This window comes from Phoca vitulina, unplaced genomic scaffold (genome assembly GCF_004348235.1).
Source record: "Phoca vitulina isolate PV1807 unplaced genomic scaffold, GSC_HSeal_1.0 scaffold27, whole genome shotgun sequence".
Taxonomy (NCBI): domain Eukaryota; kingdom Metazoa; phylum Chordata; class Mammalia; order Carnivora; family Phocidae; genus Phoca; species Phoca vitulina.
Genome location: NW_022589730.1, coordinates 13,690,499 through 13,834,677, shown reverse-complemented (window position 1 = coordinate 13,834,677; position 144,179 = coordinate 13,690,499). Strand labels below are relative to the sequence as shown.

Below are 144,179 nucleotides of genomic sequence, written 5' to 3'. Positions count from 1 at the left end.
GACAGATGCCCAGTAGTTCTCTTGGATGGTTCAAACTCCTCTTAGCCCTGAAAAGCTCGTAAATGAAAAGCAGAGAACTTCTAGCTCGCCGGTCCCCCTTGCCAAATAGTAAGCTTGAATAACAGCCCCCTTCCCTGAGGAGTGGAGAAAATAAATCAGTTAGAAATAAGAGGGTGACGGTTCGGGTCAGGCAAGAATTTACAAGGGGCTGTTTCAGGAGGGCTGTTAAAGAGGATGAGGCCTGTGGATCCCCATCCCTCTGCCCCATAAATTGTCACAAAGCTACAGAAGCAAACTAATAATCATGTTGTCTACTGCATGACTATGTCGGCTGCAGCTGGGAAGGGGCGGGGAGAGGAAAAGACTACTCTCAGCTTCCAATTATGCTATGATAACTGTTTAAATTTTATTGAGTAAATAATTATCTCTGTGAATTGAACAAGAAACAAAACACAGCCTAACACCCATTAGTCATCTGTCGGAGGTAAGGCTTAAGTATATATTTTACACATTTTTTTTTTTTTTTAATTCAGTGCCCTGATTTAGCAGAAGGCGTGAGCTATTCATACCTCCAGGGGGTAAGTGACTCGTTCTTTTGGTAAATTAGGTATTTGTTTTAATCGCTTATTAGAATCTTTGTTTTGGGTTTTTAATTTATTTTGAACGAAAGTCAAGAAGGGAGGAGAAAATGCAGGTGTCTCATGGGGACCTATGTGAGCAGTGGGTGTGTTTCGGGGGGGCTGGGGAAGGGGAAAGCAAGTCCAGTGGGGTTTCCATGGGTCCAGTTCACCAGAGAGGGACATAAGTGTCGCTTTGAACAAGAAGGGAGGCATACAGCAGAGCTTTGGACCCACTGATTTGTCTTTTAAAAAGACTAGTTAGTGAGCCCTCTTACAATGTCTGTGCTGGGCTGGAAACAAAGACTTTGTGGATGATAATAGCAGACGCGATGCTGAGATGAAATGGAGAGGTGGGCAGTATTTTCCCTTTTGATTATAAGAAGTCACATCAAACCCTTATGTGTGTGGCTGGTGTTGATTCAGCTGTCAGTTCAGATGACAGCTCTCTCTCATTAAAAATTGAAGGAATGGGTCAGCTTCTGGGGGGCCGGCCGCTGAAGTAAGGTTTCCTACTCTTGTTCATGATTACATCTGGATTTTCTTCCCACCTGGGACATGTTTAGGGAGTTGAAATCGCTATGGCCAGAAATGTGGGCGATTATGGTGACTTGGGGCTAAGTAGTAGAGTTCTGTTCCAGCCCTATGTGGGGGTACGGGCCGTGGAGACTCTGGAAGGAGATGCCAGAGAACTCAGAGACAGGATCCCTTGGAGAAGATGGAAAACTATATATGTCATGCTTTGAACAAGTTTAGATAAAGCTGAGCCATTTGGTAGTGAAAATGTTGGGCTACCTATGGATTTCCTCATCCTAGGACACCACTCTCTAAAAAACCCTTTTGTCTTGGTTTGTAACTAAGCCCAGTGCCTCGTGGGAAAAGAAGAAAAAAAATAGGTGGATTTTGTGCTTCCCTTCATCTTTGCTGGCTAAGCCATCTTGTTTTAGTTTGAATCTCCTGGGAGTGTGAATTGATTGGCGTGGGTGCCAATCCAGGTGTCCCTCACCTGGCCCGTGTGCCTGTCCCCCGGCTGCTTAGAGCTGCTTCCCTAGAGAGCTGAGTGCCACACAGGAGCTGCCTTGCCCAGGGTGGGGTGGGGGGGTAGCCCCTACTCCCATAAGTGCCCTTCCCTGCAGGCAGCAGGGGGACTGATGAGCCACCAGGGGACAGTGACAGGAGGACATCAAGATGGGACAACCCTGCCTTACAGCTTGTGTTCCAGAGCTTTCTTCAGGTTGAGTGCTCTTAGGCCTCAGTAATTCCTCGGACAGTTTTGTGCAAGAGGTCATGGTGGCCTTCTGGCTAGAATCCTGCATTTAGGAGCAGAGGCCTGATCTTCTCATTGGTGAGCCAGGTACTTAAGATGCACTCCAGCTGTGTCAGGAAAGTAGGATCCGTCCTTCTTTTTAAAATTAAATAAAATCTTTAAAAATTATTTGAGAGAGAAAGAGCACTCGCGAAAGAGTGGGGGAGGGGCAGGGAGAGGACAAGCTGACTCCTCATTGAGCACGGAGCCGCATGTGGGGCTCGATCCCAGGACCCTGAGATCATGACCTGAGCCGAAATCAAGAGTCAGACGCTTAACCAACTGAGCCACCCAGGCGTCCCAGGGTCCGGCCTCCTTAACCAGTTAACCCCAGCGTGCAGCTCTGGAGGGGAATGGCATGGGAGCCAACCCAGGCAGCTGACCCCAGGAGAACAGCATGGTCTCCAAGAAAAGACTTGTTACCAAAGCCAAAGCTTAAGGCAGTAATAACAACTTTGATTTATAACGAGAACTATTTGTATGTAATTACTAAAATATTGATTGCACATTCAGCAGTGTGCTTAAATTAAAGACAAATCAAATCTGGTAAGGGCGCCAAAAGAGTCTTCTTGCAAACAGACACCATTTAGCCCTTTCCTGCAATAACCTGGTGGGATTTTACGGAGCGCGGTTCAATCCAGTGTATGTGCTGCCGAAGCAGGTGCGAGGGCAGTTCAATTTATTGAGCGTTGCATTTATTGATGATGGCTCCTCATGGCCCTTAAAGAGTTCCCGGTTAAAGGCAGAAAACAGTGACCATGATACAATGTCGGCTCTCTCTAGTACGGAGGAACGTCGGAACAGGGATGGGGGTGCAAATAAATCCGACAGAAGGGGTGAGGGAAAACACCAAAGATGGACAAGGAGGAGAAGAGGACTCCAGACACAGGAGAAGAAACACCAGACATGCCGGGATGGTTTCAGGGATTGCTTGCAAGCCGCATTTTACAGCTAAATTCAAATTTAAAGTCACAACCACTAACTTCATATGGGCCTTTAAAGTGTGATTGCAGCCTGGTGCATCCTCTCTTACTCTGCAAAGCTCCCAGGACCTGCGTCCCACTACCTCTCAGAACCCCCCACCCCACTTTTCCACCCACACTGACCTCTGTCAGGAGGTCACATAAATCAAGCGGATCCCTACTTCTAGGCCACTGTACTTGTTCTGTGGCCCACAGTGCCTTTCCCCCCCAGTATGCTCCTGGGTTGTTCCTTCATCTCTTTCAAACCTTTACCCACCTGTCCACTTCTCGGTGAGCTGTTTTTCTGTCCTTCCTATCTAAAACACAGCCCTCCTCACCCCCAGTGCTCTCTATCGTCCCTCCCTGACTTACGTTTTCCAGATACTATGCTCTGTATTTTACTTACTTGTTATAATCTATTTTGTAACCTATGTGTGGGCGGGGACTTTTGTCTGTTCTGTCTATCGCTGTATTCTCCCAGCCTAGAATGGTAGTTGACTCGTGGTGAATATTAAATACATACTTGTTCAAGGAATAAAGTGACCTCCCAGCTATGTCTATTGGCTGTCTCATCCTCTCATCAAGGTACATTGTTTTTACCTTTCACAATTCTATTTTTCATTTTTTGCATTGACTTAAAAAAAATTTTTTTTCAAAACCTTTCTGGTCATTTTTATGGTCTCTTATTGCTTGCCTATTTTTATGATCTTTCTTTTTTTCAGACTTTATACATTGGATACGTGGTTATTTTATATATATTTGTGTCTGATGATTTCATTACCTAAAGGACGGAGGTTTAATTCTGGGGTTCATAGTTTGGGCTGATTCTCACTCATGGTGGCCTGTTTGCTTGTAGATTTCATGTTCTTTGATTCTGAACTCATTGGTTGATCTTCATTGGGCAGAATCCTGAGGGCCTACAAGGAGGATGCTTTTATTCAGACATGACTTGAGTCTGCTTCTACTGGGGGCTGGGGGCGTCGTCCTAGCATAATGCAAGAGTCTCCCTTTCTGCACCCTATCCCCTTTGGCTGTGGTCTGTCAGACTCACCATTACTGCGCTGACCCTGACAGCAGAGCTCAAAGCAGCTCTGCCTCCATATCCACTTGTTCCCTGACGTTCGCTCTCCAGGTTCATCCCACTCCCCTCCCGCCCTTACTTAACGTGATAGAGTCTATTTTGCACAGGAGTTGGTCGTACGGTGTCTAATACTGCTAGACCAAACCCAGGCTTGCGTCCTGCTCCCGGGCTGTCCGCTGTCAGCTCTGCCTGCCGTGGGGGGTACTGGAGCCGTGCCCCTGACTCTCGCTATCTCTCAGGCAGGGTGCTTGCTAAACAGTGTCCAGTGTATAAACCCTGATCTGTTGGTTAATATGTAAACATCCAATCAAGCAAGTTAACCCGCTTCCCAGCTGTGGCCCTTTAAGCGAATGCTCTAGATCCACGTGATCTAGGCGCACATTCTTCTAGAGAGCTTCCCTCCCTTCGTGCGGGAGGATTGCTGGTGTCGTTGCTACAATTTCGCCCACCGCCACCTTCAAGCCAGCCGTGGTTTGGAGTGGCCAGGCCGGCATCCCGGAGGCCTGTTTGTTTGTCCTAGTGTTCATTACTCCTTGGCTCTCGTCCCATCTGCTGCCAGGGCAGGGTTATTTATAGCAAATCAGAGAAGCCCTGGTGAGCTTCGCTGTGCTAACTCACATCCTCAGAATGCCTTGCATCCCCGAGGACTTCACATGTGGTGTCCTCACAGGAAACCCTTCCCTGCTGACCCAGGGGGAACTCCTGGTTTCCCTGCGAAGTGGCATTTGCTCCATCCATCTGCTTGGCTGATAAGGCCTTTGCATTTAGATGGACAGCGCTGGCCCCACGAGACCCGCCGTGGAACTTGCCCGAAGAGGTTGTGACAGCTGAGTCACAGAGAAGAGCGTTTAAACCGCAGTCCTGGGGGGCGGAGAGTGCGTCCCAGGAGTGGAGCCAGAGTGCCGAGTCATGTCCCTCAGCCCAGCATCACGTGGCGTGTTTGAGAGCTTCCAGAAGAAGGGGACACCGCTTGGAAGTCACCAATCCTGCCACTCCCGGGCCTGTCCTGTGCTTTCTGCAATTCTGAGACCCAGCAGCGCGTCCCCCTTGGAATGACCGCATCAGTGTCACATTCTGGCTGCAATTCACCAGCTCTCATGTGTTCAACCAATAGAACTTGATCACAGCCGGGGTTTCACTCTTAGACACAGGACACAGCCAAGCGAAGGTCTTCTGAGGGTCTGGCAGTACTCTAACTCAACTAACAAATTAACATGAGTCCACAGGCACAGATCTCTACAGAAATTAGATCAGCTCTGAAAGATATGAGGCCGGGGGTGGAAAAGGTCAATAATCATTTTAAATGGAATTGAACAAATCATTGGTGGTCAAATCCATACTTCTGTTGGTATTTGTAGCAAGCAGCATCACTGGGGGAAGGAGCCAGAGAGAAAATGGATGGCCTGGCCAAATTTTGTGCTGAAAATAAATTTTCAAATAAAATATATTTATAAGCCCGCCACATGCTATCAAATCACGTTGTGGGGAAGCTGCTAGGACGAAGCCTGCTCCATCCTATAGCCTCTGGGAAGGAGTTTCTGCCAGGGAATATCCACATTGCACCACCAGGCCAGTGTTGAAATTCAGCGGGTGCAGGGAGGTGGCGAGTGTGGGCGGTAAGTTTCAAAACAGTTTTGAAACACCCACGGTGCTTGGCATCCCGGGCTCTGTGGTGGGCAGAATCATGGGTGCTGTGTACACATCCATGGAAGGTTATTCTGATTCTCCTGTTATAAAAAGACCAGGTCCTGTTCCAGAAGAGCAAAACGAGCAGTATTATATTCTTCTAGTTTCCTCTCTTTTTCTCTTAAACGCAGCACTTGCCACAGAGTGTGGTCATTGGTTAAAATGTTCCCTTTGCTCTAAAGGATTCCTTTGTCATTCTCTGAAGGTTAGTCAGAATAAATATTACAACTTGGACTTTAAGCTTAGGACAAGCAGATGTTAACGATTCCGTCACTTTCGTTTCTGGAGAAAGGTAAACAGAATGCGGTTTGTAGAAATCCTCCAGAACTTGATGGTGTTCTTTGCTAGAGAAACTGTTCTTAATGGGTTAGCAGTTTATTCCAAAGAGAAAACAATGTATGTAATTGAAATCCCACTTTTGTTCATTAGTGAACATTTTAAGGGTTTTTCTTTTTTCATGTGGTTTTTATCATGGGATATAAAAAATTCAGGAATAAAAACAAAAACCTTTGAAAGTTGATTAATGTTGTATGTTTCTCTCCTTAAGCCTTCAACATCCTGCTCCCGCTCTTAATTACTGGCAGTCGATCTTCTTAATTCACCCAGAAAATAGAAGAATTTAGCAAAGAACTCCCGAGGTACCACCTCCCTTGAGCTACTCATCTCTCTGCTTCTGTCCTCATTTACTTTGCCTTGGTTCCCCTGTCCTTCCTCCCAGTACAAAGTCTCCCATCCCCTCCCACTACTCAAAACTGCTCCCATGACTCTTTGCTCTCTATTTGGCACTAAATCCTTCCCAGGAGCATACAAATGTGTTGTCCTATTTCCCATCTTTAAAAAAGAAACCCCATTGAGCCCACATGCCCCTCTAGGCATAGTCTCATTTCTCTGCCTCCCTTTACAGCTAATTCTCTACACCCAGCTGTTTCCACCTCCTTTCCTTCCATTCTGCTCCCAAACCCGCTCAAATTGGCCTTTTGTTCTCACTACAACAGTGAGACCTGCCTTGTTACAGTCACCTCTACAGTTCCCAGTGTCCGAGTCAGTGGGGGTGTCCCGTGTCTGGGTTGAGGAAGGTGCCTCCAACAGGCCAGTCCTGTGAAATGCTCTGGGGCACCCTTCCTGCTTCAGAAACCCTTGTCCATGGGTGTCCTTGGCACCCTTTCAATAAATCCCATTGCAGTTTAAATGAGCTAAGAGCTGGTTTTTGATGCTTCTATTCAGGAGCGCTGAACTGGTTCGTCGGAGGAGCTAGACTGACTTGGTTCTCCAGAGTCATTCCTAAAATACAACGGTCTGGGAGATGTGCCCGGGCCCCTCAGCCCCAGGAGGAGTGGGGGCGTGTTACAGTTCCATGTGCTGGGGGCTAAAGAAAGGCCTGTCGGGGCGTCTGGGTGGCTCAGTGGGTTAAGGGTCTGCTTTTGGCTCAGGTCACGATCTCAGGGTCCTGGGATCAAGGCCCCCCCCCACCGACCCCCACACCCCGCTCTCTCTGCCCCTCCTCCCATGCTGGTGCGCGCACACACACACACACTCTCTCTCTCTCTCTCAATTAAATAACTAAAATCTTTGAGAGAGAGGAAAAAAAAAGAAAGGCCTGTCATCACCATGCAGACAAACCAGCCTCTTCTCCCAGTGCTGCCCCTGGGTGATGGCTTTCCACCTTTTAGGGTTGATCACGATACTCATTCTGTTCAAATTTGTCCATGCAAAAATGAGGCAAACAACCTAAAAAGCAAAATGAGCAAACAATATGAACATGCCGGGCTTCACATAAAGCAGCACCAGTGGCCAATAAACACATCACAAAACGCTAAAATTAGTAATCAAGGACAGGTAAGTTAAAACCCATCAGATTAACAAAACTTTAAGTCTGTCCTACCGCACTGATAAGGCTGTAGGCAGGGGCACTTGAAGACACAGCTCTCTTGAAGAGCAAATGGGCAATATCTGCAGAAGTTAATGCTGTGCAGCCATTTTGGCCACAGCTGTAGAGAAACCCACACGAACTTGCCCAAGAGTGTGTACGAGAATATCTACAACACCATTGTTTTTAATAATGAAAGACTAGAAACCACCTAAATATTCATCATTAGAGTTTAGATAAAGAAATGGCATATACATACGAAGGAGTATTAAACAGCAAAAATGAATGAGCCTGAGTTACTTGTTCAACATGAGTAAGTTTCAGGGACAGTATGTGAAACGAAAAAGCAAGTTGGAGTAAGAAGCATTTGGTATCCTTTTAAAAGTTAAAAGAAATATGGGAAGCAAATGCTATATTTTGCCTAGGGATACATACATATGTAGCAAAGTTTAAAGAAATACATGGGAATGATAAACACGAACTCATGAATAATTGTTATTTCTGGGAGTAGGGGTACAAAGGTGGGAAGAGGAGAATGTAATAATGAGCAAAAGGCTCACTCTATTTCTTATGTTTTAGTTATTAAGCTGGGTTGTGGGTACACCTTTTTACAATATCTAAACTATTTCATAGTAAAAACTTAATGAAACAAGGGAATAGGAAAGAGGGTGAGCCAGAGAGGTTTTCCCAGGTCCTGCAAACACTGATTTTTTTTTTCTTCTAGAAGTGGTCTCAGGACCGATCTGGGCACTGATTTGGTCAACATTTCTACCAACATCACTAGTTTCCTAGTTCCCGAAATAATGATTCTGTTGATATGAAGTATCTGCCTCTTGCAGCTTTATTACATGATTTGTTGAGAGGAAATGTGAGCTGCTAACAGTCACTTTGGTTCATTTCTCCTCCTCCTTTCCCATCTCCTTCTTGTTATGGATTGAGTTTATTTAGGAAAACAACAACAACAACAACAACAGGTAACTGATTTCTGGCAATGCTTTCTTCCCTCTGAGTTCTTGGTCTTGCGCTCACTAGCCTTGTCCAGGAGCAGTGGGGAGGAAAAAGAAAGCACTGAATAAAAGAGAAGGGGCACTGCCATTGGGGGTTTCTTGACATTGGGTCATAACCAAAATGATGGGCCTGTTTGTCCCATATCCTCTCCACACCAGGACAACGGCCTTTACTCCACAAAGAACTACCCACCCATATGCTGGGCAGTTATAATACAAGTGTAAGACAACACTAGGATGTGACAGGGACACAGGCACAAATTCCCTAGAAATAAATTAGTAGTATTTATCAAGATCCTTTCAAATGCTCATGCCCTTTAACTCAGAAATCCCACCTTTGGAATACTAAACAAAGGAAATCATCAAATGTTATCAAATATTTATGCCTCCAAATTACTAAACCTAAAGTTCCCAAACAAGGGACAGTTAATAAAATTGTAGGAAATCCTAACAATGTACAATTAAGAAGACATTGAATATGATGGACATAAGAGATAATTATACTAGCACTTTAATTGGAAGAAGTAGGATATGAAAATGTAATCTACAATATCAATTGCAGTCTATGAATTTATTCACCATTTATCTGTTTACACACATACATAGGAGAAAATCAGAAATAAAATATATAGGAGTATTAGCACTACGGCTCTCTGGGTAAACCAAGGGATCATAGCAATTAAAGAACATACTTTTCTGATTTTTCCGAAGTTTTATACAATGACTATGTATTACTTTAAAAATGAGGGGAAAGGTTATTAAAAGAAAAGTACACAGGGTTGAGAAATAAGTATACTAAGTGGAATAGAGAACGTTCTTCCACAGTTCTCCTCTGGGTCTCTTTGTCACTAGCTGTAAGCACGGACGTTCTTATCCCCTCCTTGGGAGTAGGAAAACCTGAGCTGTAACTGAGCAGTTGCTATGGGCTGAGTGTGGACAGCTCTGAGAGTAAAAACTCCAGGGGGGACTGAGTCATACAATTGTGAGATTTACCCCACAGTATTGTGAGATTTACCTCCCCCAGGTTCCCACGGTAAATACCAGGGGAGAATCCCCTCCTGCTTCTGGCAGTGGGGAGGAAAGGAACCATTTTGAAATGTCCCAGAGCACTGCCCTCAGGGAAGACTGGTCACCAGAACCTAACTTGCTGGGGTGTTCTCAGAGCCTGGCTGACCTGGAAAAAGGAAAGAACCAACTCTGGTGCATTCACACCATCCTGTCCCACCTAAGGGGAGAGAAAAACTGAGAAACACTTGTGTAGGTCGCAGTCCAGAGGCACAGGCTCACTAGAAGGCTGACACCTATCACAGAGCTGTGGGATACTTCCCCTCCCCTACTCCCCACCCCCACATTGCTAAAGGCCTGTTTACATCCATTCCTCTTATCTAGTACACCATACCTGGCTATCTAGAAAAAAATCATAAGGCATACCAAAAGGTGAAAACATACAATTTGAAGAGACAGAACAAGTATCAGAAACAGACATGGCAGGGATGTTGGAATTATCAGATGGTGAATTTTAAATAACTGTGGTGAATGTGTTAATGGATAAAGTTAACAGCATGCAAGAACAGATGGGCAATGTATGCAGAGAGGTGGACAACCTAAGAAAGAACCGAAAAGAAATGCTAGAGATAAAAAACACCATAACATAAATGAAGAATGCTTTTGATGGTCTCATTAGTAGACTGGACATGGCTGAGGAAAGAATCTCTGAGCTAGAAGATCTAGCAATAGAATGCTCTAAAACTGAAAAGCAAAGAGAACAGAGACTGAAAAAAAAACCAGAACAGAATATTCAAGTACCGTGGGACAACAACAAAAGGTATAACATATGCATAATGGGAATAGCAGAAGGAAAAGAAAGAGAGAAAAGAAGAAATATTTGAAACAATAATGACTGAGGATTTCACCAAATGAGTGTCAGACACCAAACCACAGATTCAGGGAGCTGAGAGAACACCAAGCTGGATAAATACCAACAAAACAAAACCAAACCAAAAACCCTACAGCTTGGCATATCATTTTCAAATTACAGAAAGCCAAAAATTAAAACAAAAAAAATCCCAACAGAAGGCAGAGGAAAAAAATACCTATAGAAGAACAAAATAAGAATTACATCCGACTTCTCTACAGAAATCACGAGAGCAAGAAGAAAGTGAAGTGAAATATTTAAATGGTTGAAAGAAACCACCAGCCTAGGGGCATCTGGCTGGCTCAGATGGTTTAGCATCTGCCTTCGGCTCAGGTCATGATCCCAGGGTCCCGGGATCGAGTCCCACATTGGATGCCTTGCTCAGCGGGGAGCCTGCTTCTCCCTTACCTGTCACTCCCCACTGCTTATGTTCTCTCTCTCGCTCTCTGACGAATAAATAAAATCTTAAAAAAAAAAAAAGAAAGAAAGAAACCACCAGCCTAGACTTCTGTAGCCTGTGAAATTAGCCCTCAAATGGGAAGGAGAAACAAAGACTTTCTCAAACAAAAATCGAGGTAATTTGTTACCAATAGACTGGCTTTGCAAGAAATGTTCAAAGAAGTTCTTTTATTTTTTTAAGATTTTATTTATTTATTTTAAGAGAGAGAGAATGTGTATGCACGCGCGTGAGAAGGGGTGGGTAGGTGTAAAGGCAGAGGGAGAGAGAGAATCTCCAACAGACTCCCCACTGAGTTCGGGGCTGGATCTCACTACCCTGAGATCATGACCTGAGCCAAAATCAAGAGTTGGATGCCCAACCAACTGAGTCACCCAGGCACCCCATCAAAGAAGTTGTTTAGAGAAAAGGAAAATAATCCAGGTCAGAAGCTTGGACCTACATAAAGAAAGGAAGAACATTGGAGAAGGAATAAGATAACAAACTTTTATTTTTCTTATTTTTAACTGATCTAGCAGATAACATTTTGTTCCAAATAATAATGGCAACAATGTATTCAACTATGTATACTTAGATATAAGTGAAATGAGTGACCACAAGGGACAGGCAGAAGGAATTAGGATGAGGAAGGCACTCACACCACCCTTGAAGTGGTATAGTGATATTTGAAAGTGAACCTGGATTCGTTGTAAAAATACATTGCAAATTCTAGGGCAACCACTAAAAAAGTTTAAAAAAGAAATAGAACTGATTTGCTAAGAGAGAAAATGAAATCATATGGAATGTTCAATTAAAACCACAAAATGAAGAAAAAAAAAGTAGGAGACAAAAATAGGAACAAAGAACAAGGGCAACAAATATAAAACAGTAACAAATACGGCAGATATGAACTCAACTATTTCACGATATTCACTTTGAATATCACTCTTCCTGATTGAGGTGGTGGAGGAGCTAAGAGTTGAAAGCATTCTGAGCTCCCTGAGCAGGACTTCAATGGACGGCGCCCTCCAACACGACTGAGGGCTCAAATAGACTTGCTCACCTCAAGGGCAGGGTGTATCAGAGTGTGACAATGGTAGGGAGTCATCCTATGTCAGCCTTCCAGGTGATTCTGGGATGTTCACCCCTTCCCCACCTACCCACCCTCCTTCTTCAGAATCTCAGCCTCCAAGGAAGATGATATTTGAATGTAAGGCATGAAAACCCACATATAGTCACCAGAGCAGGATGAGTTGGCCTCATGGGTATGACCTCAGAACCCTCATGATCAGCCCTTCCTGCCCCTGCAAAACAAACAAACAAACAAAAAACAGCCCCTCTTTGTCACCAGGGCCCAGAATTCCACACTGAACATCATTCATTGGGCTTGAGGCTTTGGTATCAGACGTGTCAAGGTCATTTGTGGAAGGGACTTGGACAGGTGAACTGGGAGATCTAACACTAAGATTCCACAATCATGTGCTGCATTCCTTCAGGGTGAGTGAATTCCAGATTGTTACTTGAAAGGAGATTTGCAGAGAGGGTTGTAATCTGAGGAAGTAGGAATGAGAACAGGGAGGACACAAACCGAGTTTGGGGTTCCTCACCTATGCGTGGGCTTTCCCACAAACTGGCTTTTCTCCTCTTGAAAGGGGCTGGGGGGAGGGGAGGAGAATGGATCTCAGGATATGACTTGACAAGCCTGACAGACATGGCAACTTACCCACAGCTTTGAGATGGAGAGTCTGAAGCTACAAGAGAAGTGTCGGGGGAAAGCCCACCTAGATGAGTGTTGTGTCTCTTTGGTCTCTCCAAAACTCGTATGTTCAAGTCCTAGCCCCTAGCCCCTGGCCCCTCAGGATGGTAACCTTATCTAGACACAGTGTCATTGAGGATGTGAATTAGTTGTGATGGGGTCCTACATGAGGGTGGGCCCCTAATCTAATCTGATTCGTGTGCTTAGAAAGGGGGACGTTTGGAGGCCTATATGCACAGGAAGAGAACACCATGTGAAGGTTGGAGTCATACTGCCAGAAACCAAGGAGCCTCCAGAAGTGGGAAGAGAGAGCTGGAGTAGTTCCTTCCCTAGAATCTTCAGAGGGAGCACGGCCCTGCAGACATCTGGACTTGAGACTTCGGGGCCCCAGAACCGTGAGAGAATACATTTCTGTTGCTCCAAACCTCCTCGTTGGTGGGATTTCTTATGACAGCCCTAGGAAACCAGTGCAGGGAGTTTGTGGGAGATCTGGCCTGTTCTCTGGAAAGGCTCATCAAGCCCTACAGCCAAGAGGGGTGCAGGAGAGGTTCCCCAGTGGCCAGAGGCCCCGCGGGCGCTGGCTTCTGATCCCAACATAGCCTTGGGGGCCGCTGGTTCAGAAGACCTCTCTCCTAGGACCTCCTTCCTAGGACCCTCTCTGCCTCCAGTAGGGCAGCCCCTCCCCCCAGGGGACGGGAAGGGTTAACAGAAATTCCCATCACGCAGAAGCCTGCTGCTGGCACACGGTTTATTTAACTGTCTGGTCCATTTTTATTACTTATGCTACACCCTGTACAAGTGACTCATAGAATTGCACACAAAAGGAGAGGAGTATCATTTTTAATCCCTTTAATGTAATATAATGGGGAAATTAATCATTTATTACAGCAGACGATTGAAAACCACTCAGAAAGAGTGTTCTCTCCTGCCTGCAACTTGGCAGTAAGGTTCATCCTCCACAGTTTTCTGAAATCCTTGCATCTTTTTTAAATCTTTGGCAAAGGACACATCAGATAATTTAAATAAAGGGTTTGTTGTTTTTGTTGTTGTTGTTGCCGTTTTTGAAAGCTTCTTCGCTCAAGAAGACCCTAAGAATCAAAGTGAAGGCGGGGACCGCAGGTGAGGATGTCAGCCTCCTGGGGCTTCACCACCATGGGTCAGGGAAGGAATCACCTGCCGGCTCCCCGGAAGGGAAGGCCCACGTCTAATCCATTACTCACATTTAGCAATCGCTCTCTCATCTCTACCGAGGACCCCAAAATATTTTGCAAAGGGAATTGAAACTTTATAATCACCCAAGGGATAGACCTAGGTCAGCTAAATTTGCAACCAAGTAGGGTAAACGGACATATGGAGATGGAGTCAGCCGGGCCACCCGGGCCACCCAGATTGGCCGCGTTCCCGCCCCCAGGCCTGCTCCAGCCGGCTCCACCTGCGCAGTCCCCGCGCTGTGGCTCCATGCGAGTGCATCAGCTCTCACTGCCCTGAGCAAACGCTAGCTGGCTCTTCAAGGCTCCTCCAGGTCCCTGAGCAACCACGCTGGTCCCTCCACTGCCAGGCCTCCGTGCAGAGAAGCAGCCGCGCGGACGCCACTGTCACCAACGCCCACAGCCAAGGTGACATTGTGGCATGCGGCCCCCGGCTGCCCACGCAATGCCATCGGCATTATTCAGGAAGCTTCTGCTGCCATGACGTGCCGTTGCCCAGCTGACCCAGTGAGGAAACTGGATCTGCTCCAAGCCAACCGAAAACACCAAAACCGAGCAAACCCACAGCAACGCGGGGGAGTTGTTAAAACGACTTAAAAAAAAAAAATGTCTCTGGCCTCGTCAGTGTAGCATGGATCCAAATGGCAAAGCACGGGAAAGCTTCCAAAGAATTTTTGACTCAAGGAGACATAGTGGTTCCAAGAGTCTGTCCCTTCGGCAGCGGGGCCAGAGCGAGCTTCCCATAAAGAGTGTCATTTACCGCCATGAGTTAGGAGAGTCTAGCAGCTCTTTGGTGGTCTTCATTAGCCACCTCCTGCCGCCTTTCATCAATGGGGGTGTGACAATCAGCGGGAAGACCCCAGAACTGCGCTCTTCGCCTCCCTCGGCGCTGGGGCCGCCCTTGCTCGTGGCTCCGGAAGAGGTGTGCTCTCCACACGGGGTCCTGGGCCTCGGCCCATTGTCCCTCCTGCCTCCCTATGTGACACCTGCTACTCAGGAGGACACAGCCCCTCCCTCCCTTGGGTTTCGGGTGAGCAATATAATTTCTTCTCCTTTGCAATTCATCAGGGATTTGATGGGTGTCCGCTGTGTGCCCAATCCATAGCAAAATGAAAGACTTGGGTATTGTCGGTTCTGGAAAATACCTCGTGTTACCCAGACCCATGTATTTTGTATAGAAGCATGCCCTGGTATTTAACTCTATTCACTTCCCAAGTTTTGGAAAATGACAGCAAGAGATTGGATACCAAGGGGTGCTCTTTCTCCAAACTACTCTATTTCAAAAAATTTTATCTAAATAATTCAGGTCCTGAGTAATGAAGAATAAGAGCATAACAGACAAAGGAGGGACTGATGCTTCTAAGAGAGCTAATAGACTAGCTTCCCAGCACAATATTAGTTATCTACCTCATGCTTTATTTCCAACTTTAAAAAACATTAGTTTGACCCAGCGTCCCTCTCAGGAATGGACTTTATTGTATTTTTTAAAAATTGTTTTATTGTTTCAAATATTAAAACAAAAATAACAGAGATATTAAATCTTTTAAAATAATGCAAAATTCCCATGCCCTCGCAAACCAGCCATTCCATTTGCCATATTTCCTAGTAGTCTTTTTTAATTTTTTATTTATTTGTTTTTTATTTTTAAATTAAATGTATTTTTTAAAATTTAAATTCAATTAACATATAATGTATTATTGGTTTCAGAGGTAGAGGTCAGTGATTCATCAGTCTTATATAATACCCAGTGCTCATTACAACATGTCTACTAGTCTTTTTTTAAAGTGTATTAACATTTTATACATAATTGTACAGCATAGATGGAAATGTATTATCCCTTCCCCCCCATTTTTACCTTAAATCATAAGCGTCTATGAAAATTTCATACTTACAAATGCTTACTGATCCATGATATTCGGTCTTGTAAATATCCTACAATTTACCTACCATCATTTGCTGTTACAAACATCTATAATAAAGATCTTCATGTGTCTATCATTTTTTTTCTTTCGTGGAGTATTTCCTTAGGAAAATTCCTAGCATTGGGATTATTTGCCTGAAGGGCATTTTTATGCTATTTTATTGTTTTTGGTAAATTGAAATGTGTTTTGTTTGGAAAATTTCACAACAGCTTTCGAGGTCATAGGAGCACAAGGGTATTGCAAAACCAAGGCTGGTGACCCAAGTGCCTGGCACCGAGTCTGCTCAGGCTATCTCATTGGCATAGAGACATGCCAGCTGACCTTTATGCACAGAGGAGGGTTGTTAAAAGCAGACAGGAAAAAGAGACAAGTAAAACAATACAGACATGGCATACAAATGACTAGACTAGAAAAATGATCTTTTGCCTTCATTGATTTTTTTTCCTGCCGTTGTACAGCATGTTATGAAAATGTCGTTGCCAGTTTTCGTTTATCTGTGACTCATCAGAAAATCTTTTCAGCACGTTCAGGGCTAGCAGTGAGGCTTATGACAAGCACTCAGCCACTATTTCTTGAATTGAAGGGAACTTAAGTTTTATAAGACTTCATTCCATTTTTTCCATTTCTGCAGCGGACATACAGCAAGAGCAATAACTAAACCATCGTTGCTGAAAGCACAGGAATCTGGAGGCTTCTTGTTACTGCAGCAAAACCTAGGCTCTCTGGGCTGATACATCACTTGTCAAGTGCATTCTTTGAAAAATGGCTGGATCCACAAAGGTACTTACTGCAGCATTATTTATAATGGCAAAAGAAAAGAAACTGGGAATTATTGAGAACATAATGCAATTCCATCATTTTATCATATAATCATTAAAATTAGTGTCTACAAAGACTTCAAAATTACATGGAAAAGCCTCATACTGTAAGATTTATTTTATTTTATTTTTAAAGATTTATTTATTTGAGAGAGCGCGCACATGCAGGGGGCAGGAGCAGAGGGACAGGGAGAGAGAGTCCCAAACAGACTCCATGCCAACTGCAGAGCAGGATGCAGGGCTCGATCCCACGACCCTGAGATCAGGACCCGAGCTGAAACCAAGAGTCGGATGCTTAACGGTGCCACCCAGGCACCCCTGTAAGATTAATTTTAAAAGGATGACAACTGTATATATACACGGTTAACATGACATTTAAAAATTATGTACATGGAAAAAGGATGAAAAAATGCAACCAAAAGACAATGATAGCTTTCAGGCACCTGGGTGGCTCAGTTGGTTAAGCGTCTGCCTTCGGCTCAGGTCATGATCCAGGATCAAGCCCCGCATCCAGCTCTCTGCCCAGTGGGGAGTCTGCTTCTCCCTCTGCCCATCACCCTGCTCATGCTCTCTCTCTCAAATAAATAAATAAATAAAATCTTAAAAAAAAAATTAAAATAAAAAAACACAAAAAACTATGATAGCTTTCAAGTTGAGAGAGTTGTTTCTCCTTCTTTCTCCTTTTCTTAATTTTCTAAGTGTTTTTAAGAGTATGCATTCTTTTTCTATTTTGCAGAAGACCACTCTGCCTAGGGACCAGTTTTTTCTTACCTATTTCTTTTCTAGTCATTCATTCAACAACTATTTATCATTGAGCACCTCCTATGAGGTCTCATAGTTCAATGAGCCGGCATGCAATCACGAACAATGTAGACGATGCTATTCTTGTTCTCACAGAGTTTTCATTTTAATGGAAAATTATAACCAGAAAATTTCCATAATAATTATTTATTTAAATTACTTTGAGACTTTTTGGAAGGAAAGGAAGGAAAGAGGTGTCTAAATGGGAAACTTGATCTTTTTTTTAAAATGAGATGTTTAAAGATCTGGGCTATTCATTTTCTAATTAAAGTCATCTGCTAGCACTTTAAAAAAAAAATCTTCCATCGCTGTTAGAGTTGTGTCTGCTTTGCAGTTTTAGTTAATAATTGTTATTAAAATATAGAAAATATTACTCAAAAATAATACTGTTATTAACTGGTATCCTCATAAAGACGCCAATTGTGGACATGTACAGTATGGGACAGGTACACAATTACTAGACTCCAAGTCCCATGGAAATGTTCAGCTCGATCCTCTGAATTCAGAATCAAAAGCCAGACTCATAAAAGAGCAGAAAGACATAGTCCCACTGGTGTAGGAAGTGGGAGGAACAGGATTTCCCCTGTGAATCTTAGGGCTCTTACTACATTCTCCAAAGCCAGCAAGGAAAATTGCTCTGATTAACAAACTTTTTCCTGAAAGAAGTATAAAACACTTACAAATAAAAAACCAAAAAGAATTAGTGGGGCACTCGCTCTGATTTTTAGGAACCTTTATTGTTTTACGGATTATAAAAATAATAAATGTTCTTTGGAGAAAGTATGAATAATGCAGAAAATTAAGAAGAATATAAAGCTCATCTGTAATCCTGCCACATAAAGATAACCACTGTTATTATTATGGTGAACCTCTATGCAGTGTTTCTTCCAGAGCAGGGCTCGGCAAACTTTTTCGGCGTAGTGCCAGGCAGTAAATATTTTCAGCTTTGTAGGTCTTATCTGTTGCAAGTCCCCACCTCTGGCATAGCAAGAGAGCAGCCCTCCACAACCCCTAAATGAATGAGCGTGGCTGTTTCAACAAAACTGCATTTACAAAAACAGGCAGCAGGCCTGATTGGGTCTCATCCATAGTTCATTCACTGCCTATTCTAGAACATTCTATTGGGAGAGGGACAAACATGGGCTTACAAATTCATATTTCCCCTCTCCTCTCTGTCATGTCCTTTGCCATCATCCCACCGGAGGGCTCTCGTTACTGTTCACTGTATTAAGCAGTTAACAAGTGTTTACTGCAAGTCTCCGGCTGTGCGTTTGAACCCGGTGAGCGGTGTGTGAGCCCGCTGCGTCCCTGCCCTCCTCGGGTTATAGGCAGCAGGAAAACCATTACAAATATGTAAATAATAACAGGAGTGCCCAGGAGAACTGTCAGGCGCTCTGGGAGCAGACACCTGGAGGGCCTAACTCGATTGGAGACTCCGGGACAGCTTTCCCGGGAGGGTCCACGAAGCTGCCATGTGGATGATGAGCAGGGGCTGCCTGGGCCGCGGGCTGGGAGAGCGCCGGGAAGAGGGAACAGCCCACGCCATGGCTGAAACGTGGGATGGCCCGGACAGCCCGAGGAGCTGAAGGGAGGCCCGTGTGGCCGGAGCACGGAGACACCACACAGCCAGCGAGAGGCAGAGGCCAAAGCCAGGACGGGGTGGGGCTGTGAGGCACTTAAGGCCCCACCTGAAGCATTTTGGACTTGCTCCGGAGTGAGAAGCCACTGAAGAGTTTTAAGCAGGGGAATCATGAGATCAGCATTATTTCAATGGATCCTGAACTCAACACCCTTACCCCTGGCCACGAGGAAGTGTCCCTTTCAGTCCTCTCTGTGCGTTGTTGCAGAATGATCTCTTGAGTACCCTCATCCTGTCCCAGCTCTGCCAAGGCGCGTTTACCGGCACCGCGGTGGACGTGTAATGAAGATCAGAGCCCTGGGGCAGGAGTTAGAGCCACCAGACCTCTTGACATTTTTCCTCACTCTTCCTTCTCCTCTGCTGTTTTCTGTCCATACCCCGTACTCTCCCACCTCCGTGTTTTGGTTCAAGCTGTTTTCCCCGACTAGAATGGCCTTTATTCCAAGTTCTGCAATCTAGTCCCACTTCACGTGTAGCCTCCCAGGTCCTTGGCTCATGTTCAGGTGTTGTGTGAACACCCGATCCCAAGAACAGAGGTAGCCCTCTCTCCTCCAGCTTCCACGACACGGTGCCTTTCGTCTGTCCACCCACATCATTCTGTGTCTTGTATTAGAGTGATTTGTGCGTTTGTCTTGTGTCCTTTCCTTCGTGGTATGAAGGACAGAGACCCGGTCTCTTCAAAAAATAACAAGAGCAGCTGTTTGTAGAGAATTTTATGGCAGTTGCTGAGCTAAGTAATTCACAAATATTATTTTATTTCATGTTTACAATAACATGGAAGGCTTGTGGGAATGGTATTACTATTTTATAGATGAACAGTGAGGTACTTGCCCAATGTTATCGAGCAAATAAAAGATGGCACTAGGATTTGAACCCAAACAAACCCAACTCCCAAGACTGCCCTTCTCTGCAGAAGTTTGCATCACCGCTTAGCACCTAGAGAGTTCTGGCTGGAGAGCAGCACCATAAGAGAGAGAATCACTAGAAAGGCCTAAAGAACAATTCTGCCTAAAGCTTGATGTTCCCTCGCATTGCCTGCCTACCAATTTCACACTTAGCAGGGATAGTGAACCTCTTTTTCTCATGAGGGTGGTGACTCACAGAAAAAGATCCGTCAATGTTAAGGTTGCTAGATTTAGCAAATAAAAGTACAAAACAATGAATAATCTTTTCATGTACGCCTGAGATTTATTGCTTATCTGAACTTCAACTATAACTGGGCCTCCTGTATTTTACCTGGCAACCCTGATCAACAGCTCAAGAAAAAGTAAAAAGAACCCCACCACTATGTTCCCTAACATCATTAGGAGAAATAGAACTGGTTAAAATTTTTATTGTTCCTACAACATTTAATTTCCAAAACTTACAAAATTTAAAGCCTGAGTGGATGTGCCAAGTTGTTACTAACATTTTAACGAAAATAATCTTTTGCAAAGAATGTAGAAATGTTTAAAACACAGAAATGTATACATATTAAAAAAAAAAAAAAAACCCTGAGAATAAAAATCACCTAAGATCTTGCCACCCAGAAGCAATCATTTATGATAGGTGGGACATTTTCTTATGATTGGTATTTTAGCAGCATTCCATTGGGAAAGCTAAAATGGGAACAGCCTGAACACAACAGTGCTTCTTAGGGAGAGTGAGTCTTTTCAATCTATCTGCTTTTCAACAGGAAAATGAAGAAGGTAAAATCTTATGCAGTGAAAGCAACCCGCTCACTCCCCTGCCCTGCACATACTTCCTTCAGGGAGGGAGTGAAGACAAGAAATGGAAAACAGTGACAGAGAAGAGGTGGGAAAGGGGACAGAGGTGGAGCGGGAGGTGAAAAGGAAGGGGAGAGTAGCGCGTGACCAGCAGGGCAAGACGCGGAGAGGAGAGACAAGTACATCAGGAGTTTGGAGAAAAGAAAAGCAAGGGAGAAATGAGGGGAATGAGACGCTTCCAATACATTTTGAAGTGAGGGCTTGATTATTGTTCTGTCATCTGCCTCCAGGGCAAAAGGAAAGCAAAGTGGAAACAGATGAAGAGAGACGAGACCCACGTTAGATAACAGCCTCTTTGCTGGCCTTAGGTCCTGGGAGCCGAAGTCTAGAGGGCCAAAATGAAGTTTTGTCCCTAGGTTTGTTTGGTTGGGTTTCTTAGAGGGGGGAGGGGCAGAGGGAGAGAGAGAATCTTAAGCAGACTCCACACCCAGCACGTGAGCCAATGTGGGGCTCGAACCTCACGACCCTGAGATCATGACCTGAGCTGAGATCAAGAGCTGGATGCTCAGCCGACTGAGCCACTCAGGAGCCCTGTTGGGTTGTTTTTTTATATATATGTATATATATTTTTAGTGGAAACACAACATAAAGAAAAGTACACAACTCAGAAATGCACAACTTCTTGAGTTTCCCAAAGTATACACCCCAGTGGAACCACTCCCCAGAACAGGAAATAGGACATTCTCAGCACCCCCACACCTTCCACTGTATTTCCTATCCTCCCAGTACTGACCCCTCTGAAGCTAATCACTGTCCTGGCTTCTACACAATGGATTAGTTTGCCTGTGTGTTTTGACCTTCATATATACATTTATATGTAAGTTAAATGAGATTTTACCATAAATACCCTTGGAGACCTGGCTTCTTTGGCTCAGTATTATGCTTGTGAGATACATCAGTGTTGCTGTTGGGGGGGTAATAGTTCATTTTCATTGCTATCACAGTTTTCCTTTGCATGAGAACATCACAGTTCATTTACCGCTTGAACTGTTCATGGATATTTGGGGTTGTTTCCAATTTATGGCAATTATGAATAATGCTGCTATAACCATTCTGTAATATGTCTTTTTTAGTACACACATATATGCATTTTTGTTGGAAATGTACCCAGGAGTGAAAATGCTAGATCATGGGGTCTGCATGTTTTCAACGTTAGCAGAAACTGCCAAATGGTTTTCGAAAATAATTTTACTGATTTGTGCTCTGACTGCATATGAGAGTTCTGGTTGCTTGACATCTTCAACAATTTGTAGTATTATCAGTTATTTGGTTTTGTTTCTATTTAGCTATTTTGATGGCTATGCTGTGGTATCACATGATGGTTTTATTTTTTTTTAAGTTTTTTTTTTTTTTAAGATTGTGTTTATTTATTTGACAGAGAGAGAGAGTGCGCACAAGTAGAGGGAGTGGCAGGTGGAGGGAGAAGGAGAAGCAGACTCCATGCTGAGCAAGGAGCCTGATGTGAGGTTCGATCCCAGGACCCTGGGATCATGACCTGAGCCGAAGGCAGGCGCTTAACCAACTGAGCCACCCAGGTGTCCCTATGATGGTTTTAATTAGCGTTACCATGATGACTAATGAAGTTAATCATCTATTTATATGCTTATCAGCCCTTTGCTCATTTTTAAATTGTTTTCTATACTTTTAAAAATTGATCTGTAATTCTTTAGATGTTCTGGGAATGAGTATGTACTTTGTAAAATGTATGTATTACAAATATCATCTCTGGTCTTGTAGCTTGCCTTTTCTTTCAGTGGTTTCTTGGGTTGAACAGAAGTTCTTACCTATGATATGGTCTTTTCTTTATTATTAGTGCCTTTTGTTTCCTACTTACTTCCTTACTTAAGAAATCTTTGTCTATTCTTGGGGTACCTGGCTGGCTCAGTGGGTAGAGTATGCGATTCTTGATCTCAGGGTTGTGAGTTCAAGCCCCATGTTGGGTGTGTCGCCTACCTAAAATAAAGAGAAGGAGGAGTGGAAGAGGAAGAAGAAGAGGAAATCTTTGTCTACTCCAAGGTCATGAGGTTTTGTACTACATTATCCTCTAGAAATTTTATTATTTTACCTTTTATATTCATCCACTCATTGTCTTATTTTTTTCCAATTAAGTGTATTTTATTACTTCTTTCTTAAACATATGAAAGACTTCACCAGTGAAGCCATCTAATTCTAGAGTTTTCTTTGAATCAAAGTTTAAATTCAGTTTCCTGGGTATATATTAGATTCAGATTTCTTCTTTCATCTTATATCAGTTTGGGTAAGTTATGTTTGCCTAGAAATTTGTCCACTTGATCTAAATTTTCTTATTTATTGGTACAAAAGCATTCATGATCTTTTATATTACCTTTTTCAAGTCTGTGAGATCTTTAGCAATGTCCCCTTCTCAGTCCTAATATAAGTGATTTGTGCTTATCCCTTTTTTCTTTTCCAGTTTTGCTAGGGATCTATCCCATTTATTTGTCTTGCCAAAGAGCCAACTTTTAATGTGGTTGGTTTTCTCTATTGTACATTTGTTTTTGTTCATTTGTACTCATTATTTTTTTTCTTCTCTTCTACTTTCTTAGGGTTTAATTTGCTGTTCTTTTTGAACTTCTTGAGATACTTAGGTCATTGATTTTCAGCCTTGCTTTTTTTTCCCCTAATACATGGGTTTAAGGCTATAAATTTCTTTCTAAGTACATCTTTGATTATATCTCATACCTTTGTTTCCATTCAATTCAAACTTTTTTTTCAATTTCATTAAGATTCCTTTTTCTTTCTGTAATTCTCAAAAATGTTATCTGTGTTGAGGCAGAAGATGAAACAAGAAAGACCATGAGTTGATAATTTTTGATACTTTTGACAGGGCTGAAAGAGAAAAACCTCTCAACTAAGAATTCGAGATCTGGCAAAACTTTCCTTCACAAATGAAAGAGAAATAAGGTATTTCCAGATAAATAAAAACTGAGAGAGTTTATTGCTAGTAGACCTGCCTTACAAGAAATGCTAAAGGGAGTCCTTCAGGCTATAATAAAAGGACACTAGACAGTACCTCAAAGCCATATGAAGAAACAAAGAACACTTGTAAAGGTAACTACATAGCTACTATTATATTATTGTATTTTTGGTTTGTAATGTCTCATTATTTTTGTATAAGGATAGACATATAGATCAATAGACTAGAATTGAGAGTATAGAAATAAACGCATACATTTGTGGTCAATTAATTTTTGACAAGATGCTAAGATCGTTCAATGGTGGAAGAATAGTCTTTTTACCAAGAGGTGCTAGGACAACTGGATATCAACATGTGAAAGAATACATATGGATCCTACCTCACACCGTAGAAAAAAATAACTCAAAATGGATCAAAGACTAAAATGTAAGCAGTAATAGCATAAAAATCTTAGAAGAAAACAAAGGTAAATCTTCCTGACCTCAGATTTGTCACTGAATTCTTAGAAATGACACCAAAAAACACAAGCAACAATTAGACTCCATCAAAATTAAAAACTTTGTGCTCTAAAGGATACTATCAAGAAAATGAAAAGGCAATCCATAGAATGGAGAAAACACTTGTAAATAATATACTTGATAAAGCCTTAGAATCCAGAATATATAAAGAGCTCTTACAACTTAACAACTAAAAGACGAACTACCCAACTCAAAAATGGGCAATGGACTTGAATAGATACTTCTCCAAAGAACGTAAGCAAATGGACAAAAAGGACTTGAAAAGATGCTAAACATCATTAGTAATTATGGAAATACAGTTCAAAACCACAATGAGATACCACTTTCTACCAACTAGGATGACTATTATAAAACAAAACAAAACAAAATAGAAAATAACAAGTGTCAGTAGGGATGTGGAGAAATTGGAACTCTCATCATTGCTGGTGACAATGTAAAATAGTAGAGCCAGGGGTGCCTGGGTGGCTCAGTCGGTTGAACATCTGACTCTTGATTTTGGCTTGAGTCATGATTTCAGGAGTTGTGGGGTTGAGCCCCGTGTAGGGCTCCATGTTCAGAGTGGAGTCTGCTTGAGAGATTCTCTCTACCTCACCTTCCCCCCCCCCCGCCCCTTCCCCGACTTGTGCGAGCACGCGCGCACGCATGCTCTTGCTCTCTCTCTCTAAAAAAATAAATAAAATCTTTAAAATAAAATAAAATAAAATAGTGCAGCCATTCTGGAAAACAGTTTGGCAGTTCCTCAAAAAGGTAAACAGAATGACTGCATAGCCCCACAATTCCACTCCTGATATATACTCAGAAGAATTGAAAACAAGTATTCAAACAAATACTGGCACATGAATGTTCACAGCAGCAGTATTCACAGTAGGCAGAAACAATGCAAATGTCTGCCAGGGGATGAATGGCTGGACAACAAAGGATCTATCTGTACAGTGGAGTATGATTCAGCCATAAAAAGAGCTATAGTTGCACCAAATCTGTGAATGTATTAAAAACATTAAATTATACCCTTAAAAAATTTATACTCGGGACCCAAACTGAAGCTCATTCACTAATCTCTAAGTGACTGGTCTACAGCTTATTCTGACTGCTACCTCTGGGAGAGTGTGAAGGAAAAAGTGGTGTGTAGGGAGGGTGTGTTTTGACAGGGAGCGAAGCCTTAAATCAAAGTACTAAAGCTCTGGGTACGTTTTCAGCATCAGCCCACGGGTTGGACGTGAGGTTTGGGGTCTCCTGGAACAGCAAGCATCTGCCTGTCTCTGAAGGGAAGGCTCGTCAGCTTTGCCTTAAAGCCATTATAATCTCCTTTCAAAGCTGTCCCGCTTCAAATCTGCAAGGAAAGTCTTGCAGTTAACAAGCCTGATTGTGAAATATTTATAAGCCCTAATATAGCATTTACTCTGCTTTTAAGATATGTTGATAGTGTTAAGATTAGCTCAGGGCAACACTGCGTCACAAGGATTGTGGCAGACTTAATACATATAAGGTTTTTCTCATCTCACCCTCAAACGTTCCTTCTGCCTTTTAAAGTAAATATCCCTCCCTTGGCATTCTTTGATACTCTTTCCTTCCTTCCATTCCACAGCTTCTGTACTTAATGCTGCTTCCCCGCCACCAGCTCAGATCATTCCAATGCATCTGACGAGATCGCAGACTTTTAGAAAAGCGATTCTTGGAATGCCATCTGGCTAACCATTAGATGTGTCCAGACAGACACTTTGCGGATTATCTCCAGGAAGAAAGAAAAATAGAAGAGAGTCTCAGAACTATTTATACAATTAGACTGCAGGGTTTGGCCTGGAAAATAAGAAACTAGGACTTTAAGGTTTTTGACTGAGTTTCTTCCTTCTTGTATTTCCTGAAGTTTAAATTATAACCATCTGTTTCAGAAGATATAAAAATCCTGAATTCCATCTTCTTCCACATTAACAGAATACCAGCCCTTTGGGGAATCTTATATTAATGGAGGTGCTCAATAACAATGATACTAAAATCACAGTGTCCAACAAGCACCAAGCTCATTACCTATCTGCCTCACTTGCCTCTTGAATCTAACAATGGAGGGGGCATCTGTCTCCAAGGTGTGTCTTCCGAAGTGAATGTTTGCCTGTGTGCTGACACGGACAAGCTTTTCTGTTCCCCTGATGATGGTGTTGAGGAGGAGGAGGAGGAGGAGGATGGTGTTGAGGAGGAGGAGGAGGAGGAGGATGATGGTGTTGAGGAGGAGGAGGAGGATGATGGTGTTGAGGAGGAGGAGGAGGAGGAGGAGGATGGTGTTGAGGAGGAGGAGGAGGAGGATGGTGTTGAGGAGGAGGAGGATGGTGTTGAGGAGGAGGAGGAGGAGGAGGATGGTGTTGAGGAGGAGGAGGAGGAGGAGGATGATGGTAGAAACTCTCTTTCCTCCAGTTCTTATTAGAGGCCATTGCCCATTTGGGCATATTCTTTTACTCATCCTTCATTCTCAAAATATCCCCTAATCATTCCTAGTAGATTCAGAGGCATTTCACACTTGGTGATTAATTTATTTTGCTTTCGTTTTTACAGCCTATCAGGCACTCTCTGTGTGAAAAACACCTCTCTAAAATTCACCACCTGCAAAGGACCGCATCCCGTTCCCCACTCTGTCACACACCCCCCCAGCTCCAATTCCGTGGGTCATTCTCGGTACCTTTCCAATAAGCTGGAGGGAAAATATGACATTAGAGCTGCATAAAATAACCTTTTCTATGGCACAGAGACTCATTGTGTTCCTTTTAGTTAATGTGCTAGACTCCAATTTTCTCTTTCAGTAGGCTTTCTCTATTCTTCTCTCAGAAACACTTTCCCTTCTCCTTCCCATTAATAAACCTTCATAGAACAGCCACTGTTTTCTAAACACCATAATGGGGACTGGAGATGGGGAGGTAAACAAAATTTGGTTTTTATCCCGGAGTAACCAAATTCCAATGTCAACAGGCCATGTGAACAAATAACCCACAACACAATGAAACAAGAGCTCTAGGAGAGAGGAGTTGAATGGCAGGGAGGAGGAACGGCCCCCAGAGAACCTTTTACTGCGTCAGTTGAATCTTAGGGATCTGGAACGAAGTAAAGAGAAGGCTTTGGAGTGTGTGGTAATGCGGCCTCTTGTTGGTGACAACTCTTGCGGGCGCTGCTGGGGGCTGAGGCAGCCCTGCTGTGTTGCACACCCTCACGGTAAATAGGCCTCAGTGAGTCAGCAGGCGCGAGGAGGGGGAAGGCTTCCCTCTAGCCACAAAGAGAAAAGAGAAAGAGAAGGCTTGGAAGGCTAGAGAGGTTATATTCCTGTGTCCTCCCAGAGAACAACAGACCACACTCTGATACGACGTAACGACAGTGTCACTGCCGAGGTGAGGCGTTTTTAAGAAGTAAAACTAAAAGCAAGTGATTGCTGTTCAGCACGGTGCTCCATCGGGACCCCAAGGCCAAGGGCGAGGCCGAGACGGGTTGTCTCAGAGGTAAAAGTAAGCAAATGCTTTAAAGTGCTCATCTGGGGGCTGGGAGATGGAGTGTGGCAAGAAAAGAGAGAAATGTATTAACTCGAGAAAGATCAGAGAACTCAGAGAGCGGGAAATCTCTTTTTATCTTGAAAAGGTAATCATGTTCTTGACTAAGGAGTAGTTAACAGCTCATTTTGAGGGAAACTGAATGAATGGAATACTAGAAAGAATTTTCTGGAAAGTGTTTAAGGCTTGGCTGAATGAACAGCATGATCCACCCTTGGGGAGAAATGTAGTTGCCCCATGGTACCTGTGGGTACCTCAAGGGTTTCGGCTTGAGAAGGATTCTTTGCACCAACTGGGTGTTTCTGGTAATCCAGTGAGAAGCCTCTGGGAAAGAGCCAGTGAGCATAACTAATTTTTAAAAGTCAGCGTCAGAGGCGACGGGTGTGTCTGGAGACAGCAAGCTGTCTGTTCCTTGGGGCCAACCACCAGAGCACGCGTGTACTTGCGGTGAGAAGCTAAAAGGGGTGTTTCCCCGCAACCAGGAGCACAAGCAGCTGGCTGGGGATGCTCCCTAGAGGTTGAAAAGGGCAGAGATGCTTGGCCTCTGCCGCTTGGCTGACAGCTCGTGGACCTCAGCTATAGGGCCAGCCCAGCCTGGGGTGCTCTGCCGTCTCTCCCTACCAACTCCCGGGGGTGCTTACGCAGGTGGAGGCTCTGTGGGAAAGAGAACAGAAGAGCTAGCAGGCTTTGGGAAGCACCAGGAAGTCCTTGAACACGACAGGCCATGAGACCTGAGAGCAGAAGTCCCGAGGAGGGACTTCCCATAACGACACCAAAGAGAGCACCAGGCCCTAAGGACAGTGGGCCACATTTTCCCACTGCACTCTTCTATCTCATACTCTTCCAAGGCAGGAAAGGCAGAGTGATCTGCTGCCCAGATTCTGGCATCCATAGGATTTTGTCCACCCTGTGTTAGTGAGATATTTCCACACTGGCTGTCCAGAATGGTGTCTCCAAGCTTGTCTGATTGCATGCTCCATCAGTAAGACTTTTGAGCATGCATCCCAGTGTGCATTTCTTTACTTCTAAATTATAGACATGAACTCCTATATGGTATGCATGTTATGAAGCATACACAAAAATAGAAATTACAGAAGAATGAGATAAAAATTAAGGTATAATAGAAATTTTATTATTTCCTTCCAGTGGAGTTCCTTATGCAGCCTATAGGGTACGTGGGCCCCCTTTGAAGGTCCCAGGAGGTGGTAGGAATCATTTGGTGGTAACTAGCTGGACAGTCCATTATCAAACCACTCTTCTGTCATCAGCATATGTGACATCAGGAGCTTAGGTGATATTGGTTCAATTCTCATTCCAAAGTGGCATGGGAAAGTCACCCATCACCAAGGGAGTGAAGTGGTCTTACTACAGTGGTGTATGATTTAAGCTTACCCCCATGCCCAGGGGATTAGCTGTTGTTTTCACATACAAATAAGCTCAATTTTGGCCTACAGACAAAGGAAACGAAAGGAAAAGTGAGGATAATAGCTGTGAACTCATTGGAAGAAATAAGGTCGGGAGAGTCATTATATATAATTTCTCAGGTTCTTCTTTCTCTTTCCATTACTCCTGAAAGGCACTTTAATGACACTAATTACATCTGTCTATTAAGTATTTTATCTGATCCTCTATAATTAAATTGTGATTATTAGGGACAGATATAAGAAGGCTGATTTTCCTCTGGTGGTTATTTCCAGAAGATTTGCTCAGTTTAAAAATTGCTCCCTTTAAAATTACTATGTCTAGTTTTAGAGTGTCCATGAAATAGAAACATTGACATCTTTTGAGACTATCTCAAATCATTATGATTCTTGGTTATAGAATTGAGTTCTAGAGAATTATGTGTAATTACACATGAACTTTGCCAATGCTTTCCAGTTCGTTATTTCTCAAAGTAGTAGTGGGATTTTAGAATGATTAAATTACTGTTAAGCTGTGGCCTCATATTTTTTATGGACACAGTATGTAATGGTGGCGTCCTTGGCATCTCTATAAAGTAGCACCAAGATGTTATCGGTGCCAGTAACATGCTTACTGCTAAAGATTCAGGGAGAAGTTTTCAAAACATAATCAAGAGACAAAAGACCATTGAAATGTATTACAAAGTAGTTTGAGAAATCACCATTCATTCACTAGATCATAAGCTCCCTGATGGTACAGATTTTATTTAGTTCATTGTTATATCCCTAGTGCCTAAAATTGTTCCTGGCACAGAGGAGGTGCTTAGTGAATATTTGTGGAATGAATGAATGAATTTATAGAAGTTGCAAAGCCAAAATATTATCATCAATAGAGAATTACAAATTTGCCTAAGGAGCAAAGAACCAACTATCTTTGGGGGGGGGGGCAGAATGTAAGTGAGATCATTATAATTTTTTAAAACTGAATGAATGGAGCAGAAATGTTGATGAGAAATGAAACTTTAAAATTTCCTTTCAAACTATGCCAAAGGAAAGCTTGATTGTGGCCCAATGTTTAATATATACATTAGGAAGAGTAACACATTCTTTAAAAAAAAAAAAAAAAAGATTTTATTTATTTATTTGACAGAAAGAGAAAGAGAGTACATGCAGGGGGAGAGGGAGAAGCAGGGTCCCCGCTGAGCAGAGAGCCCGATGCGGGGCTCGATCACAGGACCCTGAGATCATGACCTGAGCCGAAGGCAGACATTTAACCAACTGAGCCACCCAGGCGCCCTGAAAGAGTAATACATTCTTATGATATAATAATTTTTAAAAATTTGCTAAAAATGCATCTGAACTAATATGCAAATTATGGCTATGGGTCAGGAGATCCTGGAGTAAAACTGTCCGAGCAGAGTGTGATTTGCCTCTGAGAGCTCCTGGACACAAGGGAAGGAGGAATGGCAGCCCCTCCTTGATAGATACACGTTGAGCACTGCACGGGGCCCTGAGGCTACGGAGCAGACATTGAATTGGTCCATGAACTCAAAGATCTCATAATTAAGCAAAGCAGCAGGTGTGTGTGGGGGGGGGGCGGAATGCCTAGGCTAGCATGAAAATGTGGACCAGTGCGGTATCTGCACAGAGAGCTGGCGGGCCCTGGCGCAGGAGACCAGAACACGTGCACCCACGCATCTGCACGCACCTGCCACACAAGGAAGGAGGGGAATGGCTTTCAAGGGGCAATTGTGCCTGAGGCCATCTGACACACAGGATGGGCATGAGAAAGCCTGAGATAGTCGGCTCAGGCTGCCATAACAGAAGAGCAGGCTGAGTGGCTTAGACAGCAGAAATTTACTTTCTCACAGTCTGGAGGCTGAAAGTCAGCGAACCAGGTGCCGGCGGGGTTGCTTTCCTCGGAGGCCTCGCTCCGTGGCTGGCAGACGGCCGCCCTCTTGCTGCCTCTTCACGTGGTGGTCCCTCTGTGCACGCACATCCCTGGTGTCTGTCTGTGTGTCCTGATGTCTTCTTCTTATAAGGACACCAGTCAGATGGAATTAGGGCCATCCTCAGGGTCTCATTTGAACTTAATCACCTCTTTTTAAAGGTCCTATCTCCAAACACGGTCACAATCAGAGGTACTGGGATTAGGGCTTCAGCGTATGAATTTTATGGGGAAGACAATTTCAGCCCGTCACAGTATGTAAAGTGACAGTTCTCAAAGTGTGATGACATGGACCTCTGGGGGTCTCCAAGGTCCTCTAGGGAGGTCTGCAAAGTCAAAATTATTATCGTAATAGTGCTAAATGTTAGTTGCCGTTTTCACTGTGTTGCCATTTGCTCTGATGCTACACAAGGGGGGGGGGGGGGGGGGGGGGGGGGTAAGCTGCTGCTGCCTTAATCCAAAGCATGGCACTGGCTCAGCGTGCACCAGCAGTCATAGATTCTTCACTGCTGTCCACGGTGGGTTAAAAAAAAAAAAAGGCTAGTTTTTCCATAAGAATGTCCTTGGTAAAGCAGTATAAACTAGTAATTTTATTAAATCTTGACCTTTCACTATGTCTCTTGACTATTCTGTGTGACGAAACAGAAAGTGCACACAAAGCATTTCTGCTGCCATCCAGCCACCATGGTGACGTCAAGGAAAAGCACTTGTACAGTTGTTTGAGTTGTGGGCTGAACTAACTGCTTTCTTCATGGGACACTCTTTGTACTTGGAAGAACAACTGGCAACTATGGTTATTCAGACTTGATGGCTTGGTAGAATTTTCTTAAAAATGAACCAAGTGAGCTTGTCACACCAAGGAAAAGCAACCGACAGTATTTGTTTCCTTTGAGCTTTTATAAGCAAAAATTAGATTTAGAAAAATCTTGTATCAGGCATCATAAATTTGACAGCTTCCTAGTGCTTAAAGGCTTTTCAGATGAGATTGGTGCTGAAATCGTGTAATGAAATGGGTCATTGGAAGATCTCCACAACTCAGTGAACCAATATTTTCCAAATAGTTATAAATGATGTTATAAAATTATGCATGGGCATGAATGAAAGATCATCCAAAGTGCAAGATGGACCAATGGACTAATGCAACTGACAGGAAATTTCACTGATATGGTTTCACTGATATGGTTTCCCACATTACAGCTAACTTTAAGAAATTGTTCTTGTCTACTTTTGGTGAGGTTTAAAGAAGAATATCCACAATGGTATGAAAAAGCTATGAATATTCTCCTCTCTCTTCCAAACACATATCTGTACGAGGCCAGACCTTTCCCCCTACATACTTAAAGTAAAACAACATATTACAACAGAGTGAATGCAGTAGTTGTAAGAAACCAGCTGTTTGATATTAAAGAGATGTTAAGCCTGATATTGAAGAGATTTGCAAAAATGTAAAACAATGCCACTTTTCTCATTAACTGTTTTTAGTTTTGGAAAATACAGCTATTCTCCATAAACGTATGTCATTTATGTTAACAAATGATGGATTTATTATTGCTTTTAAATGGTTTAATCCTTTTAAAAATTGTAATACAATAAATAACTATGGGGCTATAACTCACATAAGCCAGAGCCCTTTGGAGTTCCAACAACTTTTAAGAGTATAAAGAGCTTGGGGTGCCTGGGTGGCTCAGTTGGTTAAGCGTCTGCCTTCGGCTCAGGTCATGATCTCAGGGTCCTGGGATCAAGCTCTGTGTGGGGCTCCCTGCTCAGCAGGGAGTCTGCTTCTCCCTTTCCCTCTGCCCCCCCCCCCCCCCCCCGTGCTCACTCTCTCTCAAATAAATAAATAAAACCTTAAAAAAATAAAATAAAAATAAAAATAAATAAAAAAATAAAAAATGTTTTATCAACATGGGCCGATGTGATCCAGGACCAGGCCTTTGGGCTAAGATGAGAAAAGGAAGCAAAGAGAGGCCCAAAATCTACATACTGAGAAGTGGAAGATACTTTTAATTAGAAAGAATAGGATGAAACTTTGAAAGACCTGGAAAATTAAGGGACTGAGCCAAAACTAATCTTAAAATTTGAGCTGGAAGAGAGCTTAAACATTAATGAGTCTCATGGTGCTATTTTAGGATGAGGAATTTAGATGAGGAATCTCAGGCCCAGGGATATGGTGACTTGCCCAAGGACACATGTCAATTTGTGGTAGATGGGACTCTCGATTCCCAGCAAAGACAGTCATTCATTCTTACCTCACACCACCAAGATCAAATTGGGACCTGTTGCAAGAAGGAACACAAGCAAAAAAAAACAAAAAAAGAAGGAACACAAGTCATTATAGCCCCTGGGTGTGAAGACTGACATTCATTCCATTCGGTTACCAGGGAAATGATGAAAGCATTGTTTCAGAAACATTCACCAGGAAGAGGAATGCAGGAAGACCTTTGAACTAGGTATCTCAGTCCATTCAGGTTCCAATAACAAAGTTCCAGAGATTGGGTGACTTATAAACAACAGATGTTTATCTTTCACAGTTCTAGAAGCTGGAAGTCCATGATCGAAGTGGTGGCAGCTTCCATGTCTGGTGAGGGTCTGCTTCTTGGTTCATAGACAGCCATTTCCTCCCTGTGTCCTGACGCGGCAGAAGGAGGGAGGGAGCTCTCTGGGTCTCACAAAAGGGCACTAGTCCAATTCATGAAGCTCCATCCTCAGGACCTAATCACTTCCCAAAGGCCTGCCTCCTTTTTTTTTTTTCTTCCAAATTTTTATTTAGATTCTAGTTAGTTAACATCTAGTGTAATATTGGTTTCAGGAGTAGAATTTAGTGATTCATCACTTACACATGACACCCAGTGCTCATCATAACAACACCCCTCCTTTATGCCCATCACCAATGTAGCCCATCCCCCACCCTCCTTTTTCCGTCAACCCTCAGTTGGTTCACTATCGTGAAGAGTCTGTTATGGTTTGCTTCCCTGTCTCTCTCTCTCTCTCTCTTTTTTTTCCCTTACCCTATGTTTTGTTTCCTAAATTCCACATGTGAGTGAAATCATATGGTATTTGTCTTTCTCTGACTTACTTCACTTAGCATAATACATTAGTTCCATCTACATCATTGTAAATGGCAAGATTTCTTCTTTCTGTTGGCTGAGTCATGTTCTGTTGTATATATACACCACATCTTCTTTATCCATTCATCAGTCCATGGACACTTGGGCTCTTTCCATAGTTTGGCTATTGTTGATAATGCTGTTATAAACATTGGGGTGCATATACCCCTTTGAATCTGTATTTTTGACCTAATCACATCCCAAAGGCCCCACCTCATAATACCATCCCATTGGGGATTAGGATTTCAATGTAAGAATTTGGGGGTGGGGGGACAAACATTCGGTCTATGGCACTAGGGTTAGACAGACGGTTGAAGTCCTCAACTCTGATGCTGGCCGTGGGACTGGAGAGGAAGAGTTAAATCGGAAACATAGGAATCAGTGACAGGTTGGAAATTGAGATACAGCCTCAGAAGCACTCATAAATGACCTCCAAGGCTTCTAGTCTCCCGTGTTTGAAGCTTAGCTGTCTTCTGATTGCACCTCATTCAACAACTGGTTATAATTCTTCATAAACCTCACAACAAATTTTTTTCAGTTAAATTCCACAAAAATATATTGTTTAACTGCCTTCTGCATCCATTTTTGCTTTTCTCCTAAGTTGCTTCCTGTTCTTTGACCTACAGTACCACCTATATGACTAAGAATGTCCACAGGACAGTTACACATCAATGAGGCGAAGAATTAAGACAAATAGTCAGTGAATTTAAAGAACACTTTGCATGACTGTTTCCTGAAGGCTTCTGGGGAAGGCAGTGGGCTGGCTCTTCTGAGTGGTTACCTCAGTTCTGCATTCACCCAATCCCCCCGACGCTGAGGCCCGCTTTGGAGATAACATCACGAGGATCCTGAAGTGAAAACAAACAAAATCCTGTATTTATATCGAACATCACCAAAGCCGTATTGCACAGTAGTCAACTAGTGAAAAGGGAGCTCTAGAATCAGAGCATCCTAGGATACTCTCCATGCAAACCGCTGCACTTTTTATTCTAATGCTGACAGCATGCACTGCACACATCATTGCTTTGCATTTTGTAACTTTTATAAGCCTTATTTTGGATACAAATCAATGTCTGGAATGTCCAGAATGTAGCAGTACTACTGAAGATTAGGAAGGCTGTGTGGTAAGGAACTTTTTTAAATCTATGCAAGATGCTCTTCCGGCATGCATGCTGCTTTCCCGGGTTTATTTCTCAGTAGAAGATTCGAAGTAGATTTCAGTAATTGTTTCATGGTTTTACACAGTATCTTGGTAACACGAGGCATTTACCTTGTCACATGCACTGAGATCAGAAGTTTGCTCTTGAATGCCCTGTTCAGTATAGTGGCCCCCAACTATATGTGGCTATTCAAATTTAAACTTGTATCAGGTAGAATTAAATAAGATTTAAAATCCAGCCAGCCCGCTTTTCACTGCTCGGTACCTCACATGACTAACGCCTGCCATATCGGAGCGCACAGATAGAGACTACTTCTCTTACTGCCGGAAGCTCTATGGAGCAATAGTTATCTAGAACATAATCTGTGGTTTTCATTTTTTAAATATATGGCTGTAGAAAGATCATACCCGACTTTTAAAGAACGTTAATAATTTGAAAAATTGCATACAAAATGAATTTTTGTTTTGGAATTCTGTTTACAAATTCATGTTTTTAAAGTAATTAAAATGAATACAGCCCAAAGCATGTATTTGCAGAGGAGCTTTCTTCCAGGTTGCTTATTCTCCCGGGCCAACATTCATTTATTCATTCACAAAATATTTACCGAGTGCCAGGCACTCTTCTTGGGCTCTGGAACAACATAAATAAATGCCTGGCCTCATGGAGCTTACGTTGTGCCCAGTGGGATGAGAGGCAAATATTATTTCTGTTTTCAGGGCCAGACACAAAGGTATTATGTGCCAAACCAGTGAACAAAATGAGAATATTCCAGTTCCTACTTTGTTGTTCATTGAGAAGTCATAGAAAGAGGCAAATATTAAGAATATAACTTCTGGGGCACCTGGGTGGCTCAGTCAGTTAAGTGTCCAATGCTTGATTTCAACTCAGGTCATGATCTCAGGGTTGTGAGATTGAGCCCCACATTGGGCTCCACTGGGTGTGGAAGCTTCTTGGGGATTCTCTCTCTCCCTCTCCCTCTGCCCCTCCCTCTGCTCTCTCCCTCTCTTAAAAAAAAAAAAAAAAAATCATTGAGTTCCTGATCTCTCTTTCCTCGGCTAAGGAAAGTATGTAAATCTTGTAAATAAAGGGTTTGCTCTGTTTAAAAAACAAAGAATATAACTTCTGATTTTGAACTATAGTCCCATCATCAAAAACAAGCCTTGCAAAAAATTTTTAAATATTATTTCTGAAAAACCATGTTTGCCTGACAAAGCAGGTGAAGAACTTATACACAGTTTCCAATGTCACCATCTTCCTTCATGGAATCAGAGTATCTACATTTGGAAGTGGTTTAGCTGCTTCTGTTCCAGCTTTCCTCCTACAACATCCAGCCATGAAACCACTTCATCTCTAGCTGAGCACTTCGGGTAGCAGAAAGCTCGCTGACTTAACAGACAGCAAGGGTATGTTTTCATCAGTCCCAACTTTCTTTAGTATTAGTATTAGAATTAGTATTAGTATTATGGTATCACATATCTGTAGTTCAAAGTTTAGGAATAACAGATAAAAACAAAAATGTTAAATTAGTTGTATTCCTGCAACCCAGAGAGATAACTACCATCAGCAATTTGGGATATAGTCTTCACGAATTTCTCTGTGTCTGTCTCTATCTCTATCTCTCTACATGCTTACAAAATATATTTCTATTAAATTAAAGTTGTGCCATTTGTATCCTGCTTTTTCTATTTAACCATATGGCACAAACATACTTTCATTCAAGTAAGTGTGACTCTACAGCACCATTTTAACAGCCGTATAATTTTCCATTCAGTGAAAATAGATATATATGAATATCTAGAGATATCATGATTTATGTAGAAAGTTCATGTTGTTCGAAATGTTTCATTATTATAACCAATATCGTGTTGAACATCCATGTACACATATCTTCGGGATGCTGATAAATTTCAGTGAACAAAATCTAGAAACGAGACTCTAGATTCTAGAGTGAAAGTTTCTACACATATTTAAGACTTTCATGCATATTACCAAATTCTCTCCCAGAAAAATTGTGCCTGCAGCAGCGAGAATGCCCAGCTCCCGAAGCCCTAGCCCATGATACTGTTCTTGAGGGACTTTCACCTTTCCTCTATTTTTTACTCATTGGTTCCCAGCTTACTCCTGGGACAAACTTTCTAGTGTTTGAATAAAACCATCATGTCCTGCAAAGTCTCCTCCTTTTTAGACTTAATATCCCCCCAATATGGATTAATAAATTATTGTCAACCTGGCACCTGCAGGATCAATAATTCTGTCCTTGATCTTTTACGGCTCAACATTCTAATAGATGACTTGGAGGAATCTATAAAAAGCACGCTTGCAGATTCTGCTCAACATTTATTTAGTGCCTACCAAATGCCAGGCGTGATGCCTTGTTCTTAGGACGTAAATACAAATGAGCTCTCTTCCCAGCCCTGGAGGAGCTCTTGGAGCCATCCAGGTGGAGAAGTAAATGATGCGGTTCGACCTACTGATTTCCAACATGGCACGTGTGGTAACTAATATTTGTGACAGAGGGGCACCAGACATCCCTGTCCCTTTCACAGGGCTGCCACACACCGACTGGGAGACTCTGCTCTGGTCAAAAGCATGTCAGGCCCTGTTCTCCAGGACAATGCCATAGAAATCATTTTTTGAAGTGTCACGCCCTTTCGCCCAGTATGGCCACAGCAGAAGCGTGTCTCCAATACGCTGGGACACATGTGTCCTGTAGCTCAGCTCTGGCTCTCCCTCCTTCTGACAATTTCCCAAGAGACGTTTTGTCGGCGAATACAAAACCAAATGCATTTTGAAGAGTTTTAGGACCCAGTCACTTTAAACTTAAAGAAGATAAGCGGCTTCAAATCCTTTTGGGAGGGGAATCAAGCAGGGCATAAATAGGCAGGACAGTAAATCCAAAAGTCCGCTGTGAAATATAAATTAGGCTGGGAACAGAGAAAGCGATGCTCCAAACTCTAAAACATCCAGCACTTCGTGATTGACGGATGATTCTGTTACTAATAATTACGAATATTAATCCAGAACTTTCTTCCCCTGGGATTAGCTCTCCCCAGTGACTTCCTGCTGTGCGGTAACAGCCTCATTCACTTTACCCTCCGAGAACGAGCTCGTTGCTCCCTCAGGAAGCCCTCACGTCGGACAGGACTTGACACAAGAGGCAGCCCCTCCCTGTCAGATGTCCTGGTGGAGCCAGAAGGACCTAGGAAATGTCACTGTACTTTGCACTGTGCGGTGTTGGATGCCAAAATCAACAGCCCTTCTTCCCAGAGAAGTTCAATCAGCCTGTGATTTGAAGAGTGAAATAACGAAGCATGCCTTGTTCTATTGCAGGTTTATATGCTTCCATCTTTGGATTGCTGCCTGACACTTCACTTGAAGGCTAGTGGGTGAATGGAGCAGAACAGTGGATCTTGTTTCTTTTTTTTTTTTTTTTTTAAGATTTTATTTATTTATTTGACAGCGAGAGACACAGCGAGAGAGGGAACACAAGCAGGGGGAGTGGGAGAGGGAGAAGCAGGCTTCCTGCAGAGCAAGGAGCCCGATGCGGGGCTCGATCCCAGGATGCTGGGATCATGACCTGAGCCGAAGGCAGATGCTTAACAACTGAGCCACCCAGGCGCCCCTGGATCTTGTTTCTTGCATGTCTTATGAACCGTGTCCCACTTACAGGAGCTCAGGGAGTGGACCAGAGCTGGCTCTGCCTTCTTGCTCTCCTTTCCAGAATTCTATGGCTCAAGGACAGAGAAATGATGTGCCTGCCCTTGTTCCACACTGGGTCACCACCATGTGGGGTTACCAGCTTTCTTGGTCTTCATTTGCCAAATCAAAATCTGTTTGTAGTCTTCACAAACAGCCACCCCTTGGACCACCCGTGGCCCTAGAGGTGGCCACACCGGCAGTGGGTCAAGACCCACTCAGAGTGACAGCAAGAGGGAAAGGCTATGCAGGCCCCAGAAATGGGCTGTAGGCTGTTTTAGCAGGGATTCCAAGGCCCTGGCTACCTGGAGCATGGTTTGGAAAGGGGGAGCGCTGAGCAAGGAGTAGGCAAGACCCCTTAGCCTGTGGGCTCCTTGTCCTGTGAGGAGGGGCTCCTGTGAAGCAGACAGGCCCGGCACAGGGGCTCCTCTCACCTGGGTCTGTGGGCCGTCCTGCACACATACCCACACACACAGACGCTCTCTCTCCAGTCCTTCCTCCTCCTTTTTTTTTTCTAATTTAATTTTTATTGAGATAATTGTAGATGATTACCATGAAATGGTTACAGTTACAATTACATCAAAAGGTAATAAGAAATAGTACATAAGGGGCGCCTGGGTGGCTCTGTCGGTTAAGCGTCTGCCTTTGGCTCAGGTCATGATCTCGGGGTCCCGGGATCGAGCCCCGCGTCAGGCTCCCTGTTCAGCAGGGAGTCTGCTTCTCCCTCTCCTTCTGCCCCTCCCCCCTGCTCCTGCGCTCTCTCTCTCGCTCCCACTCTCTATCTCTCTCAAATAAATAAATAAAATCTTTTTTAAAAAAAAGAAATAGCACATAACATGGACATGTTGACTGGAAGTGTCTACATACATATATGAAAGAGCGTTTACGGAGCAAAACAAGAGAAATAGGGGTAGGCCATGGTCAGGGTGGGGAATTCTAAATAGGAACTTGCCATCCATGTCATGATGAAGTTACATATCTGTCAAGGAAGGAGGACGTGTCATTTGACAGTTTGTTAGCTTGATTTATGACTTTTAAATATGCAGACCTACGGCATGTGACCTCCCGTTGCACCTCTGCCTCCCAGCCCTGGCAAGGTTAGGGGTGGTCCTAGGACTGGAGAGAGGTTCATTCCTAAGTTAATGACCCCTAAAGATAGCCCGAAGATTCTGTAACCTAACTAGAAGAGCCTGTGAGGCTCCAGGAAAGGTCCTGTCCCTTCCTTGGGGTGCCTGTAAGACCGTGGCAGCCAAGGGAAGGAGCACGGTAGGAGTTTTGGGGGTGGTGTGCAGAAAACTGGGGTTTGGGGAAAGATCCTTTTAGTGAGACTGAAATCAAGAACTTGGGATAAATGTTCCCTTGGGATAAATGATCCATGTTCTGTAAACTTGCCCCTTTCTCTGCTTGGTTATTTGCTTCTTTGTTCTTATTCTTTTGAGATTTCCCTTAGCATCCCAGCAAAATTCCACAGGAGAAGCTCCTAGAGTTGAGAGGCCAGGGAGCCCCATGCCTGTGGGCTTGATTAGCTGGTAAGCTCAGAGCCCTGGGGCAGGACACAGCTGGTGCAGCCAGGGAAGGTGGAGGCCTAGAAGCGTTTTGTGAGCTCTGTTTCATTGCCCTTTATAGGACCAGTGGAGGACCCAGCAGCGAAAGGAACGTAGGGCCTGCTCCTGTCCCACCCTAGTGCCCAGACTATGTGTGTGTGTGCTCAGACAGTGTTGCTGAATGAATAAACAAATGTCCTTAGCCACCATGGTACACAAGGTAAACGCTCGGTAGAATATTGAGTTAAAGAGTTATTTTTAAGGGGCGCCTGGGTGGCTCAGTCGTTAAGCATCTGCCTTTGGCTCAGGTCATGACCCCAGGATCCTGGGATCGAGCCCCACATCAGGCTCCCTGCTCAGTGCGAAGCCTGCTTCTCCCTCTCCCACTCCCCCTGCTTGTGTTCCCTCTCTCTCTATGTCTCTCTCTGTTAAATAAATAAATAATAACCTTTAAAAAAAGTTATTTTTTAAGCATTTTCATGAATGAGGGATTACTAATAATTAACAAGGAAATAGAAACACAATGTATTATAATTATATAAATATATCAACATACTGATAATATTAAAATATAATTAATACTTATTAACTTAGTTAACATTTAAATAGTCAATAATAAGTTATTTGGATTACATGATTGAATTTATTTGAACTAAATTTACTCTTAGAAAGTTTGATCATTTTGTCTAAAGAGAGAGAGAGAAAAAATTGTTATGTTACCGAATGGAAAACAGGGGGATGATTTAAAATAGCTTCGAGTCCATGCATCATAATTTCTTCCTGGTTTTAGCCTACGGAGCACCATGTTCTGAATTGTTTGCAATGTCCTTGATGGATCTGCCCTTCCTTAAGATGTTTACTTGTATTTGTAGAACAAGTTCATCCACCAAGACAAGAACCTTTGCTTCTAGGACAGGTCTGCCAAGTAAGGCTGCTCAGCGTGTCTTTATTTAGATATTTTTATTCCAAGTTCTTGAACAAGTCCCTAGATTGTTGTCTTAGCATATGTGTTTGCAATACTTATGCTTCATGTTGAAAGCTCTACTCTTTCTCAAATTTACCAAGCCCTGTGTGTCTCACCTTTGGCCAGGATTATTGACATGTTACCATGACTCTGTGCAAGGCAGACCGCAGTGCATTCTGACACATTCTTATCCACACCAATGAAAGCTGAGACATGTAGATGAGTGGAATAGAATCAAGGGTCCAGATGTAAATGCATACATCTATGGCTAACTGACCAGGGGTCCAAGCCAATAAAATGGGGCTTCAGTAAATGGCGCTGGGACAACTGGATCTCCATAAGCAAAAGAATGAAGTTGGACCTCTATTTTACAGTGTATACAAACATCACATCAAATGGATCAAAGACCTAAATTTAGAAACTAAAACTGTAGAACTCTTAGAGGGAAACATAGGAGTAAATCTTCCTGACCTTAGGTTTGGCAATGGATTTCTTAAAATGACAAAAAAGAACAAGCAACAAAAGAAAAAACAAATTGGGTTTCATAAAAATTGAAAGATTTTGTGCATCAATGGACTATTATGAAAGTGAAAAGGCAACCTACAGAGTGGGAGAAAATATTTGCAAATCATATATTCAGTAAGGGACTTGTATTGAACATATAAGGAACTCTTAGAATTCAATGACAAAAAGACAAACAACCAAATTCAAAAACGGGCAAAGGACTGGCAGAGACATTTCTCCCGTAAGATAGATAAATGACCAACAAGCACATGAAAAGATGTTCAACATCATTAGTCACTAGGAAAATGCAATTCAAAACCACAGCAAAATACCACTTCCCATCCATGAAGATGGCTACAATTAGAAAGAAAGTTAACAGAAAATAACCAGTGTTGGCAAGGACGTGGAGAAATTAGAACTCTCCTACATTGCTGGTGGGAATGTAAAATGGTGCAACCACCGTGGTAACAGTTTGGTGGTGCCTCAGAAAGTTCAACCGAATTACCGTGTGATCCCGCATTCTAGGTATATACTGCAGAACTGAAAACAGGTACTCAAACATCTGTATCTGTACACAAATGTTCATTGCAGCACTAGTCACAATATCCCAAAGGTGGAAAGAACCCACATGTTCGTCAGGGGCTTTATGGATGAACAAAGCGTGGTATAGTGATACGATGGAATATAGTTCGTCCATAATAGTCCAGGGCTACATGCTACATTCTACAATGTGGCTGAACCTCAAAAACATGATGCTAAGTGAAAGAAGCCAGAAACAAAAGGCCACGTAGTATATGTTTCCATTCATATGATACTCCGGAATAGGTAAATCCATAGACACAAGAAACACATTAGTGGTTGCCAGGAGTTGAGGGAAGTGGGGAATGGGAGTGACTGCTTAATGGGTAGGGGGTTTCCTTTTGAGGTGATGAAAATGTTTTGGAACTAGATAGAAGTAAGATTGTCCAACATTGTGAGTGTGCCAAATGCCATTGAACTCTATACTTTAAACTAAAAAAAATGGTTACTTTTGTGTTATGTGAATTTTACCTCAACAAAATACAGGGGAAAAAATGACAACAACCAGGCCCCTGCCCCTCTCCCAGATAGCCCTGTGGAGCGGCCTCTGTGGGAATGAATCCCAGTGCCCACAAACCCTCAGATTAGTCCTGTAGGTGATAAGCCAGTCCTCAGGGGGCAGGGAGCAGCCTTGTCCTGCCATTCACTGGGGCATAGCAAAAAGTCACACATGCCAGGGCCGTTCCTGATCTCCCTGTGTCCCCCTCCTCACCTTCCGCCAGCCCTCTGCTAAGCAAGTCTTGGGTGTTGTACCAGGACTGGCTATATAATTGGTGGAGTCCAAAGCAAAGTGAAATTGTAAAAGGTTATCAAGAATTTCAAGATGGCGGCGATAGAGCATTTAGGCAAGCCCAGGGCTCTTCTCTTCTGAGTCCTGTGTCCTGTCTGCACGGCACACCTACCCTGGTGGTCCCCATCCCTGTCTCCTGTGCCGGGCTCGGTCATCACTTGATAGCACCGTAGACTCTCTCTCTCTCTCTCTCTGGCCATGGTGATTGCTTGTATGCTGTCCGAGCCACCTCAACCCCTCAGCTGTCCCCACAGAGCTGTCTTCTGAAGCCAGATCAGTTTCATGTCCTCTCAACCTTTCTTCTCTCACCCTGTCTCTCACGTTGCGCGGGACTCAGTTTGCCTGAGCCCTCAGTGGGACCTGCAGAAATTCTGGCTGCCATGAGAGCTCACTGTCCTGACAGGGAAGTTGTGGCCCTGAATGTCAGGGGACAGAAAGAGGCTCTGTCCTGGCTGGGGGGGGAGGGGGTTCATGCCTGATGATCCCTAAGGCCCCCTCCAGCCCTGAGATTCTATATTTAATCTCGGCTGATGTGTGCTGTTACACCTATTTTCACAGATGAGTAAACGGGCACTCAGAGACGTTAAGTAACTTCGGCAAGCTCACACAGCTGGTGACCTGCTTCATTTTGAGTACAAATGTAACCTAGGACCATTTAAGACATTTAGTTCTCTTACTTTCGGCAATACTGGCTCATATCTAATTACCTGCTAGACTCTCTTAAGATCAGGACTTTTTTTTTAAATAAATTTGCTGACTAGGTTTCAGTTTCGTTTCATTTTCTATCACTTTGGTTTCAGTTCTGTTTCTCAGGATACTCTCTTTCCCTTTCCAGTGATAGTACCTGATCCTGTTAGAATCGTTCCTTTGTGATTCCTTCTGATTAAAATGCACTAATTATTCTAAGGCAGATATTCCTAAACAGGACATTTAAGTGGATTTTAAACTTAGTACCAGGCAAATTTAGTCCAGCATTAAGCAAAATGCACCTGCTTTATTGTTATCATACATTTGCCCAAGAGCTGCCTCATTGTGTATGTCCATGTGTGTGGTCCTTGATGTGAAAAGACCACCAAGAATCTCTGTCACCCTGATCAGTCAAATGTAAAGAACCATTGCCTCTTCAGGGGAGAAGGACTGACTGAAAACTCCCTGACCGAGCTGGGATCCTGACTATGAAGTGGAGGAAAGGAGGTGTGAGTCTCTTTCTTCAAAGCTTATTCTCAACTCAGTGGAAGTCTGAACAGTCCAAGGGCTCCATGGGACAGCATGAACGGAAAGTTTGAGGAAGGGACTCAAAATAGTGACTGAGTGGTTGGATCTCTTTTCAGACTTGCCAACACTGAGAGGGCGATAGAAAAAAATCGAACTTCTCTTTAGACAATCTTCTCCAGAGGCTAAATCACTAAGATATTTGAGTTCTAAAAAAATGTCTGCTTGAGGGGCGTCTGGGTGGCTCAGTTGGTTGAATGACTGCCTTCGGCTCAGGTCATGATCCTGGAGTCCCGGGATCGAGTCCCGCATTGGGCTCCCTGCTCGGCAGGGGGTCTGCTTCTCCCTCTGACCCTCTTCCCTCTCGTGCTCTCTGTCTCTCATTCTCTCTCTCTCAAATAAATAAATAAAATCTTTAAAAAAAAAATGTCTGCTTGAAACTTAAATCCTTGATGCCCCCGTATTTGAAATTATATTGTTTTCCATTCCAAAATGAATATATGCTCAATTTTGACAATGTAGAAAACAAACCAAAAAAAAAGTAGAAAGAGAAAGAAAAAATTCAAATTGCAATTTTGCCATAAAAAGATAACCCCTCTTCACATTTTAGTATACTCTCTTCCATTTCTTTTTTCTACTCATATTTTTGCATATTTTTTTTGTTTTGTTTTGTTTTGTTGTGTGGAGAGAGCGCGAGCCAGGGGAGGGAGGGGCAAAAGGAGTGGGAGAGAGAGACTCCCTAAGAGTCTCCATGCCCAGTGAGGAGCCTGACACAGAGCTCCATCTCAGGAACCTGAGATCATGACCTGAGCCAAAATCAAGAGTCAGTTGCTTAGCGGACTGAGCCCCCCAGGTGCCCCTTTGCATATTTGTTTTGACCTTGCTATTTGTAAACTGTTTTATCCTGATGTTTTTCACTCAACATTATATTAGAGCATTTCCCTGTGTTGGTACATATTTTACCAACTACATTTTTAATGGTTACATAATATTGTCTCATGCATATATGATGTATTTGCCCATTCATTTATTTTGGGATAGTAATATTGCAGATCATCCTAGTATGCACATGTTTGCATATAAAGCCTTTTTTTTTTCTTTTTCTGATTTAGGATTATTTCCTTAGAATACATTCCCAGAAATAAGCATATTAAAAGGTACAAAAAATTTTAAGATTCTTGATACATATTGTTACATTGCTTTACAAATTGGTTGTAGCAGTTTACACTCCAAAGTAGCCTATTTAATATAAGTATTACTGGTAAAATCAGCTTTTTAAACTTACATGAAGCAAATATTCCATTAAATCAGTTTACTACACATCTAATTTATCTAAAAATGCCCTTCATTTTACCTATGCCTCTGAAAGGTTTTTGCAGTTTACTAATGTGAATATTTGAATTTAAAAATCAAGTTTTAATCAGTTTATTTATTCGACACAAAGTCATAAAAAGAAATATAACATAAGGTCCATGTCCCATAGAATAGACAAGAATTACACATAGAAATACTTGGGGAGAAGAGAGGGCTGGGTAGGGGGTGTGGTAGCTCAGAGGGAGATGAGGCTCAGGGGGACCAGATGGTTGGAGAAGACAGGTTAGTTCCTTTCCTCTGGGAGTGGTAGAATCTGACACTGAAGTATGGGAAGACTTACAGACAGACAGACAGGGTGAGAAGGGCCTTCTTGACTTGGAAAATAGGATTCACAAAGATGGTTCATCATAAACATTAGAAAATGAGCAGACAGCAGGCTCAAATTTGCAAGTGATGTAGACTATATTTGTACACCAAATTCTGATGTTCCACTTCCTGATTTTTATTCAAAGAATCAGTCTGCAGAAGCTCATATAATTTTAGAGCTCTAAGAGATTGTAGCAATCACTCAGCCCAATACCTCCCATATCCTATATTTTGCAAAGGAGGAGGTGGACATTAGTGAGGGATTATAAGCTTTATGTCCTAGTTTCCAGGACAATGCTCTTTCTACTGGGCCCTATACTCTCAGGCACACTATATGGGAATGTGACACAGGCTAGGATTATTTAACCCTTTAGATGGTGTTATATTTATATGGTTACACACACACACACACACACACACACACACACACACCAGTCTTACAGAGCCTGGGAAAATAAGGGGCATGGGGGGGAGCCAGGTAGGAGTCATTATGTAGATGTGACAAAGTGACAGACTTTTGAATAGCTTCAAAATTTAGTTCCATACCTGTATTGGGATATTTTGGGTGGAATGATTAAATGATATAAATACTGGAACTATTTGTGTCTTGCAAACTTCAGTATTTTTAAAGAAAGTCTACAAATGTAGTCATCATATAAATTAAACTTCCTTAACCCTTACTAAATAGGAGCCACCCTACTAAATTTTATACGGAATGTAATAAACAATAAGATGGAGGATGTAGCCCAAGCAGCTCACAATTTAACTGAGGAAATAAGATATAGACACATATATCTACAGGTGTGCAATGATTTGATACAACTTTTCTGTAGCTTCTATTGCCTAATCAATGTCTTACAAAGAGTGAGCCCTCAATACGTATTTGCTGAATGAAGGAAGGAAGGAAGAAGAAAAAGACCATTTCCAGGTGGGATGGTCATGGAAGAGTTCCTGAAAGAGGAGATGTGAGCTCAGTCCCTGAGGATGGTTGAGATTTAGAAGAATGAGGAGAAGATAAGCAACATTCCAGACAAGGAATAAAGCACAAGCTTAACTGCCTCTTCATGGCGGGTTAGATAAACATGTTCTCTGATCGCTAAAAATTAACTTTCCACAATAGATAAATGCAGTATAACCAGACATGTGAACATACACATAGCAGAAAGTTAACAGCATACCTCTCCAAGAGGTAATTTTGGGGCAAAAGAAAAAAAATATATGTTAAGAGATAGCACTGAAAAGTAAATAAACTATTAAAACAGAGACCATAAAAACTTCTCCCTAAAATCTTTTCCTCAGTTATATTGCTATAAACTAGAACAATCAGGAGTGGAAACTATACCATTTCCTGAAATGTCAAAGAGATGTTAATGATTAGTGATCACATAGTCGCAAGATACTGGTGGATGCTGGTTCTCTCCTGGTGTAAAAGGTATGTAAGTTCAGTTCTGTGTGATTGCACGGGGGCAAAGATGTTACAAGTTTACACAGATCACTCACTCTGCACATAATACCTTTGCTCCAAATAACCCTCTGTACCTTTTATACAGTGAAGGAATTACAGCTATTATTCTAGGCACTAGTCCCTAAAATACAAAGGCTTGCTTGCCTCTTTCAAGAATTTTAAACTTAAGAAAAGGCAGGTGCTATTCACGGATGCATAGCATATGTAAAGAGTTTTTGTTACAGTTTTCTTTCGTCATTAAAAGCATTCGTGTTTTCTAAATGAAAGGGGGCTTCATGATTATTCAGTCTAAACCCTGAAAATTGTTTGCAGATACATATAGATATTCAATAGTGTGTAAAAGACGGGAGATGGGGTGAGTGTTTACATATGCTCCTTAGAAATGGTAAATGAACCTATGTATTATGAGGTAAATGAACTTATACATAAACCTAACACCAGTTAATGAACTTATACCTCACAAGGTTTCTACATTTTGAATGAAGTGGAAGCAACATTAACTAAAGTAGCCTGGGAAAAGTTAGGGATGTATAGCGCATCCCTATAGAAACCGCTGGGGGTGGGGGTGGGGGGCGTGAAGGCAGGGACAGGATTGCCAGAATGACTGAGGGAGAAGTGTGCCAAATCCTTTTCCTAAAAAGCACTGATAAAATTGGACAAAACTATCAAAAACAGCCATTGTGGTACTCTGTAAATTGACCCAAGTCATACAACAAATTGAGAAGAATTTGCTTGCGATAAACTACTGAACTTCAGTAAGATCAGTGGAAGTCTGTGGCATTTTAGCCTGGGGCTGTTTCCCTCTACCCCTTCCCCCAGCTCCACAGTGACTTAGTTCTACTGAAATCAGCAACATATAACAAAAATGATACATTATGACCAAGTGGAATTTATCCCAGGAATGCAAGATTGGTTCAATATCTAAATATCATTTAATATAATACACCATATAATAGAATAAAGTACAAAAACCACATGATCACCTCAAAAGGCCCAGAAAAAGCGTATGATAAAATCCAATACCTATTTATGATAAAAACCCTCAGCATACTAGGAATAGAAAGGAACTTCCACAATCTAATAATGGGCACTTATGAAAAAGGCACAGCTAACATCATACTTAATAGTGAAAGATTGAATTTTTTTCCCCACTAAGATTGAGAATAAGGTATGGATTTTCATTCTGACCTCTTCAACATTGCACTAGAAATTCTAGCCAGTGCAGAGAATTTAAGAAGGCACACTAGTCAGAAAGGAAAAAGTGAAACTTGTCTTTATTCACAGACTCATGATGCTATATACAGAAAATCTTTAAAAACACACACACACACACACTACTGAAATGAATAAATCAGCAAGGTGTGGAATACAAGATCAAGATACAAAAATGAATTATAGGGGCACCTGGGTGGCTCAGTCGTTAAGCATCTACCTTCGGCTCAGGTCATGATCCTAGGGCCCTGCGATCCAGCCCCTCATCAGGTTCCCTGCTCAGCAGGAAGCCTGCTTCTCCCTCTCCCACTCCCCCTGCTTGTGTTCCCTCTCTCACTGTGTCTCCCTCTGTCAAATAAATAAATAAAATCTTTAAAAAAATGAATTATATTTCTATATACTAGCAATGAACAACCCAAATTAGGAAATCTACAGTATAGTCTTAAGATTAAAATGTAGCACCCCCAAAATTACAGTTTATAATATGTATATACTCTGCACAAATATACACACATATATGCGTGCATACTCACACACATACAATCACAGAAAAATATTGGAAATGAAATGTATAGTAACTACCCATAGGCAGTGGAATGATGGCTAATTTAAAATTCTTAACACTAATCAAAATTTTTTATTAATCAGATTTTTAATAGTGAACACCTGTGGCTTTTATAGTGAGGAAATTAGTGGTAAATGTTATTTTGAATTCTTTCACTCCTTGAACTGAAAGTATTTCACATTCTGTAGATGGTACAGTGGTTAGAAACGTAGTTTTAGGTGGCCAACCAGGGTTTGAATCGGGCCTCAGTCACTTTCTAGCCTGAAACCTTGGAAAATGGCTTACCCTCTCGGTCCCGGTTTCTTCATCTATAAAATGGCATTTCTCCGAAGAATGTTATGAAGATCAGCAGAAACTATGTATAAAGTGATTAGTTCAACAGCACACAACTCAATACTCAATAAACGGTCTTTATTACTGTTGTTGCTCTATTTAGAAAGACTTATGCTTCCTGTATGGTGACTCACATAACAGAATAAAATAAAATTAAAAAAAAGAAAGACTTATGCTTTGCTGTGGAGAAATGATTCTTTTCTCCTGCGATTTCTTTGCTCTGACTGCTTCACATCACTAGACTAGGGACTACACTGGCCGGTCAGGATTACGTGGAGCTGGAGAGCATCACGGCCACTCTGCGCCATGGGCGCAGCTCTGCATTTGAGTCATTGGGTCGCTACATGACATCAGCTCTTATGGTCCCCACAGAAGGTCACAGGCAGGATGTGTAGAGAGGCGTGTTGTGCTGCAGCCCTTGCCAGCGCTGTCTGTCCCCAGTGGGAGCAGAAGCTAGGATGATTCCACAGCATGGCTGCCCTCCTGGCCATCGGACATTTATTTTATTCTATTTTTTTTAAAAGATTTTATTTATTTATTTGACAGAGAGAGACACAGCGAGAGAGGGAACAAAGTGGGGGCAGCGGGAGAGGGAGAAGCAGGCTCCCCGCAGAGCGGGGAGCCCGATGTGGGGCTCGATCCCAGGACCCTGAGATCATGACCTGAGCCGAAGGCAGACGCTTAACGACTGAGCCACCCAGGCGCCCCGCCATCGGACATTTAATGCTTCTGAGACCTTGCCCTCAGGGGCCGAAGCGTGGGAGGAGAAAGGGGCAGGGGTTTTGAGAACCTGGAGTGCGTATGAGTCTTAATTTAGCACCTGGCAGTCATCTCCTCCATGTGGCTGACTGCTTGAGTCACCAGTTGAAGCCCAAGGCTCCTCAGAGGTTAGAAGTCAGGAAACGACAATTTAGTCAAAGTTCTTCTATCATTTCCACCCCTTCTGGCATCAGCAGCCAAAGCCTTCTGATAGCATTGAAATGGTTCTGTATGTCATCCAAATTTCAACAGCAACCTTGACATACACCATGAGTTTGCCAATCTTACATGAGCGCAGTACAATCTGAAAAACAGTACATCTATATAGATAAAATCTTAAGGTCTGGACTTAGCTTACATTACTGTGAAATAAAACTATTCTCTGGGGTCCTGGGTGGCTCAGTCTGTTAAACCTCTGCCTCCGGCTCAGGTCATGATCCTGGGGTCCGGGGATCGAGCCCCTTCTCCGGCTCCCTGCTCTGCAGGGAGTCTGCTTGTCCCTCTCCTTGGGCTTGCTCGTGCTCTCGGCCTCTCTCTCCCAAATAAATAAATAAAATCTTTAAAAAAACAAAACAAAACCTGTTCTCATGCCTTTTTTTTTAAGAGGGGGAAAGTGAATGTGGGTGAGTGGAGGGGGGCCCCGTGGGAGGGGTGCAGAGAGAGAATCTTAAGCAGGCTCCACGCCCAGCCCACAGCCTGAGGGGCAGCAGGGTTCGATCTCAGGACCCTAAGATCATGACCTGAGCAGAAATCAGAACTCTGATGCTTAATGGACTGAGCCACCCAGGCGCCCCCTCATGCCTTTTTAATAGCAAAATATTTAAGAATTATGAAGAAAAACCTTTTAAATCTTTTTTTTTTTAAGATTTTATTTATTTGACAGAGAGAGACACAGCGAGAGAGGGAACACAAGCAGGGGGAGTGGGAGAGGGAGAAGCAGGCTTCCTGCTGAGCAGGGAGCCCGATGGGGGGCTCGAACCCAGAACCTTGGGATCATGACCTGAGCTGAAGGCAGACACTTAACAACTGAGCCACCCAGGCGCCCCAAAACCTTTTTAATCTTAAATTTGTAAATGTTGATGGAACATTTTAAGTACAAATATTGAATGCAAGAAAAATAAATTCTGACTTGATGTTTAAAAGCAAAATGAAATATATTTTTTTAATATTTCAACTATAGTCAGCCTACACCACCAGTGTTCTGATGTGTAGATGTGCTCTGGGATAAATGTGGCAAGTGGATTGTTTAATTTAGGTTATATTTGCTTAACTTGCATCCACATACCGTCAAAATCAGTTGAAAAAGTGAAAAATAAAATTAATATTTTTCTACATCACAAGTTGGTGGTTTTTAATTGAATAGTGTTTTAATGAACTAAAAAAATTCACCACTTATTTATATATATATAATTTAAACATAATTTTTAAAAGATTAATTAAATCTTACACTGTATCAGTTGTTTATGGATTTAAGTAAGAGTCTTTAGTATTTAGTATGTATTTTCCTCTTCACATAAAGGTTTGTAACCCGTCCTCTAAAGCTGCTAAGTAGCATTTTAAAAATATTACAGTTTTAAGAAATTCTTTTTTTTTTTTAAAGATTTTATTTATTTGACGGAGAGAGAGCGACAGCAGGAACACAAGCAGGGGGAGTGGGAGAGGGAGAAGCAGGCTTCCCGCGGAGCAGGGAGCCTGATGCGGGGCTCGATCCCAGGACCCTGGGATCATGACCTGAGCCGAAGCAGACATTTAACGACTGAGCCTCCCAGGTGCCCCAAGAAATTCTTTCAAATAGTTTTTTTTTCCCCCCAAGAGAAAAATAGTATTCTTTAAATGGTATTATTTGGACCTAAATGTGTAGAAGTTAAAATTATCTCAAACAAGAACAGTGGGCCGCTCAAGGTAGCATATATAAGCCAGGATCTAAGAAAGTGATCTATTTTACTCAGAATTGATGAGATTCGGGGGGGAGTGACCCCTCTAAACCTACAAGGGACCAGTAAGCAGAGTGTCAATGTATTTCTTTCAGTGTGAAATGTCCCTTCCTTAGGAGTGGATTATATATCTCCATTCTCTAGGGGTATCCTGTTTCCCAGCATTAAGTTAATGGGAAACTGAATTGCTAATCAAAATGTTGTTGGGAGCTGAATCAGAATCCCAGGGTGAAAACTGCATGATCTTAGAGACTTTTCATGAGAGTGAGAAGAACTAAGTCTTCTCCTTCCAGAGTCTGTCGTTCTGGTGATGGCAAAGTTGTATCCATCAGATGCGATGATGGTTTACACTGGGAAGTCCCACATTAACCTGAACAAATGCATTGACTCTCCATTTTCTGTAGTTAGATTACAAGCAATCTCCTTAAATCGCTTTTGATAGAAGATAGATTAAAAAAATGAAGGTAATTTAATTATAACATGCTCCGCATGGAACACCATCCTCCTGGTACTTTACTGTGATTTCCCTAGTTTGGTTCCAGCAGATTATTTTGCACCCTTCTTTAGAAATGTTTCTACCTTAGGATGACCTTGCTTGCATTTGGCTGGATCCCAGGTTTGCTTTGGAACACATTGACAAATTGACTCTTGGGACACCTTCTGATTCTGCAAGCCATTACAGGTTGATCCTAACCAGCTCCACTCTTTAATTTTTTGGAAGGTCAATATATCGAGGTAACAAATTCAGAAAACTAGCTCTCCATTAGACTTCCCTGTTCCTTTCACAAATCTTACTATTCTACTTTACATATAGTTTTAAAGAGGACTTTGATTAACGTTTTGTCCCATTTATAAAACCAGTTAAACAATTCTAAATGTGATAAACTACATTCATAAATTTAATATATATTTTTTTACATTTTACTCATCCTGTGGATCTATATTTGCAAGCTCCACTTTCCTCACTTTATTTTGAAAAGAAAGTCACGTCTACAGAAAGGGGAAATGGTTCAACGTTCACCCATATACCCTTCACCTAGATTTGCCTATTGTCAATGTTTTGCCACATTTGCTTTATTGCTCTATAATTTTTAAAAAATAAGTTGTAGATACCATGACATTTAAACCTTCAGTGCTTCAGCAAATACAACTGAAAACAAGGACATTTTTCTATATAACCACAAGGTCGTTATGTCACCCAAGAAAGTTAACATTGATAAAATAACCATGTTTAATAAGAAGTCCCTATTCAATGGGCCCCTGGGTGGCTCAGTTGGTTAAGTGTCCAACTCTTGATTTTGGCTCTGGCAGTGATTTCTAGGGTCCTGGGATTGAGCTCTGCATGGAGCCCCACATCCGGCTCCGTGCTCAGTGTGGAGTCTGAGATTCCCTCTCTCCCTCCCTCTTCCCCTCCCCCCCACTCACAAGCTCTTTAATATAAAATCTAAAAAAAAAAAAAGTCCCTATTCAAACTTACCTAATTATCCCCAAAATGTCTTTTAGAGGGTGTTCTTTTTTAAAGATTTATTTATTTGAGAGAGAGAGAACAAGCAGGAGGGGCGGATAGAGAGGGAGACAGAATCTCAATGAGGGGCTCCACGCAGGGCTCGATCTCATGACCCTGAGATGACCACCTGAGCTGAAACCAAGAGTCCGATGCTTAACCAACTGCACCACCCAGGCGCCCCTAGAGTTTTATTTTGTTTTGTTTTGTTTTTAAGCCCGGGATCCAATCACAGATTATTAATTTGGTCATCATCCCCTTGGTATGCCTCTTTGGTCCTTTGATCATCATGCCTCTTTAGTTTTCTTTCCTTTAGGACAATGTAGTCCCCTGCCTGTGTTTGCTTTCATGACATTGATATTTTTTAAGATTCAGGCCAGTTGTCTTGTATAATGTCCCACAATCTAGATTTGTCTTATTTCACCATGATTATATTCAGTGTAAATATTTTGGCAAGAATACTACAAATAGTATGTTCTTCTAATGATATCCACGACATGAGGAAGAATATGGTATTAGATTATCCCATTATTGGTAATGCTCATTGTGACCACGTGATTAAGGTGGTGTCCATCAGATTTATTCATGAAAAAGTACCTTTCTGAAGCCCTTTTTTAAAAAAAGATTTTATTTATTTATTTGTCAGAGAGAGAGAGAGCACAAACAGGGGGAGCGGCAGGCAGAGGGAGAAGCAGCCTCCCCGCTGAGCAAGGAGCCCATCGCGGGACTCCATCCCAGGACCCTGGGATCATGACCTGAGCTGAAGGAAGCCGCTTAACCGACTGAGCCACCCAGGGATCACCTGAAGCCTTTTATTTTTTTTAAAGGTTTTATTCATTTGACAGAGAGAGACACAGCGAGAGAAGGAACACATGCAGGGGGAGTGGGAGAGGGAGAAGCAGGCTTCCCGAGGAACAGGGTGCCCGATGTGGGGTTCGATCCCAGGACCTGGGATCATGACCTGAACCGAAGGGAGACGCTTAACGACTGAGCCACCCAGGCACCCCCCGACCCCTGAAGCCTTTTAATTGAGGTGTGGAGAACACGTGAATGTTCTGCTTCCCAGCAACTTTGTACCCAGCGGTGAAAATGCCTAAATCGATTATTACATGTGGTGGTTGCAAAATGATAGTTTCCTCATCATACCTTGTGCCCAACTGTTCAGAAAGGTAAAGGCTATCTCCCCAAAAATACAACACTGCTTCCTAGGGACCCATAGAGAGGTAGAGTTGAAGTGTCAGAAGTTTGGCTTGCTAGATAGAAAATCACTGTTCCAGTAGTCCTCTCTGGAATGGAATTTGCTGAATTCATATACTTCTTTAAATATGGTTACATCAAATTATTGGTGATTTGAGATTCCCTCTCTCCCTCCCTCTTCCCCTCCCCCCCACTCACAAGCTTTTTAATATAAAATCTAAATTTTTTAGCTGGCATTCTTCTGTAAAGAAGAGCTTTCCCTCCACTCTCCTCCATCCCTTTTTCTTTGAGAATCCCTATGGACTTGGATTCTTTTTTTAGTCACTGGGTATCATGTTATTCTTTTTGATACTCAAATTCTGCTAGATTTGCTGAGTAGGAGCCCCTTCATGTGCCAATTTTACTGAGTTTATTGGCTTGGGTGTCCTTTTGACATATCCCAATAGTTCAGGATTTCTGAACCAATTGACAAGAAATCTGGGCTATCCTGATTGGGTTACTGATCAAGATCTATCTATGGAGTTAGCAAGGTATCCCTCAAATGACATAGGATCTTTGGGAGAAGGTTGGATGCTTGGAAAAAATTAGGCTTCTTTTATGAAGGCAAAAAGATAAGAGATAGTGGGCTTAAGCTGGGTTGACAACTAACAGCTCACCAATAATTTGATGTAACCATATTTAAAGAAGTATATGAATTCAGCAAATTCCATTCCAGAGAGCACTACTGGAACAGTGATTTTCTATCTAGCAAGCCAAACTTCTGACACTTCAACTCTACCTCTCTATGGGTCCCTAGGAAGCAGTGTTGTATTTTGGGGGAGATAGCCTTTACCTTTCTGAACAGTTGGGCACAAGGTCTATTTGCAGACGTCCCATAGAACCAGGCAAGTACCTAATGCCATCAGGTTCCTGAATTTCTTTTTTTTTAAGATTTATTTATTTGAGAGCGAGAGAGAGAGGTGGGGAGGGGCAGAAGCAGAGGGAGAGAAAAGTCCCAAGCAGATTCTAAGCGGAGTCTCGATCTCACAACCCCGAGATCAGGACCTGATCTGAAACCAAGTCAGATGCTCAGCTGACCTTGCCCCTCAGGTGCCCCAAGTTCCTTTCTAACACGAGCCAGTAGCCTGAGGATTTTCCAAATCAACCCACTTTAGAATCAAGTTTATTTCTGGACAGGCTTCAAAGATTGGTGGATTCCAGGGCTTCTCCATATTTCAATGTACAAGTGGGAGAACTTTGGCCATCTGGTCCATCTAAGTCCCTAAGAATCTCTCTGACAAATGAAACCACAACTTCAGTGAGACTCTGAATTTAACCAAACACTAGTCTCCCGGGAAAGGTGTCATACACCAGTGTTGGGCATGGATTCCCAGCTTACCAATACTGTTATAGCATCAATACTGATGATTTCTATGTCAAATGTCTTATAGTATGCTTTTGTAAGCCTTATCAAAACTTATCTTTTTAATTTTAAATATATACTTAATTTTTTCCCTTAAGTTATATATCAATGAATAATTTATCTGTGTTGTTCGCAGGAACTTAAGACCAGCTTTTTTTTTTTTTTTTAAGATTTTATTCATTTGAGAGAGAGAGAGAGACAGAGCACAAGCAGGGGGGGGGGGAGAAGCAGAGGGAGAAGCAGGAAGGTGTTCTCTCTCTCACTTATAAAGGGTGGAAAAAAAGTTGAGGCTTGGTCTAGTGAATTGCAGTATGAAGAGAGGGCTGTGAAATAGTGCACTGCGGGATAAATAGCAAATTGTCCAGCTGATGGAAGACAACCAGAATCATTAAATCATTGTATATATGTCATATATATGCAAAAGCTTTGATCACTGAATTTTCTAATATTGGCCGAAGATAGAACAAAAGTCATCATTTTATTTTACAAATCTGAGTTCTAATATAAAATTTATGGGTCAAGTATTGCTGAGAGCTCCTACCAAATGGCTTCTTGTTGCCAAGGAAAATGTAAAGACCTTTTGCCTGGGTCACATGTAAAAATCACCTCCCAACATATATTATCTTACTACATGAGATACATGGATCTAGACAGGTGACTCAATAGGAACCTGTGAGTATCCAGCTAGACTAATATAATTATTGGTTGCCTAAAGTATTTCAGCCTAAGCTTTAGAAATGTGGGAGGTAGATGAGATAGGGTAGAAGATTCCAGGGAAGTTGAAGAGGACGCAAAAGGGAGCAAGAATTGTTAATAAAAGTCCTCACAAAGTTTTCTCCTGATTGTAGTGATTTCTACATTACACCCAAAGAATGCAAGGAAATGATAAATTACATGGAAGAATGGCTTTCGTGTACTTTGCCAATCTCAAATGTGTTGAAAATAATTCCCTCTCCCTGTTTTATTGCTGAACCTGACTTAGGCTTCAGTTCAGCCTTTTACTCAATTTTAAGTTAGCTTCTTAGGGTATAAAGTTGTGAGATAAAGGGCTCAGCATATGCTCTCCCATAGATGTCCCTGTATTTCAGAGTTACAGTGTCATTCTTATTTTTTACATACTCCTACTACATAGCCGGAGTAGGACTTAAAACATTAAGAATTTAAAAGCAAACCCACCTTTTTAGAATTAACCCCCAGAAGACCCAGATGGGTATTAAAAACTGAGGTTATGTTGGAAAAAAAGCTACAATGTGAGACATTTTGAAGGTCCTCAAACCTTAAAAATGTAACAAAACTAAAAAAAAAAAAAAAAAAGTTGAAAGCCTGTCAAGGTGGTAGCTTATTAAGTTCCTGCAATCACAGGGGATTTACACCGGCACCAGGATCCAAAATGTTAGTGTTAGGCACAGATACGTTATTTAGCAAATAAAATGATCCCCAAAAGATGGAGGCTGGGGGGTGGGGGCGGAGAGGGACTTTTGCTAAACTGTCGTGGAAAAAATTTCCAAAAAGCGTTACAGATCAGAGGCAACCGTTAGGCCAGAGGCGTCCACATCAGCGCGTCCCCCCGGGCCCAGAGGCCGCGGAACTCCCTCGAGTCTGGTCGCCTCTGCGCCCCCGGGGCCGCGCGTCCCCACCTCCGCTCTGTGCAGCCAGCACCCGGCGTGGGCGCTGGCTCGGGATCGAGGCGTCCGGGCTCCCCCAACCACAGCCACAACCCTGCCTCCCGAGCCAGCTCCCCGATTCGCAACTCAGAGAGCCAACACGACCCTGTGAAGTTGTGGTGGGAATTATGCCTCTGCTGACTCCCCGAAAGTCGGCCGGGCTCTGGAGGACTGAAAGAGCTCGTCTTGGGGTTAGCGCGCTCACTTCAGAGGAAGCTCCGCTACCGGGACACGTTCGATGCGGCCGTGGAGACAACCGGGCGCCGCTGGCCGAGGTGGGGCGGCGGCCCACGCGAGGAGACAGAGCAGGGGAGTCAGCAGTCAAAAGTCGGCCTAGGGCCCTGGGAAAACGTGAAATTCCCCCCTCAGTCCTCTCACGTGGGCCTCGCACGTTCCTCGTCGCGCTCGGGCGCACCTAGCCACCGCCCCACCGTCCCACCCGCGTCCTACCCTAAACTGGCAAAGACCCGATATTAGGACCGCGCGGAAGCCAGGGAAAGAGAGAGACAGAGACAGAGAGAGAGAGAGAGAGAGAGAGACCGAGAGAGAGAGGAGTGGTCGGGTAGCAGTTGGGCGTGGCTTCTCTGAGAGGCGGTCCCTGGGGGCGGGGAGAACCACGCAACCGTCGACTCTGGCCGCTGATTGGCTGAGGTGCCTGCGCGGAGCCCGCAAGCGTCTCCGCCCGGCCCGGGCGCTCCTCCTCCTCTCCCAGCCGCTGGGTCCACACCGGCTCGCGAGGGAACCGCTCAGGCGCCGCCGCCCCAGCCCAGTGCGGACGACGGGAGAGAGGGAGGAGGAAGGAGAACACACTCGCTTGCTTGCTCCCACCCGCACTCGGGCTCCCAGAGCCGGCGCGGAGCCCAGGGGGAGGAGCCGCCGCGGGCACGCCCCGCCTCCGGCCCGGGAAGACGACGCCAGCGACCCCGCCGGCCGGCCACCGCCCCCCTCGCCGGCCGAGACCCGCCCCCGGCCCCGGCCCTGGCCCTCCCCTGGCGGCATGGAGGGGCCCCGCTCCTGACGGCCGCGCCGCCGCCTCGGCCCCCGCCCCCCCTCCCGGCCCCGCCCGCCTGCCCGCCCCCGCTCGCATGTCCGTGCCGCCTTAGCCGAGGATGCTGAGGATGAAGCTGCCGCTGAAACCGACGCACCCCGTGGAGCCGCCGCCCGAGGCGGAGGAGCCCGAGGCAGACGCACGGCCGGGCGCAAAGGCGCCGCCGCGCCGCCGTCGAGACTGCCGTCCCCCGCCGCCGCCCGCGGGCCTGCCGCGGGGTCCCCCCCCGCCGCCGCCACCACCACCGCCGCCTCCGCCTCCGCCGCCGCCCCGGGGGCTGGGGCCGCCTGTTGCTGGCGGACCAGCGGCGGAGGCGGGCATGCCGGGTGGCGGCGGCGGCGGGCCCGCGGCGGCGCTGCGCGAGCAGGAACGAGTGTACGAGTGGTTTGGGCTGGTGCTGGGCTCGGCGCAGCGCCTGGAGTTCATGTGCGGGCTGCTGGACCTGTGCAACCCGCTGGAGCTGCGCTTCCTCGGCTCGTGCCTGGAGGACCTGGCGCGCAAGGACTACCACTACCTGCGCGACTCAGAGGCCAAGGCCAACGGCCTCTCGGACCCGGGGCCGCTGGCCGATTTCCGAGAGCCGGCCGTGCGCTCGCGCCTCATCGTCTACCTGGCGCTGCTGGGCTCGGAGAACCGTGAGGCCGCCGGCCGCCTGCACCGCCTCCTGCCCCAGGTGGACTCGGTGCTCAAGAGCCTGCGCGCGGTTCGGGGTGAGGGTTCGCGGGGAGGCGCGGAGGACGAGCCCGGCGAGCGCGGGGAGGACGGCGAAGGCGAGGAGGACGCGGAGAAGGACGGTTCCGGCCCGGAAGGCAGCGGCGCCGAGCCCCGGCCCGGCGGCGGGCTGGGCTTCAGGGCGCAGGAGGAACTGCTGCTGCTCTTCACCATGGCTTCGCTGCACCCGGCGTTCTCCTTCCACCAGCGGGTCACCCTGAGGGAGCACTTGGAGAGGCTCCGCACTGCGCTCCGCGGGGGCCCCGAGGACGCAGAGGTGGAGGTGGAGCCGTGCAACTTTGCCAGCCCCCGGGCCCAGGTAAGGCGCGCGAGCCTCCCAGCACCCGCGTTGCGGTCACCGCCCCGGCGGCCTCCCTGGCCTGGCTTTCGGACGCCTCTTGGCCGAGCCTCAGCCCGGGGCAGGTGGCTCGGAATCCCCACCCCACGGCTCCCAGCCCCGTTAATACTAATTTTCGTTCTGCCGGGCGGTTCAGTTCCACTCTCCCACCCTCACCGCCGCCCCCCCCCCCCATGCACACTCAGGCACCCGCCATAACAGAATGCTCTAGAAGTCTCTTCCGTGCGGGAGTTGCCACGGAAAACATGGAGCTCTCAGCCTAGTCCCCCTCTCGGAGGAAGGGTCTCGGGACATTTTTGGCTCGGAGCATGTCGCCCCGGGTGGTGGGAAAGGCGCAGCGCTAGAGGTGACTGTGTTAGCCTCAGTCTAGCCCCGGGCAGCGCCTTCTCTTTCTCGCCATCTGGCGCTCTGGTTGCAGTTTTAAAGCTCTGCCTTCTCCCCTCGCTGAGGTGTTCTAAAGGTGCGCTCTCGGCGTGCTGCCCTTGTCTTCAGCACAAAGGGGCTCTTTTTGCTCAGTGAATGCCCGAGTTTATTAAAAGGGGTCGTAGGGCTTTTGGCTCTTGCTGCTAACTTGATGTTCCCAGAAAAAAACCTGATGTGGAGAGCGGCGAATGACTCAAACTAGATGATCAGTAGCGCAGGTTGTCTGGGTCAGGAAACCTCTCCTGGAGCGGGCTGCTTACACCTTTTACCTCTGGCATAACTTATTTTCTATCTATTGAGTCTTGCCTACAGATTTGAGTCCGGGGGTATTTGTTGGGCCTTTAATGTAGGCATAAATGTTGTTTTCTAAAAGTTGTTAAACCGAAATGTAGTAGACAAGAATCCAGATGAGTCACTTGTCTCAGACATTAAGGTGAAATTTTATAGAGCCGTGAAAGCAAAATAATAATCTAGGCCCAGTATAGAAGTCCTTGATCGTAATAATTTAAGTGAGGAGAGGAGAGTAGGTTTCAGAGTAAAGGCTAGGTACAATAAGTTTATTTTCGGGGTTTACAGTCTTTTAAAAGGTACTAATTTGGTTGCCATACTTTTCAACCTAGGTGATCTCCAGGATGATATATTGGAAAGGGGGATTTTTTTCCTCCTTCCTTTCTTGAAAGTTAATTCAACTTATGTATCTGCTGTCATTCAATACTCTGGAACTAAAACTGGGCATTGTATTTCTCCAAAGGCTGTGTGGACTCAATACCCATTGAATCAAGGAATTTGGGGGCTGGAAGGGATTTAGCGATAATCTGGGCTGAGCCCCTCCTTTTTAAAACGAGGCTTCTGTGAAGTGACTAACTCACATTTTAGGACATGTTTTATCAGACTCCAGTGTAGTAATGCTAGTATCCAGTATTTTTTTTTTGGTGAGCTTCAAATTTTGTCTTCCAGTGTCTATTTACTACTAATATGCAGCTGTGTATACTGTTGGTAAAAGCCCCTTTCCACTCTTAGCCTATTTACTGAAATAATTACAAAAAGTCCTATAAGCCACTTATATTTGGAGAAGAAAGCCTGAAATTAGGAGCAATACTTCTATCTTATTTTTAAAAAATTTTTATATATTGTAAAGATGATCTTAGATTGTAGGTATATGAAAATGTCACACAGTGGAACAGTTTTAGTCCATTCACATCATTCCAACAAGGGTAACCGATTTCTGATTTTAACTGCTAGGAGTCTTACCCCCCGGCCCCCCCCCCCATTAAATTTTGCTTGTAATGAGAGGGTCGGAAGGCGACTAGAGAAAGGGAGAAATGCGTGCAAACTAGAGTAACGAGATTTTCATCTTGACTGCAGTGTGTGGCCTTTTCTGGCAACCGGCGAGTGCTGGGAGGAGTGGGCAAAGTGAGGTTGGGCATCCTGCCATTAATTTCAGCACATCGTTACTTCTCAGGCAGAGCCCTGTGCTGAGGCCATCAGTTGAAGTGGGAGAATAAATCATACGGGATACACGTACTACAGGTGACGCTGACGGCTATTTTTAGACACTGGTGGCGTGATGAACTTTTCCCTCGGGTAGCTTAGGGTTACCGTAACAAATCATTCACGTCTCATTAAATTGTTCTGACCCCGCACTTTCTGCTTGTTAGCCTGGACTCTGAGGCCCTCAGCTGTGACTTGTTCTGGCCTTGAAGACATTTCCGCGGATCTTGTTGCTCCCAAGCTGTCACTCCAAAGGCAGCTGATGGGGGTGGATGGATTTGCATCTCGATTCGCTGCAGTCCAGACCAGCTGATGCTCGGCCTTGCGCCGCCGGTACGCTCCCGGTGGGGTAGGACCCACCTCGGAGTCTGCAGGGAGGTGCCCGAGTCTGGCACGTCCCTCGCGTGGACGCGACGCGTCGGTGGGTCCCCCAGTCACGCGCCGCCGCGGACTGGCCGACGCGTTTGGGGACCCGTCCCTTGGGGCTCCTCCCCTCCCCCTCCCTACAAGATGGCGGCCGCGGCCGCCCACGTGACTGGCGCGCCGGCCCCGCCCCTGGGAGGGCGGGCTGAGGCGGGGCCGCGCCTCCCGAGGGCTCCCTTAGGCCTCCGCCGGCTAGGCCCCGGCTCCGGGCAGCGCGGAGAACCACGTGGACGGTGGACTCTGAGAATGGCAGGGGGAATTCGTGTGGCAGCCCTTTACTGCCCCGGAAGTAACCTTTTAGACACACGTGTGTAACTTTCGGCTAGGAATCATTCCATTTTTCACTACTTTAATCCATACTAAACGCATAAAGTGGAACTAATTTCCTTTTCCATTAGAATAAAAGTATACTATCCCCGAATAGTGTTTCTGGCTCTTCCAAGACTCGTATTCAATACCTAATATGCAGCAGCTTCTCTTTTAAAGTTTTCTGTAAAAAAACTAGTAACGTTTACAGATAGAACGTGTGTTTTAAGGCGAATTTTATGTTAATTATATGCTTTCAAGTTGACCAGTCCCAGCAGCTGTTTAGTGACCTACCATGGTTACCATTGCTAACTAATAGTTGAGAGGGCAAGTCCACAAACTTACCACTAGAATATACTAATTAGGTCATTTTAGAAAAATGAAGGAAGACTCAAGTAGATTTTTACATTTAAAAGTAATATTTCTCGAGTTTTTTTTCTATGAGATTTGGATAATGTTAAGTGATTTAGAGTAAATGTTACATTGGATTACAACTTAAATATTGCTTTTAGGAGACTTGTGCATAAAGTTCATCTTCTTCAACTGCTGTGGACTGCCAGTCACTTATATAAAATTCAACATACAATATGCATTAACAGTGTCCTGGGAAGTTTGTGTGATTGATGTAGTTTGCTGTGTTAATAAAGTTACAGACTGCCTATGTAGCGTAACTGGAAAAAAATTGGTTTTAAAAGGGGGCCCCTTATTAGGAACCCAAACTGTAAATGGCCTGTTAGCAATAGCGACAAAAAACTGCCTAAGTATTTTAAAAGATGCTAGTTTTGTTGCTGTTTCATTGAAAAGAGAAAGACAGCCAAGCTTCCTATCTTTGCATGCTTAAAGACTCTCCTAACTGCTCATGCAAATGGCTATTCTAATTTGGGGGGTTTAACCCCCAATTAGCAACACAAAGGCCGAAAAAAAAAGCATACAATGCATAGACTATCGTAGTAGTGGTTAGTGGTTAATATTGTGTGGCGGTGTTTCTCTGGAGATTGTGTTTTCAGTATCTTCAAAACATAGTTGCTTGGCAAATAGCTTGAATAAAACAGAAACTGAAAACTTTAGATAGTATTTAGTGTGGTAGATAGTATTTAGTGTTACTTGAATTAACAAGAAACATACCTGAACTAAAAAAAAAATTAAGTGGCCATGCGTCTTACAAAAATCAATGAAGATAACAAAAAATTGTTACTTTCTCATAGCATAGGTTAATTAATACGGTACTTGACAGAGTCAGTATCTCAACTCATTTTGATAGTACAGATAATGTACTGGTAGTGTTGGGGCCTGGAAAAAAAACAGTTTTAACATAAATGCTCCTACTCTAAGATAACTTGAATGTGTACGTGGCAGCACTAATCCTGGTGAGAGCACTGACTGGAAATGAGAGGGGAGAGGTCAGTGGTCAGGATTCCTGTTATTCTATTGGGCACTAAAAAGATGCTTTCTAAATTGATTTTTAAGAAGAACGACTCTAAACTCCCAGGCAATAAATACCTTTATTTAATCGTTGGCCACCACTGGGAGATTTTAAACTGAATAGTATCACTGGAGCAGTGGGCGCTGAGAAGGCTTTCCTCCCTCCTACGGTGGGGATAATAACAGTACTTATGTGAGATTGTTAGGATCAAATGAACGAGTACTTGTAGAATGATGTCTGGCACATGATCTTTGATAAATGTTAGCAACTATAAGTAAAAGTTAAAAAGTCTTGTTTAGAAGGTAGTGGTAGAGGAATGGGAATAGCATCTCACAAATTACCAGTGAGGGAGAGAACCAGCCGTATCTTTTATGGGAAATTTTAGGTGGGTTTGGCTGCAGCAAAGTATAAGAGCAGTTCAGTTAATGAAGGCCGTTTGGAAGAGGCTTTTAGAATATCAGAGTTAGTGATTATTATAGTAGCAAATGGGAGCTACTGGTATCCTTCTCCAGTTACTTCTATTTTTCTGTGTAGTGATTTTCTCAGGTAAGAACTCAAGGAAAGTCTTAACTTAGACCACAATAGGAGGAGAGGGTGGTGGAGATGGAGAGGAAGAAACTACTTACCCTCACATTAACTAGTGTGATATATATATAAATATATATATACACATACACACGTTTTGTTTGTACTACCTTTTATGATTTTGGGGGGGGGGGGGGGGGACAGGAAGTATGCTGTAGAGACCACCAAAGGCCTTGAAGAGTGACAGCCTCTTTAGCAGTAGACTTGACTTACGTGCCTGCTCTGCCACTCGCTCTGTGACATTAACCAGGCTATTTAAGTCCCTGAGCCTCAATCTGCAAAATGGGGATAATTTTATTTTGAGGTTGTGATTGAATTAATGAGGTAAGATGTAAAATAGTTTACATACTGTCTTGAGTACGAATTTTCTGTTGAGAATGATGCTCAATGCATTTTTCTTTTCCACTAAGATGTAGCCATCCACATTGTTATATCGGTTGTATTCATGAATGGGCTTTTTTTTTTTTCTTCCTACTTAATGAAAGTCCACATAATGTAGTATTCTCCATATTGTTCTCTGTTACCATACCTCTAAATTGATTGGTATTCAGGAAAGATTGGTAATTGGAAAGGTACTGTTTGAGACATTTATTTGGGGCCGTTATTTTTAATTTTTTTTTAAAGATTTTATTTATTTATTTGACAGAGAAAGATACAGTGAGAGAGGGAACATAAGCAGGGGGAGTGGGAGAGGGAGAAGTAGGCTTCCCGCGGAGCAGGGAGCCCGATGCGGGGCTGGATCCCAGGACCCTGGGTTCATGACCTGAGCCAAAGGCAGATGCTTTAACGACTGAGCCATGCAGGCGCCCCTATTTTTAATTTTTTTGAATTTATTTATTTTAGAGAGAGAGAGCACGGGCACAAACTGGGCGGGGAGGGGGCGTGCAGAGGGAGAGGGAGAGAGAATCTTAAGCAGATTCTGCGCTGAGCATGGAGCCCAACTCTGGCTCCATCCCATGACCCTGAGATCATGACCTGAACCAAAATCAGGAGTTGGGCCCTTGGTCGACTGAGCCAGCCAGGCACCCCTGGGGCATTTATTTTTAATATTTATATTGTAAAGATCTGGTATGCCACAGATAAACCCAAAGGAAGCATTTCTCTGGGTCACAAATTATTAAAATACATATTCTCTCCATAGTGGGTTTGGGGATAGGAATGGGGAACATACATATTATGATTTTGGGTTATCAGTAACTCCTGTGCAGCCATAATCTACTTAAATCTTTATCCAGTTTTCACATTTAGTTAGGAAACTATTCTATAATTTAAAGCTGTTTTGCAGTTTTGTTAGGTTATATAACTTTTTATTACTTCAGAGCACAGCCTGAATAAAGGAACATTTTGTGCTTTTTTTAAGAGAAGCTACTAAATTGGCTAATTTTTAAGCTTATTATTTTTGTCTTTCCTTGAGAAATATTAAGCTAAATTTTTTTTTTTTTTTAAGAGAGAAGCAAAAAAGACATGCATTACCCTTGAAGCAGACTGAGCTTCGACTCTTTTTTTCATTATGGAGGACTGTGGAACAGCACTCCTCTTACTCACAGAGAATGCTTTGTCACAAAGCCTCGCTCACGCAGTCTGTGTAAACAGTCACTCTAGAAGGGAAGTGCCTCATCGCGTGTAGCTGTTACACGTGGCAGGGCTCCTGGGCACTTGGTAGGCCGTTTCCCTTCTGTCCTTCCTATGCTCCAGGGAACCTTTGGCCTTTAATTCCCTTCTAAATGTCTTGGCTCGTTCAAAGTGTTTCATGCTTATTCAAGAAATAACTTACTTGAGGTCAGATTTAGGTTTTAAAAAGGTCGCTTCGGCAAGTTGTTTAGTCTTTACAAGTTCCAGGCTGCTCAGTAAAAAATAGGGATAATGTCACCATTTCTTGTATATAACTGCTGTGAGGATGAACCTGATCATGTGTATGAAAATGCTTGGTAAACGAGAGTAAGATGTATATATCCATTGATCTAGCCATCGTCCAAAGAGGGAATAGCACAGTTGGGTTGCAGTGGATGAACAGAAATGCGAAAGTTGGGAGAGCTGGTAGGGGTTGGGTTACAGAGGGCCTTGACAGACTGGGGAAAGGAGTAGGTTGTCAGCAGGTTGCAGTGAAATTGAAAATTTGTGTGTGTGCGCTGGTGGTGTGTCTTTCTGCAACGTCCACTGTCACTTTATGTGTAATGTGTATGAAAAGCATGAAACATTGATTAAAAAAAAAATCTTCCAGGCTAATCCAGTTCTCTCAGCGGTACCATTATACTTCTAATCACTCTGATTTGCTTGATAACCTTAATCCTCTCTTTCCCTCATCCTTGCTGTCACCATTTTCTTCCGGGACTTTATTCCTAACGGATGCCGCTGTTCGCAGCCTTCCCACCTCTTACCTGTGGGGACCACTGCCAGATACGTCTTCCTAAAGCAGTGTTGAATCGCATCACATATCTTGCCGTGACTGAGGGAGCCTGGCCTCCAGTAAGTCTTTGGTCTTAAAATCCGTCTCCCACTTTCTTCACACATCCCGTCTTCATTCAGAGCTGGCCTATGCCATCATCTCCTGCATGATGTTTGCTGGAATTGTCCCTGTGGCTGTCTTCTCCTAAGATTCTTTGGTGCCTCTGAATTCCAGCAGCATGTGTATTCTGTGCTGTAATTTTGGTACTTCTATGATTTTTTTCCCCCTATTTCTAAGAAAAACTTTACTTTGAAATATTCTTAACTTATAAAATTGACCTTCCTCCTAGATTTTAAGTTCCTCAAAGTCTTAGGCATCGTGTCTCATTTTTATTTTGGTCAGCGTTGCATATATCATAAAAGCTCACTCAAAATTTCTTATGCTTAGCTTTTTAGATACAGCTCTGAGAAATACCAATATGATAAATTGCTTTAAGACAAAGTACATCAGGAAGTGTTTTTTGTGTTTATTAATTATTCTTCCCAAATCAGGCCATTTATAGTCCAAATTAAGCTTTGTGTGTGTGTGTGTGTGTGTGTGTGTGTGTGTACATAAATTGGGGCAAACCTACAGATGATGCTTTGATAGGGTGGAAAAAGTCATCAGTTACAAGCTAGTTTCTTACTTGAGTAATTGTGGTTGTCTGGTGTTGATCTCCAATTTATGATTTGTTTGAGGAGTAGTAGGAGTCAGATACACAGTTGAGATAGTATCTTGCTTAGGATCAGAAAGTTAAAAACTTACTTTGGTCACTGAAGTGAGCCATCTACAGTCTAAGAATGGGGAATTTTTACGTTTCTTGTTAGGAATATCTAAACTGGGATAGTTAAGAAACCTAACTTTCCCCCAGTATATTGTTTTTCGGGAGAGGAGGGTATCAAATGACTGAGATTCACTGGTGGTCCTTGAAGCAACAACAGGGTCATGTGTGTTTGGAGGGTACTTCTTGGGAAAGAGACCATCAAGCTTACGGAGAGATTGCCTGATGAAAAGAGCGGTTTGGGGTGGTTTTGTTTGGGGAAGGTGTGTGTTCTAACAGGTGCCGTTAAACACAAGTCCTAATGCAACGTTTCTCCGCGCTGTCCTATTTACCAACCTATCAATCAGTCACTGTCAAAAATCCTTTTTAAACTCTGTAAGCTTCCGTTTCTGCATGGTTCCAGGAACATTTCCCCACTGGAGCTGAAGGCTGGGGCTCTGCTGCAGGAGCTGGAGGCTGTCGGGCTTCTGAGCCCAGGTCTCGCTTCCTACTGAGGACCCCTTGAGTCCCCTCCCTCTCATCTCCTGTGGGGTGGGGCAGGGAAGGAGAGGGCAGTTGGTAGGTATATATGGGCTGGGGGGGGAAAGCACATTCTCTATAGATCTGCTGCTACTCATGCTCAGGGGTGTGTTCTTTTCACCTCCCCTAAAATGTCTGGTAAAGTGGGGATTTAAAGGTTTGGGGGCTGCTAGCCCAGGAGATGTAGCAATTCCTGGTTTAGCGTCCTAGTTCTAGGGTACGAGAGGGGATCTTTTTCCCTTCTGTAGTAGGAAAGCAGAAGGTTGGTTGGTAAACACAGATGCTGGTTCTAAAGGGGGGGGTGGATCCCAGCTTTGGTTTAGACTGGGAGGCTGTTTCTTGCCCCCCCCCGCCCCGCCTTCCATACCCTTGTAGTTTGTGGTCTAAGACAGTTGATAGTTCTCCCCCGTCCACCTGTCAGCTGCAGATGTCTACTAGAGATTGCACTGTTCCCACTGAAAGCAGAAACATGAAGGGAGTTTTACAAGGAAACCCTTGAGGCCACTGACATTTTTCTGGGATGAAAACTACCACCCTCCTCCCCAGTAGGCTTCCCTATCAGCATTCTTTTGCTAGGTCTTCTCTAATTGCACATCCTACAAGTTCAGTTCTCTGGAAAAGACAATGACATCAACAATTTGAATGGTTTTTATTTTTATTTTTTTTAAAGATTTTATTTACTTATTTAGAGAGAGAGAGAATGAGAGAGAGAGAGCACATGAGAGGGGGGAGGGTCAGAGGGAGAAGCAGACTCCCTGCTGAGCAGGGAGCCCGATGCGGGACTTGATCCCAGGACGCTGGGATCATGACCTGAGCCGAAGGCAGACGCTTAACGACTGAGCCACCCAGGCACCCTGAATGGTTTTTAAAATTTGTAATAAATTCATAGAGCTCCCCAGAACACATAGAAAGTTATGGTGATGTTCCCTCCCCCGCCCCCCGTTCCACCCATCCAGCTGCAGTCCAGCCCTGCTCTGCACAGGCCACCGCTTCTTGCACCCGTGTCACGTTGAGGGGACCTTGTAGAGCCGTGGTCACAGTGGCCACGGCTGGTCTGGGGGCTGTGGTGGTAGAGAGGACACACAGGTTCAGTGAACTGTGGGCCCCCCCCCACATGTGGCTAGGGTGCTTTAAACCCCTGCTTTAAGATGGTCAGTTCTGCCACACTTATCTCATACCTTCTAGCCAAACGGAAGAAGCTACAAGGGAGGTGAGCCCCGATCCCAGCCGGAACGTGCACGATGCTCAGGCCGCCGACTCCAGGTGTCCCTCCTCTGACCTGTTGGCACGGCAGGTGTCGGCAGCGGGGCTCTCGTGCGCTGCTCACCCGGCCCGTTTCTTCTTGCACGTCATTTGCCCTTTTTCAGTTGCTAGAAGGGGATGCCAGGCATTACCTTGGGGTGGGGCATGCTGTTTCATTAGCAGAAATGAGGCAAACGCCTGCCTCTTCTACCACATCCTCTCAAAGAGGCAGCAGGGACCTCTTCAGTTCTCCCCGACACCTTCCCTCTCCTTCCACCAAAATGGATGGAATTTGACATCTCAGTAAATGGTTCTAATAACTAATCATTTTCTCACATTCAAAGCAAGGCTTTCTATGAATCTTGCTTAAATAATAACATGCTTTAGTTGGGACCCTGGTGATTGAAAGAAGAGAATTTAAAACCTACAACTATAACAAGTTATCCCCAGATCTAGTGGCTTAAACCAGCACCGTTTTATTATTATCTCGCAGAGTTCTGTGGGCCAGGGGTTTAGACCGGTAACTAAGAGCAAGGGCAGCTTCTGTCAGCCGCGGGGTTTCTGGAGATGCAGCTGGGCCTGGAGCCCTCTCTCTCCGTCCTCTGTCAGTGTGGTCTCTCTCGTGTGGCATCCTCGGGGCAAGTGCACTAGTACACGGTGGCTCGGGAGGCCCAGGCTGCAGGGCTTCTGGTGACCTGCCCTCAGCAATCCCGAATGTGCCTTTGCTCACATTCTGTGGGTCAGGCAAGTCTCGGAAAGCCGGCCGAGATCCACCGGCTGGGGAGTTAGACCTACCTTTCAGTGGGAGGGCTATCAAAGTATTTTTATCTATATTTGATCTACCACAAAACCTTAATAGGATGTTGTGGTTAGATACTAATGTTAGTATTCAAAGTCTCATTTGATGAGTGTAAAAAAACTCCTGAAGAAGTTAGTAAATTAAGAAAAAAAGCTAAGAAATTCTTAATTTCTTTATTTTTTAAATAGAGAACGTCTTGGTGTTTTTAAATTTAGTCTGCATCAAAGGACTAGAGGAGACATGCAGAACATTGTTAGATGAGCTAAAATAAACTCCATCTACAGCTTGACCTTTGTTAAAGTAAAAGGAGGCCAGTGTGACCTTTGTTCTCCATGGTATGTTAGAAGAGTCTCTTTTGGATTGTCCAGCCACTTGACTATTTCAGACTTTCCCCACATTGGAGAAATCTCAAGTCTATAATTGCGTTGGATTTACATGTATAAAAGTTAAATGTGAGTAATCTCTGGAATGAACGAGCTGTCCAGCCTGCCTGTGTTACGTGACGTGGATTTGCGCTAACCGGAGCTCTTAGAGGAGGCACGCCTTAGGACAGAAAACACTTTACTCCGATGAGTTACAGAAGGGAGGAGAGCACACACATTCTAATGTTTTTTTGTGTTCCTGTGCATAGTTTTTGCAGGCTTAGAATTTTAAAATTTCATTTCTTAATCCAAGCAGAGAAAAATTCTCCACTTTTCACTTGGTCCTGACACTTTCATCTACCTAGTCTTTGTAAAATGCCAATTCTGGCATGACCTCTATAGTGTGTTTTCCTGGGAATCTGAACTTAATAGAGAAAGCGGGTGTAATGCCTCTCTGTAAGATTCCATTAAACCAGTGGTTCTCAGATTTTTATGGCACCCTTCCCCCTACTCAGAGTAAAGGAAGCATATGTGACATGTGGAAGGGGGAGACAGCAGAACGGAGAGCCATTCACTGTTGGGACCAATAAACTTGATTCTGACCTCTGAAGCTCACGAGGCATTAGATTAAATTTTTTTTTAAAGATTTTATTTATTTATTTGTCAGAGAGAGGGAGCGAGAGTGAACAGCACAAGCAGGGGGAGTGGCAGAGGGAGAAGCAGGCTCCCCGCCGAGCAAGGAGCCCGATGTGGGACTCGATCCCAGGACCCTGGGATCATGACCTGAGCTGAAAGCAGACGCTTAACTGACTGAGCCACCCAGGCGTCCCATTAGATTAAATTTTTATTAAACTGATAAAATTATAAATTTTACACATAGTTTCTAAATTTAGTCTAAATGATTTTGTGTTCTTTTGTGCCAGGTATTTCACTTAGCACGATGTCCTCAGGACTAATCCATGTTGTAATATGTATTCAAGTTTTATTCCTTTTGTAGGCTGAATAATACTCAGTTGTGTATATATGCCACATCTTGTTTATCTGTTCACCCAACAGTGGACATTTGAGCTTCCACCTTTTGGCTATTGGGAGTGACGCTGCTGTGAAAAAATTATTTGTTCAAGTCCCTCCTTTTGCTCAAGTCCCTAGCTTCTCCACCTAGGAGTGGAATTGCGGGACCACGTGGTAACTCTGTTTAAGTATTTGAGGAACTGGTTCGCTGTCTTCCGCAGTGGCTGCGCTATTTTCCTTCCTATCGGGTAATGCACAAGGGTTCTGGTTTCTCCACATCCTCACCTACCTGTGCTCTGTGTTTTTGGAGAATAGCCATCTTAATGGGTGCGAGGCTGTATCTCATTGTGATTTTGATTGGCATTTCCCTGATGAAAACTATTTGTGGTTTTTTTTTTGCGTATTTTGCATTTGTATTCAAAGGTGTTATTTTTAATTTATGAATCATGAATGAGCAGTGTAGAAAAATACTCTATAAAAATGGTTGACATATTCAGCTAAACTTCTTCCAGTTAACACAAGTATTTGAGAGGATTACAGTGCTTTATTTGTATTGATTTTTGAAATACTTAGAGCAATGTTAGGCCAATGCTGTTTTATGACTTTGTGGTAAATGATCATAAGGTCTGGATTAGGATACAGGTAAATTTGTTGCTGCTAGAAGAATTCTCATGGTCTACCTTTTTAAAATCATTAATATTGAAAATTGGTGAATGCCATCATGCTAAATGTTTTGGAAGTTGGATGTTGTTGAAGAGATCTGTGCTGTCCTTCTCATTAAGTGGTTCTGTGTAGACAGATGCTTATTTCCTTGGGTTTCTACAGGAAGACAAGCTATATATAAGGCTGAAGCTTAGCTCCCAGGAGTCTCTGATGTGATGCTTTGTTCCCAGAAATGGAGCTGTCAACGCGCAGCCCAAACCTATTGTCAGGCCAGCATGCATGATTGGACAGCAGAACAAAATATTTTAAATTAGGATTCTTGGAAAGTGTTGGGTTTTCTGTTTGTTTCATTTCTAAATTGACACACACAATTTTAAAAAATTAATGTATATTATTTATTGCACATTTGTCAAATTGTAATTGTTGAAACTGGGGTGGTTTGTTCTGAGTAGTATTTTGAGATTCTGAACATGAAGGAGTAAGATGTGTGTTGTGATAAACAGCAGTTCTAAGGCTGTTTTATTTTTTTGGCTTAATCAGTGTGTTGGAACAGTATATGCACGGCACTGCTTCAGTTCTAGAGAGCTGTGTGTGAGATAAGCAGGCCCTTCCTGACTCCAGGCAGCAGTTCTCCTAGGAGTAAAACTTCTTCCAGTTTACTGAGGATAGTGATTGGCTGAGCAAACTCAGATTTAGAGCACCCAGTTGCTATTAGGTGGTTTAACATGACTAATGGTAAACCCGCTGTCCATACTCATTCTTGTTCAGAAAGATTTGGCAGATATTGATGATAACCTTTTGTAAAACTTTTTCCTACCAAAGCATCTTGTCAGACCATCACTACAATCAAGTAGTGAATAAAAATTACAGTAATTAATGTAAAAAATAAAATTCCCATATATATGGGGGGTTAGCTATCCTCTTTTATCTGTGTTCCTTTGATTCTGGTTCACTTTGGTTCAAATTGACATCACTGGGAATTCTGAGTAATAATGTGCTGCATGTCCCAAGAACACTGGGACAGTAAATAATTGATAGAATATTACTGTGAAGTGAAGATAAATATTGATATCAATAAATATTGATTCCTTTTCCTTACTGGTGAATGCCAGTTTGTGCCTTTCTGCCCTTAACGTGTAATCACCTATTTGATCTCTAAAAATTGCTGTTAAAATGGTCGCTGTTAAAAGTATAAGATTTTAATCTGGTTTATTTCTGTGGAGTTGACTCTTCTTAGTCTGTGGAGTAGATTAACATGTGCCCCTCTTTCTCATCTAGAATGATTCTGCTCATGGTGATTACACGCAAAGTAATGAGGCCAGTTTACTAGAACAAGCCCCAATACCTCATGATGGACTTCCTGTGGCACCTCATAGAACCCAGCGAGAAGGTATGTTTGTTTTTTGTAAACTTACAGGAGAAGGTTGCAGAGTGCTATTTACCTTGGTTAACTCTAATTCTTCTCTTTTTTGGAGTAGAGAAATCCTACAGGTCCTAGGTTTGGCTCAGGCACCAGTCCCCCACTTTTTGGAGTCTTCATCTGGGCTCCTGCTTTGCAACACTTGGCCCGTCCTGGCTTGTGCTTACTTGGTTCTGCCTTGCGGTTGGTTGTCTTAAATCTAGTTGGATACTGTCAGAGGGCAAAAACCTTAACATTTTCCCAAAGTATTTGGTGTAGAGTGCTTTATCTGGAGAATGTGCTCAGCATTTCCTGAAAAAAGAAATTTTACGGAAGTTCACTGTAAGAAAGCGAAGATATTTCTTACAAGCCCATGCTTCCTGCAGTAATACAGATTTCAAGAGGGCTGGGATGGGGGAATTGAAAGGACATTTTCATCTGAAAAGAAAGGAGTTCAAATATTCACTTCTCTTTATATTCGGGGAGTCCATTAACCTGAGGGAAAAATTGAAATGGAAAACGTAGATGCCACCTGGGTAAAGTGTGGGCAGTAAGCATCACACTCGGTTATGGCAGCTTTGAATCAACATCATTTTGCCTCCTTTCAGTCCCAACAATAGTCCTTTCTGTGTAATACATTTTTCCTCACAGAGGAAAAATAGGTATGCATGTTTAATGTTTTAAATAAAGTCTACATAATTACCTATTCCATCCTATTCAATGAAACTACTTGAGTCATAGCCTCCTTCAACCACACCCACTACACATGCGAGTGACCTGAAGCAGAGTTTGCTTTTACAATGAAGGTCCTTTTTTTTTCCTTTTTAATAAAAAATTATTTTAGAAAAACAAAAAACTACATCAAAATGCTAACACCCGCAAGATGGTACTATAGATGATTTTTTTCATGTTCTTTATTATTAAACAAATGCATGTGATCTCTGCTGCTTAGTTTTAATTTATGAGGGCTGCAGCGTCTCCCTTACCCCGGCCATCCCTCACCGTATTCTTTTGTCTTGCTCATCTTGATTCTGAGAGATCATGGCAGGTAGAAGACACAGCCATATTCCCTTACCGCAGAATGCCCTAGTGGTCCCCTGCCCTTAGCCCACTGATTCGCAGAAGTAGAGCTGCTTTGTATTTTCTGAACATAGATTAGGTCAGATGGTTTTGATTAAATAGCATCATCCTTTATCATAATTTTAATAGAAAAGGTTTTGAAGACGGCAGACCCTCCCTGCCCCGCTTTGACCTTGGTTGGACTGCAGCAGTTTTGAGGAGTTCAGGCTTTCAGCCTGGCTTTGGAGATTTTCTTTTGTTTCCGTCCTCAGCATTTCTCACCCGTTGAGGGGACATGATCCTAGAAGCGGGCCACCAGACACCATATATTTGGAAAGTTGGCACAAAATACTGGTAGCGGTATCTCCTTAGTCTGTTAGGAATGTCTGCTTTCCAGCAAATTTCTGTATCTTACGTTTCCTGCTTTCTCATTGCTCACCATCCGTGATCTAGAACAATCTTAATTCCCTGTCTACTTCTATTACTTTGTGTATTCTCCTTCATCTATTTTAACTTCTTTCTCTCCAAGTAAATCCTTTCCTTTTCTTCACCATCTCCCATCCCCTGAATTTAACAGTGACCCGAGCCTGTGGAGTCCCTCTCCTGACTCCCCTGTGACCTTTGTCATGTTCATGACTACCAGTCTCATTATTGCTTACATGCTGTTTCTTCTGTTTGAGCAACAGTTTCTCTTGCCCTTTTTTTTTTTTTCTCAAGTCTCTATATTATGGTTAGTAGACTGGCTCTTTTCAATTTGTAAAGATACTTACTTCCTGAAAGATGATATTTTTATTGAAGGATGTGTTAAATGAGTAGTTCAGGAGTTTGTACATTTGTTTACTTCATTAACAAGCTGACATCTTACCTGGTTCAGTTCAGAATTACTCATGTAACTTATGACCACTGTTTTATCTGTGTAATAGATTTGTGAAAATTTTTGTCATAGTGAACCTTCATAGTAAAGTTCATTCATAACGTTAAGTTTGTAATACCATTATATGATATTAAGGGTCGTGTTGAGAACAACAATTTATAAATTCCCAATTGGAAAGAAATTTTTATCAGTTTTATATACTTTTGAAAGTTTTTTTTTTTCAGTTTAAACAAAAACTAGATATTTTCTAGTTTACACCTACTATGCATAAAAACTTGAATAAAGTGCTGTATGTGGTAATTGGAATAACAGCAGTTTTGAAGATGATCCTCTAGAAAAATAATCTTTACTGTAGGTGTATTTTATTTATTTATTGGTGCTTAACAGGATGTTTGGAACTACTGAGGTACTCGGCATGCTGAATGGATATAGAAAAAAATTCACGGATGGACGGCACATTGCTATGCTTCTACACTTTTCGGTTTTATTTCATGATTTAAGACCAGTAGTAAAGATGAAGCTAAATAGCTTAATCGTTTTGCATTTGTCAGATTGGGTCACTGAAACCTGCATCTAGTCTCTGTAGAACAAGTCTACGTGTTTTCTTTCTTTCAGCCGTGCACATTGAGAAGATAATGTTGAAAGGAGTCCAGAGAAAAAGGGCTGACAAATACTGGGAGTACACCTTCAAAGTAAGCCCCTCTGCCCCCAACAGATGTCTCATGTACCGTGGTAAATGACTTTTTGGGAAAAATGAAAATTGATCTTTGGAAAAACTTACAGCAGGTTTGCTAATTTAAGAAAAAGCTGTACGTAGACATACGTTTGTCCTAATTAAGGGACTGTCCTGTTTTCAGTATGTGCTGCATGGTTTGCCAAGGTTTTAACTGTATCACGTTAAAGTTACTCTGACGATTTTATAAAAAAAAAAAAAAGTAAGAGCCTTCGATTTGAGGTGTAAGATGTATCTTTTAAAGTAAAAGTAAACGTTTTCACTAGTATTTTTTTAAATCAAGATCACGGGCGTTGTCTTTTCCTGGCATGGTTTCCCTGATATCTTTCTCCTCCTCTTCTTTGTCCACGAAGGCTATTGGCCTTTGTTCCTTTGTCTTCCTCTCTCTGATTGCTTTCCTGTCACTCTGTCCTCAGACAGCTGTCTAAACTAACCGTAGAGTCCAGCTTTGTCATTCCCCATGTCTCCTTTTTGCCTGTTGACTGTCATGCGGATTCCTTGTCCATGTCTTCCTTACTCCTCCCTGCTTGGGCTTCACTGTCTAGCCCTTTCTCCTAAGGTTGGACTGAGCGCCTTGAAGCCAAACGGACCGACGCCACGTTTCTGTGCTCCCTCACTTCAGTTCTTCCCCGAAGGTATTGCTTGCCAAACTTCAGCTCTACCTTTCTCATGAAGTCATTACTGATCCTCCAGCAGAATATGTTTCCATTCATTCATGGTATCCTCCCATCACCAGTTTCACAGAGTCTTCTATTTAGGTGACATGTTTTTCCTCTCCAGTAGGTTATTAGCTCATGGAGAGCAGGACTCTTCATCCTCTGTCATCCCCCCATATCCAACTTGCTTAGTACATTGGTTGAATGAATTTCAGAACTCTGGCTTCTGCTCTGTGGGGGAAGTAGCCTCAGTTTGCAAATTTTAAGTCCTTATCTCCACATATTTCACTGAACATTTTGATAACCCATGGCACAAGCCACTGTGCTCTCTTCATGCAGTTACATGAGTTCTCCTTTTGTTGCTGGAGCTCTTAGCTTGTTCCTTCCTCCAAGCTTTTGTCATCCCCAGCTCTGGAACAGTCTTCCCCAGGCCATGGCACAGCCCACATCCCTTCAACTCCTAGGCTGGCTCAGGTGCTCCCTCCTGTGAGGTCTTTCTCGGCACCCTTCTGATGTGCTATCCTGCTCCCGCACCACGCCCTGTTCATTTTCTCTGGAGCCCGGATCCCCGAGGGGAATTCTTAACTATTCATTTGTGGTCATCTCTCTCATGCACCAGACCCTGAACCTCAGCCAGCAGAGACTTTGGCTGTCTTGTCCACTCCTGTGTCCCTTTCACTGAGAACAGTGTCTGACCCAAGTTAGCTGCTCAGCGAACATTCGAGTAATTAAAAATCATTTAAAAGATGTGCCAGTTAATAAGGATATTTGCTTCGAGGATTGGTAGATACAATTTCATATCGATTTTGAACTATCTGATGAATAACGGTATGACTAGCTGATAAGACTTAGGTATTTGCCTAGTGCAAGTTTTACTTGGCTCAAATAATTGTAAAGTAGAGATTATTAGCTGGCCGCCATCAAGTCCACTGAATTAAAAGCGTCCAAGAGGTAAAGTGGCATAACAGATTTCAGTCTGGCTCTTCTGCTTACTTAGGGTCAGATCTAAGTAAGTTACTCTTAGAGTTTTAGTTTCTCCATCTGAAAATGGAGGTCATCATACCTGCCCCATCTACCATAATAGAATTTTAAAGAATTGAGATAAAGATGAAATCTCTTCATAAGCCATAAATCCCATAAAAATACAATGTAGTACTATCAAAGAGGGGCAGTAAACTCTAGTTATTTCTCTGAAGAATTTATATTTAATAAGTTCCAGGAGATAGAATTTTTATGTTTCTTGGTATATAGATCTATACCGTCAAAAGTGTCATTTTAGAGTCCTGCAACTTTTCCTTTTTGAAAAATTACAAAAATGTAGTCTTATTTTAAAAGACGACTTTTTAACAAAACCATGCAATTTGAAAGGAGTTATTAAAAAGTTTTTTGAGTAGACTATGTCAATGTACCGTTAATTTTAACGATTTTGAAGAAATTACGACAATGCCAGGTTAACTTTATATTTCTAATTGTTAATCTTAATAAAATTTAAGTAAGGCCCTTTGTTTTACACATGGCTTTTTTTCAGCCGGTTTCTGCCTAAGAAATAACCATACAATATGTGTGTTTTTTTTAAATCAGGTAAACTGGTCTGATCTTTCAGTCACAACAGTAACAAAAACCCACCAAGAACTACAGGAATTTCTACTGAAGGTAAAAGTATAGATTTTGTTGTTAAAATGATTTTTACGTAATATATAGAATCCAGAAACCTCAATATCAAAACAGACACCAGGAAGATGTAACCACATATGTAGAGGTTGACTTAGAACTCTCCATGAACATTACCTGTCGAACTTTTCTTATGTGACCAATATAAGGAAATGAAGGGTTTTCCACATGAAAAAAAAAAAATGGAACCTTATTCCTAGTTCCTTGCCGAGGTATATATTAATGGTGGCTGTTTGCAAGGGTACTTCCTGTGAAAGGGTGCGTCTGCACGATGAGAGGAGGCTTGTTAGCCTTGTTGTGTTCTTAGACCTAACAGCTCTTCAGCTCCCTCTGTGGACTTCCTTAAATCCATGTCCATTGGTTCCTTCTTCGAGTTCCGGCTTCCCCCTCCTCTCCCCCCAGTGATAGACTCTCCAGAGTATTGAGAATAAGGGATAATGGGAACGTCTTACACAGACTTGCAGAAGTAAAAGGTATCTTAGATCAATTTGGTCAAACTCTTGCCTGTTTCTTTTACACTAATTCTATTTTATTGAAGCGTGTATGGGTAGAGCTAAATATTAAAAGAAGGAAATGGGTTTAAATGGTTAACCAGTACCTTACTATTTCTCAATAAGCAAATATATTTTAAAATGTATTGCTAATAAGGAGATAGAAAGTCCAGAAGCAGGAAACATTCCCATCCATTACTAACTTTTGGATGAAGATGTGATGTAGTTACTGAACCTATAACATCAGAAATTTTCAGGACCATGCTAGTTTCTAAGTTGTGTGCTTGTCACCATAAATATATTCTTTCAGATCATGTGGGTCTCCATTCTGAAAGCTAAAAGACACTCTTTGTTGCCAGCTTGCAGAGCTTTTAGCAGCATGGTAGGTGCTGGCTCTAAGGAGGACATAGTGTGATGTGTTATCACAGTGTTAGTCCGCTAACAGGGATAACTAATACCCAGGGACAACTTGAATATTTTCCTGCAGCTTATTTTAACCGAGCCACCCAGGTGCCCATCCTGCAGCTTATTTTAAACTGGGCCCTCCTGGTTAAGGCTGGAGAGCTCCTTCTGCCACTTCAAGATGGTGACCTAACTGCATGTAGAGATGGGGGGGTCGTTAATTTCCAGTTGCCAAAGGTCCTACGCATATGACCTGTCGGCAGTCGGCAGCATGGTGAGGAAGGAGAGAGTGGTGGAAGGACTGGGTGCATGAGCACTGTCCTCCAGAGAAGAGGGCTGTTAGCTCCCCGGAGAAACTAGCTCCTGGCTAACAGTCTGCCTGTTGAAGAAACTAGGAAGGGCTGTCCCGCACCACCGCCAGCCCTGCACTTTTAAAATCTCTTCTATTTATAGCTGACTTCTCTGTCTCAAGAGAATAAATTCATCAAAGTTTAAGGGCAAGTAGTCATGAACGGGTGTCCTACAGGTCAGAGAGCAACATGCTTCGTTTCTTTTTCTTGCCTTACCCTTTCCGCGATGGGGTTCTAATGCTGGAGGGTAGGTTGCAGGGAGATAGAGCTGAGGCTGAAAGATCTTGCGGTACGGCATCAGTACGGTGGGGTCCGGTGCTGCTACGTGGCAAGGCCAGTTCCCTGATGCATTAGGGTGGGGGTGCTGCCAGCAGCCTGTCCCATGTGCTGCCGGGAGACTTCAACAGGAGAGCACATGGCTGACCTCCAGCCTCGGGCCTGGCACCAGGCGGTCTCTCCTGTCGGGTTTCCCTAAGCTTCAGTTGGTTTTTCGTCTTGACAGATTTCTTTTTTTTTTTTTTTGCAATCGTACAATTTTTCTGAAAGCTTAAGTGCTTTAAAAAAATACCGCCCCCTATAATTAAGTCACTCTTCAGAATCATGGTAGTTAATGATCCCCCTAGTTAGTCAACTTTTGAATATAGAATTTTCCTAAAGTGGGACAGATGCCTTATCAAGTTATATGAAATAATTGGCAACATTGTATGCTTCCAGAAAGTACTTGCCTATTCTAAAACATCCTTTCAAGTTTACCATATATCTTTTCTCCTTTTTACCTCCCTTCTAAAATCATCTACAAAAGTTAAGAGCAAAAGTGTCCTTTTGACAGCCTGTACATACTACCAGCCTTTAACTTTTGTAGATGCTGTTTAACTGCACTTTTACTGTTTGCTGTAATGTGGAAGAGTGAGTTTGAGGTCAGTGCATTCAAATCCTTTTTTCCTGTGTGAATGGCAGCTTCCATCCTCGCATCCAGGCCCCTTTCCCCTGCTACTGCTGCTTAGAAGCTGCATCTGACACCTGTTTCTCACCGCGAGACTGGAAGCTCCACGGAGGCAGGGTTTTTGTTTCTTCTCTCACTGCTGTATCCCTAGTGCCTAACGCAGTAGCTTGGACAGGGTTGGGTTTTGAATATTTGTTGATTGAAGGAATGAGGGATGACTGAGGAGAGTTAGAAAAACTAAATTGTAATGATGCTTCTCCCCTAGGCCTCAGTGTTTTAATTTTTTCTTTTTAAGATTTTATTTGAGAGAGAGAGAGACAGAGATAGTGACAGATAGCAAGAGAGAGCATGAGCAGGGAGGAGAAGGAGAAGCAGACTCCCCGCTGAGCAGGGAGCCCCATGCGGGGCTCCATCCCAGGACCCCCGGATCATGACCTGAACTGAAGGCAGACGTTTAACTGACTGAGCCACCCAGGCGCCCCAGGCCTCAAAGTTTTTAAAGAGAAGCTTGTACTAGCGAGGAGAAATGCCTCCCAGCGCTCTGGGCTGGTGCGGGGCTGAGCTGGGGCCTGGAGGTGGGGGGCTGGGTCCTGGAACGAAGACCAAGAGGTGAGGAAATTCAGAAGTGACTAGAATAGAAGAGACATGATTTAAAGCTGTATTTTTAGCAAATGTGCCTTCCTCTAGGGCTGGAAATAGTCCTTGGAAATTGAAGATAAAAACCACTTGAAAATAAAGCATTTTGCAAATACTGATGACTGCACATCCGCACTCTGCCCAGTCACGTGAACAGTCACTGACTGGGTGACAGTGTACGTGCTCATGCCTTCCGGTGCTTAGAAGAGCCATCAGTGATTCCGTAGTGGAAACAGACTTCTCCATTGAAGCTGGTTTTCTTTGGCTGTGTGCAGATGTTCAGGAAATACCTTGTGTAAAATGGGTAATATGAAATATGCCTAGTGTCCTTAATCTGTATTAAAATAATAAATATTGAAATAGTCATTTCTTTGTTTGGGAAATATGTAGATTCAGGAGCTGTTTCTTCCTGTTAGTGATCAGAGGACATGCTCTCCACAGCAGGCGCGTGGAGTGCGAGCAGGGCCTTCAGCCTTACCAGGTTATAAAAGAACCAGGAAGAACTTCATTCTGACAAACCATCTTGATTCCATAGTCTCACTGCCTGAAATTAGTAATACTTTATGCTGTCTTTGTTAAATTTTCCGTTTCTGAATCGTTGACTCAAAATGCGTATTTGTTAAAAGCATACTTGCTTTGGATTCTCCGGTTAGAGATCGGTATGTAAACTGACAGTTTGTGTAGATTGTTCTATTCCTGCAGCTCCTTAGATACTGTGTTAATGGTTCTACTCTTAATTTTAGTGAAAGTGCCAGTAATTCAGGAGTTCATTGCAAAGACTAGTTATCAGAAGTCAAATTTAAAACTTCGAATGCTTGAAAGACCTGGGAAGTTAATTTTATAAATGATTGATTTATTAGGAATTTTTTTTTTTTAAGATTTTATTTATTTGACAGAGAGAGACACAGCGCGAGAGGGAACACAGCAGGGGGAGTGGGAGAGGGAGAAGCAGGTTTCTTGCTGAGCAGGGAGCCCGATGCGGGGCTCGATCCCAGGACCCTGGGATCATGACCTGAGCCGAAGGCAGACGCTTAACGACTGAGCCACCCAGGCACCCCTGATTTATTAGGAATTTTAAAAAGTAAGCTTAGTTAATAAACAAAATGACTTAAAATTTTGTTTTTAAAGAAAACCTTTCTTGGCCAAGTGATTTTTTTTTTTTTTTTGGTGGTTTCTGGTACATCGCTCTGAGGGCACCACCATCATGTGGAGGGAAAGGTTATTCACCCTTCAATTAGTGCTTTTTATGTGAGCAAGACTGAGAGTTTTCACCCCATCTTTCACCCCCAGTTCTTTATTTGGTGCGTCGCACTGGTAGTCTGACATCGCCTGAGATTCAGCTGTGAAACGAGGCACAAAGGTGATGACTCTAAAGGGAGGGATAACACTTCTCAGAATACTACTTGAGGATTAAAATAATCATAGCTACGCTATGCAAAACGTTATTCCATTTAGCTTCGGTGTGGATGTGACTTGCATGTGGCATGTGGCATGTGGCAAGTAGAACGGGAGTGGTGTGCAGGCGTGTCCCAGAAGCGTGCTGGACGCCGCTGGTCGTTCTGCACCGTCACAGAGCCCTGAGGTGTGCCCAGAAGGCAGAAGACTGTCCTAGTAGAAAAATCGATGCTGCTTCCATACGGGGCCTGTGTCATGAAGATTTAGAGAAGGAACTGCTTTGGGATGATGACTGAGCAAGAGACATTTATCTTCCTTTTATGCCTCTGGTTTGTAACCTCCTTAGCAGTAAGTGAAAAACTTAACATTGGCCTTGCTGTTTTCCTTTTCTAGCTCCCAAAGGAAGTGTCTTCAGAGACTTTTGACAAGACCATCTTAAGAGCCCTGAATCAGGGTTCATTGAAAAGGGAAGAACGGCGACATCCTGACCTAGAGCCCATCCTAAGGTAACAATTCAATGACACTGTCACAGCGGTGTCACAGACAAGATCATGGGCAGCGGAGGACTTAGAGTGGAGTTCAAGGGAGATCACAGAGATATTTTTCTGTGGAGTACTTTTTTTTTATCCATATGTTATTTGGGTCTAGGCTCACACTAGGAAACCTCAAACTAATTACTTTGATCATTGGACTCTTTGGCTCTCTGATATCATAAATAATTGCTTCTAAACTAGGCCAACATTCAGTGAACCTCCTGTTTTCTCCATAAAATATTTATTGAAAGAGTTCCTGGTTCAAGAGCTCAACTTTAGAGATGTTTTCTGTTTTAAGTTGTCAAGTAAGAAGATGAGGCTAATGGGTTGGAAAGTAAAAGGAAATGAATGCTGCTGAAGACCTGCTCTTCTCTAGGTGGTGAAGTTACAGTGGTGACTGCTTGGGCATGGTGGGTCAGCTCCCAGAGCGTGCTGCCCGTGGAGCGAGGAAGAGATGAAGATATGGGCAAGTGGAGTAAGGGTGGCCCAGGGGCCCTGTGTGGGCAGGGTGGGTGTGGATGTGGGTAAATAGACTCATTTCATGATGGGAAGTTGAGGGATCTCTTGCCTAATGGTTTATATTTTTTCCTAAAGTAAGAGTTTGCTTAACAGTGGCTACACTGAGCGTGGGGGACCAAATGTTTGAGAGCAGAAAGGACTTACAGTGGTTGTGTGGGGATGTGCAGAACAGCCTGGCCAGGGTGTGGAGTCCATTTGAGATTGAATATCAGTAAATGATAGTGATAACGGTCTGTCCTGCTGTGTGGATTTTTTTAAAAAAATCTTTCCAGCAGGGCGCCTGGGTGGCTCAGTTGGTTAGACGACTGCCTTCGGCTCAGGTCATGATCCTGGAGTCCCTGGATCGAGTCCCGCATCGGGCTCCCTGCTCGGTGGGGAGTCTGCTTCTCCCTCTGACCCTCCCCCCTTTCATGTGCTCTCTCTCTCATTCTCTCTCTCTCAAATAAAAAAAATAAAAAAAAATGTTTAAAAAAAAAAAATCTTTCCAGCATTTCAGGTTCAAGTGTTAGGAAAGCAGATTTTTGGATAAGGACTTTCTTGGATGTGATGAAAGGACACTGGGGCAAAGGAATTTAGGGAAGAGCGTGCAGTGTTTAAAAACGGACAGATTCCCAGAGTGAGGCTAGGTGAGTCTGACGGGAGCGTGAACCGCAGTTGAAGAATTAGGCGTCATGGGAGTAAGCAAGTCATGAAGCAGATCAGAGTGTGAAATGTCTGGATTAGGGAGTTCGGAGGTGGAGCCGTTCGTTGTGATTGTCAGAAGTTTGGGGTATGGTTTCGGTAATTGTTTAATTGTTCCACTCACCCCTCTGTGAGGGCTTTCCTTTAGGAGAGAGAAATTAAGGTGGTAATGGCCAAGGAGACAAGTGCTGTTTTACTGGAAACGTGCAGTTATTAATAAGTAAACTCAGGAAGAGCAGTGTTGGAACATTGATGCCCTAGAGTACCCAGGCTTGAGTGGGACTTCCTGTCTGCCCTCCCAACCTGAGCTGGCCCCATTTGTGGAGTAGCCTTGCTGAGGCAGAGAGCGGGCAGAGAAGGGTGTCAGTTGGCGGCGTGGTCCCCCCCCCTCAGCCGGGGGGGGGAGCCAGCGTTCTCAGGATGGGGTGGGGCTGGGAAGATGGGGTAAATGTTTGCTCCTCGATGGAGAGAAGCAGAAATCTGGGAAGGAGGGTGTGTTCATTAAGTGACAAGATCCAGGATAGAGCAGAGATGGAGGAAATCACTGGGGAAAAGGCAGCCAAGCAAAGATCCCAGTGTTGGCTGGTCACCCGTGTGGAGTTCGAAGTCCCCTGAAGACCAGGAGTGGAGCAGACAGTGAGGCAGGGGCCAAACTGAGTACGAATGTGGAAGCGTGACCCGGTGGCAGGTGTGTGACTAAAACCAGAGGGCGGAGTGCCTGGAAGGCAGCTTCACGGGAGTGCCCCCACCCTCGCGGCCCTCCACCCGAACAGGCTCGCAGGGTTTTAGTCCAAGTAAGGGGGTGCAGATCTGTTCATTGCAGAGCCTGGCTGTTTGGGGCCTCTCAGAGCGCCCAGCGGGAGGGTTCAGAGACAGTGGTCACCGAGTATTCCAGGGATGAGACTGGTGAGGTTGGGTGATGATGGTGAGGGAGAGTTGGTTGAATGCCTGGGTCCCCTGTGCTACTCAGAAGTCAGTGGGCTTATGCATCCTTGGGGATCTTGTTAAGGTGCAGGTTCTTACTCCATAGCACTGGAGTGGACACAGTCCTGCGATTCAGTAGGCTGTAGGAGATGCTCATGGTCCATGGAGCACACGTTGAGTAGCAGGCCTTAGAGGGGGGTGAGCACTGAGACCGCTGCCTCTGGAGTGGCTCAGGAGGGAGCTTCTAGCTGTGATCCTGGGGGGTGGAAGGGTGTCTGGAGCATGAACCTGGTGGTCGGCACTGGAGGACATAGTGAGGATGCCAGCCAGCAGCCTCTGGGGTGTGGTGAGCGGCAGAGTGTGCGTCTTGAGGCCATCTCCAGGAGGAAGTCAGTGTGTGCTCTCACCCTGTCCGCGCTGGCTTCAGGGCGTGCTTTGTTCCCAGCCGGGTGATGCTGGCTACAGGCCTCCGATTCCAGCCAAGGTCTTTACCTTGCCTGAGGTCGTGTGGCTGACCGGTAGTGGACTCAAAGGTCTATTGCATACTGCTCCAATTAGAGGGATAAAATATAATAAAATCTTATTCAGTATGTTTGTATACAAAGTGCTCCATGTAAGAGTTGCTCAATTTATTTAGGTAGTTTGGGGCTTTCTTGATAAATCTGACAGATGTTCAATATAGAACATTTGGGAAATACGGAAAAGTAATGAAAAGATGACAGTTACTCAAAGAACTATTTTTGACATTTTAATTTTTCCTTTCAGTTTTTTGTTTTGCCTGTAATATTAGATAGGCAGTTTTATATTCTATTTTCCTTCTCAAATTATAGGCATTTTATATTTAATTCTTCAAGATCATTTTGAATGGCTACAGAATATATCCCATCTGGCTGTGTAATCCTTTCACTCTGTTTTTGGGAAGAAAGACAATTTTCTGGGCTTCCCCCCACCCCCCAAAAAATACAGCTTTGACCATTTTTGTACCTAAAAAATTTTCCAGATTTATGAGTTACTACTGAAGAGAGATTCTTTGAAATTGATTTACTGATTTATGATCCTCTTTTTGTATCCCTGATAATACATATATTATTATTTTTCTTATGGAAAAGTTATGTAAATAGTATATACTATTAGTGTTTGAATTTACTTGTTTATTGGCTAGCTTTGAGTATCATTTAAAAAACTATATCCTTATTTGATAGGAGAATAATTATCTCACTGGCTTAATGCTCATTTCCTTTGTTCATGAAATTCAGTATCTTTCTGTAAGTTTAGCCATTTGTATATTTTGTAAGATCATCAGTTCTTTACCAGTGTATCCTTATGGGTTTTAGTGTTTTTAGATTTTTAACAACTTACCTTTAGTAATATAATATTTCTCAGTGATGATTTTTTAGATGAAGATTAAAATGCTATGTTAGGTCTATATGTCTTTGTTTCTGTGTTTCGGTTTATCTCTTCATGAATACAAAGTCATTCCCAGATTGTTTGTTAAATGTTAGGTACATCTCTGTAGCCATATGGGGGAAAAGTTAGGCTAGAACCGTATGTCATTCCTTACATCAAAATTAACTCTAGATGGCTCAGAGATTTAAATGTAAGAAAGAAAACATGAAATTTATAGTATATGTATGAAAGATTTTTCAGAGTATCACAGAATACCTAGAAACCATTAAAAGTGGAAATTCAAATACTCAGAAATCAAATTTCTGCCTGATGTAAAGAAGAAAATATAAGCAAAGAGAAGACAAACCTCAAATTCAAGAAAAAATACTTGCAATAATTTCTCTCGTTAAAAAAAACCTCCTAAAAGTCAGTAAGTAATAAAAACGAATAGTCCAAAGTAGGGAGAAAAATGGGAGCATATATGAACAAATAGCACAGAGAAACTGAATTTCAGGTGTCATTTTAACATATGAAAAGCTGCTCATAATCAGAAATACAAATTAAAAACTTGAGTTTTATTTTTTTTAGGAGGCCACTGTATTTTTCTAATTCTAAATTTAAAATTTTTTTTAATTTAGTTTTTTTTAAAGGTTTATTTCTTTTGGGTGGGGAGGGGCAGAGGGAGAGGGAGAGAATCTTAAGCAGGCCCGAGATCATGACCTCAGCCAAAATCAAATTGGATACTTAACTGAGTGAGCCACCCAGGCACCCCTAAATTTAGTTTTAATTGAAGTATAGCTGTCATACAATATTGTGTTAGTTTCAGGTATGTAACATAGTGATCTGACAATTATGTAGAATACGATAACGCTCACGACAACATGTGTAGTCACCCTCTGTCACTACACAAAATTATTACAATATTATTGACTATAGTCCCTGTGCTGTGCTTTTCATCCCATGACTTATTTATTTTATAACTGGAAGTTTGTACCTCTTAATTGCCTTCACCTATTTCACCCATCCCGCTACCCCCTTCCCTTGGCAACCACCGGTTTTTGGTATTTGAACCTGTTTCTGTTGGTTTGTTCGTTTGTTTTTCAGATTCCACATATAAGTGAAATCATACGGTATTTGTCTTTCTCTTTCTGGCTTATTTCACTTAATGTAATACCCTATAGGTCCATCTATGTTGTCCCAAATGGCAAGATTTCATTTTTTTTTTAATGGCTGAGTAATATTCCTTGGTGTATACCACATCTTTATCCATTCATCTACCGATGGACACTTAGGTTGCTTTCATATCTTGGCTATTGTGAGTAAGGCTGCAATAAATACAGTGGTGCATATATCTCTTCAAATTATTGTTTTCATTTTCTTTGGGTAAATATTCAGAAGTGGTATTCCTGGATTGTATGGTATTTCTATTTTTAATATTTTGAGGCACCTCCATACTGTTTTCCAGAGTGGCTGCACCAGTTTGCATTCCCAGCAACAGTGCATGAGGGTTCCCTTTTCTCCACATCCTCAGTAGCACTTGTTATTTCTTGTCTTTTTGATACTAGCTATTCTGACTGGCAGAGGGTGATCATGTTGGGTTTTGATTTGCATTTCCCTGATGATTAGTGATGTTGAGCATCTTTTTTCATGTGTCTGTTGGCCATCCATATGTCTTCTTTGGAAAATGTATGTTCAGGTCCTTTGACCATTTTTAATCAGATAATTTGGGGGGTTTTTTTGGTGTTGAGTTTGTAGAAGTTCTTTATGTATTTTGGTTATTAACCCCTTATCGGATATATCATTTGCAAATATCTTCACCCATTCAGTACATTGCCTTTCGTTTTGTTGATGATTTCCTTTGCTGTGCAAAAGCTTTTTATTTTGATGTAGTCCCAATAGTTTTTTTCACTTTTGTTTCCCTTGCCTGAGGAGACCAATCCAGAAAAATAGTGCTATGGCTGATGTCCAAGAGTTTATTGTCTATGTTTTTTTTTAGGAGTTTTATGGTTTCCTGTCTCAAATTTAGGTCTTTAATCCATTTCGAGTTTATTTTGTGTATGGTATAAGAAAGTGGTGCACTTTCATTCTTTTGCACACGGCTGTGCAGTTTTCCCAGCGCCATTTACCGAAGAGACCATCTTTTTCCTGTTGCATGTTCCGCCACCCCTCCCCTTCCCCCCCGTTGTAGATTAATTGGCCACATAAGTGTAAGTTCATTTCTGGGCTCTCTATTCTGTTCCATTGATCTAATGCATCTGTGTTTGTGCCAGTACCATACTGTTTGGATCACTGTAGCTTTGTAAGATAGTTTGAAGTCTGGGATTGTGATGCCTCCAGCTTTGTTCTTCTTTCTCAAGTTTGCTTTCGCTATTTGGGGTTTTGGTGGGTCCATAAATTTTGGTATTATTTGTTTTAGTTCTGTGAAAAATACTATTGGATATAGGATTGCATTGAATCTGTAGATTGCTTTGGGTAGTATGGACATTTTAGCAGTATTTTTCCAATTCATGAGCATGAGATATCTTCCCATTTATTTGTGTCATCTCGGTCTCTCATAGTTTTCAGAGTACAGGTTTTTTTTTTAATCTCTCTTGACTGTCTATGTAACAGTTGAATATGCAAAGATCAAAAAGTTTGGCCGGTACTTTTGGCCAGTTATGTAAATTGGTAAAATTTCCATGGAAAGCTGTTTGGCAGTATCAGAACTTACGTGCAGATAACTTTTGAATAGTTCCACTTCTAGTAATTTATCCTGCAGGTGTATTCCCACTGTATGCAAAGATGAGTATTGTAATTTTCGACTAGACAAGACTAGAAACAGATGTTGATGGAGACTTGGTTAACTCATGGGATGAGTCATTTAATGTCATGGGACATTCATTCACTGGAATACTATGTGGCCTTATTGAGAAAGAACAATAGAGGGCAGAAGGTACCTTAAGTAGTGCTGGGGGAGAGCAAGGTGAGAAGTTAATAGAATGTCACCATTTTAAAGGATATTTACATGTTTGTAAAGAATCTTTCTGAAAACCACAGTAGTAAAGAGGCTTATGTCCAGGGAAGAAGAGGGCCTCTGGGAGTAGGAATGAGACTGGCTGTTCACTTGGTAACTTCTGAGTTTGGGCCATATATATTCTTCACTTATTTAAAAGAGCTTGAAGCTATCCCTCTTTTGAAACACGATCAATTTACTTTTTGTGTACACGATAGTTTCTGTTATTTTTATTGTTCCTTTAATTGTTTTGGATTTATTTTGTTTTACCAAGTGAGGCCAGGATCTAAATTTGTTTTTCTTTCCAAACAATGAATTGATTCTTTCCTATGTTATTGATTTACTACATTCTTAGGTATATAACATGTTCCTGGATTTCTCCTCTCAACAATCTCATTCTTGTTCCAGGATCACTTCTTAATTATTAGAACTTTATAGTTTATTAGTAGCTATTAGACCTGATATTTTTCTTCCTGGTACTGTTTCTAAAATACTCCTCTGTTTTAATGTGTGTTCTCAGATATTTATTATTCAGCTTAGGTATTTAAAAACTTATGCAGGGGCGCCTGGGTGGCTCAGGTGGTTAAGCGGCTGCCTTCAGCTCAGGTCATGATCCCAGGGTCCTGGGATCGAGTCCTGCATCGGGCTCCCTGCTCAGTGGAGAGCCTGCTTCTCCCTCTCCCTCTACCTGCCGCTCCCCGTGCTTGTGCTCGCTCTCTCTCTCTGTCAAATAAATAAATAAAATCTTTAAAAGAAAATAAAACCTGACGCATATGTGCTCCCAGGAGATGTGCTAAACTGTGGTTCAAGTCTTAGTAATACCAGTGCCTGAGTTCTTCATAGGACTGTCATTTTTAAAGAGTCCTCATCAGTTCCTGTCCTCTTTTCCCCTGCCCCTCCCGAACCCATAAGTCCTCAAGCCACTCAGTGGAACAGAGCATGGCAGGTGGTGGCAGCAGTTTTGGAGGACATGCCCTAATGGACTAGGAAAGGGGCCCAAGTGGAGTGAGGAGTCCCCGGTCGTGGGGGTGGTGCTGAGGGGCCTGGCACAGTGTTTGAGAGCACATACACGAGAGGTGGCCGGCAGGGCACTCGTGCTCAGCTGGTGTCAGGAGGGCACCTGCACAGGAGGTAGAAGGGGCAAGAGTGGGAATAGATGACTACAGGGGTTGACCTAATATAAGTATGTTAAGAATCGTGAGGACCAGGTGTCTCTCTATTGGAGAAGGCAGTTACAGTACAGAAAGGAAGGACCGCCCCAGTGAGCCCTGGAGCGTCTGATTGGAATTGAAGGTATGGATGCGAACCCATGATTTTTGGTACATTTACAGAAATAAATATGGTTGTGTGTGCACACACATGTTCCCTGACTCTGTTCTTTGAAAGATTCTGGAAGCGGCCCCAGCCACCCTCAGCGGGATGCCTGGTGTTCAGAGCTTGACTTGTAACACCATTCTCCCCTAAACAGAACTAGGGCTCCTCGGAGGAAAAGCTGATTGTAGGGCTGGTGCAGCTTTCCGATGGTGCCGGAAAGCTCGGCAGCGCTCAAAGAATGGAGAGGCTTGGTCACCAGGCTACAGAAGCCGGCTTGAAGGGGCTCCTAGTGGTCAAATCTGGAGCAAATCGAACATCAAAATAAAGAAAACAGTAACGCTGAATAAAGGAGGAAACCACGAGTCCATGTTGAAATAGATAACGAATGAGCAGATTGAGTGTTTGAGGATATTTTACAGTATCAAAGTCCTTTCCCACAAAATAATGCTTATTATTCATAAAGGGAGGAAGGGTGGCTTTAGAGTAGCAAAGCTTAACAGGTACCACCTCTAACCCCGGAGCTGAACTTGGTGGGTGACGAGGGGGTCAGTCAGAATCACCACAGAGCAGGCTGTAGCAAAACAACAAAGCCTCGGTCCTGTGAGACTCCTGCTGGGAATCTGACCATGAGGACGCCTCAGACAAACCGAAATTGTGACCGTTCCACAAACTACATTCCTCTTAAAACCATGAGAGCCACGGGAGGGCTGAGGAGCTGTCCTGGCAGCTGGATGCAGCATAGGATCTGAACTGGGTCTTTGTGGTAAAAAGGACACTTTGGAGTCAGTTGGAAAAGCTTAGATGGGGTCTGAGGATTAGGTCTTAATTTATCATAGAGTATTAATGTCCTGTTACTGATTGTAAGAGAATGTCTCTGTAGGAGATACTGATGTCTTGCCAGGTGTTGGGGTGTCAGAGATGAGCTGTTTAAAAAAGTATTTTTTACTGTATTTGCAACTTTTCTCTTAAGTGTGAGATTTTTTAGAGGGAAAAAAATATTTCCATAAGGAGCCACTTTTAGAAATTGGGCTCCTGGCTAGGATGACAAATAAGAAGTATGTGTCTGACTCTTCCTTATTAACAGCTTTTAGGGTTCTCCTCCGTGATGGTCATGGAAGTGTGTGTGTGTGTGTGTGTTTTAAGATCTTTTTTACTATAAAGGTGTTATTCGAGCTACTTGTGAAGAATGTAGAGGAAGGTGTGATGCCAAAAGTCCCAAATTGCCCTTTCTCCAAATTTAGTCACTAGAATAGCCTTCATTAAAAAATTTTATGTAACTTTTCAGAAATTTTCTGTGCATGTACATACCCTTGTATTTATGTATTTGTATATATTTACTGTGCAAATTGAATTATCCTATACACACTTTTTTGCCACTTAACTCTTTTCATTAAATATATTGGACATGGTCACACATCGGTACATGTAAAAAGATTGCTGGCTTTTTATTTGCTACATAATCTATTTTTAGTTGTATCATAATTAATGAGTGCACTTTATGGCCATTTTGATTCTTAAATATTTTGAAACAAACAGTATTACAGTGAATGTCCACATACGTTTCTTAACACATTTGGATATGTTTATCTGTGAGAGAAATTTCTAGAATTGAAATTGTTTGGTCATAAGTTATGCATTTTTAAATATGTGATGATTCCAAGCTACTTCTAAGGAGTCTAAGGAAGTAACAACCCTTTTAACGCTGGAAGTCCTGTATTCAGATCTATGCACCTCAGCAGACATAAGATACTCTCCATCTCTCATCTTTGCCAGGCTCAGAGAGGAAGACTGTATCTTATTTTCGTCTGTATTTGAGTCTGTAGTTAGTCTGTATTTGCACTTTCCTGTGAATGGCTTTTTCAGTTCTTCCCACTTTTTATTGGTCTTACTGATTTATAAGAGTTATTTGTTAGATTAAAGAAGGGAGCCCTGTTTGTCGTTATTTCTTGACCATGTGGGCAGTTTAAATTTTTATGTAGTCAGATTTATCAATCTTTTTCTCTGACAGTTTCAGAGTTTTGTATCCTGCTTGGAAAGAGTTTACTCTTCAAAAAATGATATATATAATATATATATGTATTTTATATATATATATATATATATATATATATATATATATATATATTTTAAAGATTTTATTTGTTTGACAGAGAGAGACACAGCGAGAGAGGGAACACAAGCAGGGGGAGTGGCAGAGGGAGAAGCAGGCTTCCCGCCGAGCAGGGAGCCCAATGCGGGGCTGGATTCCAGGACCCTGGGATCATGACCTGAGGAGAAGGCAGATGCTCAACGACTGAGCCACCCAGGCACCCCGAAAAAATTATATTTTTAAAATACGTTCCCCCCCGCAATATTTCCCTTAAAAAAATCTTTGATTTGTGTGGCTGGTTTGTGGTCCCAACACCATTAATAGGATGTGAGAACACCTCATTCTCAGTTTGTGACTTTTAGATTAGTATGATTATCATTCATGTCACTTAAGAAAGGGAGCGATTTTAGAGGAAGGGGCAGTTATTGTAAGGGAGAAATAGAAAATGAGTTTATAGGAGCCGGAGAGATGGGGTTGGTACAGGACGCCTTGCATGAATATAGTTCCAGATCACTGTAAATTAGGAAAAGAGAAATATGGCACTGAAATGTACATTTGGGGTTGGGTAGTTTCTGTCATGTCGAAGTGTAATCTTTTTTTTCTTATTTAATATGTTAGTTTATGGCCAGTTTGATTTGTAAGTAGATAGGTATGGTTGCCATCTTGTGGTTCTGCATTACCGCACCTTGACTTTAGTGTGGATGCTGCTTTCAGGCCTGTGGGTTCATCTCGGCTGTGGCTTGTACGTGTAGCTCCGTGTTCCCACAGCGGACATGCATTTGGTTTGTGGAGTGGTGGGTGGTATCTAGGCCCTCTCTTGGGACTCAAGCCTTGAATTAAAGGTGTGTCTGTCTTTGGACCAGTTGGTTTGTAAATGTAACTGGGTAATAGGTTCCACCACTGCCGTTGGATTTTAATCCCCGGATGTAGGTAATGTGTTCAGACCTGGAAATTTAGATCAGCTCCTTGCTCAGTTTTCCTCCCATCTCTTCATTTCCCCTGTTTGTCTTCCTATTGAATATTTATTTCCACATTTGCATACCAAGAAGCAATTTTACCTAATGTGCAAGGTAATTTTGGTCCATAGGGTCATCTCTTGGTATAGTATCTAATGACTTTATAATTAATATGAATGACAGGTCAAAAACCTTGGGGAGAAATTTAAGAATTTTAAATGAGCATTTAACGTGTTCAAAAGTAATGGAAGGGGATTTGTGTGTTGAGCAGGGTGACAGTTTTGTGTGCTGTGAGTGTTATAACCTTGATGAATTGGTAGTATCATTCCCTAGGAGGAGAGTAAAGCTGAAAGGCTAAGTAACTGGTTTAGGGTGATTCAGCTTTTAAGTGGTTGAGCTGGTATTCAGATCCTTGAGGAAACTTTCCATTAGACTGTACTGTAACTATGCCCCTTATTGCAGGGTCCCTTTGTAGAGAAGACTTCCAGCTGAAGTCTTTTAATTACATTAATAAAATGTGAGGAAAGCTGGTTTTCAAAGATAATGGTTTAGAATCATGGCATGATGCACAGTGGAGCGAATCATCAGTTAGTCATGCCTTAGGACGTAGTCCTACTTGTAGCTCCCCAGACCATCGCATTCCACAGTTTCCAGGACCCGTAGCACCCCAGCATCCTAGGCTCTTAGGTTCAGAGTGTGCGAAAGTGCCTTCATGGGACAGGCAAGTGAGGAAAAGTAGCACCTGTGAAGAAGAGTAAAGGAATTGCAGTTCTTATTCTGAGCAGAAACCACTTGGGCAAAAGGCGGAAATGATATATATATATATATATATATATATATAAAAATATATATGTATAGATGCATATATATATATTTTTTTTTTTGCCAGAATTGCAACCATATCACTAGATTATAGAAAATTAAAAATAAGCCTGTTCACTAGATTTTTGCAAATAGGTTTAACTTTTATCCACTTCCTCCTATGGGAAATACGTTAGAAAATAATATTCTTTTCCTTAGGAAAACCGTCTGTTTTTTATACCTGAATTAAACGGCCACGTGCGCTGGCCTGAGATCTGTCCCACGTGAAGTTAACCCCGGTCTTGTCTTTGTGCGCAGGCAGCTATTTTCCACGTCATCCCAAGCTTTCCTGCAGAGTCAGCGGGTGCACAGCTTCTTTCAGGCCGTACCAGCGGACCCCCTGCACAGCCTCAGTAAGCGCCTCTCCTCTCCTCTCTGGAAGCCGGCTGCTTTCTCGCTCAGTCCTGCTTCACCGTGCCGCCCCTGGGGGCTGGCCGCCGGCGTCCCAGTCGGGGAAGGGTGGCATTCGATTGAGAACATCTCTAGTCTTCTGTGACATTGACACCGCAGTTTTAAAGCTAACATCACAAATCTGACTGGCTGCCAGGCGGAGGCCAGCTGTCTCCGGACTCGTGCACATCCTGGGTCCCCCGGTGCTGCTCAGCCTGGGCGTGCAGGTCGTAGAGGTGCTCCGCCGCCGAGCGCCTGGTGTAGAACCTCTTAGCATCTGCCTTTCCTCCTGGGTCCCCCGTCTCCGTAGTGACCTCCTCGGCCTCCGAGTCTGGAAACCCGGGCCTGACCCTTTTCACTTTCCCTCTCTGCAGTCAGTCATGGACAGGCCGAGCCACACTGGACGAAGGATGTCTTCCTTTCTGCCCCGCCCCCACCCCCCGCCCCAACGAGTCCCGTTGTTGGCAGTTAAACCTTTCTTTCCTGCACACCCTGCGCAAAGCCTCTCGCTAGTCTCAGATTCTAGTTTCTCGCTTTACTTTAACCTATCCCAGGATTACCTCAGGGATCAGTTGCTTTTAATCCCCTCTTCAGAACGTTACAAGTTTGGTTTGAAATTCAAGCCCGGCCATGAGCCTCCTTGTACCTTACTGCTAGTCTCTCAGGCTTGGCGTGCACCCAGTACACGTGCCATTTCCTGTCCCAGTGTCTTGGCTCGTTCTGCACCTGAACTTCTAAATGGCCTTCCTTTTGGCACAGCCTGTTAAGATCACACCTATTTTAAGACCCAACTGAAACACCGCCTCCTGAAGATTTCCCTGCCTTTTCCTTCTATTCCTGTGGGTTGGTTTTCCCTCATGTCTCATCCTTCATCACAGTTGGCCTTGTGTGTTGTTTGATGTCATCTTTCTCAACTGCCTGTTTAGACAAATATTTTGCCAGGAACATGGATGTGTGCTTTAGGAGAACGTGCTGACTTCCAGCACAGCCACTCTGGCAAGGGGCTATTTACGTTTTTAAATCTTTTCTTCTGCTTTCAACAGAGTCATGTTTTCTTGTACCTAAAGGGGAAAGAAAATGCATATTTCCTCATTTTGAGGTGGAAGAAAAAGAGTTTAAAAAAAGTAAGATGATTGGATATTATAACATGGGTTAACTTATGTTAAAGTTTCTCTAGTGGGGCACATGCGCCTTAAATATTTTAAACACACAAGTAGCAATTAGAATTAATGACTTTTGATGACTAGTTAGTAAGACAAGATGAACGACCCCGTGGTTAAATTTATGCCTGAATGGTGGCAGTAGCTGTATTTTTTTAAAGGAGAATCCTAATCATCTTAGAGCTGTATAGATTTAACAGCCAGTGCTTCTGCTTGAACTGAGTGTAAGTACTTTTTAAGGAGTATCACTTAAATAGATCTGTTTAATTCTAAAAAAGCATTGAAACATGAAGTTAAACTTCAAATTCAGATTTTAGCAGGCTGCCCAGGAACACTGGCCCAAGTGGGTAGTGCATAGATAAATAATAGAAAACTCATCATGAGAGCTTTACAGTATTTAAAGTGCGTGAGCAGCGCTGAAGAAGGTATCAGATTGCTGCGAAATTAAAATGTATTAAAAACACATGTTTTGAGATTGTGGAAAATCTGGTCAGGATGACCCCATTGTTTCACCGAGTTCATTTGTACTTTTTTTTTTTTTTTTTTAAAGAATGACAGCTCTACACTTTTTCTCCCTGGGGTAGAGCATAGTGTTCTATATTCTGACGACTGAGGAAACAAAATTGTTAAACTCCTAAATGACTTCAGAATTAAACTCTGGAACCCCACCGGTCTGTATTGTAATGGAGAAGTCATCTGGGGCTTTCAGAATGTGTTCGGTGACCGGTCAGTGCTGGCCCATGAATTGCTTGTCACTGCTCTGTAATAGAAGAATAGAAACTGAGAGTAGACAGTCTGTGTAGCAGTTTGACATTGCCACACGTGATCGTATTTTTAAAAGTAATAGTTTACAACACATTAGAAATTTGAAAGCCTCAGCACACACTGATGTTTGGGAAGCACTCATCTAGTGCTGCTTCTCATTTTGCACGTGAGCACTTGGGGAAGAGAGAGCAGCCTCCACGATCAGGGTCCCCACTCCCAGGCCAGTGTTTCGTGCTCTATCACTTTGGTTTCTTCAAAGGCCCAGCTAGTAGAAGTGTTCCCTTTGCCACTAACTCTCCACTTTCCTCTTCTTGGGAGAGAAGGAATCCTTCTGTGTGTTTTCTTTTATTATATTTTTCCTAAAAAGTTAATGATGCTGAATGCTTCCTTGCAGATAACTTACAATCCTCCCTGAAGACTTCTAAAATCTTAGAACACTTAAAGGAAGACAGTTCGGAAGCTTCAAGTCAAGAAGAAGGTAAGTGTGGATTCCCTGGAATAAGTCATTCTGCCTGATAATGGGCAAAGGGAGAGGCAAATGGACCATTAGAACAGATTAAGGAGCCAAGAAACAGACATCTGGGAACTCGGAATGTGACAGGTGGCATTATAAATAAGTGAGGAAAAAATAGACTAGTCAGTAAATGATGTTGGCTGGCTTTCCAGTTGAAAAAAATATTATCTCATTAGATCTGTACTTATATCATGCACAGAAATTGCAAGTGAATAACAAAATATATGTAACATATAGATGTAATATGTAAATTATAAAATGGAACTTTTAAATGTTAATAATCTGGGACAAGAAGGCTTTCTTGACAAAGCAGAGCGTGACTGTAGTGGAGATCTTCCTAATCTAAATTAACTGAACATGTGACCCAAAAACCAGACAATTAGAAGACACTTACAGGATGTTCACAGTTGAAGAAAGACTACATCCAGACAATAGAAATATTCTTTCAAAAAATCAATGAGAACATCAGTCTGATTGGAAGTATGGACAAAAGATAAAGATAGTTCATGGAAGAAGAAATTTGAACAGCTGTTGAGCAGTGTTTAGCCTCACGAGTAGTGGGAAAAATGCACACTGTAAAAACAGTGAACTATCATTTCATGCTCATCAGATCGGCAAAGCACTTTTGAGTCTGACATTACCAGGGATATGAAGTAATGGGAACTCTGATCCGCTGCGGGTGGGAATATAAATTGGTACAACTCATTTGGACAGAAATTGGACACTGTGCAGTGAGGTTGGAAGTAATTAATTTTATGCTACTGCCCAGCAGTTCTGCTGCTATGAAAACTGTTGTCCGTGTGCCCAGGGCACGGAGACTGAAGTCCTCACGGCAGCCTTGTGTGTAACAGCAAATACCTGGGTATGACCTAGGTGCTGTCAGTTTTCATAAGAACATGCACTAGAATATTTCAACTAGTTTACCTCCGTAGGGGGAGGGAGTCGAATGGAATGGAGGAAGGCCTTTGGTTGTTTCTGTGATATATTTTTGTTTCTTATAAAAAGAGGCAGATATAGTTGACCGTTGAACAACATGGAGGTTAGGGGTGCTGACCCCCAAGCAGTTGAAGGTTGGGTAGCACTTCTGACTCCCCCACAACTAGACTATTAACTAGCCTGCTGTTCGACCAGAAGCCTTACCAAAGGTGTCCACTGTTAACACAGAGTTTGTATTTTAGGTGTACTGTCCACTGTGTTCTTACAATAAAGTAGGCTAGCGAAAAGAAAATGTTAAGAAAATCATAAGGAAGAGAAAATAGGTTTCCAGTACTGTATTTACTCATCGGAAGAAAAATCTGTGTGCACGGGGACCCTTGCGGTTCAGACCCATGTTGTTCAGGAGTCAGTTGAATAGAGAGACCTGGGAGATGGGGACATGGCGTTTCTTATATTAAATAAATAGGCATTTTTTGAATGTTTGAGACATTTCATTTCTTTAGTGGTTAACAAAAGAGCCTGAAATGGAGGGTTGTCGTTTTGCAGGGGCGTGTCACAGTTTTGGACAAAACCAATTTGCTCTTAGGTGGACTGCATTTGAGAAGATATTTAAGGAAATTCAGTAGTTTAGTGTGTCTTTGAAAAACTGCCTCTTTAAGGAATTTTTTGTGAGAAATGCTTAGAAGTGTTCTGCACGGTCTGTTGACACTTACAGTCACATAAATTAGTTGCATCATCCTTTTGGATTTTTGCAGAAGCATTTGGTATAATAAACTGTTTTTGTCTCTACTCTAGATGTGTTACAGCACACCATAATCCACAAGAAACATACCGGGAAAAGTCCCCTCGTGAAGTACGTATCTAATTTCTAAAACGTAAATGTCTTTGTGCATTTTTAATTCACTGGGTCACGTTTACTTGAATTACCGATACATTTGGCTGTAAGTCTGCCATTTTACTCTTGGCCTGTTACTTGTCCCACCTTTTTTGTGTTACCTTTTTTTTCTCTCCTTTCTGCTTTAGGGTGGCTTTTATTCTGATTTTTTCTTCCCTTAACCTTGATTGTTCTATATTGTTTTCAGTTCTTCTGGTGGTTACCCTAGAGATTGTATTTTACATCTGAAACTTACTACGGTCTGATATGAATAGGGCTTGCACCACTTACCCTGTGAGGACCTTTAATCACTGTTGCTTCCCTTTCCTTCTCCCCCGTATAAACCGTCAGTGTCACGTATTGTTATTCTCCCTGTATTTTAGAGCTCATGAAACTCTTCACTCATCAGTTAGATTTTACCATTCCAGTGTCCTTCGTTCTTGCATGCGTGTCTTAGCATCCATCTGTGATTTTCTTCTTGCTGCAGAACACCAGAGTATTTCCTGCGTCCTGCCAGTGATGCATTCACTTTGTTTTTACCTGGAAAAAAAATGTTTATTTTGCCCGCATTTTTGCTGGATACAGGATCCTAGGTTGGCGGTTACTTTCTGTGAGCGCTTTGAAACTCAGGTTTTACCGTCTTGCTGTTGAATGCCTTTGGTCCCTTGCATTATATCCCCTCAGACCAGCTCTGGCTCCCCTCGTTTTCTCCTGTCCCACCTAAGCTGTAAGACTGGCCACCTTCCACCTCGGGGCGCTTGCTGATTCTGGGGACCTAGTTGGCTCTCAAACAGGCATAATCCAGAAATGCAAGTTAATTTTTCCCCGGGGGTCAGCGCTCAACTGATGGGGGAGCTCAGCTTCCTGTCCTTTGACTAGATAGTTCTGGGAGGTCCCAGCTGCTTTGAGCCTCTGCTGCTTCTCTTGGCGACCTCAGTAACGGACCCTCACGTTGGTTTTTCCTCCTTTCCTGTTTCCTTCTGTGTACTCGTCATTCCTGCTTCCTGGGGTCACCTACCCTAGCAACCATGCCATCCCAGATCCTGCTTTACTAGGGGGACTAAAAAAGACAGCCGGCCTTCATCGCTTCAGTCTTCTTGTTGCTCTTTGGAAGTTGGTGCGCTTTTCAAGCTCTGGTTCCTTTTATGATTTCCTATTGTCTGGTTTTCAGCACTCCGCCTAGGATATGTGTGTAGCCGTCTTTGAATGAATTCTACTTCTCGAGTCTGAAGCCTGATACCTTTTGGGTTTAGAGAAGTCCAAGCCATGATCTCTTCAGATATTGCTTCTGCCTGATTCTCTTGTTTTCTCTTCTGAGACCTGGACAACTTTGGATGATAGACTTCTCACCGTGCCCTGCGTGTCTCGTCAACTTTTCTACGTTCTCTGTATTTTCTTCCTCTCGGCACTCCAGTCTAGTTTCTTCTGACCAAAGTTCCTCCTCACGGACTTTGTTCGTCTGTTTCCATCCACTGAGTTCTTACTTTCAGTTTCTTTTACAGTGCCAGAGTTGGAATTTTTTATATTTTCCAGGACTCTTCCAGAATGTCTCATCGTCTTGTAGTCAATGACGTGTTAAGCACTGTTATTTTAAAGGCCCTGTTCAGTACCTTCCTTCTCTGGATTCTTTTTGAGTCTGTTTCTGTTTGTTTCTTTTGGTTTTCAGTCGCATCATCCTGTCCTTTAATATGCCTTAGATAGATGCAGCTCTTAGCGATCCTCGCAGGATCGGGGCTTCCCGCCAGCCGGGGGTGGTACGGGATGACCGGAGCATAGAGTCTGAAGACAGCGTGCATTCGTTACTGATTTCCTTAGAGAAAGGTATTAATTCTTATCTTAGATCAGATAGCTGTGTAATAGTTTATTCTCACAGTATCCTTTTTTCCCATTGAGGTATCACTAGGCATTGTGTAAAAAAATAATATACTGAAGAAAGGGTCACTGCAGCTTCTTCATGCTGTGAACAGTAGGCCCCACTATTAAGAGTAGATTTTCATGCATGTGTAAACTTTTCTGATAGCACTGTCGGTACAAGTTGTTCTCCACTGGATGGGCTCACCATGCAATATTCCGAACAGAATGGACTCGTGGATTGGAGGAAGCAAAGCTGTCCTGCCGTTCAGCACCCGGAGCACTGTGTGGCCTTAGCTGACCAGGTATTGGAGGGTTTCATTTCTGTCTTTGCGCGTTGCTGCTCTAGAAGAGTCGAGTCCTCTGTGCGTTATTATGTCAGATAGTGTAAGTGTTGGACTTTAAATTTAACTGGAATATGTGGTCTAAGCTCTTCTGAGACCTAAAAGAATACGCTGAGATTGCCTTTATTGCTCAAAAATTTAGTACCTTTTGATACAAATCCTTTAATGTTTATTCTAATTAGGGATACATTAAATGGTTTTGCCAGATTTTTTCGCTTTTGAAAGAATTATTCACAGTTCAATTGCTATCTTGCTGTTAGTGATGTGAATTTGGAAACCGACCTTTCCTCATGAATAGCTGGGGCACTTTCCCTAGCTCCTGAATGTAATTAGGAAATATTTGCTTTCTTAGGAGTTGGTGTAGTCAAAGCACAGAATGCTCTCACGTGTGTCCGTTTAGGTACGGTAGCACCACGGATGTAGGGGGATGCTCACTGTGCAGCTCTGGAGAGAACTACCTTCTTCCTAGAAAATAGATTGGTTAACCTGATTGTTATTTCTGGACAACACTCAGATCCAAATGTTAACCTTTACTGGAATGCGTTTTTACAAACTAAAGCATTGAAGCATATTTTAAGAAGTTGTATGTTACCTTAGTCCTACTTAATGGCCTATTTTCAGAGGCCATTTGATTATGCCTTTTCTCTATTTCAGTGCCTACACCTTCTCCCCTTAAAGGTGACAAAACTGTTTTGAAGTTTTAGCAACCTGAACTTTAAGAGAATTCTGTTGAAGGTGTAGCAAATACCAGTTTCTTGACTGTGTTTTATTTTGTGGTCAGAAGAAGGAATACAGGTCCATTTTAAAAACAAAATACAAAATAGGTATTTTTCTTAGGTTAATATTAAGTATTTATCAGAGAATGTGCAGATTTTAGTGATTCAGGTAGGTATTTTCAGGAAATAGGTTAGAAGTCAGAATTTATTAGAATATACAACTGGGAATATGTCATTTTAATGTTTGGTCTCAATAGAAGGATAACAACACAGTATGGTTTAGTTTTAGTCTGTTTGATTTCTTTTTATTCTTTCCATTAGCATTCAACTGAGAAACGAAGCTTATCATCAATAAATAAGAAGAAAGGAAAGCCACAAATAGAAAAGTAGGTTCAGTGTAATTTTCCAGTAGTAGAAATTGGTAAGAAAGGCAACATGTGGGATTTGACTTTGGGCATGTTTAGTTGATGACATACAAATAGTATTTTTCTACTAGTTCTCACCTTATTTTTACTTCGAGACTTAATTTTTTTTTAATTTAAAATTATCAACGAACGCAAATGATTGAAATAAAGCTATTGCCAAATCTGTTTAGTTTGGAGGGGTGCAGAACTCTCAGAACTGTACACTAAAAGGTGAATCTTGCATTTAGATTATAGCTTACTAAAATTTTTTTGTAAAGATTTTATTTTTATTTATTTGCCAGAGAGAAAGAGAGAGAGCGCACAGGCAGGGGGAGTGGGAGAGGGAGAAGCAATTTCCCCGGTGAGCAGGGAGCCCAACGTGGGGCTCGATCCCAGGACCCTGGGATCATGACCTGAGCCAAAGGCACACGCTTAACCGACTGAGTCACCCAGGCGCCCTGAGGGGGAATCTTAGTAATAGTAATTAACTGTGTTCTCTAGAGAGGCTTATAAAAAATGTCGGTAACATGTATACTTTGGGTTTAGGGAGAAAACGATGAAAACTGACAACAGATTGAATAGTAGAATAAATGGTATTAGATTCTCTGCTTCTCAACATGCCCATGGTGGTTCTGTGAAAGGTAAGGAAGTTTTTCTTTTAATACCCATCCCCTAAATATATTTAGCGTGATATCTATTATAGTAGATATTGAACTGTTGTGTCAAATCCTGATATCATACTTTGATCCTGCACTGATGAGAATAGCAATTTCTGAATTAAACCATTCTGAAGTATTAATGGCATTAATTGAGGATGTAGGATTCAGCGGTGGAGGTACACCTTTCCTTTGCCACAGTTCTGCTTACTGACCTTCTCCTTCCTCTGGTAGCAACCGGCTCCTCACTTGTTAGCTTCTCAAGCCAGTCCCTGCTCCAGAGCAGAGGTCCAGGGACCTGGAAGATCTTTTCTACCCTCATGGAAACCTGTCCTTGTTCTTGTGTAAAGTCACTTTTTGGAATCTTGTTGACATTTTCATGTTTTACTGACCATCCTTCGTGGGGGTTTTATGGAGATTTAAGGGAATGCAGACACTCAGATTTTTATTGTGCTAGATTTGTATAGTTTCCATTTACCCACTTTTATTTTAAGGTCTCTTTGGTTTTGTATTCTTTTGAGAAATGTCCTTTCTTCTGGTTCATTGATAACTTTTCAGTGTCATGTTTACTATTAATAGGAAAGATAAAAGAGAATAAAAGCCCATAGACTGGTAGGAGAATGTTTTTTGCTCATGTGTGTACCTAACACATTTGTTGACAGGACTGACCTCACAAATTAAGGATTTTTTAAATTTAAATTTTATTCAAATATTAGCACATTCGGTTGTGATACAACATGAATAACCAGAATATATATTTTTAATGGAGTATGCTTTTAAATCAGGTATTTATTCAGAGAGACTGAAAATTGATACAGGAAATACAGTTACATTTTGATTCTAAAAATCATCTGGCCAACTCATTGAATTAACCAACTGAACAACTGTCTTTGGGGAAAAAAATGACATGGAAAAAAAAAAACCCACGTCGTTGTTGGGTTTATTGTAACACTTCACTACCTTTGAGGTTTCCTGTGGTGGTGGCAGCTAACAGGAGGAGGAAAAGCTAAAATAAGAACGACAAAAGGCCTCTGTCGGTGGATGGTTGGAAATTACTTCCCGCACACCTCCCTGTCTCTGGTCTTCCTCCCTCCAGCTCATTTTCTTCACTGCCCACATGTTTGTCTCCTGGATGACTGACTTCGTTGGGTCATTTCCCAGTGGAAATTTCTGTCAAATGTGTCCCACCCTCAGAAGATCGCTCTGTCTCTTGTCTCTCACATAATTTGGAATTGCTGCTTCCCGGAGAAGCACACGACTCTTCTTTCCTTGTTAGCTTCCTATTTGCGGAGAAGTCCTGTGGACTTTGATCTCAGACAGATGTGGGTTTGACTGTTGTACTCCGCAGTGTGGTTTTGTAAATGTGTGGCCACTCCGAAGCCTTATTCTTCTCATTTGTAAGACAGGAATAATAATCTCCTTCCCTAGATTGTGAGAATTAAATATGGTTGCATCTGAAAAGCATTTCTCCAGTGCTGAGTACGTCGGTGCTCAGTAATTTTAGTTCCTTTTCCCTATTCAAAGGTAGAAGAAAACATACATTGTGTAGGTTATTAAGAACTTCTAAATAACATCCCAAACTCCCAAATCCCTTTGGCTCTTTATTTTCCAGTATTCTGAAAATACAACATCTGGATTTTTTGTTAAGATAAACCTTATTCTGTGTCCTGAAGTGTGACTATATATAAAATCTTCAACTTCGCATTGATGTCAAATGTAGCTCAAATGTTTGCTGACTCTGATTTAAAAATAAAAACAACCCTCTATTTATTAATGTCCCTTTGAGACATTAGGGTATAAGGAAGGAATTACCTTTAAGCGTTCAGTAAACTCAAGATGTATTTAGGATGTTTTTCTTTTTGGAAAAATCCTGCATGTCATAAAGTGTAGAGACTGTATTGGATTTGAAAATATCAGATCCTTCTGATTGGTAGGTTGTCCTCATCTTTAAATAACCAAGAGAAGTATTACTCATTTTTAATCTTAAAATTTAACTTCCATTTTGAGTAGTAATACATTTATATAGTTCAATATTCTAAAGATACAAAAGGTAGCAAAATAAGTCCCTTACTGCCTCCCTTTGTGTTGTGTCCTCCCAAGAAAGCAGGCAATCTTCTTTGTCATCTATATTCTTTGCAGTGTATTTGCTTTTAAAACCTCCAGCTTTAAATCTCTCCACTAAAAAGGATGCTTGCTTTACTTCATCTGCGTTAAGAACTTTGTTCCACGGTATCACCCTGTGTTTCTTCCACCCCGTTCTTCTGTTGTGGATTGTGGCACCAAGAAGTTTGGGGGGCCGTGAGATAGTTGACCTCTCAGTAATTCTTTTAAGAGATTTCAGAGACTTAAAAACCTCCAGCTTCCTTTAATAACCCACTGTGGTTCTGTCATCTGGTATACCTACATGCTTCTTCAGTCCACCTTAACTTCTGTTTGTTCGTACATACTAGTAACCAGGATTTTTATTGTTAGAATAGTGGCCAGAATAGAATATGGTAATTTTGGGGGTTTTGTCTTCTTAATAACATGCATAACCTTTTACCCTTTGAGACATAAATAAAAAAGTGTATGCTTCTGTTTGAAAGGACAGTGGGTGGAACATCCTTCGTCATAATTGTTTCATCTTCTCCGTTCACACCTCTTGACTCCAGAGGGTCACATGATTCCTGATGAGAAAAATTCCAAAGACTCTGCACTTTCTGGATCATCAGAGAATTATGTTTAGTATAGTTTTAGATTTAGATTTAGTTCCTTGAAAACTGCAAATTATTTGACAATTTGGTGATTAGAATATTGACTAGCTATATAATCTAGAGTAAATCATTCTATAATTTGGCATTTGGAGAAATAGCTGCCCTTTTTTTTTTTATTTTTAACATATTCCAAAACTTACTCTTTGAAGTTTCAGAGACTCCACTGTAGTTTCACTCTCTGAGTTTTAGGGAGCAAATCTCAGCTCACCCTCCCCCAGTGGCTCCCTTTTAGTGCATCATTTCTGGTTTTATACGATCATTGAATCTTTGATTCCCTTAGTAGAATTGTTCATTTTGTTCATCTTGCTGCTTGAAGTATTTATATGCACAATCTCTGTATGTGCCACAGTTGTATAGGTTTTATTTTCATTAGTCCAGTTTAATGGCAGGCTGTTCGGCCACCGTGGCACATTAGATCGTCTTCAGATTACCATTAGTGTTGGCTTGCATCCCTTTCCTTAGTCATGTTGTGACTGGTAATGCAGAACCTATTCTGTGTATAAGTACACTCCAGCTTACTTTTCTGTAAAATTATTACTTTCCCAAGTCACTCCTCTGCCACTTTTCTTACAGTCTCATGAGATTTTGTGTGGTTTTCCTTTGGCAGTTTGGCATTTTATTACCCAAAGGGAATTAGCAACATCTGCATTCTTAATGACTTTATTCTTTAATATCACTTCACCATTGGAGTGGTTGGGCTAGGCTAGGTCATACTTCACCGTACTAACACTGTTATAAATTTAATACATTCAAGGTATTAAAGGACACAGATTAGTCAGCTGCCTTGTTCATTACACAAACCATATCTTTTTTTTTCTAACACATATTTTGTCCAAGCAATTACCTTTTATTGCTTCTACCAGGTTGCCATAGAAATGGTTCACTCATCTATATAATTCTAAAATACCTCCAGAATTCCTTATATGGGGATTTATCTACTAAACATGTGTTGAATGCTTGCTGTGAGGCAGAAACTATGTTAGCTGCTGGGTTTACAGAAGTGAATAGAACAGTTACCTAAATTTGGGCCAGTGCAGGAATGTCTAGTACTAGGTATACTAATAATCTTTTCTCTGTGCCCAAAACAGATATGGCTCATTGATCATGACAGGTTCTGTACGACACCCCCTACCCCACCTCGATGTGGGTTTGGTTTCTGGGCAGAACTCAAGGGGCTACTTAGTCTACTAGATGGGAAGCATTTGACTCTTTTTAAATACTCAAGCACAGTGATTTAACTGGATAAGCATTTTTGGCAGTCAGTTCTATTCTTGAGTTCTATTAAAGAATGAGTTTTCCAATAAGCTCTGAGGAGTTAAAATATCCAGACTTAGAAAATGGCTCCATGCGCTGTTATTGAGCAGACCCTACAAAGAACCTTAACTCTGATTTTTTTTTAAAGTCATTAAGATCCACTTGTTCCTCTGCCTTTATTTTAAGAATGTATTTGTTATTCAGGTATTTTCAATTAAAATTGTGCTTTAATAATGAATTTTTACCTAGATCAAGGACCAGCTTTTTAAGTGTTTATAGAAAAACTGAAAGAAAAAATTTTTTACAGCTGTAACTAATTCTAATGGTTTAATTCAGAAATTAATTTAACTACTTAACATGATTCTTTAAAAATAGAATTGTTATTTTTAGATGTGAATTTGGACATTGGATCTGGACATGACACGTGTGGAGAAACCTCTTCAGAGAGTTACAGTTCTCCTTCTAGCCCACGACATGATGGAAGAGAAAGCTTTGAAAGTGAAGAAGAAAAAGACAGAGGTTTGCTCTCTGGAACGGATATGGGGGTGGCGGAGGAAAATGTGTGTTGTCTCTTAAAATCAATCAGACATAAGTAATTTTATGTTCCTATAAATGTCATTATTGATTTTATTTTATTTATTTATTTATTTTTTGTCATTATTGATTTTAAATTTAACTGGTATAAAGGGTGTCATAGACCACTGACTTGGCAGTTCCTAGCAATGTTGATTTTTTTTTTTTAAGGCTTTATTTCCCTGCATATGAAATTAAGTAGAAAAATAGTCATAATAAAATAAAGAGTTCGGTGTAGAAAAATTGAAAATGTGTATTGCTAGAGGTACATATTTATAATATACATATCTTCCCGATGGATTGATCCTTTTATCATTATAAAATATCCCTTTTTTTTTTGTCTCTAGTAAGAATTTTTGTCTTAAAAGTCTTTTATCTGAGAATAATAGAGCACTCTAGCTCTCTCGGGTATTATTTGCCAGGGTACTTCTTTTTCTGTCCTTTTACTTTAAGCCTATTCGTGTCTTTGAATCTGAAGTGTGTGTAGTTGGATTACGGCTTTTTAGCCATTCTGCGTATCTCTGCCATTTGAGTGGAATGTTTAATCCATTTAATTTTACTGTAATTACTGATAATGCAGATTCACATCTGCCATTTTGCTGTTTGTTCTCTGTATGTATTGTCTTCAATTCCTCCTTAAACAGAAGCTCAGAGTCAGCCAAAAGTTAAGAGTGTAGGGCTTTCTCAGGTCTTTCCTGGGCTTACATACAGCCCTAGACGTGAGCATGGCCTTCTAGATTTTCAGGAATATGTGGAAGCTTTTCAAAGCTCCCTGTGGACATCTCATTCTTCTGGGCTTTTTTTTTTAAGTTTTTTGGTCAACCTCTTGTTAGCCCCAACTGGTAATGCTGCCTCAGGCAGCCTAGTTGTTAAACATTTGCAGCTGACTGATTGTGACAAATGCCCCGTGGGTAAGTAGCTGTTAACACAGAGTGAGCTCTGACTGCTAGGCCAGTAGTGACAGTTCTTTGGGGATGGGGCTTTTAGAGAGCTCCAAATCCATGCTTTTTCTGCTGGCTGCTAGGCTGCTGGTTTATCTAGCTACTGTAGCTGCAAAACTTTTCATTTATGAAGCTACTTCTGAGCTGGAGAAAGTATACAGGAATTAGGGCAAGGTAAAATGCCACAGTGCTCACCCTTAAGAGATTCAATGGCTTTTCTGGAATAAACACTCCTCAGATTGCTGTAAGCCTTTAGTTAATTTCTAGAGTTCTGAAAGAGTTGATTTGGACAGTTTTTGCCAGGATTCTTGTTCCTTTTATGCAGGAGGGGCGTGTCAGAGATCCTTACTACCATTCTGGAAATGTAATCTCAAAAATGTGTATGTTGAATGAGGATATCATTCTTTACACATGATAAAGACATCTGATTGGTAACATCTTGGTTATAAACATCTGATTAGGAACATTTTGGTTATAAGGTGAAGCCATGCCAGTGGGAAGTATTAAATGGTTTCCCTGGGGCCATGATCTATAGAGAGCCTTAGACCACAGCATTTCAGCCGCGCGTGGCTTCTTCCTGGGCAGCGTGCAGCTTCCCGAGACCTCAGCTTCTGTGTCAGAGTATCAGGTCATGTGTTGGGGAGCTCCGGCAGGAGGGCTGCTGCGTCACGCACAGTTAAAGCCCGTCTTACTGGGCGGTTGGTTTGAAGCCCGGCCCTGCAGCAGGCAGTGACTCTCCCCCCGGTTCTAATTAGAGCCACCGCTATTTCTGATCTGCAGTTTCCTCATGAAAAAGAAAAAAAAAATGGAGATAACTGCCCAGAGCTCTTATGAAGGTTAAATGAGAGCATTTTTATTTTATTTTTATTTTTATGCCTTATCCAGAATAGACAAGCTGTCAGTGTGTTTCATTCCCCAGGCTCTGCTTGATTCTGTGGGATGTACCAATAATCCAGGGGCTCTTGAGCTAACAGTGTACATTTGGCCTCTTGGTCAGAATTGTGAAGAGTCCATCTGTGCACTCAGGTCACTTTGCAGCCTCCCTTTCCTGCCGTCGGATAGGGTGAGTTGGCGGCCTAGATGGAGGAGCTTGCCCTTTTTCAGAGAAGTTCCGTTATCCAGTGACTAAGTTGAGCCTTCCCTAAATGAAGAATCATTTGGAATATCTAAAACCAGCAGGGGGAAAATATCCACTGTGGGGAAAAAGCTTTAATCATTTTTAGAATTTTGAGTGCATGAAAAGGTTGCTTTAAAAAGCATGTGACTTTGTTGTTGTTCTGTTGCTCATAATGGGGTTTTGTTTTGAGACTTCATACTTTTGAAAGCCAATGCAAAAAAGGGAGAGACCGTCTCTAATTAGCTAGATGAGTCCTTACAATGCTCAGAAAACCTTTTGGGATCATTTAAACTCATGGGACCATTTGCCGTGACTTAAGATTTAAAGAAAGCCCAGTTCATACAGAAATGTAGTTAACCACCTGAAAAATGATCTATCTTCTTTGGACTTAAATGTTTGTCTTCCTCACTGTGTATTGCTATGATGGTTACAGATACAGGTAAAATGCCTTGAATAAGTTACTAATTTTTGGATACGTTTTGTTTTGAAACATTTAGCAAGAAACACCTCAGTTATTAAGGGAAGTTTATGCTAGAACCACTTACTCATAAATTGAAACTCTTCTTCCTAAATTATAATAATTGAGTTAATAGCACTGTTGACATCCTGTGTCATTAAGCAGGTTCTGTTTAACCTTTCTTGAGGAAGACTACTAGTATGATTTGTTTTTAGTATTGTTTCAAAAGTTTTTAACATCTTTGCTGAGGATAGTATAGCTAGTTGTTACCTTAATACATGTAAACTTTTTTAAGTACATGATATAGTTTTGCTTGTATTTATGAGCAAAAAAGATGTTAAAATGGGCACTACATTTAATTGCATGGTTTCTCTACATATTATTGCAGCATCTGGGTTTATGATACCTACATATTGTGAACTAGACTTTATCTTTTGCCTTCTTTCTACCGGAAGTCAGGACACTCAGGGGAAGTCTAGATTGAAGCTCTTCCTGTATACAAGCATGAGAGCGATTGCAGCAATAACGCCATATGACGTGTAATTTTGGATTTGCCGCTTTGCTGTTTTGCCATGGGCGAGATGGTGGCGCTCTCGTATTTGCCTCACTGCTTGTGCTCCAGCACCATTTGTTTTATGACTAAAATAGGAGCTTTAAATGTTCTTTTCCCCACTGAAATATGTAAAAGTACGAATATTTATTGCATTCTCTTCCATTCCCTAACTCTAGATCTTTGGGTGAAGGATAGTCTTGTGATTGCATCATATGTGTGAGACCCATGGGAAGACCTTGGGTTTGGCAGTGCAGAATACAAATCAAGTGAATTGCCTAAAATTGATTAAAAAGATCCAGTCCTTTTCTCAGTAATAAGGTGATATTAAATAAATCTCAGTATTTATATTGTGCTTCACTCAGTCTCCAGTTAACCTTTTGTTGCTTATCCCTCCATGGATTTTCTTTTTCATTAAAGACTTAATTTTTTTAGAGCAGTTTTAGGCTTACAATATGATGAAGAGGAAAGTACTACAGAGATTTCCCCTGTACTTCTGCCACGTAGACAGCCTACCCTGTTATCAGTAGCACTCACTGGAGTGGTACACTTTGTACTAAGCGTGAACATCTGTGGACACATTATTATCACCCAGCAGCGCCTGTCGTTGACCTAAGGGTTCATTCTTGATTGTTATACCTTCAGTGGCTTTGGACAAATGTTATAATGACTTGTATTTACCATTATAATATCATACAGATCATTGTCACTGCCTGAAAGTCCCCTGTGCTCTGCCTCTTCGTCTCTGCCCTCAGCTCCCCGCCCCTGATGACCACTGGCCTTTTTATTGCCACTGTAGTTTTGCCTTTTCCAGAATCTCTATATTTAAAAAAAAAAAGTCCATAGGAAGCCAAAAATTAAATGAAGGTCAGCTTGGTGGTCAGGAAACAGAGGGACACATCTCCTCCAGTTCTAAACTTCAGAGTTGATTTTAGATACACTTAAAATTTGGGGTGCCTGGGTGACTCAGTCAGTTAAGTGTCTGACTCTTGATCTCACCTCGGGTCTTGATCTCAGGGTCGTGAGTTCAGGCCCCGCGTTGGGCTCCATGCTGGGCATAGAACCTACTTAAAAAAAATAAAATGTAAAATTAAAAAAAATAGATATACTTAAAATTTATTTTAGCGAGAGATGAGAGTGATGCATGCTTTAACATCTGTTTATATGTTTCCCTTAGACACAGACAGCAATTCTGAGGATTCTGGGAATCCGTCAACAACCAGGTTTACAGGCTATGGTTCCGTCAACCAGACCGTCACTGTCCAGCCGCCTGTTCAGATTGCTTCATTAGGAAGCGACAACGGAGGCCTTTTAGAAGATCCCCTCACCGCACCCAAGTATCAGCATATTTCTTTTATGCCAACTTTACACTGTGTCATGCACAATGGTGCCCAGAAGTCTGACGTTGTTGTTCCTCCACCCAAATCTGCCGATGGCAAGACAATAGGGATGCTTGTTCCCAGTCCTGTTGCTATTTCTGCAATAAGGGAATCCACAAATTCCACCCCTGTTGGAATCCTGGGGCCAGCAGCTTCTACTGGAGAATCTGAAAAGCACCTTGAATTACTGGCTTCCCCTTTACCTCTTCCATCAGCCTTCCTCCCCCACAGCAGCGCCCCTGCTTTGCACCTCACAATCCAGAGGCTAAAGTTGCCGCCACCACAGGGGTCTTCAGAGAGTTGCCCAGTTAACATCCCACAGCAGCCCCCCGCGAGTCTGAGCATCGGATCACCAAACACTGCCTTTCTTCCTGTCCACAGCCCAGGTAGTTTTCCGGGATCTCCTGTCGCTACCACGGACCCCATCACAAAATCTGCATCCCAGGTGGTAGGACTCAATCAAATGGTGCCTCAAATCGAGGGAAACACTGGGACCGTCCCTCAGCCTACCAATGTGAAGGTAGTTCTTCCAGCAGCCGGCCTGTCAGCCGCCCAGCCACCAGCTTCCTACCCCTTGCCAGGCTCTCCCCTCGCCGCCAGTGTGTTGCCCAGCCAGAATTCCAGCGTGCTCAGCACGGCGGCCACGTCGGCCCAGTCGGCGGGGGCGGGCATCAGTCAGGCCCAGCCCGCAGCGCCGCCCGCCGTCCCCACCCACACCCCAGGCCCCGCCCCCAGCCCGAGCCCTGCGTTGACACACAGTACTGCGCAGAGTGACAGCACGTCTTACATCAGTGCTGTGGGAAACACGAACGCTAACGGGACAGTACTGCCGCCACAGCAGATGGGCTCGGGTCCTTGTGGTTCTTGTGGGCGCAGGTGCAGCTGTGGGACCAATGGCAGCCTTCAGCTAAACAGTTACTACTATCCTAACCCAATGCCCGGACCGTTGTACCGAGTCCCGTCGTTCTTTACTCTGCCATCCATCTGCAATGGCAGCTACCTCAACCAAGCACATCAGAGCAACGGAAACCAACTTCCTTTTTTTCTGCCTCAGACTCCATATGCAAATGGACTGGTGCATGACCCAGTCATGGGGAGCCAAGCCAACTATGGCATGCAACAAATGGCGGGATTTGGGAGATTCTATCCTGTCTATCCAGCACCTAATGTAGTTGCCAACACGAGCGGTTCGGGGCCCAAGAAGAACGGGAACGTGTCATGTTACAACTGTGGCGTAAGCGGACACTACGCACAGGAGTGCAAGCAGTCGTCCATGGAGGCCAGTCAACAAGGTAATCATGAGAGCTCCCAGAGGACTTGTTTTTGAGTGTGCCCGTTTCTCCCTACCTTACTGAGCACGGTGATCCTGTTGTGGCAGAAAGAGCTGGTGTGTGTTCATTTACGGATGTTGTGCTTTTCAGTGACAAATCCGAAAATGCAAATGGGAAAACCTAGTGTAGACCCAGGTCACGCAGCACAAGGAAGTTGAGAGGAATTCAGTTTCCAAGGAAGGCATAAACCATTGAGGCACTTTTGAAGGAATATAATGGGAATTTGCGTTATATAATGTCAAATCTCTTGCTTGCTGCACTTTTTTTTTTTAAAGCTACCATTCTGTTTCGTAGAGTAAGCAAAATTTTTAAATACTGAAAAAGTAGGAAGTAATGTAGTCATCTGACATGTCTGATTTTTAGTTTCTCTTTAGCATATCGATGCATAGCCAGCTGGTCTCGTGCACATTCCCTCATGCTGCCCCTTTCCCTCCCAGCAGATGCTTTAAAAAAAAAAAAAAAAAGCTATTGCATTTTAAGGAACAAAATATTTAAGCACTGGTTTGGGAGTAAGGGAATTATTTGAACTCTGTTTAATGTTATTACCACCAGAAACAAGAAAATGTTCTTAAATGAGTATGAGTAAGATCACAAATTCAGCAGAGACGTCAGACTATTATCTTTCGCTTGGATTTGGCTTTTGTCATTTTGCCAAATCTCACCCAGAAAAAAAAAAGTCTTGAATTGCGAGTGTATACTTGACATTTTTTAAAGGAAGATTGAGTTTGATAGCTTTAGGTTGAACTTAAAGCACAAACTTCATATTACTTTCTGAAGGTAATTTATTTTACCATTTTGGAATCGTAGTAGTGCGGAGGAAGCTGCCTTCTGCCGAGCATGCCCATTTGCTATCTTGTAGTGGTTTGTGATGCATTGCATTGTAAGCAGTGACTTAGCAGTTCTGTCTTTCCCGTTTTAGGCACTTACAGACTGAGATACGCACCTCCCCTCCCCCCTTCTAATGATACGTTGGATTCTGCAGACTGAAACAAGTAAAGCTTGACTGCCTAATACCCTGACGTGTTGGGGAGTCATGGTGGGGTGTGGAGGGGAGGAAAGGAAAGGTATTTTGTTTGTGTTTCTTTGTCTATACATTTCCTAGATTTCTATGCAGTTGGGATTTTTCATTTCTCTTGTACCGATGTCCAAAACAAAAAAGAATGCATTGCTTTTGAGCCTCTGGTCTCCTGGTTCAACAACAGGCTTATCTGTATGATACATGTAATTTAAACATCCAGACAAACTATCAAAAGGAAAATGTTTGCTGTGCTTTTTTTTTTTTTTTACACTGAATACTTGCTGTGTGCAATGTTTACTGAATCTTTAAAACTGTGTATTTGACCTTTTTTTACAACACTGGTGACAGTCATATGGTTTTGAAAAAGAGAAACTTTGCTTCTTCCCCACTCTTCTCACTTTCACCCTAAAGGACACACATCTCCCCGCCACCCTCCTTCCAGTGACCTGAGGCAGGGGCAGTTGGCCACGCATCGGTCTCCGCTTTCATGACCCGTCCTGCCTATAAGTCGAGGGTGAAATGTTTCACCTTAATCCGAAAGGAGACATCAAGTTCCCCGAATTGTGTGTATGTATGTACTAAACAGCATCACGTAAACACAGATATGCAGTGCTTGTGGTCCAAATCAAAATTAAAGTAAGTGGAAGAGAGAGGAAGAAGTAAAACCATATGAAACTGAAAAAATATGATGTCTGAAGTGGACAAAGAGCTTTTTCTTAAAAAAACAAACAAAAAACAAAAAAAGCCAAAAAAAAAGAAAAAGAAAAACTTTTTACTTCATCATACTTTTTTAGCCTGTTGCTTCAGAGAGACTTAAAGTGAACAAACTAGTGTGAGTGTTGTTGTGTGTGTCTGTGTGTGTAATGAAAGTCGACAGCCGATTTCACTTGTAGTCTACCACTGTGTCATGCTAAAGAGACACTACCTGAGTAAAGATTTCTTCTTTTCTCACACCAACTGTAGCAGTGTTATGTTGTGTTTAAAATGTGTATGGTTTATTGCAATCTGAGCAGGAGCTCTGGTTTCTGCAAAAGTCAGGTTTGTTCCCTAACCCGTCTCTTGTAGCAAAGTCACTTTGATAACAGTTTACCACTATGCTTGATTATAATGTGAAAGACTGAATTCTGAGTGTGTTAAGATGGTATTAATCATGTCAGTGTCATGTCACTAAGTTTAATGCTGCTGTTTAAAAAAAAAAAAAAGTTTTTTTAAAGCCAATCTATGTACTAAATTGCTTCCAGGTAATTTTTGATTTCCTAAAGTGCACTGAGATTATCTGGAAGATTGGGTGTATTTTTGGAACTGCTGCATTCAAAAGCAATGAGCAACTACCACTGTATAGTCCTAGGTTAAGGGTCGGGGCTGGTTTTGTTTTCCCATTCCTCAGTACAGAGCAGAAATGATAGATTTTTGTTGTGTGGAGTTTTAATGTCGGTGTACAGCGGAGGGACTTAAGTGTTTGGTCTTGGTTCAGAAGCCTAACAGATTGCTAGATAAAAGGAAAAACTTGAAGAAAAAAGAAGCTTCATTTAATGCTTCATAGGTAGCATTTATATTTATAGCAGCAATGTACATTTTGAAACTAACTTTCAGGGTGGGAGTTAAAGGTTGGGAAAGGGGTGGGGATGAAGGGGTAGATGAAAGCTTTAATTTAAAAAGAAAAGTTCGAGTAAAGGAAATTATTTTGATTAAATATATTTTATTTGATCTGGGTATTTTTGGACCACATTATTAAATTAATTGTTAAGCTGCAGTTGAGTTGTTCTAGTGAGAGTTTTGATAAGCCACGTATGGACCGCATTGTGAATCACTTGCCAGTTGTACTTTATGGAGCTTATTTTATGATTTAAAATACTGTACTGTACATAGGAGGTATGTTACCTTCTCCTTATTTGTATGTTTACCATATACTTTGATATTTGAAATGTTATGTACTGGAAAGGCCACTTATATTTCTAGAACAGATTGGATTTTATGCAACCCTTTTTCCTTGAATTAACAGCAATAAAAAAAATGAAAAACAGCTTAAGAATTGTGGTTTATTGCAAATTTTGTAAAAGTGAAAGGAGGAGGACATCACACATGGTGATTTGTTTTTTCTTTTTAGAGAATCAACCCATTATCCCCTGTAATGTGGGGCAGTGAATTCCAAAGTTATTTTGTTTTTTTACCATAGGGATGTTCTTCAGCCGCCCCCCCCGACAGCCCCGCCCTGTAGGCCGCCCGTGACACTGAGCGACTGTGTTTCTGTCCCGCGCGCGCTGTGTGCCACTTCCGGTGGCGGCTGCCGTCACCGGAAGTGTGGAGGGCCTGATCTACTCTCGCGGGTTTATGACGATTGTGTTTTCCAGGCAGCTCTCAGTACAGTATCGAGTGGCTTTGACCCCCCGGTTCTGTCTTCTCTGACCCAGCCTCTGGTCCGCTGTTGCACACCGAGCAATTTCTGGGGAGGCTCCAGCCTCGCGTGTGTGCGCAGTTGAGCCACGTCTGGCGGCCGCGACTCGGCCCCGTCGCTGCGCGCAGGCCCCTCCGCGTGTCGCCAGCGTTCGCAGCGGTGGACGCGCGGGGGCTCGGGCGCACACGGCAGGGAACGACTGTCCGGCGCCGGCCCGTGAATGTCCCCCCGGACCCGTTCGGCCAGCGGGTTTGAACCGGTCGCAGGATCCCTGGTGGTTTGCGGAGCGCCGCGCGGGCCCTCGGAAGGACCCGCCTTCCGGTTAGTGTGCAGGCCGCCGTGTCACCACCTGCGTCCCCTGCCCGTCCCTTCGCCCTCCTGCCTCCGCAGCCCACTGCCCGACACTTGCTTGTTCTCGTGCTTTTCCCTCACGCCTTCCCTCCTGCTCCCGCCACGCCGCGTGTTCCTCCTGAGCTTTATAGACAGGGCGGCTCGTGCTGGTCTTCTGTGACTGTCCCTGCTCTCCGGGCTTTGCGGTCCTCAATTACATTCCCGCAGTTCAGTCATTTTCGCTACCTTCACAGTGTTCCATTCGCTGGGGGGCGGGGATACACACAGTTTATCCATTCTGTCCCCATTTGGGTGGTTTTCATTTCTTTGCTCTCAGCAGGAGCGTTTTGATACCAGTCTCCTGGTTTATGTGTGCAAGAGTTCTCTAGGCTTTAAATCCAGGAGTGCGAGTGCCGGGCTGTTAAGACCTCCTGAAGCCCTCAGTTTTCCAGGATTTGCCAAATTGTTTTGCGAGTGCTTTACGCTCACGCGGACCGCATCTGATCCCCCAGCCTGTAGCCCGACACCCTCCTGAATGGACGTGATGGTGCCACGGAAGGCCTGGCACGGGAGAGGCGCGCGAACCCTGGCTCTGTGCGGGAAGGGGGTGTGGAGAGGGCCGGGGCTCGGGGGGTCCCATCGCGGGGAGGCACAGGACTGCAAGCGACCGTGTTTGGTGGCTCGGGAGGTCGGAGGAGGTGATGAAGGCAGGTGCAGGAGAGGGAACATTCTAAAAGAGTTGTGACGTTTGTGGTTCAAGAGGTAAACCAGAGTCAGGCTGGAGATTCTGAGGTTGATGGAATGAAAAATTGGAAGTTACCAAGCTTTAAATGGAGGAGGAACATGTTGACGATGGTATTTAAAGAAACTTGGACGGTTGAGGCAAGAAGGTTTGGCCGTTTGGAGACTGGTTAGGGTGCGGGTGAGGCAGTGGGAGAAGCAGGGATGGAGGAGGCAAGTGGAAGGAGCCTTCGGCCTCTGAGCTTCATTTTCCCCAGATAGAAAATGAGATTGTATTTTAAATTATGGCCGTGAGGGATAAATGGATGAATACATGCAGAAGGTCCAACATTATGAATTAGCACCAAGAAGGCACTCGGATGTCATTGAATTTGCCTTTGATGAACAGGAGGATTGAGGTTACTGGTCAATAGACTGGAAAATGGGGAAGAGACCTGAGTCTAGGAGGAGGGCAGTGGGTGGTGAAGAACCTGGCAAACAGTTCTGCCTTATGTTAAGGTTAGTTACTTCAGATATGTCCACTGATAAAAAACAAAATATTCCTTGTCCTCAAAAATCAACTCTCGTTGGAGAGCTTACCAAATTATGGCAGCCCTGAGCTGAGTGGCGCAGCCCGATTATTCGACACTGGAGTAGAAGAAGTACATTACAAGGCAAATCCACATTTAACTTTTTATGTAAGTGCTAAAAATCAAATTTTTCTGAGGTTCCATAAAGATTAAAGCACAGTGTAAAGTAATCTTTTTTTTTTTTTTTTTTTTTTTTTGACAGGTAGCATCTAGTACTTAAGAGCATCATCCATTTGAGCTTGGAAGACACCTTTTTTCAATTCTACATACTGATTACAAAAGCGCTCTAAGGTTAAGGCAGTGAAACCAAATGGAGGCAAGCTGGGACAATAGTTCAACCCCATAACCCTTCCATCACTTCATCTCAAAAGAATAAAGAAAAATGCTGACTTTCCCCACCCTGGCCTCCCCACAGGAGGGCCCATTTATTTTCAGGGACATGTGGTATGGGGGAGTGAGGAAAACATGGTCATCATATCTCTGGACCTTCCTTTTGTGGGGGGGAGGCTGGGAGGGGGGACCAGCTATTATGAGAATGAAAGACTCTAGGGTGCAAGGGCTGAGAGGCAGGCGTCCATTTGGGGGTACCCTTTACATTAACCATGCACAGAGGGCAGTGCTGTCCTTTCCCAGAGAACGCCTGTTAGCACATTGGCTTCCAGGGTTTGGATTCTGAAGGTCAATCTAACATCAGCATTTCATCACTGCTTACAAATCACAGCTATTGTGCCCGTAACATGCAAAAGTGACTTTCTTTGCCATATCTTGAGAAAGTGACCTAATTGTTAAATTCCTTTTTTGAAAAATGTGAGCCCTCTGGATTGGAGCGTGGGTACATGTTTGCCTGAAGTCCGTGTGTGTTTGCAAATGTCTGTCCATCCTGGGGGCACAGGGGCTGTAGGCTTCCTCTTGGCTGCTCTGGAAAGTGGAGCATATCACAGGTGGGAGCATCAAAGACCCTCCGTTCCCACAGTCTACCCCTTTGGGCAGTGACTGCAGTTCTCCGTCACCGGAGCTCTTATCCCAAGATCCCGTTTTGCTAACTTGAAATTTGGGTGGGGTAGGGGGGTGCGGTGGGGGGCCGGGTGGTTCTTCATTTTTTTTTTTTTTTTCTTCTTTTTCCTCTTGCAGCTCCAACTTGATCTGCTGTAAAAGGAGGTCTCAGCCAGGCTCTCACCAAAAGAAATTGCTAATTGGGAAGCAGCGCCACCTGGTGGGGGACGAGGACAATGCAAGCAAGCAGATGTTCTTTCTCACTGACCTAATTTAGAGAAAACTGAACTTAAGACAGAAAACATTTGAGATTGTAAGCCTGTGCCCCAAACCTTAAAGAACGCAGGCAGCTGGCCATAAAAGTAATTTGAGGAATCTCGTCTTTCAGTCATCGCATTCAAAGTTTATTATAAACCTCTGAAACGCACCAATGGTACCTGACGGTTTCCTCTGCACTCTTCCCCCCGTGCTCGTTCGTCAGCACAGTGTGGAGGGTATGGGATCTTCCTCCTTCCCATCTCACAGATTCGGAACTCAGGGTTCAGAAGGGGTGAGTGCCGCAGACACACCAATGATGAACACCAGGCCCCAGCTTCAGATTCATGCTTTACCTCCTGTACCGCTTCTCCCCCCCCCCCCCACAGGTGCTTGCCCACAGAACCTGTTAAGCCCTGTAACATGAGAGACCCATGGTCTTAACAACCTTGGGGCCTCTGGATTTCTGAAAGAGGATGGGGCCGGGGTCCTAGTGGGTCCGAACGTCTCTTTTCTGTGTCTCGTTGAGGGACTTGAAGATGTAGGATGAGGGAAAGTTTGCAGAGATGGGAAACCCCGGGACTTTCAGAAGCATTTGCCTGTCTCAGATACATTCAAGGAGCAGCGACTCTCACCTACATCCGGGGTTTTAAACATGCACAAATATCCTCTGTTGGAACACTGAGTTTTTCATTATTCTCAGGTGTCTCGATAAATTGAGCATTATGTGAATATTCCATGAGTTGTAAGCTTACAGAACTTCAGAAATAGCCGAAATGAAGTAGCAGGGCAAGCAGAAAAGACACATAACTGCTGGTATGTTGAAGGCTCCAACATGTAGACCATCCCAAGCACTCCCTCTACCAGCTACCATCATTCACAAACAATCCAAAGGGCAAGAATGACGGCAGCAAGGTCACCTCCAGGCAGGAACAGTGACGGTCACACCCACCCCAAAAGCCTTCCTAAATGCTAAGAATGCCACCACGTTACCTAGTAGTTACTCAGTGCTCATCCCTGCTAGCACATCAGGGTTGGGTCATGTTTGTAAGTAACATGGTCACTCCGTTGTGTACTGGATGCCTTCATCACATGAACTTGGGGAAGAGGTGACATCCACCATAATTTCATTCCCGGCACCCACCCACAGTACACATGACTTTTCTCAGGCTTATTTACAGAATGGAGAAAACAGTTAACTCTGTAAGACAGTTACAAGGATCACATTGGCAAAATATATAGAGCACTCAATGTCTGACATAGTAGGTACTCAAATTCATAATGGTAGCCAATACCTTAATGCCCATGAGAGGCCAAGATACCCTTAGCTCATTTCAGCATCCAGCAACCCTGTGAGGTAGGTATTTTGCCCCGTTTTAACAGTTGAGGAAATGGCACAAAGACTAATAAGCATCCAAGGGCACAGAGCAATTAAGTGACACACTAGGTTGGAACCCATGGCTCTTACCCACTGGGCTACTCCTCTTCTTTGTGCCCACGTCACAGGATTTTTGTAGGCATGTCCATGTGATGGTTCAGAGCTTGCAGTGATGGGATCAGGCCAGTGGGACTCGCAGGCAGGCTCTGCCTTAAACTCCGTCATCTTGAACAACCGGCCCTTCTGGACCTTTTTCTTACCTGAAAGCTGAGTGCTTGGTTGGTAGTAGAAATTGAACTAAATGATCTCAAAATTCTGTGACTTGAAGCTTGCTTTTTCACATTTAAAAGGTTTATTGAAGGTTTAGACTTCTTCGCACTTACTTTTGGTTTAACAGATTTGAAGTCCCTGTTGGGTGTGATCAGGAACACAAACCCAAACTGTGGCCATAAGCTGATGGGAGGGGAGAATGTTTTCCAGGTCCTGGGGGGAGAGCCCTGAGAGCCGACCTCACGGGAGTTGGCCACTAGATGGCAGCATAAACAGAGTTCTGGCTGGACGGGATCTAGCTGAAGAGCCCTTTCCGTTCCTCCTCACCCTCTGCCCAGCCATTGCTCCATTCTTCTCTGCTTGTGTTGATAAAAGTTTTCATTTGCAGGGCCTTTCAGTCAAAAAAACCAAAAAACAAAAAACAAGCTCATATACGAGTGTTGTGCCGAAGGATTAGGCATAGCTTGCAGACTGGTGACACATAAGGCCCACAGATAAGAATGGTTTTTACATCTTTAAATGGTTGAAAAAGAATAAGTCTTCATGATACGTGAAAGTTATATGAAATTCAAATTTCAGTGTCTACCAATAAAGTTTATTGGAACACAGCCACTCATTTATGTATTATTATGGCTGCTTTCGTCCTAGGACAACTAGGTTGAATAGTTAGGACAGAGCCTGAAATACCGACAGTCTGTCTCTTTATGGAAGAAGCTTGCTGACCCCTGACATAGATCAGCCTCATTCAAATAAAGATGCACTTTCCAAAGTCTTTAAAGTTCTAAGTGTGAGTGTAGGAATTTGCGCTCCATCTTTTTGGTGCTCTGTTTCCTTGGCACAATAAAAATAGCATCTGGTGCTTGAGTAGGCCTGTGCACATTCAGGCAGCCACTTAGCAAACATCTCTTGGCTGAGACCTCAGTGTGGTAAGGGGCATAACTTAGCTGTGACATGGTGACACACCATGGGATCACTGGGAGTGTGGAGAGGTGACCTCTGCCTGCCCAGAATTGGGGAAGGGTTTTCAAAGGCCACAACATTCTCATTGGGCCAAGAAGCAAGAAGTCAGATGTTCCTTAGCAAAGAGGTGAGACATGGCAAAGAAAACCTCACTAAAGATGAAGCACTGCTGTAGAGTGTATTGGGCCAGGAGCTGAGAAGGCAGGAAGGGCTAGCCAGAGCTGGGGGCGGGGCAGGGGGGTTGGCAGAGCTGGGGGGAATGCCAGGCCAGGGCCAAGGGCAGAGGGGATGGCGGCCTGAAGGCGGGTGAGCACAGGTCTATCCTTCACCTGCGAGGGAGGCAAGAGGAGAAGCCGGCGGGAAAGACAATCAGTTCTTTTGCTCACCGGTGAGTTTGTGGCGCTAGAGTGACAGGTGCTAGTCCAGTGTTTGTCTCAAAGTGCGGCCTTGGATCCCCTGCAGCATCACCCGAAGGGTTTAAACAAAAACACAGGTTCCTGGACTCGCCCTTACCCACGCTCAGACCTGCAGAACGGAAGTACCCAAGTTTGGGGGGTGGGGAGTGGGAGCAAAGCAGAGCCGCCAAAGAAGGTTGAGAATGAGAACTCGGTACTCGGAGATGGGAGAGCGAGGGTGTGCCCTGAAGACCAAAACAAATACTTTTTTTTTTCAGGGGCGAACTGGCCATCACTGGCCCATGCCGCCGGGATCCGTTATCGCGGCCAGGGAGCTTGGCCGTGGGGGTCGCTGGGGACTGGGCCAACGTTTACTACGGGGCGGGCGCGGGACCGGGGACGGAGAGGGAAAGGGACCGGGGCCTCTGCCCCTGGCGACACAGGGGCGCCGGGCTTGCCTGGAGCTGCGGCTGGGAACGCGAGCCGACGGCGCCTGGGAAGCCGCGTCCCCGGGGTCGGGAGTCAGAGGGGGTGCGCAGCGCGGGCGCGGGACCTTTCCTAACGCCGTGGGGAGCGGGGACGCAGAGCGGAGCTTCCCTGCGAAGACCGTGTGTTGGCTCCACCGCGGTGCAGCCTGCAGGAGCCGAGCCTGAGCCTGAGCCTGAGCCTGAGCCCGAGCCTGGACCTGAGCCTGAGCCTGAGCCTGAGCCTGAGCCCGAGCCTGGACCTGAGCCTGAGCCTGAGCCTGAGCCTGAGCCTGAGCCCGAGCCTGGACCTGAGCCTGAGCCTGAGCCTGAGCCTGAGCCTGAGCCCGAGCCCGAGCCCGAGCCCGAGCCTGGACCTGAGCCTGAGCCTGAGCCTGAGCCCGAGCCTGGACCTGAGCCTGAGCCTGAGCCTGAGCCTGAGCCCGAGCCCGAGCCCGAGCCCGGACCTGAGCCTGAGCCTGAGCCTGAGCCCGAGCCCGAGCCCGAGCCTGGACCTGAGCCTGAGCCTGAGCCTGAGCCTGAGCCTGAGCCTGAGCCTTAGCCTGAGCCCGAGCCCGAGCCCGAGCCTGGACCTGAGCCTGAGCCTGAGCCTGAGCCTGGACCTGAGCCTGAGCCTGAGCCTGAGCCTGAGCCCGAGCCCGAGCCCGAGCCCGGACCTGAGCCTGAGCCTGAGCCTGAGCCCGAGCCCGAGCCCGAGCCCGAGCCCGAGCCCGAGCCCGAGCCCGAGCCTGAGCGCGGGGCCGCGGCCGGCAGGGGGCGATGCCGCGGCTGCGGGCCCGGTCCCGGGCGGCCGCTGCCTTCGGTCCCGGGAGACCCCCACCTGGCCCACAAATCACCACTCAACCTCACACCAGCCATGGACGGAAGAGTCCCCGGGGCCACCGCAGGAGCTGTCTTTTAAAAGCTGGGCTTGGTGCAGGAGCAGCGAGGCCCGCAGGGAAGCCGCCTCTGATCCACTCCGGTGGATTTATGGAGCTAGGAAAAGGTGAGCGGTTGAACTTTGCCTTCAGGACAGCGGGGGTGAGGGGAGGGAGGGCAGCTTGCTAAACAGAGGAGTACGAATTCGATTTCTGGGGCAACCCTGAAACCGCTAAGCAAGCACTTTCCCAGCATTTCAGGAGGATCTATTTACTAACGAATAGGTGATACTATAACTCTTATTTTTAAGGCAGTCCCTGGACAGCCTTTTAAACTCAGTCTAATTGCTAATTTTTTTAAAGGCAATATAACATAGTGATGGGCATACACTCGTTTGAATCCTAAGACTGCCCCTCGAGCTGGAGCCTCTCTGAGCAAGCTCCCTTGCCCGTGGGTACAGATGACAGGCGTGTCTGTGGGGCACTGTGCCAGTTAATACGTCCCTAGCATTTAGGGAGCTCTAACACACCGTTACATTTCCTTCAGGAGTGTTTTCTTATTCAAAACCCGCCTTCCTATTTTAGCGCCTTTCAAAATTAGAAATGCCTCTTTTCTGTGGATTAGACTGCGGTTTGTTCTTTTGTTTGTGTTAGCTGTTTCTATTTCATAGAATCATGCTCATCCTATACATGCATTTATATCTTTCCTTTTTATAATGGATGAGCCGATATTGATACTTTAATTACTAAAGTGCATCGTATTAGGATTCACAGCTGTGTTGTACATCCTCTGGGTTTTGACAAAAGTGTGACAAAGGTGTGTGTCAATACTGAATAGTATCCACTCTTATAGTATCCTTTTTTTTAAAAAGATTTTATTCATTTTTGGGGGGGCAGGAACAAGTCGGGGACAGAGGGAGAGGGAGAAGCAGGCTCCCCACTGAGCCCAATGTGGGATTCAATCCCAGGACCCTGGGATCATGACATGAGCCGGGGGCAGACGCTTAACCAAATGAGCCACCCAGTGCCCCCTACAATTGCAGTATCCTATAGAACAGTTCCTTAAAAATCCCCTGTGCTCTGCCTCTTCGTCCTTCCCTCCCACTCTCAGCAACCACTGATCATTTTATTGTCTCCATGGTTTTACCTTTTCCAGACTGTCATATAGTTGGAATCATACAGAAGGTACTCAGTAATTATGGTGGCTGAATGATTGGCTTCATTTGCAAAGTAAGTTGCATTTATGGTTCCTTCATGTCTTTTCATGAAATAACCACTCTTTTCCTTTTTTGCCGAATAATCCATTGTCTGGACGGACCACAGTTTATTTATCCATCCACCTGCTGAAGGATATCGTGGTTGCTCCGAGGATTTGGCAATTATGAAGAAAACTGCCCTAAACATCCATGTGCAGGTTTTGTGTGGACGTATGTTTTCAACTTCTGGACAAATACCAAGGAGCACAATCGCTGAACCATACGGTAAGATATGTTTAGTTTTATCAGAAATTGCCAAACTGTCTTCCATTTTGCATCCCCACCTGCAACGGATGGGAGTTCCTGTTGCTCCACCCCCTCGCCAGCGTTTGATGTTGTCAGTGTTTGGGATTTTAGCCACTCTAAGTCAGCATGTCGTAGCATATTCTCGTATGAATTTGCAGTTACCTAATGACCTGTGATGTGGAGCATCTTTTCATATGCTTGTTTGTCATCTTTTTTGGTGAGGTGTCTGCTCAGAACTTTTGCTGATTTTTAAACATTGGGTTATTTGCCTGCTTATGTTGAATTTTAAGAGTTCTTTGTATATTTTGGATATAAATCCTTCATCAGATAGAAGTTTTGAAAAGATTTGCTCCTTGTCTTTTCATTCTGGGGATGCTTTCTTCTTTCTATTGCAATGAAATGGAAACGTGGGAATGCTAGGAGACAGAAACCGGTCAAAGGGTTTCACTCTGTCATTATTCTTGTCAGAGGCAACAGCGAGCAGTCCTTATGGCAGCTCCTTATGCATTCCGCAGTGTGCCAGGGTGGCCAAGCCCTTGGCCCAGAGCTGGCATCGATCACTGGGCAGTGGGAGTAGACCCTGGGGGCTTCCAAGTCCCTTCCTTGTAGGGACAACCAGGCACCTCCAGGGGGCTGGGCCACTGCCAACCTCTCTTATTACTTGCCAGGAAGACAGACATCGCAGGCCGACAGTGACATCCCCTATAACTTCTTCCACCTTATTTGGGACACAAAGGCTGAGTTCCTGCCCCATTTATTCCTAGAGACGTGCGTCATAAAAGAAGAAGTAAGCCAGTTTTAAAACGCAGGCTCCAGGCAGGGTTTGCAGGTGCGGCCTGTCCCTCCTCGGTGCAGATGGGACTCCTTTCTGGAACACACACACGCAGACCTTCACAGGGCCTTGGTAGAACAAAAGACAATAGGCTAGACCATTAATCCCGTCTGCTTCCCACAGGATGGAAAATCCGTGCTTGGCAGTGGGGAAGTTCAGCTCCAGAGAGGGGCTTTTCCTGTGGGTCTCCAGAAACTTCCTCCCACTCCACGCTCCTCATGACCCATCGTTGCGATATCCTAATGCTTCAGAATAAGAAAGGATGTGCTCTGAGGTTCAATATGAAGATAGACCTATTTTCAATATGGCAATCCGGAAAAACATGGCAAAGCAAAAGTGAAGTTCTCCACAGTGGGTATGGCCCCAGTGAAAATAAATCATTGTGCCTGCCAAGCTGGTGCTGAATCCTAGTTCCCTCTAAATCAGACCTTCCACCTGAGGGAAAGGGAAAGGGGAAGGTATGTTTACTCAGGCAAACATGGCAGTAATTCCTGGTTGGACACAGTTGGAAGAGTCCAGTGCAAGAGGAGGAGTGGGTCATGGTGCTTCTCCCAGTGCCACCCGAGGGCCATCTGGGGGCCTGTGGAATGCAGACTCCAGGGCCCAGCCCGGCCCCACTGCACAGAATGCCCAGGAGAGACCTGAGCGGGGGCATCTCAGAAGCTTCCAGGCTGCTCAGATGTACATTGATTTTAAAAATCATTAAGTTAAAAGCACAAGGTTTAGAAATCTTAAAACCTGGAGTTAGATGTACTGTCCTCATGCTTCAGAATAACGAAGTCTCTTCTCTGAAGTTCAGTATTAATTGAATATTAATTAATTCAATATTAACTGTGGGCCTACAGTAACACAAAAGACTGAGTTCCTCCTCAGTGTATTTATAGAGACAGGTGTCGTAAAAGAAGAAGTAAGCCAGGTTTTAAGCTCAGGCTTCAAATAGGGGTTGCAGTAGCCGAGGGACTTTGGACAAATATTTAAGTACCTTAATTCTTATCTGCAAAATGGGTATAATGGTGCCAGGACCTCCACAGCTACGGAATGTACTGAAGCTAAAGTGTTTGAGACCTGCACTAAAACACAGCAGAGCTTCTCTGAAGACAAGAAACAGGGTTTCAGAAAGTATACAATGTCTCCCTCTTCTGCTACTGTGTTTTATTTCACATGAAGTAATAATAATGACTAGCTTTTGAGTCTTTAATCGTGTACTAGGCATTAGCCTAAGCACTCCATGCATTATTTAATTCTCACACAATCCTATGAAATAGGTTATACTCATGATACCCATTTTATAGATGCAAAAACTGAGGAAGGAAGGTGAAGCAGCTTGCTTACGGCCACATAGCCAGTAGGTTGCTAAGTCAGGATTTGAACGTGGGAACCTCAGAGCCGGCGTTCTCCCATTTCCTTTGGTCTCCAGCCCTTAAAGACTGATAATAAGCTGAATGAGGAAAATTGAAGTCCACTTTCTGAGAAACAATGGAAGTTTAATTCCTCTTTAGCAGCCACATGGTAAGAATGTACAAATAATTATTATTCTAGAGCCTAAGGCAGAGCAAAAAGTTTTCTCTGGTGAGATTTATAAATAGTACCTTTTCTGAGATGCTCACTGTTTAAACCTGAGATGTCCAATTTGGTAGCCACTAGCCACAGGTAGTTATTTAAGTTTAAATTTTAATTCATCAATGGAATATGAGAGTTCAGATATAGGCCCATGCATATACCAAAGACTGATTTTCAATAAAGGCACCAGGTGATTCAGTGGACAAAGGATAGTCTTTTCAACAAATGGTGCTGAAACAATTGGAAATACATAATCAAAAAACTGAACAATCCCCACCTTGCACCGTATACAAAATAGTACATTTAATGGTCCATTTAACTCAAATTGGACCATACATCTAAATGTAAAAACAAAAACTATAAAATTTATAGATGAAAACATAGGGGAAAAAACCTTTGTGACTTTGGGCTAGGCAAAGATTTCTTAGGTGCTACGCTGAAAACACAGTCCATAAGAAACTAAATTAATAAATTGGGTTTCATCAGAATTAAAACTCTGCTCTTTGAAAAACATTCAGAAAATGAAAAAAGTCATCAACTGGGAGGAAATATTTGCATATCATGTATTTGATAAGGGACTTGCATCTAGAATATGTAAAGGACCCTCAAAACTCAATAATAAAAAAAAAAAATACAAATGGGCAAAAGATATGAAGACTTTACCAAAGATACACCAATATCAAGCCCATGAAAAGATGCTCAACATCATTAGGCAGCAGGGAAATGAAAATTAAAACCGCAATGAGACACCCCTACAGTCCTATTAGAATGGCTAAAATGAAAAGACTGACCATACCAGTTGTTCGCTGGTTTGTAGAGGAACAGGCAGGAATGGATAATGGTACAACCATTTGCGAAAAGTGTGTCTGTTTCTTAACAAGGTAAACAAAACACCTACCCTGATCCAGCCGTTCTGCTTTTAGGAATTTACCCAAGAGAAGTGAAAGCATATGTCTTTACAAAGATTTGTGCAAGAATGCTCATAGCAGCTTTATTTGTTCATAGCCAAAAAATGGAAACCACCCAAGTATCCATCAACAGGTGAAATTGTATCTCCAAACAATGAAATATTATTCAGCAATAAAATGAAACAAACTGAGACAACATGGATGAATCTCAAAATAATTTTGCTGAGTGAAAGAAGCCAAACCAAAAAAAGAGAGAGAGAGAGTACAGACTGCATGATTCCATTTACATTATATCCTACATCATATATGCAAACTAATCTCTAACGACAGAAGGCAGGTCAGTGGTTGCCTAAGTGTGGGGGACAAGGACGGAAGGATACAAATGGGCATGAGGAAATTTCTGGACATGATAGGTATATTCACTGTCTTGATTGTGGTAATGTGTCATGGGTATATGTGTCAAAACATCAATCTTAACACTTGATGTGCAGTTCATTGGTGCCTTTTATGCCTAAAATAGCTGTTTAAAGTTTTAAACGTTTAAATAAAATTTAAAATTCAGTCGCACTAGCCATACTTCCGGCACTCAGTAGTCACACTGGCTGGTGGCTGCCACATTGGATGAGAACAGTCCCATCATCGTAGCAGAAAGTCCTATTGAATAGGCTGGTGCAGACAGCATCTCCTGTTCCAGGCTGGCAGGAAGTGCTAATAAAAAAGAATGTTTCTTCTGACCCAAAAGCCCAGTGCCCCTGTTGTCTATGGAGCAAAATGGATGATGGAGTGGAGGGACTTGGTCAGTCATCTGCCACCAGGACAGGCCATTAGAAAGGGGCCAGGTGGCAGGTGCTGCCGAGGGTAGGGAAAGGGGGAAGTCCCGAGGCTCTGAGCTCTGAGGTGGGGAAAACCTTCTGCTGAATGAATTGAGAGGAGGAATGAGGGGTGCAGAGGTGGCACATGGTGGAACCGTAGGAAGTTCAATCTCTAGCAATCTTTGGCTTCAAACTGGATGAAAGAAATAAGAGTGCGATGGGAAGGGATGGGCCCAGGTCTCAACGGAATTAGGGGGGAAAAAAAAACAGAGCCAGGAGAATCCAGGTGTCCTGATGCTGGAAATCTAGGTTTTGATGATTAGGAAAATAAGTAGAAATTATAATTGTATGACTAATATTAAGCATGCCTATTTCTTCAGTTGTACCAATGGAGAGCATTGGTATTTTGCTTTCTAGTTGCGTTCCTCAAACTCGGTGCACCCCTAAGTAATCTACCTGTTCAGTGTGGCCTGGGGAAGCCACAGCCCCTTCTGAGAATGATGTTTCTAAGTGGTGAAATCATGTACATAGAATTACAAAGAAAACCGATGGTGTTGAGAGGCAGTTTTGTGCCCAGAGCCTCGCTATACGGGACCAGGAATGTAAGTGCAGGGCCAATGAGGCCATTCATTGAATTGGTTTCAGCAATTTCGCAATTCTCATCCTGATTCCAGAATGCAGTGGAGTGAAGAGTTTGGCTGCCCTGGAAATCGGGCCTTTTTTGGGAAGGAGTTGAGAGGATGGAGGACTCCTGCTGTCCCCAAGTCTAGCCGTGACCTGTGACCAAGTCCAGCCTCCAACTCCTTCTCCTTAAATAAGTTTGAAAATACCCATTTGACAAAACTATGTTGGGGCCGAGGGCTCAGTGCTGCACTGGGATGTGACCCTCACGTGGAACCCCACCCGGGACGGAAGGTCGCGCCGGGTTTGAGGGCGCAGGGGCTGGAGGAGGGGGAGGCCCAGGGTTGCATCTCCCCGCTCCAAGGAGGTCCCTGGGGCCCGCGAGGGGGGTGCATCTGGGTCCCCGGGAAGGTAGAGCCCCCCCCCTTCTCCCCCCCCCCCCCCCAAGCCACTTTTAGGAACTTTTAGGAATGAGAGAGGCTGGGATGGAGAATGCTAACTCCAGAAAAATGCTGGCGACTGCCGAACCCACCTAGGATCGTCCCCGCGGGAGGCCCACGGAGCCCTGGGAGGAGGAGCCAGCCCGCTGCACCGTCAGAGCCCCGAGGCCCAGCCCCCGGCTGCATGCGGCCCCCCCCGCCCCCCCCCCCCCCCCCCCCCCCCGCGCCTGGAAGAAGGTGAGGAAGGGCCCTTGCCCAGGGGCTGGGGACACAGCTTCCCCAGGGCCGCTGGTTAGAAAGTGCTCCTCGTTCCCATCAGCCCGGTGCTCAGCTGGACCGGGCATGGGGCCAGACGGGCAGGCAGCCCCAGAAGGCCAGGAAATCTTTCCTTTGGGATATCTTCTTCCCTTCTCCATCCCCCCAGGAACCTACTTCCGACTGCCTCAGGTTTGCATTCTCAGCATTTGTGTCCATCCTGAATGGAGAAGGGAGAGATTGGGCCTCGGAACGTCTGCAAGACCAGCCGGGTCTTGACCACATAAGCACGCGGTAAATGTTGAACGAATGAAGTGAGGAACCATCCCCCCACCCCCACCCCCCATGGTTCCCTCTAGTTCTTCCTGGAATCAGGAAAGGATGATTCGCCGAGTGGACATTTTAGGACGGCAGCCCAGATAAGAAGAAATCAGGAGGGCTTCACACCCCTGGATCTTTTCCCCCTTGAGACGAGAAAAGGCCCTTCAAAGCTATCAACTTCCTTAGAACAACAGATGGAAAGGCAGGAAAAAACAGAGCAAAAGCGAATGGCCTCATTTATCTATTTTTAAAATGATACATGTAAAACATGCAGACATGTTCAAAAACATAATTAAAAAAAAGAGTAAAACAGCTAAAAATCCTTGGTTTCAGAGCCCCAATTTTAATTCTCTTCCCAGGGATCACTGCTGTTAACGCGTGCGGCCAGCTTCGTCCCACCGCCCCCTGCCCTCTGCCTCCCACCTGGGCTTCCCTGCTGTTCTTCCCCGGACAGCGCCCCCTGCAGGGCTTTGGACGCCATTGTTCCCTCCACCTGGAAACCCCACCGTGTCCCCCTCTGCCCTTTCTTTTCTTTTTTGGGAAGGGGTATTTTATTTGACTTTTATTACAGTGTAACCTTTATATAAGAAAGTGCACAAAGTTTAAAGTGTGCAGCCCAGTGAGTTTTTACATAATCCTGTACATATATACTCCCCCAGGTAGAGATAACAGACACCAGCTAACCACTGTTCTGACCTCATCACCACAGATTCCTTTTGTCTGTTCATGTGAATTACCTAATGTTCTTTTGTGTCTCCAGCACTTTCTATGGGGGCTCATTCCCATTTTCCAGGTCTCCGCTCAGATGTCACCTCCTCCCCCCTCTTCCTTTCCATAGCATTACCCTGTCCATTTTTTTTTCAGAGCACTTCTCCATTTGCAATTTCTGTTTGTTTACTTATTTACAGTTTTTCTGCCCAACTAGAAGTTAAGTGTCCTTTTCTATCCCCTGCTCTGTCCTGAACCCGTAGCACAGGGTCTAGCATATGTAGACGATCAACAAATATTTATTCAATGAATGAATATGTGTGTAAATGAAAGAAAGAAATGCCCCAGGTATCAATTTGTATGGTCCTGAATCTAGAACTAATTATAGTTTGTCCACATGCTGGCCTCTGCCAGAGGTCTCTGTGCTTCTTGTTACAAAGACAATATTCACCAAATTCAGATGTGAAGACTTAGAAATACTGGAGTTGTTCCAGTCTGCCTGGAAGCAAAAAGTGGGCAAATTCTCACTCTCTCTAACAGGATTGCTTTCTCCACCAAGACTGGGCTTTCGCTTTATGCTGTTGAATCAATGTTTTAGAGAACAACTCCACTTTGGCTACATAAAAAGACTCTCAACAGTGGTAATCTCTAGCGGAGGGAGTGAGGATATGTTTTTAAAACTTCCTTTATATTTTGCCATGTTTTAAAAATAAGCACATAATAACTTTTTAAAAGAATTTTAATTGTGGTAAAACACTTAACATGAAATTTACCATCTTAGCCAATTTTCAAGGATACATACAGTTCACTGGGCAACCAATCTCTGAACTGTTTCAGCTTGCAAAGCTGAAACTCTGTAGCCTCTAAAGCACAACTCCCCACTCGCCTTTCTCTGCAACCCCTTCTACTTTCTGTCTCTGTGAATTTGACTACTGTAGGAGTAAGTGACTCCTCTGTAAGGAGAATCTGAAATAGAGCACTTGACTTTTATCTTAGTAACTGGCTTATTTCATTGAGCATAAGGTCTTCAAGGAGCATACATGTAGCGTGTCAGAATTTACTTCCTTTTTAAGGCTGAATAATATTCCATTGTGTGTGTACACCCCATTTTGTTTATCAATCATTCCTCGATGGACCCTTGGGTTGCTTCCACCTTTGGCTGTTGTGAATAATGCTGCTGTGAATAAAGCAGAGCACCTCTTCGAGGCCCTGCTTGCAATTATTTGGGGTATATAGCCAGAAGTGGAATTGCTGGATCATGTGATCGTTCTGTTTTTGATTTTTTGAGGAACTGCTGTGCTGTTTTCCACAGTGTCTGCATCATTTCACATTCCCACCAGCAGGGCATCAGCATTCCGATTTCTCCGGATCCTCACCAGCACTTGATATTTTCTGGTTTCTGGAGAATGGCCGTCCTAATGGGTCTGAGGTGCTATCTCGTGGTGGTTTTGATTTGAACTTCCCTGATGACAAATGATGTTGAGAGCATCTTTTCATGTACTTGTTAGCCATTTGTACATCTTCTTTGGAGAAATGCCTATTCAGGTCCTGTGCCCATTTTTAATCAGTTTATTTGTTTTTGTTGTTGTTGAATTCTGAGCAGGTACTACTTTTAAAATCAGAAAAGAATTTTATTTTATAAAGAAAGAGGGAGAGAGGGGCACCTGGGTGGCTCAGTCAGTTAAGCGTCTGCCTTCGGCTCAGGTCATGATCTCAGGGTCCTGGGATTGAGCCCCACATTGGGCTCCCTGCTCGGTAGGGAGTCTGCTTCTCCCTCTCCCTCCTCCCCCCTGCTCATGTCTCTCTTTCTCTCTCTCAAATAAATAAACAAAAATCTCTAAAAAGAAAAAAAAGTGAGGGAGAGAGCATACAGAAGGCCAGTCAAGAGAATGCAGTGGTTAAAAGCTTGGGCTCTGAAATTAGAACATTCAGTCACCATAATTACTGAGTACCTTCTATGTAAGTCAGGGTAAGCCAACTAACACGCAACCCTAAAAGCTCAGTGACCTAATGCTATAAAAGTCTTACTTCAAGTCCAGTGTGGTCTCAGGTGGAGGGGGAGAAAGGATGTATGTTACAGAGGGTCAGTAGGTCGTTCAAGGACTCTGCGTCGTGCGGTCAGTTAGGGATCTAGGTGGCTTCCATCCTGTGACACTGATGTCCACTAGATGTGGCCTCCACGGTCACCATGGGAGGGGATAAAAGGGAGAATTACACAAGGGTAACTTCTTATGGACCAGTCTCTGCCTGTATTACATCAATCTAAGCTTGTAATACAGCCCCACCCACTCCAAAGGAGACTGGGAAACATCCTTTTCCTGTGTGCCCAGAAGGAAAGGAACTTGCACTGCATCTCCACAGTACATCCCTCTGGTCACCAGACCATCTCATTCTTCTTCCCACACATGGAAACACTCATCCCCTTCTCTCAGGAGACAACCCAAAGTTGCACCCAGGATCTCCAGGTCATGTACATTCTTCTCCCTCAAGACCATGTATCGCTCCTATGTTCTGGTGACCAGTAAATTAAGGAGGGTAAGTTGTCTGCCTTGCTTATGGACACGGTGGCAAAGTAGAAATAACAAAATTCTCATTGAGAAAAGGGAAGGCACAGTAGCCCCTGGTCCAGAGAACTGATAGACTCCTTCCTGTGAGACAGGCTTGGGGAGGGTTCCCTGCCCTGGCAATTCGGTTCTCGTCTGACCTCTGAAGGGCACGCCTTGCCCGTTTTTCTCCATGACCTCATCTTCACCTCAAAGGAGTTTCTCCCATTTCAGTCTCTCCCCTGATTACACCTGAAGCATTCTTTGGGGAGGAAGCCCTTCTCCTTGACAACATCCAGTTCTTGGAGCTTTCTTCCGCTTGCTTGTGGAACCCAAAGGGTTGTTTCATGTCTGCCATTTTTAGGGTGACTTCATGATTTCTCTGGCAGTAATTTTCCCAGGAAGTTAGTGGGCTTAGTGAAGGAGGGAGAACTCTGTGAAGCACAGGCCTACTAGAAACCCACGCACAGATGTGGACGGACTAGTTGGATATAGGAGCCCGGCCTGAGGGGCCCTTGTCCCCCAAGAGAGGGCACAGGGTGTGACACAGATGCTGGGGGAGAGGGCAGTGGGAAATGAAATCTGCAGAAATGACATTTGTCGCCTGAAATTGGAACCCAGTGAGCAGCTGAGAGGGAGGATGAAGAGGCGTGTGGGGGTCTGAGGAGAGGAAAGTAGGCAGGAGTGGGCCAGGGAAATGGGGGCGCGCTGGGTGGCAGGAAGGGCCCTGGATGTTCGGGTCCTGCATTTAAGGAGAGACTGCCCTGTGGGGCTGGCGTCTTTCTCCATCAGGGGCAGCCGTGTGAGCACGGACACGGAGCAGGTGCAGGGTTTGATCGAACCGAGGCTGGGGTTTTTGCTACCATTGGCGCTCCTGGTTCTCGGGTGTTTGGGTTTGGACTGGAACTCCCCCGCCTGGTGTCCTGGGCCTCCAGCTTGCAGATGGCAGATCGAGAGACTTCTCAGCCTCTGTAACTGCATGCACCAGGCCCTCATAAAAAACCTTTCTGTGCTATTGGTTCTGCTTCTCTCGAGACCCCTAATACAAGGCATGTAGGGGAAGTAAGGAGAGAAGGATGGGGGTGTGGCAGGCTCAGGGAGGAGGGAAGGGGAGTCCTGGAAGAGCAAGGGCAGCACCTGGCCTGCGCTGGGGTCACCTGAGAGCCTCAGGAGCAGCAGTGCCCTCAGGACCCACTGGGTTTGGTTTGTGCGTGGAGGTAAAGAGAACATTCAGGGGAGAGATTGCAAATGTAGGAAGCAGGGGGAACAGGAGAGGGTGGGAGATGGGGTCACGGAAGGCCTCATGCCCCAGGGGAAGGGTCTCAGGTATTTAGTGGACACATTTTTCCTTCCTCGAAGAGGATAAGAAACACCCAGGGTCACAAGACGACTCAGTGACAGAGACGGGATGCGATCCCGATGCCGGAGCCCAGACTCTCCTCGGTGTTCTAGGCTTCTCGGTGGGAAACACTGGAGTGGCTTGTCTACCTCCTATTCCAGAAAACCCTAGGACTCCAGTCACCTTTCCTTTCCTACCAAGGAGACCCCTAGGTCAGTGGTTTAAACACTTCTCAGCTCACAGGTCTTTCTAAGACGCTGGACAAAATCTATGGGTTTTTCCCAGGAAAATGCACATGTCCACAAGGTATCACCAGCTGTTTCCAGGGGTTGTGGACTTTTTGAGACCCATCCGAAACCCCCAGGCTGATGCATCCTACCCTTTGGCTTCCACGTCTCACGGAGGTGAAGCTGAGGCGAGCGGGAAGTGGGTCCTGAGACAAAATGGTACAGTGGCCCTGATGTGACCTCCGTTAGCAGGGCCCCGTTTTTAAGGGCCAGGTGACTCAGCAGCCATTTCTGTACCTCGCTGCCTTGGCAGCCTGGGCACCAGGACAGAGGGGAAGGCATTTGGATGGAAATGCAAGGAGTGGCCTCCTCAGTGGGGAGTCCACGGAGGGGAGTGGGGGTGCAGTTCTGTGCCACCCAGGGCTTGGGAAGGGACATCCCACTGCCCCCACTGCAGAGCTGAGTAGGTCACCTGGCCTGCTCAGGAGCCCTTTGGAAGTGTGTCCTCTGTCAGCAGGTCAGCCCTGTCTGGGAAGTTTCCGGGGGCTCCTCTCTTGACAACACCCAACACAACCCCAGAAAGCCAGCCTGGTGGGGGTGTGGCTAGAATTGACATGCCCCTCCCCCCAAGCCCCACCGGGAGTTCCTCCAGTGGATGCCTTATGTTCTTTTCCAGTCTCCAAATTCACAACCATCTCCAACTGGAAACCAAACTTAATGCCTGGTAGCGGAAAGGGCAACTGTCCGGACAGACCAGGGCTTAGAAGGGAGTGACCTCCGGAGGACAACAGGCTTCAGCCGACGGGAATCGGCCGTGTTGTAGGACGCTCTGGAGGCTTGAAGCGGTTTGCACAGATACCCCTGGAGAATTAGCAGGACCTTGAATTAGCTTGCTGGCCAAACATGCCTCATTTTCTAGGCCCCCAGGAGTACCTGGCTTTTTCCTGGCTTTTCATTTGATGCTAAAGAAACCTAGTCATTGTTTCACGCTGGGAGGAAACAATCCATTTGCCTTCTCCTCATCCTCTCCTGCCCCCTTTTTACTGGAGAATATGAAGACTCCCCAAACAGTAATCACAATAAAAGCAGCCCTTAATCTTACTAATGATAACAAGAATAAGGAACATCAAAGTAAGCAGCTATCTTAGTCATTAGGGTATTAAAATGTACTCAGGCTGGATATGCTGAGAAACCGGGACTCTTTTGTGTTTTGATGACAATGCCAAAGCCTAATTTCTAGGCAGTTGCTAGATCACCAGATTCCTATCACCCACATAGAATATTATCATTTCCTAGACCAGTAGGGCCCATGTATCTGCTCTAGTAAGAGTCTTACGTTACTTAAAAAAGAAAAGTTCATTTTTAGGATACCCATGGCAGGTGAGAACTGGCGTGGGACACTGTCAGGATTTGGGGGCTCTGCACGCTGACCGGCTGGACCCTGGTCCCCGGGCATCTCTGCTTCTCCCTGGACACCCTCTGCTGGGTGTTCCTCTGTCCTCCGCCACCTTCGTCGACCTGCTCACAGATCCTGCTCTGTCCAGACCCCCGCACTTCACATCTCTGATTCCCCTTCATCACCAACTGCCTCTTAGCTCTGATTTCTCTTTTTTTTTAAAGATTTATTTTTTGACAGAGAGAGAGAGAGAGACAGCGAGAGAGGGAACACAAGCAGGGGGAGTGGGAGAGGGAGAAGCAGGCTTCCCGCTGAGCAGGGAGCCCGACGCGGGGCTCGATCCCAGGACCCTGAGATCATGACCTGAGCCGAAGGCAGACGCTTAACGACTGAGCCACCCAGGCACCCCTTAGCTCCGATTTCTGAGAGAGAAGTGGATTGGCCATCATATTCGTTTGCTAAGGCAGTCCTTGGATTGGGCCGCTTCCATTCTGATCAGCTGTGGAGAGTGTGTCTTATGTGATCCAACACTGGATAAAAGTGGGGACAGCTTGCTTCTCCTAGAAAAGGCATGCATCTAAGGGACCCCATGACACATCTCCTAGGACAGAGTTTCAAATACACTTTCACTTCATCCAAAGCCACAGCTAGTTATTGCCCCAGAAACAATTCCAGACTCTACATGCTCATCACAGAGTCACTTTCACCCCTGGTTATGTCAACATGCCTTCTAGATATTCGTCTCCATTCTGCAGTCCATTTACTAAATGATTAATATAAGCACAGCCGCTGTAGAGTCCATATGACACTGGAATAGAAAGGACTCATGCATGAGCACAAAGAGCAACCTTCTCCACTTACCTCCTGGACCCACACAGTCCAGTGATGGCAGGGACAGCGGCGTCATTGTGACTTGTCCCCAGTCTGTCGTGAGTCTGCAGACACCATCCTAGCCTCCTGGTGTTGGACCTCCACTCTTAGATTAACCACCTGTGTGGGGTGGGAGAGTTCGGGGCTCCCCAGGTGACTTCACTCTGCACTGCAGTGACTTCTAGTTGCTTCCATGGGATTTCTGGAGCTTCTGCCTGCTGGCAGGCTTGTGCCACATTTTAGCTGGGCCTGCATCCCAGGAGGAGCTACCTGGCTTCCCAGCTCTGTTCTCAGCTCTCAGGATTAATTGAGGGACCAAGAATCCTTGTAACATTTGTTTAAGCGAGACATGCCCCTTTTTATTAGGCTTGGATTTTTATGATGCTATAGCCCCTGCAGAACCTCTGGGGGGCTGCCCCTCAATTTCCCACTCTGGGGTCTTTGGGCTTATAGATGAATGATTTTGCATCTCCATGTGTTCAGATCACCACATCCTTTGGAATGGCCAGCTCTCAGCAGCTACGATTGGGCCCAAAAGACCGTAGTCCCAATGCCTTCGTTGCCTACGGATCACCTGGGTGGCCTCCCGGTGCTGGTGGCCAGCAGGGGGTGGGGGAGCATGAGAGCCTAGCATTTGAGTGCTTTTCCTCCTGGGTCTGATTTTGTCCTTGTTGCCTGATTGTAGGCTGGATCGCTTTAACACAGAAGTTGTGGTGGGGCAGGCACCGTGAACACACGCTGCGGACTATCATTATGTTGTATGAAATCCAACGACATTTAAAAATAAACTCAGTCACTTTGGCAGACCGCCAGTGGGTTGGCATTTCCATACACAGTGCCACTCACCCCACGGAGGTCCCCGGGAGGCCCACACTCTGCTGCCCCAACTGTGATCTCATAGGAGCCTCCACATAACTCCCGAGTCTGGTTTTCGGATTCCCCATCTTACAACTGGGGAAACTGAGGCAGAGACCATTTAAGTGATTTGTTCAGAGTAACAGGGCAAGAATAAAGAACTGTAATTTCTTAACTTTTAACCCTGTTCTGGGCCTTTGGTTCAACGTGAGAAAGTCTGTAATTTTCGCAAGGAGGTGTGTCTGTGAGGGGTGTTTCTCAAGAAAGGGAGGACGAGCTCGGTCAGTGCTTAAGAAGGTCACCCTACTTGATTCCTCCAGGCATCCCGGTTGCCTGTCTCGGCTCCCTCATTATCTTTGTTAGGAATTCACTTTACTTGCTGCTGTGCTCATTACACATTGTTCTGCTGGGGCAGAAGGAATAATTAACTCCCAGGCTTGGCCATCCCTTTGTCCTGAGCACTTTGCATCCTCTCCGTCTTTCTCCTCTGGAGATCAAACTCTTCATCCCTTTTTCGGGTTTCCTTTGATGCAAGCCTTTATGGCTGGGAGGATGTGCTTGTCAGTCGCTGTTCTAAGGACCCACGAAGGTCATTTTGGTCTCTGCTTCTGGAAAAAGGACGACTTTGGAGGAAGGCAACCCAGCACCCTCCCCTTCCTCCCCTTTGTTTGTTTATGTGTTTACATCATCTCTTTTCAGCAGTCATTGTCCTATATATGAAGAGACGAACCCTTATTTTGACAGCTGGGCATTGTCTTTGATATGGGAAGATGTCACTCAGAAAAAGAGGGGGATGACAGCAGATGGGCAGCAGCTGGTCTGCTCCGCAGTCACCCCTGAGCACAGCTGTGGGTGACTACAGCAGGACTGGGGAGAGGGGGTGCGTTTGTGTCTGTTTTGGGTTTTGCCAAGTTCCCGGGGCTGGAGAGCATTAGGCTGCAAACACCACGCTCTGATTTGTTAGAACCGGGAGTTCCCAGCAGCAGGGAAGAGGGAAGGAGAAGGAGCAAAGAGCCAGGAGAGGAAAAGTAAGGAGAGGTGCCGAGAGCCCCCCAGAGGTGGAGTCCGAGTGACGAGGAAAGGCCCTGACGTAGAGAGAGAAATCCCAGGAGGAGAAAGGGGGATAGGAGGAGGGGTGGCGGGGTGCTTGGTGCGTGGATGGGCTAATTGCCTGGACTTGGGCTTTGTCCTAGTCTGTTCAGGCTGTTATGACAAAATACCACAGACCCGGTGGCTTGTAAACAACAGAAACTTCTTTCTCGCGTTTCTGGCGGCTGGGAGTCCGAGATCGGGCGCCCATATGGTCTGGTTCTGGTGAGGGCCCTCGTTCTGGTTACACACTGCTGACTTCTCGCTGTCCTCACGGGGTGGATGGAAGGAGGGAGGGAGCTCTCTGTGTCTCTTTTCTAAGAGCACCAACCCCATTCATTGGGTTCCACCCTCATGACCTAAGCGCCCCCCAGAGGCCCCACCTCCTCATACCATCACTTGGGGAAGGGATCTCCACATGTGCTGGAAAGGGGACACATTCAGTCCATAGCAGGCTCTCTCCTGAGGTCTGGAAATCTTCCAGCCCTTTCTGCAGATTGGTATCACAGAGGTGGCCCCCGCCTTAGCACAGGGAGCCCGAAGCCTCTAGGGCTCCCCCACCACGCGGGCCCATGGCCCACCTGAGCTCTCATCAGCCAGGGGAGGTGAGAGGTGGAAAGCCATTTGCCAGCTGGCCTGCTCTGCGGGCTGCCTGAATGTGTGGGAAACTAAATGTGTGGGAGAAGAGACTTTCTAGATCTTTCTCAGGCTCCCAAGGCAGACAGTGAACGTCTATCCAGGTATTGCTGTTCCCTCAGGATTGGGGGTTCCACAACTGCCTGGTTCACACATGGTCGGGCTGCAGGACCAGCTCACCGCCAGCCCCTTCACCCACACGTGCACGCACGCACGCACGCACACAGCATCTCTCCCCTTCTCCCTCCTTCTGTTCTCAGTTTTCTGTCCTGGGTGTTCCTTCTCACCACCAGCAGCAGGTCCTACCCAAAGGCCCCCAGAGACCCGGCTTTGTGGGGGATTCCGACCCAGCACCATTCCCGGGGCTCAAGGGTCAAGACAGGAATCCCACTTTATTACTCGCTGAGATGAGCCTTTCAGTAGAGCTGGATGCAAGTATGGGAGTGGACACCCCTCCAGGGTCTGTGACAAGGGCATCAGCCAGCGGACCTCAAGGAGGACAGCCAGGCCCCTCCCGGGCCCCCTGCCCTTCAAACTCAGATTGTCCCATGAAACCAGGGCAGCCAGGACCAGCCTTGACCGTGAGGCAGAACCACAAGCCCAGAGGTGTTGCTGGAAGGCCCAGAACCTGCTTGGGCTCAGCTGCTTTCTCCCTTCCAGTCTGCAGATGGTGAGTGAGAATCTCCTGTCCCGCAGGGGTGCCTGGAGCCCTCTCTGGAGCTGAGGAGGCTGCCCCTCATGCCCACCACTGTTCGCTTGCAGCCCCTCCTGGAAGCCATTGTTGACTCCGCGGTCGTGGAAGCCTTTCCATTGACGGCACACTCAGCTGAGAGAGCTGAGTTGTCCAGGGAAGAATTCCAGCACTTTCTAAAGAAGGGCCTGGCCACACAGAGGCCCAGCCCTCAACTCGTATCTTGGAGAGAGGAGGGAGCAGGGGGGTGGGGTGGCCGCGTCTGACCACTTCCACAGGCTTCTTGCTGTCCTTCCCGGGGCAGAAGTTTCCAGAACTGCCTGTGGCCCAGCAGGGGTGGCGTGGGGTCCCGTCCTCTGTGCTCCACTGGTGACCAGGGTGGCTGTGTGGCCTAGGGGACACAGAAGTGGCAGCCTGCCTTGCTGGGGAAGCCCCTCTGTGGAGGCCTTAGCTGCGGGTCCCTGACGCCAGCTCCTCCCAAGTGTCAGCGAGTCAGTCATGGTCCCACGCTGGGGGGTGCCAAGGAGACGGGCAGTCCCCAGCACTCAGTGTTGCAGAGAGCTCACAGAAAGCGTTCGCTGAGTCTTACACCTAGGGAGCCCCTGAGGCAGAGAAGCGGCAGAGAACAGCGGGCTCTTTTGGGGATCTTGGCTGAGAAAGTATGAGGCAGGCAAGAGGGAGAATGGGAGGGACCCCAACAAGGGCATTAAGGACACAAAAAGGAGGAAATGTAAGTAGGGGCGCCTGGGTGGCTCAGTCAGTTGAATATCCCACTCTTGACTTTGGCTCAGGTCATGATCTCAGGGTCGTGAGATCGAGCCCCGCATGGGGCTCTGCATTCAGCTTGGAGTCTGCTTAAGATTCTCTCTCTCCCTCTCCCTCTGCCCTTCCCTCCACTTGTGCAAGTGCTCTCTCTTTCTCTCTCTGTCTCTCTCTCTCTCAATAAATATAAAATCTTAAAAAAAAAAGGGAGAAGCTGTAATTATTTTTTAAGACCAAAGAGCTCAGGTAGCATGGTATTAATAACTCGGGAGCAGCACTGTCATAAATGTCACAGGGGTTCATGGCTTCTGACCTCTGTCACGTGGCAGCTGACACCCACATGTGTGACCCACACTTCCAGGACTGAGAGCCAGCATGCTCCTG

General features: G+C 44.0%; 1 protein-coding gene and 1 long non-coding RNA gene across 4 annotated transcripts in view; both read left to right on the top strand.

Annotated features, from left to right (window-relative positions):
- Window positions 1-59,492: 59,492 nt before the first annotated feature.
- On the top strand, window positions 59,493-123,922 carry ZCCHC2 (zinc finger CCHC-type containing 2). Of its 3 annotated transcripts, none has more exons than XR_004301597.1 (15): window positions 59,493-60,461; window positions 74,232-74,343; window positions 76,901-76,977; window positions 79,256-79,327; window positions 83,956-84,068; window positions 96,076-96,170; window positions 98,527-98,610; window positions 100,378-100,435; window positions 102,477-102,612; window positions 103,689-103,753; window positions 104,318-104,412; window positions 108,825-108,953; window positions 113,250-114,743; window positions 115,702-115,846; window positions 120,967-123,922. XR_004301597.1 is itself a non-coding variant. In XM_032422619.1 (14 exons), exons 1-14 carry the CDS (start codon window positions 59,493-59,495, stop codon window positions 115,767-115,769), a joined length of 3,567 nt encoding a protein of 1,188 aa, XP_032278510.1. In that variant the 3' UTR covers window positions 115,770-118,421. The 3 variants fall into 3 exon arrangements, 1 of the variants encoding a protein (XP_032278510.1); XR_004301596.1 differs by lacking the exon at window positions 120,967-123,922 and adding an exon at window positions 120,038-120,856; XM_032422619.1 differs by lacking the exon at window positions 120,967-123,922 and having other exon boundaries at window positions 115,702-118,421.
- An 8,534-nt stretch (window positions 123,923-132,456) lies between these two features.
- Window positions 132,457-144,179, top strand: part of LOC116643790 — an 18,765-nt gene continuing 7,042 nt past the window's right edge. The window contains exon 1 of the long non-coding RNA XR_004301620.1: window positions 132,457-132,652. This is a non-coding gene — a long non-coding RNA (uncharacterized LOC116643790). The remainder of the gene's footprint in view (window positions 132,653-144,179) is intronic.

What these genes read in the sequence shown, in the direction of transcription:
- ZCCHC2 (XM_032422619.1), top strand. Translation starts at nt 59,493, where the DNA reads ATGCTGAGGATGAAGCTGCCGCTGAAACCGACGCACCCCGTGGAGCCG. An exon ending in TACAGGAATTTCTACTGAAG is followed by an intron (nt 79,328 to 83,955) that starts GTAAAAGTATAG and finishes TTCCTTTTCTAG; the next exon opens with CTCCCAAAGGAAGTGTCTTC. An exon ending in GGAAAGCCACAAATAGAAAA is followed by an intron (nt 103,754 to 104,317) that starts GTAGGTTCAGTG and finishes CTTTGGGTTTAG; the next exon opens with GGAGAAAACGATGAAAACTG.